The sequence below is a fragment of the Clarias gariepinus genome, chromosome 12 (genome assembly GCF_024256425.1).
Source record: "Clarias gariepinus isolate MV-2021 ecotype Netherlands chromosome 12, CGAR_prim_01v2, whole genome shotgun sequence".
Taxonomy (NCBI): Eukaryota; Metazoa; Chordata; class Actinopteri; order Siluriformes; family Clariidae; genus Clarias; species Clarias gariepinus.
This window is the reverse complement of record NC_071111.1, coordinates 21,215,683-21,340,646: the sequence shown is the minus strand read 5'-3', so window position 1 is coordinate 21,340,646 and position 124,964 is coordinate 21,215,683. Positions and strand designations below refer to the sequence as shown.

General features: G+C 38.9%; 1 protein-coding gene across 1 annotated transcript; it reads left to right on the top strand.

Moving 5' to 3' along the window:
- Window positions 1-11,550: 11,550 nt before the first annotated feature.
- Window positions 11,551-93,467, top strand: nell2b (neural EGFL like 2b). The gene is made up of 20 exons (XM_053508934.1): window positions 11,551-11,904; window positions 12,120-12,248; window positions 34,124-34,274; window positions 38,655-38,828; window positions 38,918-39,014; window positions 39,281-39,353; window positions 40,476-40,558; window positions 41,861-41,989; window positions 42,147-42,249; window positions 44,103-44,194; window positions 44,693-44,795; window positions 47,105-47,239; window positions 48,619-48,744; window positions 53,124-53,246; window positions 54,800-54,895; window positions 80,740-80,880; window positions 82,090-82,283; window positions 82,842-83,018; window positions 90,578-90,805; window positions 92,760-93,467. The coding sequence occupies exons 1-20, from the start codon at window positions 11,862-11,864 to the stop codon at window positions 92,799-92,801; spliced, it is 2,439 nt and encodes an 812-aa protein (XP_053364909.1). The 5' UTR covers window positions 11,551-11,861; the 3' UTR covers window positions 92,802-93,467.
- The last annotated feature ends 31,497 nt before the right edge of the window (window positions 93,468-124,964 follow it).

Genomic DNA, 124,964 nt, shown 5'->3' with positions numbered 1-124,964 from the left:
ATCGGTACGATCTTGTGGATAAACTGTATTCCTGTGGACAGGAATGTAAACATAGATGAAATAATTAGGAATTTCACTAAGACAAGTCACTGAGCAAAAAGTTGTGTTTATATCACAAAATGTTTAACAATAGAAGAATGGAAGTGGAAACCAGTGGAAGTGGAATGTTTTTTGTCCAAGAATCTTGATTTGTTCTTTGTCAGTAAATACCTACTGTTATTTGAGGCAGCTTAGGATTTAGGAAGCGTACTGGGTTTTGGGAGACTGATCTCTCAAGAAAACACTAGTGAATTATGTTTCTGCTGGTATAGAGCCCCAAGAACTGTGTGTCAAACAATATCATTTTTTTTATACTGATCCTAATAAAATCCTTAAACATTTTAAAATGCTCTTAAAGTACAGCTCCTAGCTATAAAATGCATATCTTTTGAGTAAAAGTGTACCACAATGCCATTGTCTGTATTTGTATCTGTATCTGTTAAATGTACAAAATATTCATATCTGGTTTCTTTTTCATATCCAGGTATCCATTGGTACACTAGCATTGATTCAAAAAAAGGGCTGCTGGAAAGATATGCAAATGATAGCAATGTCATGATTACTATTTTGATTATTTATTGAGGTTAAAGTTGACAACAACGTGCATGTAATTAATGTGTATCAGTATTACTTCAGTTTTTCACAAAGTTCGAACGAGTTCAATGGATAGACTGCTGTCTGTAAAGGTATATCACATGCTGAAATGCTGCCATGATGAGAAATTGGGTCATTTAAGCAAGCAGCAGTATATCAAGTATATCAATACCAATCAGCCAGAACATGTTCCCCTTTTTGCCACCGGGGCAGCTCTATCCCCTCCGGAGCTGTGGGTTGTGTGTTCATGGTGCCTTTTAAAAGCCTGTGATCCCATTCAGGTCCCAGTACAGGCCACTGAGACCCTGTGAGAGCAGGTTAAAGCAGTTATTTAAAAAGTAGAAATTAATGTCCCATATAATAATAACAATAATTGTATTATTATTATTATTATTATTATTATTATTATTAATAATAATAATAATAATAATAATAATAATAATAATAATAATAATTGGATATCTGGCAACTAAATTTGGACCTATTCTCTTAGGAAGGTAAAAGTTTCTTAAAGAGAATCATTACTGGTGATGAGACACAAATTCATCCCTACGAGACTGAGATTAAACGGCAGAGTATGGAACGGAAACATCCTCAATCACCGAAAAAGAAAAAGTTCAAAAGTCAACCATCAGCTGGAAAATTTATCAATGCAAACAGTTTTCTGGGGTTTTCAAAGGCCAGTATTGGAACATTAATAAGAAAAAGGTTCAACAATCAATAGTGCTCGTTATACAGTAGTGAGGTGCTTATTAAGGAGCTGAAGCCTAAACTTTGGATTAAACTCAGGACTGCTATCCAAGGGCGTCATGATCTTGCATGACAACTGCTTTGAGATGTTTAAGCAATCCTTTCTATAATACTGATCTTGATCAATCTGACTTTCACCTGCTTGGCTTCCTGAAAGCAGCAACAAGGGTGAAGATTCACTTCTGATGAAGAAGTGAAGACAGCAGTGAATTCATGACAAGCACCTCGGCCTAAAAAATATTTTTTTTTAATGAGGGAATGCGAAAGCTTGTTGACAGATGGGCAAAGTGTACTGAAAGGCAAGAAAATTATATCGAAAAATTATGTTTTTTTTTTATTTATTATTTTTTTTTAAAAAGTGGATTACAATAAATTTTACAGCCAGAGTGCAAATAATTTTTTACTTATCAAACTATAGAACTAAAACAATCTCTGGGAATCAGACTGTTTTAAATCTCATTTTGCTGTCCAATTATACGGTACAAATTAAAGCAAATTAAAGCTCAGGTAGGAATGCTAAAAATCCATTATTCCAAAACTAACCATATATTTCCAGATTATCTCCATGAATGTTTTGTACCTTTGCAGAAAATAATTATAATCATCATCATCATCATTATCATAATAATAATAATAATAATAATAATAATATTTTTTTAATCTGTCAAATGAGCAGCATGTTGGCATTAATACTTGACCCTTTTGGTTGGATAAGGCTAAAGTTTAGGATGTTTTGTGAAAGTCTAAATTAGCTAAAAGAAAATTTACAAATTTTAATTAAAGTATTAGTAACACAGCTACACCCCAATCCCATAACCCCTCCCTCTCTCTCTACCTCTCTCTCTCTCTCTCTGTCTCACTGTGTGTGTTGCAGGATGCTTGTGAGACTTGTTTTTTCTCAGCAAAGTCATCAGCAGGTAACAGATGTGCACTTTACACCCCCTGATGGTGCTGGAAGCCAATAGTTGAGCAACATAATGAATGCTCACAACCATCAAAGCTAGGACATTTGGTGCATTATTATAATATTAGTGAAGTTCTTCTAAGTTACTTGTGCTTAGTACTTATACAATTTTATTTACGAATTTATTGATTCATTCATGTATATTTATTTATTTATTAATTTATTCATTCATGTTTGTTTGTTTATTTATTTATTTATTTATTCATGTTTGTTTGTTTATTTATTTATTTATTCATTCATTCATTCATGTTTATTTATTTATTTATTTATTTATTTACTCATTTATTCATTTATGTATATTTATTTATTTATTTATTTATTCATTTATTCATTCATGTATATTTATTTATTTACTTATTTATTTATTTATTTTTCAGAGACAGCTAGACAGGTCCTGATGCTGCAAAGATTCACGTGTCTGATTTCAAAAGGCTGTTTGAAAGACACTAATTAATTAATTAATTTGACCTATTTTTATCGTCTCATATTGGCAGTATACCTTTTTTTGTCACAGGGTGCTTCTGTTTAACAAGGATAAAACAGCATGAACAATATTAATTCATCTATTTTTTTAATCCAAAGCCAATTTTTATGTTTTTTTCCTCTCATATTTTTCCCAAAATAATACCTATCAAAGACACACTGATTAATTACTTAGTTCTAATTAGAAGTTGATTGCAACTCTGTAACAGTATCAAAGCCCCAGAGCTCCATGTTACATCATCATCATGGGCCATATAACCAAATATTTTAGCATTATAGAGGCACTGGTTTTGTACATTCATTCTTCCCAGTGGCTTTCAACAATTTAGGCCATACAAATGTATATGTAATAGTGTATTAATTTTGAATGTTCAGACTATTTGGGGATGAAGTCAGAGAGTCCAGATTAATATGGTTTAGACTATGTACAGGAGAGATGAGGGGTATATAACAGGATGAGAATGTTAAAGATGGAGCTGTCAGGCAGGAAGAGAAGAGGAAGGCCCAAGAGGAGGTTTATGTAGGATATTGTGAAGAAGAACATGCAGGAGTTTGTAGTGCCAGAGGAAGACGTGGTAGACAGAGTTAGAGGGAGACAATTGGTCCGCTGTGGCGATCCCTAACGGGAGCAGTCGAAAGAAGTCGAAGACTGGACTGAAAAAGAGGGAAGCCTTCAGGAATCATTCCTCAGGACTCCATAAAAAATACAAGTAACTTTTTTGGAAACAAAATATAACAAAATGAGAGGAGGCTCAAGACTTTTAGTCTGATAAAGTACTTGTATTGTTATACATTTTTGGATTGTAATGTTTTCTAGGATTATGTTGCCCACCATGGTTTAGTTTGGGCCCATAATAATGAGCTTTATTTTATGCAGTGCTTTTCATTTTGAGTTCGCATTACATGTATAAACCCCCTCTAGGGTTAGAGGTTTGAATTGCTCCTCTGCTCTGCGTGCATGAAGTTTGAATATTCTCTCCATCCTTGATGTGGTTCTCCAGGGTACTCACGTCCTTTCCTTCCAAAGTCTGAAGTCATACAGCCTCTGTTGGATTGGCACCAATTCCAGGGTGTCCCCTGCCTCATGTCCTGAAATTATGAAAGCATGTCATACATGCAGCACAGGTCATACAATTACTTGAGTAAAACAAACTTAAAATATACAGTTGTGGCCAAAACTATTAGGACAAAAATAGGTGAACTCTTTCTTGTTGAAACATTGTTAGAATTAGCTGGTTTAGGTAATGGACGGACCAAATACGTGGCAGGACTTTTGCTTTCTGAAGCCGCTCTGTCCACCTTTGCAGAAAAATGCGTAAAACTAAAGAATTCTCGAGTGAATTGAATCTTGAATGACCTTCTGTGGCCATTATCTTCAGAAAGGAATCAAGCAGGAATGGATTAAGCAAATATCACCTCAAAAAAGACTTCTTTTTTTTAAACTATTCCAAGTCGGATCCAGCAGGTCTCAGAGAATAAAAGGCTTCATAATAAAAATTGAATGTTGTGTAGCAATTTCACTGCACAAAATAAGAAATAATTTTACATATATATGTTTTTTTTTTAAAGTAATGTCATTAAAACATTGAATTTTACTTTTCTCTCAGTAATTTTGGCCACCATTGTAATCTGGCATGTGAATTGGGAATTAAATGTGTTAAATGTGTATTTTTGCATTAAACAAAATTTATTTTAATATTCATGTTTAATTTTAATAGCCTCTTTCTAGCAATTACCATTCATCAGTACTTATGTTCATGCACAGTTTTTAATTGAGTAAAATTGTATTGCATTGTATTGATTTTGCCATGCCTTTCCCACCTACCTGTAATAGCTCTGCTTCACCACATGGTGGTAGCAGTGCATTTCCCTGTTGTATACAGTACAATACAGTTTAAACATGACAAATACATAAATAATTACATCTGTTATATATTTTAGATCATATAAAGATGTTTTTCTCAGCCTCACATACATAAGTTACTCTTACTTTTACAAGAAGAGCTTTCTAATATCATCTGTCCATTGCTATAAAATGATAATAAAACTATGTGTCCCTCTAGGTTTCATATAACTTGTGGTGAAAGTGTAAAAACAGGAAAAAAAAAAACCCTATATAGAAATGTCAAGAATGAGATATACAGCACTTCCAAAAATAAGCATTAAAGCTGTATAAAGCAAAGGTACACTCACTGGCCACTTTAATAGAAACTCCCGTTAATGTACTCAGTTATGTTATAATCCAAACTACAGAAAGGGGCAGAAAGGGGTGGGAAAATGCTTAAAATGCTAGACAAAGAAGTGAAAAAAGGTAGACTAAGAAAAAAACAGAACATGAGAAAAAGGTCAGACAAAGGTGGATAAATATGATCAAGGACAGAACAAAAGGCTGACAGGAAAAAAGGCACGAAGAAAGAGAAAAAGAAGAGCAAATGTCAATGTCAAAACAAACTCCCAAGGGAAAATGCAGCTAAAATTGAACAATCATGGACAAAAAGGTACAAGACCAAACAATTGTTGGCAAAAATGGAAAAAAGGTAGAAAAAGGCACACAATAGTGTTCAACGTTGGCAAATGGACAGAAAGTGTCAGAAAAAGGTTTTTAAGTGTGGACATGGGTAAACAAAGGAGGACAAGGGTGGACAAGGCCAGATTCAGAGTGTTCACGCACTATGGATCAAGGCATGGATCCAAGCACATTTAACCCCAGAGTCAATCTCTATCACGTGAACACGTTGTACAGCATACCATGCTCAAGTTTAATTAAAAAGATCGCCTCGAGCACTGTACTGCGTATTCGGGCACGATTTGACTCGGATACCATATGCAAACATGGTAGTGGACCACTGTTTAGAATGCTTGGTTGTCAGCGACATCTGTCTCGTCAGAAATCTCTGTTTACGCACGGCACATGCCAATGCATGCCAATGCCATTCTCCAGTAGGAAAGCTCCAATGGGTCATTTTCTCTGAAGTGTCAATACTATTAGGGTCGACTGATTTGTATTATTCTTCTGTTTTGTGGTTATTGTTGGCTCATAACCCTGTTAGTTGCTACTGCCACCTGCTGCTTTGGGGAGTGTAAAGACACAGGTGTACTCAGGTACAGAACATAATTACTTATATGAAAGCTGGGCATCGGGGAATAGGGAGGGCGCAGCAATCACACAAAACAATCATGCCTAGTGTGAAATCAGCCTCCAGCTAGTGCAGACAGAGGTGGACAAAAATCCATTTCCACCCACAGAAGTTCTGGTTACTGGATGTCTTTTTTTTATTTTTGTTTCTAAGAGATCAGCAGTTTCTAAAATACTGAAACCAGCCTGTCTGGCACCAGCACCCATGCCACAGCCAAAGTCATTAAGATCACATTTCTGATCTGTGCTGTGGTGTGAATAATAACTGCAGCTCTTGACCTGTATGTGCATTATATTAAGCATTGTGCTGTAACCACATAATTGGAATAATTACATGATTGAGCGAAAGTACAAGCCTTCCTAATGAGATGTCTGGTGAGTATATCATATCATTAAATGACTGTATAACCCAGAATAGCTGGCACAGCTATGAAGAAAGAAAAGAACGGTGCATACAGTAGGTCATTGCATTGTATACTTCTTTTATTCTAATGGACAAACCAACCTGACCTTCGTACCTCGATTACACCAGTATGTCTGTGTAAGTACTGTAACTGATAAGAGATGCAGTCTGCCTGGTAATGTTTAACTGTGAAAGCTGGGTGCCTGTTAAATAAGGAAACATGTGATCTTTTCCAGCAGGTGGTGAACTGGAGATGGCATTATGAAGATTAATTGTAACCTGTGAAGCATTTATAATTATGTCACGATCTGCTTCATGCTTCTCAAAAAGCTTAACACTATTTCTAGAAGTGCTAGAAGTGCTATATGATTCACACACACCATATTTTTAATAGAAATGTATTGAAATAAATTGGACATGTACTTTATTACATAGGAAAACAAAACCAAATCTTTAAATTTCAACATGGGCACCAGTGGCATCAACCAGTTTTCTCTGTCTTCAGTCTTCTGAAGAACGTCATTTGGGATTATTCACCTTCCATGTTGCTTATCCTGTACAGGGTGCCATTCCACTGCATGATGCACACTTACACACACACACACACACACACACACACACACACTACGGGCAATTTGGGAACACCAATTAGCCTAATCAGCATTTGGACAATTTTTGGACTGTGGGAGAAAACCAGAGAACCCAGATAAAACCCAGCAAGCACGGGGAGAACCTGCAAACGCCATGCACACAGACCTGAGGCAGGAATCGAACCCCTGACCCTGGAGGTGTAAGGCCACATATACTGTGGATCTAAAGCACATATATATATATATGTGCTTTAGATCCACAGATCTAAGTGCTTTAATAAATCTTATAACTTTTGATGGAAAAAATCACAGTAATCTGACCTCATGCGATAGATAAAACTATCAGTGACAGCTCTCGCTATACTCCTGTGCTCCATTATGAAGAACCTGAGTTGGAATAGGGGACACAACTCCCCATGTGGATTGCATTTAATGCCGCCATCTGTCTGTGATGCCTCGAGCTATAATAGCAGGTGCTGGAGGATACATGCCGATAACTCCAGTGATTAGAGATCAACCATTCACTTCTCTCTCTCTCTCTCTCTCTCTCTCTCTCTGACACTACAGTTTGATTTGAGGTGTTACCTCCCATTTCTGTCCCCACAGTGCTTTAATATATAATGATCTCTGTTGATAAAGTGCAATTGCATTTTTGACGCCGGGACTCGATGTGATGTGTGAAATGTAATATTTGCTTGTCCCTTGTGGGAAGAAAGTGCCTATATGGACTTTTCCAAAAGTGCACTGCCAATATCATTGTCATTGGAAATCCTTCTGGATATCTTGGATGCAAGTACAGTACAAAAATTTAGGAAATATTTTTAAAACTGAACCTGACTCATGGGTTACCATAGGCTTTAAATACAAAACGCACATAGTATTTTAAAGATATAGTGTATTTGTGTATTTAAAGCTGTATTAGTGTGTATTAATGACTTTCATGCCAGATGGTACATCAGCTCATTTATTTGTTTGATAATTGCCAATCTGCTATCTATCTCAACTCATCCAGATTCAGAAGTCGTTGCATCTGTGACACGTGCTGTAGATCATTCCAGTGGGTGAGGTTCCATAATGTTCACCTTTTTTTTTCTGATGCAATCCTTCCATTTTAACCAGGCTTGAGACCGGCACTATAGATGCACTGACTTATTCAGGGTGCACTGGCTGTGAACCCGAATCTGGGTCTCCAATGCAGCAGGAGAGGATTCTATGCTCCTATAAACAATGGTATTTATTCTAATGCGCAAAATACTATTAATAAATGATTAGTTTTAAATATATCAAGTTAATGCGAAATAATCAAGTGTGTTAAAATAAAACATTGTACAATATCCTATGTACCTGTACATTTCTCAGACATGCACTGTTTGATGCCTTTGTTAAATATTTGAATCCAGATTGATTGGCTTAAGTCTGACACATGGATTAATTAATTTATTTACTAAAAGGCACTGCTTCTTTCCAATTCTTCATCTTTTTCACTGAAAGCAAAACTAAATAAGATGTGCATCAGATTATATAAAAAATACTGAATATACTGCATTTATTATACATTTTAATCTCATGACCTTTTTTTTTTTTTTTTTTTTACCTCTGCACTGTGTTCTCTTCATTAACACTGGCGTTTTGTTTTTGTTTCATTCCTCTGATTTCCGTGCAGGTCAACAGTGGGGTGGATATAATAATTAAAGTGTTACAGAGGTCAATAAATGGGGGCAACGACTCTGTCAGTGTCATCTATCATTCCCACCTCCCTTCCTCCCTCCCTTCCTCCCATTCTCTCTCTCTCTCTCTCTCTCGCTCTCTCTCTCTCTCTCTCTCTCTCTGTGTTTGTGTGTGTGTGTGTGTGTGTTGCAGAATGCCAATGAGCCTTGTTTTTTCTCGGCAAAGTCATCAGCAGGTAACAGATGTGTGCTTAATACCCTCTGATGCCGCTCGAAGCCAACAGTTGAGCAACATACCAAATGCTCTTCAAAGTGTGTTGTTCCAGCTGTTCGTGTGGAACCGATGATTTTCCTATTTTCTTAATGACTCATGCTAGACATTTAAGGTATAAAAGATTGATGCAAGGTCACAGCCATCAAAGCTAGGACTTTTGGTGCATAATTATAATATCAGTGAACTGCTGTTGTGCTACATATGCTATATATAATGTGTGTATATTTTACAGTATAATCTGATTTATTTTTTATTTATTATTTTTTTATTCATTTATTTATGCAGCGTCGGCTAGAAAAGCCCTGATGCTCCAAATACGATTTACATGTGCCTCATTTTTAAAGGCTCCTTGGCAGATATATATATTTTTTATTATTATTTTACCAATTTTTTTTTTTTTTTTTTTTTTTTACAATTTCTTTATAAACACTGCATTTTCATGACAAATATACTAGGAATTCAGATAAAGGAGGACGATTTGCGCAAAAACTGACTGTGGTAGTGTTTTCAAACCTCACTCTTGTCATTTGACCCTTCCATATGTGCAAAGCAGATGTCTGATACCATAGCAACATCAGGTTCAGTATCGGTTGTGCATCCCATAGTAAACATCTTGCTAATGCTTTTCATGTGGTGCAGTTAAATAACTCAAATTAACCTTCTGACACGTGCATATTGAGTCTAATTTGGGAAACATCTGTGTCTTTTCTCAGTTCAAGTTAAAGAATACACAACATTAAACTGGTGTGATGTTAGATTATAAGATTTTCTCCTCACCATGGTCGTATAAAGTGTTTATGAGTTACCACAGGTTTAATGCTAAAATAGATTGGAACATGTTGTAACTCAAATACTCTGTGGTTGCACTGTGGCGTGGCACCCCCAAGGTTGATGGTTAGAGTCCCACCTCGGGGTCTGTGGGCATGTTCTCTACGTGCTTGGTGGGTTTCCTCTGAGTATTCCAGTTTCCTCCAACAGTCCAAAAACATGCGATTAGGCTAATTGGTGTTTCCATAGTGTGTAAATGAGTGTGTGTATGTACTGTATGTGCGCTCTGCAATGGATTAGTATACAGGAAAAGTGGTATAGAAAATGAATGAATTCTCTATAGCGCTTATCTTGTACAGGCTCATGGGAAGCCTGGACTATTAGGACTATATAAGATATAAATCAATTATTTGTAATTTTTAATCGTAACCTGATGTTATGTTTATACATAAAATAGTTTAAAAATGTGGAAATTATTTTGTTGCAGACTTCACTCTAAAACACCCTGTTTTTTTTTATATATATTTTATTTTATCATTTATTTATTGCATTTTGCAACAATTCAAATTTTCACTCATTTAGCATGTTCAGAAATAATATTTTTCTAAAATTTCTTTTCAGTATTACAATTTTAATTTCAGTATTACAATGTAAAGTCTACTTTACATTACATTAAAAAAATTACTCCTTTTTTATTTTATTATGTAACTTGTTTATTTATTATTATTCACAAGAAGACTGGAGCCTATCCCAGAGGACTCGGGGTACAAGGCAGGGGAAGTGCCAGTCTGTCGATGGGCACATAAGCACAAAATCACACACTATGGGGAATAGGGGAACATCAATTAGATGAATCTGCATGTCTTGGAACTGTGTGAGGAAACTGGTGCTATTGGAGAAAACCCTCCAAGCATGGGGAGAACATGCAAACTCCATGCACACATTTTGGATTGCAGTTTAATATCACAAACCTCATGCATTTTTTATGTTTAGAAATAATATTTTTCTACATTTTTTCTCAGTATTAGAAATTTCTATTAACTATTAAAATAAGTTAAATTAGTTACATTTTTTTTATATATATTTTTTTTTTTTACCACAGTATGATTATTTTGAAAGTTGGTCAAATTATTATTATTATTATTATTATTATTATTATTATTATTATTTTAGGCTCCATTGTATTCTGTATTCTCCATTGTAACTTTTTGTTAAACTTATTATGGATGTTTAGACTGAATTCAGGGTAGCACAGTCCCATAGTGGTTAGCACTGTGACCTCAAGGGTTAAGGGGGTTAAGGAGTTTGCATGGTACATGATGAAAATTTGAGTGCCAGGAAATGCTGCACATTTTCCATTAGCGTGGCACTGTGGCGTGGTGGTTAACACTGGGTGCCTTGCATCTCGGGGTTTGCATCTTCTTCGGATCTGTGTGTGTGTGTGTGTGTGTGTGTGTGTGTGCGGCATCTGCATGTTCTCCCTGTGCTTAGTCGGTTTCGTCTGGGTTACTCCAGTTTCCCCCACGGTCCTAAGACATGAACATAAGTTCCCATAGTGTTTGAATGAGTGTGTGCTTGGGAAACACACCAAGCACAGGGAGCACATGACACAGACCCAAGGCGGCACTCGAACCGTCTACCCTGGCGGTGCGAGGCCACAGTGCTACAGTGCCACCCTAGCCACAATCACCTCAGGAAAAAAACACACCAAAGAAGTCTTGGCTGATTGACTAAAAAGTCTGCACCATTTCCCAGCACTCAGTCCTACTGAGCAGTTTTTCTTGCTGTAACAGAGTCTACCGGAAGAGGGCGTGAGTGATCACGTATGATGAGAGCTCGCGCAGGCAGCGCGCTCTCTCGCCTCACGCGCGGGCTGGAGAGGAGTGTCCAAGCACCTGCCGCTCTCCTGCGCATCCCTCTATGAGAACCGGACATTTACGCATTGTTGCTGGTACATCGGACCCACACACACACACACACACACACATGGTGCCTCCTGTGGAATCACACCCTTCCTCTCGCGCCCTCCTGCACTAAGTTTCAGCAGTGTCGGGATGATCAGCAGGCGCGTGCGTGTGCTCCGGAGTGCTCAGTGAAGGCGCGCCTTATCGCTCGCGCACCAGCAGATGGACTAATCTTTCATTACTCTTCCTTCCTGGTGTTTTCTCCCTTTTCTTCATCAGTTTCATCACAATGGCTTTATTTCAGTTTTCTTTTGCACTCTGTGCACTATCAGGTGAGTGCATTAAACGGCACCTGTTATATAATGTTGTATAGTATCATGCACAGGTTCTTATAATAATAATAATAATAATAATAATGCAGACTGCTGAGTTAATTGCTGTGAGCTTGTTCTGGGTTTCAGACTGACTCGTGTTCCACAATGGCGTCAGCGTTATGCAATTATCTAGTATTCCATCTGGTCTGATTTACTGTTTGTTTTTGCTTCAGTGTGGGCTGTGGAGCTGGATCCTACTCTGCATGTGGACATCCTGAAGGAGCTGAATGTAGGAGAGTCATTTACTGGAGTTTCCCCAGTGCAGGGCTTTCACAATAACACCACTGCGTTTCTGTTTAAAGGTACGAGTAGTTTTAACAGCTCTCCCCAACAAACAAATGCACTTATATTTATTATCTTCCATGCACAGGGTCCACACTTCAGTGTTCATAAGAGATGTAAATCACTTCTTTGTCATTCTTTTATATTTGTTGTTATTTATATATACTGTACTGGCTTAGTGGTCTTGCCTTGCACCTCCAGGGTCCGGGTTCGATTCCCACCTCGGGTCAGTGTGCATGGAGTTTGCATGTTCTACAAATGGTTGGTGGGTTTCCTCCAGGTACTCCGGTTTCCTCTCACAGTCCAAAGATTAGGGTAATTGGCATGGGCCAAGTTGCCCATAGTGTGTGCATGAGCGTGTGAGTGTGTGTATACAATATGTATGTATGCTCTGCGATGGATTGGCCCCAGGTCCCCGGCGACCCTGTATAAAGGATAGAAGATGATTGAGAGATGGAATTAGGAATATGCTAGATGCAAATCACAAATTTGACATTTTTAATGTTTACTTGATGTTAACTTTACACATAAAATAGCTTAAAAGTGAAAAGGGTTTTGTTGCAGACACTATTGAACATGTTTTTATTTTATTTTATTATTAATTATTTATTTTTTTACATTTTGCAACAGTTCTCATCTTCATACAATTTGTATGTTCAGAAATAATATATAAGAAATAATATCAGAAATAATATATAAATTCTTTTACCACATTATCATTATTTTGTAATTTTGTTGTATTATTATTATTATTAGTAGTAGTAGTAGTAGTAGTATTTAAGTTATATTTAGCTTTTTAAAAAAAACTCATTATGGATGTTTGGATTGAATTCAGGGCAGCACGGTCCCATAGTGGTTACCACTTGTAGCCTCTAGGGTTAAGAGGGTTTAAGGAGTTTGCATGGCACATAATGATAATTTGGCACTGAGTGCCAGGAAATGCTGCACATTTTTTATTAGTCAATCAGCCAAGACTTTTTTGGTGTTTCTTCTTTTCTTCCTGAGGCAATTGTGGCCAGCGTGGCACTGTGGCATGGTGGTTAACACTGGGGCCTTGCACCTCTGGGGTTTGAGTCCGCTCTGGGTCTGTGTGTGTTGGCCTGTTCTTCCTGTGCTTTGTGGGTTTCGTCCGGGCTCTTCCGTTTCCCACACAGTCCTGTGTGGGACAGTGTGTGTGTGATTGGACCCTGTGATTGATTTGCACCCTGACCAAGGTGTACCCTGCCTAGCGAACCTCTGTCCCCTTGGATAGACTTCAGGCCCTGTGCGACTCTGTACAGAATTCAGTGGTATAGTATAGAGAACAAGAGAAAAAGAGAGAGATTCATGTATCATGAATTCATACTTTTGTAAAGAGAAGATCTGAATAATCTGGATTACGCTCATGAATACTGTATGCACAAAAGGATTATGCAAATCAAATAACACTATGCACTGTATGGTCCAAGTGTGTTGGCTTACCTACTATGAGCCATGAAATAACAGGGTTAAAGCTGTCAGACCTTCATTATCAACTAGTAAGAAATTTTTAAGCTTACCTATCTTTTTACGTAACTAAATTACATGCAATACTGTTATTGTTACTGTTATTCATTCTACCAATAAAGATGATCTCTTGGTTTGCCAGCGTGCGCCTACACAGAAAAAAAGCAGTTTAAGGTCTTGATAAAGGGTCCAATAGTGGTTCTCTGGCAGTCTAATTATCTGTCACCTATCACCAGTCATATTAATATCTGCTCATATTGAACATCTAATTTCAGATTTATTCCCCCTTCTGGGAAGGCTTTCCACTAGATTTTGGAGCGTGGCTGTGAGAATTTGTGTTCGTTCATCTACAAGGGCATTACTGAGGTCAGGGACTGATCTTGGGTGAGGAGGTCTTGGTGCTACATTTCATTCTAATAGATTTTTAGTGAAGTTAAGGTCAGGGCTCTGTGAAGGACAGTCGAGTCCTTCCATTCCAACCTCATCACAGCTCGTTTTTTCTTAGAGCTCGCTTTGTGTACATGGGCATCATCATGCAGGAACAGGTTGGAGCCTATAAGGTGCCGTAGTTTACAAAGACATTTATGTGGCAACAAGTTGGGGAAGAACCTCATATGGACATGATGATCAGATGATCCTGATGTTTTTTTTTTTTTTTCACAAATCACTTTATTCTGACATAATCAATTAAAGCAATGTTAGTTAATGTCACATTTATTGTGACATTAGCCCAGTCAGAGAGCAGGACCGACTCAGTCCCACACTATCAACACGCCACCGTGCTGGTCTAGCAGACACAAACTCATCTTCAGATTTTAGTGAGAGATCATTAAAAATCTGGCCTTATAAATGCACAGTTTTAAAGGTCACATAGTGGTGGCGACTGAACGCTAGACTATAAATAAGAAAAAAAACAGAAGCTGCAGATTTTTAAATTGTTACCACTGGTGTAGTGAAAAACTGCAAAGTCAGCTGATTTGTAAAGCTGCTGTATGTCATGGTTTCTAAGGCTCAATTTAATTTCGAATGATTTGTTTATTCACAGTTTCACATTTATACAAGGGGGGTTCAAGTCAAACCGGGACTTTTGCTTGTGCAGAATGACAGAATAAAAACGTTTATTTCTTTACAGTATATAATCCCCTTATCCCAGCATGTCACTAGTGCTTGGATACCATTAAGGTAGAAAGTTTTCTCAGTACTACAGTATGTAGCCTTGCTCTGACTGCCTGCTTCACGTCTGACTGCATTCGTCCCACTAATGCACTTATCCCGGCATGTCACTAGTGCTTGGATGCCATCAGGGTGGAACATTTTCCCAGTACTCCAGAGCCATGATCATACTGCCTGCTTCAGCTTCACGCCTGAAACCCTAGCCTCCCAGGATCTCCTAAAAAAAAAAAAAAAAAAAGCCTGGTTTGGTCAGTAAAGGTGTTCTGTTTTTAATGGACAATGCATGACGTCATACTGCCCAGGACAGTGAATGACCTCATACTGCATACTGTACTTGGACATGACAAGAACTCGGCTGGAAGTTATTGCGACGCCTCACTCCAAGCCATTTCTGATCATGACTCCTGTGTACCTTGATGGTATTCAAGCATTAGTGAAATAAATTAGAGAAATAAAGGTAGTTATCCTGCACAATCCAAAATCCCGGTTTGAGTTGAACGCCCCCTTATAGTTTTTAGAGTTTTAATCCCAAGGTAGACTTGGTTTGCTTCTGTGCAAACAGTACTGCAACTTGATCGCAGTCAGAATATGATTAAGCCTTGATTCATCCCCAAGCCGAGGAAGTGAACCAGACATGCTGCGTATTTATTGGCTTAGGATGCGCTGTTGAACTGACACACAAGGGGCAAACTAATATGAAGGTCAGAGCTGTAGTGCTGCAAAATGTTTTTTAAAAAGTGTTCCTGAAAAATTTAAGCTGAATACACTTACTATTGTTATTTGCCTAATTATCTACTCTATATACATAGTATCCGTGCATGCATGTTCTCCGTTGCCGTCTTCCCCTTCCCACAATCCTCCCCCTCTGCAAATGATTATCGGCTTACTTACGGTCAGCGTTAAAACTATACAGCCAACAAATCAAACGTATCAGTTTCCCTCGGATTCAGACCAACAGGTGTCTGTCTGATTAAATTAAACGCTCTCAGCCAAACATTTTAAACTCAGACCAGTGATTATGTCTGATTTGTCCTGCAGTTCATCTTGAATGCATAATCAGGCTTTTCCTTTGACCTTCTACATCAAACTCGTGACCCTTAAACTCCCTGGATTTGTCGGCTGGTTCAGACATTTCTCACGCTTATAATTACACGCCTTATCCGTTTATTTTCACTGTAATTACTAAATCATTTATAGTTCTTACTGAATCATTTATAGCAGCGGTTCCTGAAGAATATGCGTTGAGTGGAATAACTAAGCCTTAAGGGGTTAAGCAAGTCTTAACCTCATTGCTCATCAGAACGTGTTCAGTCAGTCGTATTAACAATGCATTTATCCCCATGACCTTCAAACTGATTTAGTCAGGCTCTTGATAAATAAAAGCAAATTGGACCCATAGGTCACTTCAGGCCATCTTCTGCCTGCAGGAATAATGGAAATGTAATGCAAAGTGAGTTTCTTCTTCACAGATGTCAGCCGTTATTTTACCATGCATACGTGCTGAAAAATGTCTCACCTACTATAGGTGAAAAAAGTGAATTTTTTAGATAGAATCATAACACAATTTTTTTACAATACTTAATGCTTTTTACTGTATCTCTCGATCCGTGCTTCGTTTTTCTGTAAATATGCATACACATTTATATTTTTATTAGATAAAAAGAAACACATTTGCTAAATATCATTTCATGTACTTTTTATGTAGTGTCCGTAACTTTTTTAAAATTAAAATCTTTCAGTGATCTTAAGTGTCATTCAGATAAAACTTGGCCAATTTAGATTTCTTTAGAAAAATTGTTAAGATATTGCAACATGAGTTTGACATGGTTACGGACACTACGGATTTTCTGTTTTTTAAGCTTTTACCAAAAAATTTACGCAACAATTTTAGGCTTTTTTTTTTTTTTTAACCAATTTTAGTATCAATGCTCATAAAGAAATACCACCAATTTTAAATAATTATTGTTTAAAGCGAGTCAAAATAACGCTAAAAAATGACAATTTTTTGGGCACATACAGTACTGTATAAAACCATCTCTCTGTAACGGCTGAAGTCAGCCACTTGGGACTTTTAGTGAAGCAAAATTAGTCACTTCCATGTTGCATAAACTTCAGGAGTAGCTTCTTTGGCACACTTTCCTGTATTATAACATAAAAAAATAATTTAATCAGCACCAATACTATGTTTTGTATGAGGTTTACAGTTTGCCGTTACAGCATTTGCCCTGCTGATGATGACAAAGGTTAACACCTAGTGTTATGCATGTATTTACCCCTTAAATGCAGTCCTTTCAATGATCCCTGTGTTGTATCTTCTCCTGGTACACTATGGCCTTCACATGACCCCCAGTTAACATCAAGTGGGCTTAGATCCAGGCACAATGGGAACATCTCCGTGGGGTCATGGCGACCAATCATTGAACTTTTACACTATGTTGGGTATTCCAATCAAACCAGGACTTTTGATTGTGCAGAGTAACAGAACACAATTATGAGAGTGAAAATTCCAGTTGCGTCAACTCATTGGGATCGACTTTATGACAACATTTGCACTGTTCAAATGTTTTCCTAAGTCTCATCACTGTACTTTGTAAATGTCAATCTCATGGAAAATTCATCACAAATCCCGGGTTTGACTTGAACACCAGTTGTTTGTATAGACATTTTGAGACACCCAGTATGGTGATAAATGATGAAAAGTTGGAAGAAAGAAATGCAGGATAAAATTAATTACAAAATAGCATGCTTTATGCAGCCATCTTTCATTAAGTGTGCAATAAACGTGTTTCTGAAAGTCAAGGACATTATCCAATCTTGCTTTAACAATATCGATTAATGAGAAACATCCACTCTGTTACCTTGAGAAGCACTTTGCTTGCACAATTGATGTAGGCCTCTGGTACTTACAGTATATAACGCACGGTCACCGTTTCATTTCCTAAATGGATTTTAAAATGACATTGAAACAGTAAATCCGCGGCAAACATCTGGCTGAAACGGTGCCAGGCTGAGCGTGCAGCTGCTTCGGGAATGGCACAGATCTGCTCTCCACTTAATCTTCATCTCATAAAATATGGATCATAAGAGCAGCTGAACAGCAGGCGGGATGGTAAACAGGCCAACAGCCACCTGTGCTGCTCCACAAGTCCATCCATTATTACATTTAGTGGAATGCTGTGGGCAGAAATGGGTGAAAGTATAAAAACAAACGTGGGAGAATAAAACGCACAGTTTTGTAGTGAGGAACGTGAGATCAGTAGTGCCAAATAGGTCTGTAGAAATAAGTGTGAGCTATACAGTTTGTTAGCTAGCTAACATGAACAAATTTATATTTCTATGCCTACTAGTGTTAGTAACCGTCATTGATGATTTAAGAGTTTGTAGAAATAGTTAAAAGGTTGAAGCTAAAAATTAGCTGGTCCGAGTGGTGCAGTGGTAAAGCGCTCGCCCTATCATCCGGAGATCGCTGGTTCGATCCCCGGGTGATGCTGTTTTCCTTTCACAGCCGGAGGCACAGAGAGAGCTGATTGGCCGAGCTCTCTCAGGGGGGAGGGATGAGAGGTACTTGCGCTCCCACGTTAATCACGGCTCTACAGCCAATCAGGGGCGTCTGTGAGCTCGCGCATGCGAAAGGAGCGGCTAGCGCTTTCCTCCGAGTGTGTTACTCCGCCCCTAACGGTGCGTGAGCAAGCAGTTTGAAAAGATGCGGTCGACTGACGTCACGCGGTTCGGAGGAAACACATGATAGTCTTCGCCCTCCCGACTGAGTGGTAGTAGTAGCCTTAATGTGGGAGCCCCCTAGTGACGGGGAGGAATTAACTACGACTAATATTGGGGAGAAAAAAAAAAAAAAAAAAAAAACACACTTACATGTCTGTCTGTCGAACTTATTAATACAAAGAATTAGAATTTTCTACGGTTAAATAATCGCCTTGTTTGCGATAAGGATCTAAATACACTCCCTGTTAGGAGTGGATTAATAAATCCGTCACATGACTGTTCACAACATCGCTTTTACACAACATTTTGATTTTAGCGCATAACACTGGTCTCTCAGTTCGGGTAGTAATTTTACACACCATTACTTTGGCCTGCTTTACTTGTAGTGAAGAGAACACTTGGCATTTTGGAAAATTTTATGCTCCCAAGTTTGTGGGAACAGTTTGGGGACGGCCCCTTCCTGTTCCAACATGAGTCCATAAAGACACGGATGAGCGAGTTTGGCGTGGAAGAACTTGACTGGCCTGCACCTCAACCTGATAGAACACCTTTGGGATGAGGTAAAGCAGAGACTGCGATCTAGGTCTTCTCGTCCAACATCAGTGCACTTCGAGAAGAATGTTCAAAAATTCTTATACACACTCTTAAACCTTGTGGAAAGCCTTCTCAGAAGAGTTGAAACTGTTATAGCTGTAAAGGGAGCTTGGCCCACGTCCACATGGATTAAGATCCGGATGTTACTCAAGTTTATATGCATGTGAAGGCGGACGAGCGAATACTTTTGGCAACATTATGTCTGAGACTAACTGGTTTTAAACTTTCTGCAGGAAGAGTAAACATACATTGATCTGGCCATTCATCTTTAAAGGTTCAGGTTTCATAGTCTACTTGCCTTTTTTGAATTAAGCCATGCTCTGATGCATGTTCTTTTGTGTTTCGTGAGGATTGGGGAGGTTTGCAGGGGCATTATGGTATGTGTATTAATGAAACTTTTGCATTGATCTGTTTTAGCCACGTCCACCTGAGGGGAAAAGCTCTATATTCGTTCCAAAAAAAAAAAAAAAAAGCACGGAATGGTGTGATGTCATCTGGCACAAAACTGCTCATAACGTCCCTTCTACTCAACATTATGATTTCATTTATGGCACAGATTTCATTTCAGGTGAATACCTAAGGACTGGCAAAGTTTGATTAAATTCTGTCCAGACAGTTTTGTGTGATGCTGGGCTGATATACAGACATACAGAGAGAAATCTTCTGAGATTGGTTTCTGGTCCTCTAATGTATGAAACATAAAGATATCATTGAAAGAGTTCTGACCAATGTTTCGTTTATTTATATAGATTTGTTCAGGGTTCCTATGCTTTAAAATCATCACATGTATTCATTCCTTAAGTGAATAAAATACATTGGCACCTCCAATCCCATTGTCAATCACCTCAAGTTATTAAATTGATTTAATCGATTTTGTCTTTTTCACACCTTCTTGAAAAAACACTACAGCTGCTTGACGTCCTTCTGAGCTGCAGGATCGAGTTGCTGCTAATTTACTGGCTATCTGAGATTGAAGCCTGAGGCAGGATGTTAGCTCTGTGTGTGTGTGTGTGTGTGTTACTCCTGCCACATGACATGATACACCTCATCTCTACTTTTCCTGACATCATCCTGACCTTCTGTCTATTTCACTGCAGTGATGTACCCATTACTGGTTTCTTCGCTCAGAGTGACCCACTTGCACATCAGCTAACATTCCGACACACACACCCACACACACAACCACAATCAATGTTACCTTGTCAACTTTCCTTTACTTGGTAGCCAGTTAGAGGGAGAATAAATGGTTGATGTCTCCTGGTTAATTCCATGTTAATTGAAATCTAGACATTTGTCATTGTAATTGTGCATGAATTTTTCATGAGATGTGAAGATGTGAAGCTGTACGAGAAGAATGTGAATGAGTTGGGGTGGGTTTTGGTGTTTTGCATACGAGGCAAAGCAGTCAAGCGCGAAACCATCACTAGTGTTAAGCATGACATTTCGCTTAGTAATGACGTTGGTTAATCAACATGTTGTTAAAACATATTAAAAACTAATAACAATAATAATAATAATAATAACACTCACTCACTCATCTTCTATACCACTTTGTCCTGTATGCAGGATGTATTCGCGGGACCTGGAGCCTATCGCAGGAGGCTTAGGGCACAAGGCAGGGTACATCCTGGACAGGGTGCCAATCTATCGCAGGGCATACACACATACACACACAACAGTTTGGGAATTTTGGGAAAAACAATTAGCCTAACCTGCATATCTTTGGAATATGGGAGGAAACCGGAGTACCCGGAGGAAACCCACCAAGCACGGGGAGAACATGCAAACTTTATGCACACAGAGACAGGACTCCACTGTGCCACTTAATAACAATAAAAACAGTTATTTAATCAAAATGTGTAATAATAAGCTTTATTCAATAATAAATGAGTACTTAACTTTAACTTTTTTTTTTTTTTTACTTTTACTTTTTTTTTACTCAGTACTTAACTAAACTTTTTTTTATTTATTTTTTTAAGATTATTATTATTATTATTTATTACCTTTATTCTTTATTACCTTTCTTAGTTAACAACTGTGAGCACCTGTAACCGAGCATAAGCAATTTCCCTCTGAGATTAATAAAGTTATTTGAATCTTGAATCTTGAATCTTACCATGAATTTAAAAGAGATCATTTTTGTTCCTTATAATATTTCTTATGACACAACGTAAAATGCTTTACACTACCTTAAAGAATATATTCAAAAATGCCATCCTTAATACCCAGAAACTACCAGCGTGAGTCAGAAATGATCCACATTCTGCCTGTAGAATTTATTTTAATCAACTTTTAAAAAAGACAAATACATAATTCTTTCGACATAATCTCCTTGCTTTTCAATACATTTGCACATCTGTCAACAATCTTTTATGTTTCATCATTAAAAATGTTTTAGTCTCAGCTGCGAGCCATGAATGCACCGCTGTCTTCACTTTTTCATCAGAAGTGAATCTTCATCCTCATCGTAGGGCTGCTTTCAGGCGACCAAACAGGTAAAAGTCTAATGGGGTGAGATCAGGACTACAGGGAAGATGCTTAAACACTTCAAAATTAGGCTTTTGTGGAGTGTCGACGGTGTGGGCAGAAGTGTGCGGAGATACATCATCATGCAGTCCTCTGCGTTTAATCTAAAGTTCAGGCTTCAGCTCTTCAATAGGCGACTCAATGTAATGAGCACTGTTGATTATTAAACCTTTTTCCTGATAATGTTCCCATCCTGGCCCTTGAGAATCTCAGAAAACTGTAAACATCAATTTTCCAGCTGATGATGGACTATTTTAACTTTTTCTCGGTCGGCGATTGAGGATGTTTCCGTTCCATACTCTCCGGCTCGTAGTGATGAATCCATGTCTTGTCATCAGTAATGATTCTCTTTCACCTTCCTTACAGATATCCAAACGCTTCTGTTTATGCTCTTCCAAATCACAAGTGGGGCGTTCATTTTTGCTCGCACTGCAGTTACAAATAAACTGATGTAACCTGTTTACTTCTGCACAGCAGTGACTGGGGAGACAGTAGCCTAGAACGGAAAGTGCTGATAAAATAGTGGAGCCAGTGCGGACAATTTCTGACTGACCCTCGTTTGCTTCCCTAAGATAAACATATAAATATTCCTATAACATTTAAAGTTGCACCAATCCTCCCCATCATCCCAACCTAACAAGAATACTGACTCTGAGCTTGAGCACAAACAAAACATCACTCATGGTACTTTTTCAGGTGTAATATTTGATTGCTGTATCTCCCTTTTCACCTTTGCTGTTTAGACATGCTCTTTGCTCCTTGTTGTTGTGCTGTGATTGAATGATTAATCGACTGCTTGCTGAACAGCCAGTGTGTCGGGTTACAGTTGCACGTATCAACTGACAAACAACTGAAAAAGTACCAAAAAAAGTTTTCAAGCCTGGAGGACTAAATAAACACACAGGCAAATGGATCTAATTGAGCTTAATGATGCAAGATCCTGAGATCAATGTGACTAAACAGAGCCTCAGTAACACAGCGACAAGCTGGAAAAGACTTAGACTAAGACTTTGCAATGAACATCATTTATGTAAATTAAGAGCAAGCAAGTCCAGTGATTGTGGATCCAGGAGTTGCTTGGGAAATTAACGGCTGGGTCTGGAGTTTGACGTGAAGGCTGGAATTAAAGTCGTGAGAAGGTAGTGCTAGTGATGGGACTCGGTAACCGTTCCATAATTGAAAAGCCCTGCTGCTTAAGGTCCTGTGTGGGAGCGCTTACAGTTTATTGGTTTATGTGCATTTTCACAGTGTTATGCATTTGGCTCCCTTAAATGGTATGACAATAAAAAAAGAAAATAATAATAATATTAAATATAATAACAGTAATAATAACAATATAACAAAATAACACAGCTCATAAAAAAATTAAATAAGTAAAAACTTCCAGGTCATGCCCAATATAATTGTCGTCCCGTCCCATCGTCTGTACCGCTTTATCCTGTATTCAGGGTCGCAGGGGCCTATCCTTTGGGAGCATAAATTAGCCTAACCAGCAGGTTTTTGGCTTGTGGGAGAAAACCGGAGTACCCGGAGGAAACCAATTAAGCACGGGGAAAACATGCAAACTCCATGCACACAGTCGGGAATTGAGCCTGGCCGGGAATCGAACCCAAGGCGACACAGTGCTAACCATTACACCACCGTGCCGCCCCACTATACAGTAATTGTGTCTAATTAAAAAGGAAAAATACGCATAGTGAGCGCTCGTTATCAAAAATGCAGAAAACAGAATCTTTTAGACTGAAGTCACAAGTCCTTAGAAAACAGCTGTCTGCATCAGCCGAGGACAGAAGTGTCTGTGTGGAAGAGTAGAACCGTCCCCAGTCACCACATGCATCTCAGGCAGACCACACGAGGTATCCATGTGACGAGATCCCCAACCTGAAGCGGGACACCAGGACATGTCAAACAGATCCAGGGGGCAGAGGGGGTCGGGATCACTGGCAGCTCATGAGTGACATGTATACAGTAGCTTGAGAGAGACAGGTAGAGAGAAAGAGAGTGAGGGAAACAGAGAGGAGAAGAAAGAGAAGAGGAGAAGGAGAGATAGCAGTTAGGTATGGTAGGTATTTAGTGTAGAGTGCAAGCAGAGACTCCGGCAGGACTAACTATAACAGCAAAACCAAAAGGGAGAGCCAGAAGGAAACACAGATATGAGGGCTCCCTGAGATGTAAAGTGACCAATTACTTTACCGTCAACAAACCTGAGTGATTAATGAGAGTAGGAAAGACAGCATCTAAACATACCAGTTCACCATAATACTGTACATCCATGAGTCCCCCAGATCTGCTCCTTTACCTAAGGCTAATCTATTTACAAAAAGGCTTGGTTAATAAATAGGTTTTTAGCCTGGACTTAAACACTGAGACTGTGTCTGAGTCCCGAACATTAATTGGAAGACTATTCCATAACTTTGGGGCTTTTGTAAGAAAAAGCTCTGCCCCAGGGAGCCAATGCAGTGTTTTATGGAGGAATGCATATTTTTAAGTGATAATGAGTGATGTTGATTTGCAGAACTCCTAATACCCATGCAAAAGATTGGCAGGACTGGTGATAAAAAATAATTACAGTACGATATAACTGCAGTAATATAATTAAGTAAATAGACACAGAAAGCAGTGCAACATCATGTAGAGACGATGAAATGTAAAGACCTAGTTCTAAATTCTTAGACATTGCAGGAAATACTTGGCATGACTTGAAAGCTGATGCAAGTGCAGTAATCTAGTTATTTTAATGAAACAATTAAAACCCAGACTAGAAACAGGAAACAAATCAAGCATGAGCTAAATACGCATGGCAACACAGCGTGGGCTAAGTGATATACTGTGCGAATACAAACAACAAAACCTAGATAATAAGAAAGAAATTACATACTGGTATTAATTAGGTGTAACAGGAAATAAGTGTGGGTGAAATCGGAGTCAAAAATTATCAGCATTTATCAACTTATTAGCGCTTTTTTTTTTTTTTCAAGGCTACTGTCTCCCCAGTCACTGCTGTGCAGGTGTAAATGTGTTACATGAGGGTTACACGTATGATTTGCAAAAAAGGAGTTTATTAAGGTCAGCCAAAGTGAAGATCTTTTTCAGCTCACCATTGTATATAATGTCTCTGTACACCGATCAGCCATAATAACTAAACCACTGACAGGTGAAGTGAGTAACATTGATTATCTTGTTACAGTGGCACCTATGATGGGGAAATTAAACTGTATTAGACAGCAAGTGAACAGGTGATTCTTGGTGTTGTTGTGTTTGAGGCAAGTAAAATGGGCAAATTTAATACTCTAACTAGTTAAATATGTGACTCAGGTGGCAAAGTTGAATAGTGATGGCTAGGCAACTGGGTTGGACCATCTCCCAAACAGCAGGAATTGGTAGGCATTTTCAGAGTCAATCCTGACCCCCCAAATTTTGCAAAGAAGCCAACCTAGCTACCACTGTAAATGTAGAGTTCACTATAAATTGTAGGTAACCATAATATTCGTTATGCAGTATCAGCTGCATCAGGAACATTAAAAACTCCCAGATTTATTTCGATACTTGCATAGTAGACATGAGAACTGTCCGGCTCTGAGTATTCTTGGTATGCAGTGGTTAGTACATAATCAAAAGCGGTCCAAGGAAGGACAACTAGTGAAATGGTAAAAGGGTCAAGGGAGCCCAAGGCTACCCGAATCATATGGTGAGCCAGGACTAGCCCTACCACACTCCTCTGATAAACATCTACCAGGACGCATAGAAATGGAGATTACCCAGAGTGGCCATGCTGGCCTGTGCCCATTGATAAAATCACCCATGATGGACATGTGAGTGGCAGTGCTGGACCATAGAGCAATGGAAGAAGGCCTGGCCTGATGATTCATATTTTTCTTTACATTATGTACTGTATACAGTATGGTGAGGTGTTTGCGCTTGTCTTAGCTGAGAAAGAAATGGCACCAGGATTCATGATGAGAAGAAGACAAGGCAGTGTAATGGTCTGAGCAAAGTTCTTCTGGAAACCCTTTGGTTCTGCCATTCATGTGGATGTTGCCTTTACTGGCACACAAGTTATTCTTATTTAAATTAATTATTTCTTAAAATACCGCTCAAAGAGGCTGTAAAAGATAATCCAAAAAATATAGAATTATCGGCCATTACACAGACACACTGTTCTTTGAGGACACACTTCCATTTAGTCATTAGCATCATTCTGTTCTCAGCTCATTCCTAGTCACTAGATGCCTTTAATCTGGTGCCTGTACACTTGAATGAGTTATTGTAGAGGGTGACATTGATTATAAACGCAGCCAACAAAAAGCAGGGAAGTAATGCAGACAGTGGATAGACTAAAAACAAGCCGGAGATGGAAATCGAGATAATAGCCTGAGAGAAGAGCAGTGGATGGGTCCATTGTTGTAGGTAGTGAACTATGCATGTCATTACTGAATGGTGATAGTCTGCTTTGTTTCCTGTTTCGTTACGGGTTTCAGCATCACTTGAAACCCTTTCAGTCTTGTCTAAGAGGATTAAATGCAGATTTTTAAGCTTTTTGATTTTTTGGACAACATTAAGAGTGAGACTGGCAGTTAGGAACACGTAAAAAGCACACGCACACACACACGCACAGATGCTGCAGCAGGCCAGCACTAGTGATGCTTTCACATCTGCAGCGTTTAGTCCGTTTGAATCGAATCACTGCACGTGGTTTAGATTAATTAGACAGGTAAGAACACTTGGTTTGGACTAAAATAATCTCACACACTTTTGTGAGCTGCCAAACTGAGCTGTGATGAACTAAGCCAAACAACACTGATAAAGTGTATGTACCAAGTGCCATGTGTTCGGGTTATTTGGATTACCATAGAAAAACAAAATTAGGGAGAAAAAAAAGGGCAAAAAGCTGGATATGATACACAAGATCACATACCTCAGCCAACAGTTAATTTTTAAATATTTTTCTTTTGTGCATTGTAAAACCAAACTGAAGGTATTATTTTGATTTTAGTCAGCCTAATAGGTATGAAATGACCGTCAGAGACATTACCTGTGATTACTGTATTGGATCATTGATCCCCCAGAGCTATACCCGAGATGGCAAGGCATGTCCCTTTCCTTTAATTGAAATATGACATAACCTTAACACAAGATAACACAAGTCACATGTCTTTTGCTCTAATAATTTTAATTCAGACCTAAATCTGGTACATTACAGTAATTACAGGCATAGACGCGCCAGGGAGGGGTTTGGAGGGGTTGGGGATGGTGCTACAGCTAACCCTTGGAGTGCCAAAGCAGCCCCAAATACCCCTAAGAAATTTATAAATACTACAATTTTACAAATAAATAATACTGTATGCTTAACCCTTTAAAACCAACTGGAATGCCAGTGATCCATTTGCAAGTGCAAATCACAATCAAAACCAAAGACTTTGAACATCCTTATCAAACCTCCAACATGTTCCTGTGACACCATTCCACCCCTCCAATTTGCGTAAATTGCGTGAATACGAGTTTCCAGCAAAACCAATAAAATGCATTGTGCATCCTTTCATGCATGTTCTATAGAGATTTATGTTGAGTTTTCATACTGTACATGCAATGTTTTGTATTAGAGATCTAATGCTACAGTAAATACATGTTTTTCCCCATCTGTTGGTCTGTTGGCAGGTATGATTTTAATGCCTGTTATATAGAATGTATATGTATATTAGTTAAGGTATTGCTGTCATAAGTTTGTGAATCTCAGAATCTGAGGCTTAAATGTGCTCAAACCTGCATATGTGTGTTGGCGAATGCCCTGGCCAGGGCATAATCGTGCCAAATTGCATATTTAGGTGTTACGTAGGCTGACTTGTAAGCCTTGCACGTATATCTCATAAGCAGAATATCTCACCTTGTGTCTAACACAGAATGCTATTGTAACTGTCAGTGGGGGTACTGGGCATTCTTTGCAAAACATGTAAATATGTGATAAGTGAATTCACATATGATAGTATTGTGGCAATTTTGTTATGAAAATGTGTTTTCACACAAATATATCTATTTCTAATACCTACAGTATATATGCACTACCAATCTACACTGTCCGGTCAAAAAAAAGTCTTACATTCATATTTTCTTCAGGTCGTCAACTTCTTCATTTTTTTGCCACATACTGTAACATATCAACAGATCAACAACCCCAGGTCATAATGCTGCCTCCAAAGGCTTGTACAGTGGTATGCATGGTATGTGCATCGCTTCATGTGTTTTTCTTCTTAACTTGACGCTCCCATCACTCAGGTTATAGGGTCAATCTAAACTCATCAGATGACATGATCTTTTTTTTCCATACTGTACCTCCAAAGACCAATCTTTATCCTCCCTAGGAAACTGAAGCCTTTTTTCTGAATAGTCTCCCTAAAAAACTGGTTTATTTATATAAAAAAAATATTCTGCCTGGGCCAAAAAAAAAGTCACAGTTTCAGAAGGGTCAATTTATTGGCATGCATCAAGCAAAGAAAGCATAAAAATACAGAAGTATGGGTAAAAACTGTTCGATGTATTATATACCCTGAAAAAGTCACAAAAGAAATGTGGCAGGAAAAACACATGAATGGAGATCATTTAAATGCTTGGTAAAGTTGCACTGAAAAAAAAATGGACAGTAGAAATCACAATTCTGTTTAATAGTGAAAGTAAAAGCATTTTCACACACACACACACACACACACACACACACACAATTTGATGAGAACTGGAACAAATGTGATGAGAACAAGATTGAAACTAAACAGCTGTGTGGCCATAAGAAACTGACTATTCTACAGAATAAAAGGTCAACTTAGGGTTTCTGAGTATTTCAGAAGTAGAATATTTGTATAAGAAACCTAGAAACCTTGCAAAGTTGGTTCGACCTGTTGTTGTTTGGGACAATTCTACAAATTGAAATTGGTCACATGCATCTGAACACTTCCATGTTTGAGTACGTATTTTGATTTGGTTGATACTGGGTTTGAATTGGGCCAAAGATTTCACATGGTTGGAATAGGGCTTTATTATTCGTAATACATGATGCCAGCTAGCAAACTGTGATGCTAGCAGATGAAGCTATGACCATATGGATATATTAAGCTCACACATGGGGGAGGTATTTAACAGCAGGTTATTATTGGTAGCTCTGTAATACTTCAGAATTAAAGCCTGACTCATGCTAGCAGGTAAAAGTACAAAACCACAAAACACTAATGAAACTGAAAAGAAAGTGCATAGAAACTGTACTAAAGTAAAATTAAGTAACAAAAAGAAGATTAACATTTAAACAATTCAGACATGGATTTTAATTCAATTGAATGTTGATGGTGGCTGTTACAAAACAAAAAGTTAGCATGTTTACAGTAGCAAACAAAGCTAATTCACCTTAGCATTCTCCATTGGATTTGCTAGCTAATGACCTTGGCTTGAAGACAAATAGCAAAACCTGTCTGTCTGTCTCTGTCTGATTGTCTGTCTTTCTTACTGACTGTCTATCTGTCTGTTCAGTTTAGAGACTCACTAGGGAAGAGTAAATAACGAGGAGATGTACTGTTCTCTCTCTCTGTGAGTGTGTGTGTGTGTACGTGCGCGCACATGTGTGTGTGGACAGGCAGAAGGCAAACATCTGCAGTGTTTTTACAGAGCTGATTTAAACACATCTCCCAAAGGAGACAAAGGAGACTTCTCTCAGTAATGTGCAGATAATGCTCTCTCTCTCTCTCTCTCTCATACACACACTGTCTCTCTCTTTCTCTTGATTTCCCTCTGTGTCTCTCATTCATCTCCATTCTTACCACCTCACTAACTCTGCATGTGTGTGTGTGTGTGTGTGTTATTACTGTCTTGTTCACATCACTGTATAATCTGTGTGGCTGATTTATGGATGTGTGTTGGTTGACGTCAGCGACTAGCGGTAGGTGAAAAAAGCAGATTTGATCTCGACAGAGAACCACGTTACTTAATTACTATGCTTCCTGTTCACAGCAGCTGTTTATGAGAGGCCTTGGAAGTTTTATTGGTGTTTAAGATCTGGATGAACAATACAGTATCTGATAAGATTAAGTATGGATAATAAATGTACACCGATCCGCCATACTATTTAAACACAGAACATTAAGCCCAATATTGTATAGGTTCCTCTTTTGCCACCGGGGTGGTTCTGTCCTCTCAGGGAATGGGTGTGTGCTGCAGATCCTGTGGGTTGAGGTGTGGGGCCTTCATGGATCGGACTTTTTGGTCCAGCGCATAACATGGACGCTCGATTGGACTGAGATATGGACAATCTTGGAGGCTGAATAGTGTTTCCCAAAGGTGTAAAATATACTATCCAGTGGAATGGGCATGCATTACCTTCCAGCACATCTACCCTATGTGAAGTGAACAGTAAGATGAAGCAAAAAAATAAATAAATAACTAAACACTCTTTGGTACAAAAATAACACCGATGGTCAGAGCACATAACCCAAAGCATCTTTATCCATTTTAAAGTTTAGAGTGACGTGTCCTTTTTTCAGCAAAACCTAGGCCATATGATGAACAGAATTTTATGTAATTTTAACCAACAACAAACATATACAAACATGACTGAGTGCCGAAGCAGTGTCGCCACATGGATCTAACCCTAGATCCATGCAGCTTGAGTTTTAAGGGTTAATCTTCTTGGCTTTTAAAAAAAAAGCCCATTCAATGTGCAAACCTGTGTTTCTCCGCCCAGCATGTGCGACCATCAGTACGCCCTTTCTAGTCTTTTTATGACAACTGGCATCCGATGCAATTACTGCCTATTAGTACACCGCTCTTGTGGTAGCAGAATAAACAGGTACAGAAGCAGAAATGTCTGAGGGAGCTGTCCCCTACTACAGTAGTTAATTGAATGCAGATGGCATCGATCTCCCAGACAAATTGTTAAAAAGGGTGGGCAAATATATTTGGGTGGAGCGCCACAGTATGTGTGCTTGATCAACTACCTTAACCGCTTTTTCTGACAAACCCCATACACAGCAGGCAGTGGTGCGGTGGGTGTTCTGACTTTTGCAGAAGCATTGGCTTTTCTGTCAGGGTGAGCCTTGGCACCCATGATCCTGTCACTAATCTACAGCCATATAATTAATAATCAATATTAACGTGTTAATGTTCCGTGGTGTACTGTAGTCTTAATGTTATTGCTGCTATCTATTTTTAACTAGGTTCATAATCCCAATGGATGGGTTTGCTTTGCTGCAACACTGGTGCCAAAAGACATTTTGTTGCATTGAGTTTGTTTTGTTTAACGAATACAAACAAAAAGGTTTGTATGGATATTAAAATTATTTTTCGTCCAGTTTGGTGCTGATTATTTAGAGTAGTACTATTTGGACAGTGAGTCATGCATTCGGATTTTCTCCATTGTACTCATCAAAGCTCCCTTGAGCTGAAAGTTGCTATGGATAGCTGTCCATCTGCTGTACTTCCTTCATCTGAGCCCTTCACTGTTCAAGCTTCACCCATCAGTACTGGCTTCCAAGCTGTCAGTCTTCTAAATTAAAGGTTCCTTGTGTAATACAAGCTGTTTTTTTTATTGCTAAAAATATTTAATTCAACCCGGTTCAATAAAAAAATAAAAAAAAAGAAATCTTAACACAACTATCCTCAAAAGAAAACTCATCCTTTTCCGATCGACACAGGATGGTGCAAACCGTGGCTCATTCACACATTTATGCTGTACGTTTAAGCAGTGAAAAGGGCATTGAAACGATGTTCAGCGTGAGCATCAGTCATTTTTGATTTCATGAGAGTTTTTTAGCATCAAATCAATAGTATTCAAGTGATGCGATCGACTGAATAATGAATGAGATTTGAGTGTAAACAGTTTTCAGCAAGTGAAATCATGTGAAATCGTCCACAGCAAGATGAATAAATGAAGGAACCCAGCAGTAGTGACTATACATGAATCAGACATCATTATGCACTTGCTGTCTACAGTGTTATTAGTTAGTAATAAAAAATGACTAACAAAACTTACTAGGCTTACCAAAATCTTTACTGTTGTACAGGGATGATATTATCAGCTACTGTATAATCAGAATGTCATCATTGGTTTAATTTATAATTTGCTTCCCATGGTGTAATTGCTGTTGTCGTAGAGTGCACCAAGGTCACACTGAAACCGTTTCTGAGATCGTGTTATTCATGCATCTTACAAAAGAGATTCTCTTTTTTTCCAACCAGGATTTAAATTCAACTCATTAAAATGCGTGAAAGCACCATCATTTTGTTCTGCAGCAAAATCCACTGAAATCTAACCAACATTGCAAAAAAAATGATATCTCAGCAAGCAACGAATAAAGGAATGGCAATCTAATATTTAACATTAAGAGATGGTTACTGCATGACAATTATATTATACTGTACCACATTAAGCCTGTTTCTGGGCACATGTTTCTATTGCATTGCAAATCTGATCCAAAAATCTAGAAATCTGTTAAAACTATATAATCAATAGAAAAATATTAGTTACATTTGGCTGTATTTCACTGTCATTTTACTTGCAAAGATTGTTTTTTTTGTTCAGTGAAATCAAATGTTTCAGCTTTGTAAACCATATTTAAAATCATAACCTGTCTATGATCTGTAGATGCAGGGCAAATCAGTGGTTATCTAATGCTATTTTATATTCATCACTAACCTTTTGCCTGTTTTCATGTTTACTGCCCTTGGATCTCTGTATTAGTCTGGTATCAGAATCGCAGAGCTGGGGATTTTGATCGCTGTGCTTGGAATACAGTCTCTGAAACACTGACGCAAGAAAGGATAGAGAAGACAGAAAAAATTTGATTTCCAGTCATAATTTTTGGCACCCTTGTAGGATGTATGCATTCACTTCAGCACTTCAGCAACTACTTTATTTTGGTCATGGGTGCGATGAAAAGGATTCTCTGAAACACTTATTACCACTTTGAGTGTGATTAAATGTAACCAGTTCACATATTGATTTTTTTGTGATTGTAGCAAGCAACCAGGTAACCTGAAGTAAACCCATGTAGACATGGCAAATATGCATAGAAACTCAACAGTATGGTGGAAAAAAATATACAGCATATGTGGTCAGTCAGATTTAAGAAAAAATTTAACCTAACTTAATGAAATGAAAACTTAATGAAAAAAAATATATTTCACATCAAAACGTGACATTATTGCTATACTAAACTTAATGAATCCAAGTTTTGACTGACTAGCTTGAATTATGTATATACAGTATATATATATTATATATAGGCCGATATGTACTATTGGCATAGTAATGTTCTTGAACATGCTTTATTTAGGGTCTGATCAATTTTCAACCAACCTAGAATCTAGCAGAATATGTTTTTAAATGTTATCTTAATTGTGTGCTCAAAGTAGGCAATGCTCAGTAAACTTTAAACTGTATACAACGTTTTTGAAGGATAACCTGGCGGCTGTTTCTACATTTGTTATGGTATTAATAAAGACATGCTTACTACTATAATGTGGTATTATGGTATTAGGATTAAGCTTTTGGATATAAGTATGAACAAATTGCCAGGAATTTGAATTAAAAAAAACTCTTTGTTGAGTTCAAAGAGTGTTTTTATTTTTGTTTCAAATATGAGTCTTCAAGGTTTGAATGCTTTACACAGCTTCTGCTGTCAATATCAAGAAATACAATGAAGAATTGTGCCATTTTAAATTACCATACTGTACCAGTTCACGTCTGACTGTACAATCAGCTTGATGAATGGCAGGGTTAAGCTCAGAATGCAAAATCATATTGCAGTTCAAACTAGTTTAATATAAGCCATATCTGCAGTAACGTGTTAAACTAAACGCAGAGTTAATGTGGCTGTTGCAGAGCACAAGCAATCTGCGTTTGAACCTCAGTTCGGGTACGAGTGTAAAACCTACAGTAATTTGATTCAGGGCTTTAAAAACACGTGATTAAATCATGTTGGCTGTACAAAAAAACAAATTGTGTGGAATCAATGTACACAGTTAAATAAAGTAAATTTAATTAGCTTTTTATTCAGCGTGCCAGAGCTCAAGATGTTCGATTTAAAGCTAAATACATTTCCGTTAAATAATTTGTGTTATATTTTCAGTGTGATTGGGTTCATTATTCACTAAAGGATTTTTTTTTATTATCCTCTTATACCCTTTTATTACCCAATAATCCCTGTCAGACAGTATTTTCTTTCTTTTTTTACTGTAAAATTGAATCATATATCATTATGAAATTGTCAATTCTCCACAATCCTTTAACAAAGCATGAGACGAGCTTATTAGCACGTTAAACCACATCTCAGAAAAATAATACCAAAAATACATAACGAAGAGATGTTATGCATTATAATCCGTACTGATCCTCTCTCTCTCTTTTTCTTTCTCTCTTTCACAGGGACGAGGAGGAGTGTGCGCGCCTCAGCGGGGGTCGCAGAGAGAATTCTGCAGAAACTCAGAGGCAGACTGGAGATCACCCTACTGCTGACACTCAAACAAGATAAATTCAACTCGGGTGTCTTGCTGTCTATCCATCATGGACAACAAAGGTATACTTTTGCTCTGAAATGAGATGAGTGGAAGGGGAAACTGTCAAAAATCAGTAGTAAAGGAAAGCTGTAACATAACGCACGGAGTCCTACAGAGCCTCAGACATCCACTAATGTGATGTTATTCAGGATCATGCTGCAATCCCTGTTGCAATAATCTCTTGTTTTAAATGCATCTGTAGCCAAATACAAATATATGATTTTGGTACACATTGATACAGATCCTACTTCGTATTAATCAATTCATGGTTAAAAAATGGGTAACGACCTTATCTGACTAGGCGACGTGATACCGTTTGTGGGTCCACAGATATGAAAGTTCAAAAGGTTGAATTTATTTGCTCTCTCAGGAAGGGCTACTTATTTGCAACTTATTCAACCAGCTTGTTGTTATGGAGGTGGCATCTAATATTTAATTTTGAAACAGCTCCAACAAAACTGCAATTCTCAAACTGCTTTTTTCCCTCCTTCACCAGTTTCTACAGAGTTTGGTCCTGATTTAAGCAATACGAATACAAAGCTACGCACAAATCTTTAATGCATTATTGCATGCATTAGGTTAGTAAGGATTTCATTTCAACACAGTAATACAAGTCAAAATGGGACTTCGTATAAAATTTCTTATGAATAAAGGCTTAAAACGTATTGACATTTATGAAAAACTTCTAGCACAGTACGTTGATGAGATTCTTACTGTAGCTGCAGTAAAACATTTGAATGGTGGAAACATTTTAAAGAAGTCTTTATGTTGGTGGATGGAGACTCCAGGTGAAACAGCCCACCAAGGTCGTTTCCAGGATGAAAATGGTCTGGGTTGATCAAGAAAGGCATTCTATTTTTGTAGGACAGTGCACGACCTCCTGCACTCACAACCTCACCACTTGCACATTACAGGAACTTGTCTCAGAGTTATTGCCACATTGCCACATCAGAGCAAATAATTAACAAACTGTTAGGTATCAACAGGAATCAAACAAACCAAAGAGGTCAGCCGAAAGCCATGCAATACTATTACCAAAGCTGAAGATCAAGCGAACAAAATGTGAATACATTATTCCGAATAAACAAATAGAAATACAGATATGAATAGGAGGTGTTAAATACCTGATGTTTTTAGTCAGATATAAAGATCTAATAAAACTGAGGCTCTGTGTGATTTGCGGTATCCTTAGCAACTGCCTGGTCAGGGTCTCAGAGGTTTAAATTAGGTTGCATGTTTGTTAATGTTGTTGGGAATAGAACTAATGAAATATGTTCGAAAATATTACAGGCAAGTATGAAGAAAAATAATAAATGTGCAAGCAGGATTAAGTAAATTGGGACCAATAGTTTAGAACTCAAGAGATTTCGCTGCGGTTGAGAAACTGTGGCATTTCTAATTCTTGACCTTAAAAACATTAACTTTTATTCATTTGTGGACATATACAGATGGGTTTCTAGTACTGCATGTTTGTACAAACACAAAATGTAAAAAAAAAAAAAATTATCTGCCTTCTTTTTCCTTTTTTTTTTTTTTTTTTAAATTTTTGTCTTGGTCAGGGCTTAAACAAACCAATTTGATTTTTGGTCAATTAGATGCCATCCGGCACGTCCGACCACAGATGCACCGCACCCTGGACATGTACATCTGACAATTGCATCTGAACATTTGGGAGTAAAGGACCTTTCTCAGTGGACCAACAATGGTAGCCCTGCAGCATCAGGGCTTAAACCAGGGATCATCAGTCCAAAACCTTAACCAATGAGCCACACCTGCATTGGATTGAAAAATACCTTATTTGAGGGAAATTTTGGCTGGAGGTTAACAGACATGGGGGCTCTGAGACCTGTGTTAATTCACTTCCGTCTATACAGGAGGGCGGGGGTCTACAGTATCTCAGGAGACTTAGGGCATGAGGCAGGTTGCCAATCCGTCGCAGGGCACAAACATTCATATACTCACAACATCATTTACAAACTTGGGGCAATTTGGGAACACTAGTTAGCCTAATCTGTCTTTGGACTGTGGGAGGAAACCAGAGTACCCTGAGGAAACCCACCAAGCACAGGGAGAACATGCACACAGACCCAAGGCAGGAAGCACACTTGGACCATGGAGTTGCAAGGCGACGAGGCTAACCACTACCCATTGGGCCACACAGGGGACCTTTTAATAAAAGCAAAACTTTGTAGCTTAAGCCAGACTCATTTAGGGGTTAATTTTTTATATTTTCAATTATGTGGGGCACAAAATAACAGTAGTTGTGCTTGCACTTAAAATTCCTTCATTCCAAATGGGTCATTTTACGCTTGAGCTTAGCTTGAGGGCTTTAAGCTCTTGCCCCTAAATCACTCTGATTATGGCTGTGTATAATGTCATTGATTTGTGACCAGTGACATTTCTTACACATACAGTATTGATTACCCTTCGAATTTAAGGTCAACATGTTCATAACACAGGGGCTGAAGGATCTGTGTGTCCTCACTTACACCCCCACACACACAAACCACTAAATCCGTCATGGTTTGCCGTACCAGAGACACTAATAATTACTTAATCATGCTGACCAAATGCAGAATTGTGATCGTGTGTCAGAGGGTTAGGCGATGATTAGGCAGGTATTACTGATTGTCAAGTTTGATTGATAGATCCCCAGATTTTTTGACTGAATACCTGATTGCATGGGTCCTTGCTGTCATTAAGATGGATTGGCAGATCAATAGGAAAATGTATTTTTAAATAATCAGATATGCACCACAGCCAGATAGCCTGGCTATACATACTTTAATCTAATTGATTGGTTTCTCACTGAGGTTTTAACAGTTAGAAAGATGGCCGGAGATTCCAAATGTGCCCATGTTAATTATGTGCCACATCTAGATGTAATTCTTTAGCTGTCAGTTTTTGCACTTCTGCGCTGCAATCACAAGCCTGTGGCTGCACTGATTGATGTTTGTGTATTGAAAGGAGCCGTGTATGAACACCTCAAGCAATGTTAATCACATTTACTGCCAGCTAATTACTTTTACTTCCTACTTTCTTTCTTGTCCCAGTGTTCCCTAAAGCTTCCTTAAAGTAAGGGATACCTTGGTAAAATTGCATAAATGCCACTTTGAATGTTTTGTGCGGTGCAAAACAAAAAACCTTGGGCGAATGGCTGTTCTGTGGCTGAATAAAAGAGGTTGAAGAAAGAAGATGTGTTTTTTTTCCAGCAAGTCTTTATCTGTCCACTTAGGACATTTTTTTCCCATTATGATCTTTGAGGTTATAATTACCTGAAACTCCTGACCTGCATCTGCATAATTTCATGCATTGTGCTCCTGCCACATGATTGACTTCGATAATTGCATAAACGAGCAGGTTCTCCTATTGACGTTGATGTTGAGTGGGGTTAGGGTCAGAGGTTATGTCCCGTAATGTGCAAAAGTCCCTCCTCGTTTCTTTATATTTTGTTTTTAAATAGCCAGTCTTTCTTGTATTTTAATTGAGTCCTGTAAAATAGTTTTTCAGGCCTCCTGAAGGACCTGCTCAGTCCATCTATGAACATGGGTTAGCATGAGAAACATCTAAATTAAGGCATGAAACAGTGAGAAACAGGTACAGAAGATGACAGGTGATTAGGCCGGTGATTAGTATACTGGTGATGCTGAATGCTGAGTAGTTGTAACAGACAAGGGGGGGAAATGAGGTTGCTGCTGAGTTTGTTACATAAACAACCATTTTTTAAATTGTATCTTCATGCATCATAAAATATTAAATAAAATTAGATCATGTAGATGAAATGTGCAACATTTGTTTGCAACATGTTTTCAACATGTGACAGGTTGCACATTTCTTAAATTTGACCTACATCATCTAATTTTATTTAATATTAAAAGGTGTGGTTTAAGACTTTTGCACAGTACTGTATATGGCACACAAATGTGCATTCTTGTGTTGACAAGACTTCAAATGCTTTGATGGATTACTGAGTTGACTGGTTGACAATGACAAGGACTTTGCAACAGGTTCTCAATAAAGAAATTCACACGGTCAGCAATTACATTCCGATAGGCCTTGAAATTCAAATGATGCTTTCTTGCTATTAACGTGCCTAGTATGTGCTGTGAAATCATACCCTGCACCATACACAACCACCATTAACAGTGTAACACAGATTTCAAGCTGATGGTCGGGTGAAAAACACCTTTTTCCAATCTTTAGCTGGTTAGTTTTGGTAAGTCTATAAACTGGGTCACAGTCATGGAGGCTGATATGGCCCATTCGCCCAAAGCCTGTTGTGTTGTACATTCTGAGATACTTTTCCAGAGCCTTTCTGTCAGTTTAAACGCATAGAGAAGTTTTCAGTATATAGAATAGAGTAAATGCATTCCTTTGTATCATGTGTAACGAACATGCAGGTATCTGGAGCTGGAGAGCAACGGGCAGCACAGTGAAATCCGTCTGCACTACCGTTTGGCAGAAGAGCAGAACCGCACAGAGGTCTTCCCCTACAACCTTGCAGATGCTCGCTGGCACAGAGTGGCCCTGACACTCAGCACTACTCAGCTGGTGCTTTATGTAGACTGCAGCAGGTGGGCAACATGATAACAGTGTTTTTACCGCCTCAATCGATTTCTCTAGGAAGTTTACTTTTTAACAACTGTTTTTTTTTTCTTTATAGAATTTATGAAAGGATTATCGAAACACCATCTATGGACATTCCCGCAGGCACGACCTTGTGGCTCGGGCAAAGAAACAACGTTCATGGCTTCTTTAAGGTACGAATTGCTTTGTCTTCAGCTTTGTATGATTTAAATTCAGACATTGTTAGTCCCGTTTTCCTAGAGGAAGCTAGCTAGCATTTGGCTACTGTAGCATTTTTTATTTTTTTATTTATTTATTTTACTTAGACTGTGATTAAGCCAGTATCTGTCAAAATGTTGACGTTAATAAACTTCTATTAGACCCCTGATGAATGGTTATTAGTGTCACACTCTGGATATCCATATTTACGTTGTTCACTGCCTCTAATTCCTTTTTCTAGGGTGTGATGCAGGAGGCTCGGTTGGTGTTCATGCCTCAAGGATACATCTCACAGTGTCCTGATCTCAACCGCAGTGAGTGCACATCACTGCAAAAGACGCATTCTTGTATATTTCTTATGACTTTGTATGGTTATATAAACCTGTCTGCTAAAACATGTTAAAATAAGCAATACAGTGGAACCTTGGATTGCAAGTAACGCGGTTTGCGAGCGTTCCGCAAAATGAGCAAAGATTTTTTAATAATTTTGACTTAAAAAAACAAACAAGTCTTGGTTTACGAGTACCGAGTATCATGTAGCACGCATCCGCTTCTTGTTTTGATGCCGAGTGAGCCAATGGTTTTTTTCTCTCTTGCGCTGCAGAATTGGGAGTAATCGTCTCCCCTGCTGGGTCTTAGTGCTCGTCTCTTACTGGTATAATCAACATCTGTGCACACGTGTACTGTTTACTATAACACTGTGACCACGTGTGTGTGTAAAACATATTTTATTTTGTATTTGTAAGTGCGTGTGTACAGCGCGCATGTACTGTGCATGCGTGTAAAGCAAAAGAAAGTCTCATTAGACAGGTTAAAGATCTATTTTCTCCCTCTTTGTCATTATCTGTGTGTGCATCGTAATTTGACACCATGCCCCTTCACACAAACACTCTCGCCTTTACACCTCCCACCCCTTTTCGGGTTCAGACACACACACTCTCTGCTAAGTGCAGGTTAATTTGTTTGTTTATTTTACTTTACAGCAGTGGGTTATATGCGTTTAAGTCTTTCCGTTAATGTGTGTGTGTGTGTGTGTGTGTGTGTGTGTGTCTGTGTTTGTGTAAAATTCAAATAAGAGAGAAGAAAGGTTTACTGTGTAAGATGAGAAGGGGGAGGCTGATTCCTCCTCTTACTTCACAGAAACACACACGGCGCCTGCGCGCATGAATGGAAACACTTATCTTATTTTTACTTTTTTTAAAGGTAAAGTGCAGGTTAATTTATTTTATTTTTACTTTATATTTTGTATTAATTATTTTTATGAATAATTGTTTTTGAGCTGTGGAATAAATAATTAAAATTTCTGTTATTTCTTATGGGAATATTTGCTTTCATTTACGAGTGTTTTGGAATACGAGCCCGCTTCCATGCTTGTAATCCAAGGTTCCACGGTAATTCATTTTAAATATTTTTAAGCTTCACTCTGTATGTTTCAGCTTGTCCAACCTGCAACGATTTCCATGGCCTGGTGCAAAAAATCATGGAGCTGCAGGACATTTTGGCCAAAACATCTGGAAAGGTATCTGTAATTTTTTTACTAGACTAAGTATCCAAGGTGACTTAGTGGTTAGCACTGTTGCCTTGCATGTCCAGGGTCTGGGTTCAATTCCTGCTTGGAACCTGAAATGCATGGAGCTTTCATGTTCACGTAGTTTTTTACGTAGCAGTTTAAATCATAATTGCAATGTCTGTCAAAATAATCGCAGTGTGATCAATCTCTCATTTACTCATCTTCAATACCACTCCTATCTCAGGAGACTTGGGGCACAAGGGTGAGATAGGATGCCAATTCAATTTAAAGTACACACATACAGACACATGACCACACGCTCATTCACACACTACGGCCTATTTGGGAACGCCAATTAATCAAATCTACATGTCTTTGCAAACTCCGAACCCTCGCCCCTAGAGCAATGCGACAGTGCTAACCACTGGGTTCGAACCACTACGGACGCTGGGACAATATTAGCTATAGGATGCTGTTTCTTTAAAGTAAGAATTGCTTTTATGGTTGATGACGGAACAGCTAGGACTATTTGGAGATGGGATAATGAACACAATGTTTCAAACACAATATGTACTTTATACCAAATCGATGGCCTGAGCTGGACTCAGTAAGAGCACTGTGTCCTTTCTACTGGACCACTAGAGAAAATGCTGACGATGCTAGTAAATGCGTGCACATAATGAGCACCATAAAGACATACGGGACAACAGCAATTTACATTGGAAAGCAGCCAAAAAGGTTGCTTCTGATTAAGGTGTCTGGGATCTTTTCTGTGAAAGCGGATGTGATACTGTGCAAACACCATACAGTATTACTGAAGAGTAATTTAGGAGCTAAAACGCCCTAAATATTTCTGGAAGAAAACAAAACACTTAGAGGTGCGTGACATTGGATACACACGCCGTGTGTGGGATGCTGTTGCATCCGTTCCCAATCCCTGATCAGATTTCTAAACCCTGTTAGAAACCTACAGGAGAACGGATCTTGTGTGATTAATTGTTAATTGCTCATCCATGGTTCTTACTCGGCTTTACAGATTTAAAGCCTCGTAAAGCTTTTTCTTATTTTCGATTAAATTACATAGACTGAATCATTTCTTAAAGCATTCCTCAGAAATACATAACGTACATGCATATATGTTTATTTTTTTAGAATGCTCCTTTCCCCCACGTGGTGTTCCCTTCATCCGTACAAATTCACCATGAGTCTAAAATCTTTAAACCTGGTTCAAACATGTGGGCGGCTATTTGATGCAGTGACACTCTCCTCTTCTCTGCTCTTCTCATGTAACATTGTTGTGTATGATCGCAGCTCGCCCGTGCAGAAGAAAGAATGAAGACGCTGGACGGATGTTACTGTGAGAGGACCTGCACACTTAACGGCGAGATCTATAGAGACGAAGATGTCTGGATAGACGGATGCAAGAACTGCACATGTTTGGTATGTTCATTTTTTATTTTTTTTATTCTTATTATTATGGTTCCTAAAAATATATATAAAAAACGCATATGCTATTTTAGCCTCTGAAGCAATGCAGAAGGTTAGCACAGTTTATGCTAACAGAAGTGGCTTTGTTTTCACCTTTCGCACTCTGTAGAACGGCAGCGTTGAGTGCGAGAGCATCTTCTGTCCTGCACCTCAGTGTTCTCCGGATACAGCGCCAGCCTACATCCCTGGAGCGTGCTGTAAAGAGTGTCAGCGTGAGTACACACACACACACACACACACACACACACACATGCACACACAGTAACTCACAGTGACTGTGCTAAAACTGGATGGAAGCTGTTAGATGCTGATGAAATACTTTTTGGGAGCCTGTGTTAGAGCATAGACAGTTCAGGAGAGACGTGTACTGCATTTAGAAATTCTATTTTTTTTCAAATATATATACACTTTCACCCACCAAGGTTAGGCATCTTTCTCATAACCAGGCACACACAAAATGGCAGGTGTGTGTGTCCCGTGTTTATTCAATGTATGCAAAAAATGAATTGAACTTGATACACCATTTCACTCATCCGAGTTTGCTACCGAGCTCTCCCGACGTCTCCCGATTCAAAATTGAGTCATTGCAGTCGGTACCAATTTGCTCTATTTTTTCAAGCGTAGCGACCCCACATTGAGCCCTTAATGTTTAAATTTAATTCATAAAAACATAAAACGACTTTACAGTAAAATTTGACACAAGGCAATAACTAAATACAGTATTAGCGCCCTTGTACCTCCAGCGTCCGGGTTTAATATCCCGGTCAGGCTTGATTCCCGACTCTGTGTGCTTGGTGGGTTTCCTCCGTGTGGTCCGGTTTTCTCCCACAGTCCGAAGATATGCAGGTTAGGCTAATTGGCGTTCCCAAATTAGTCGTTGTGTGTGAATGAGTAACGAATTGCATCTGTGTAAATTAGGAAGCAAATTCGGCTCAGTGGAATAGCGGGTGCGGTATTGCACAACATAACAAGCTGCTGGTGAACAGATACAGTGTTCTAGAGAGTTTTTGTTTACGACATGCTGACTGATATTCTTGTTCAAGACGTTTGAATGTATGAATTCTAAAAACCTCTCTCTCTTCAGACCTACAAAGAGGTCTGTGCGTCCTGATTTTCATAATTTTCTACTTGAGAGGATGTTGTTAAAGAGAAACTAACAGAGCTTGTCCGTGTGTTCAACTCCTGCACTCTCTAGTGCACAGAGACAAGCAGAACATTTTGGTCTTAGCTTCATTCGCCGTATTTGGAGGAAGAAGAATGATGAGTATCATCCCAATAATACCATACCTTGAGTGAAGCATGGGGCTGGATGCATCATGCTCTGGGGGTGTTTTTCTGCACAGGGGACAGGACGACTGCACTGTATTAAGGAGAGGATGAACGCGGCCATGTATTATGACATATTGGGCAAAAACCTCCTTCCCTCAGTCAGAGCATTAAAGATGGGTCGTGGCTGGGTCTTCCAACATGACAATGACCTAAAGCACACAACCAGGAAAACCAAGGAGTTACCAAGGAGCCATAATTACCCTGGGGTAGACTCCAGTTTTTCTACGAGCCTGGACAGGATAAGCGGTATAGTAAATGAATGAACAATTTAAATGCAAAATGAGATGTATCTGTTTCGGCAGTTTTAAGCAAGTAGCTGTTAGAAAATATTTTATTCATTGGATTTGAGTCTTGGGCTGTTAAAAAGTGGAAATGCCAACATTTTAAAGATTCATTAATTAAAGATGAATTAATTATGATACTATCTTCAACCCTTTTTTATGCAGTTCAGTTTCCTTCATTCTTCACTCGCTTGTCTTATTTCATCTCTTTCTCTCTCTGTACTCAGTCTAAACCACAGTCCATTAAATTTACATCCAAGTTAGCTTCGCTGCCATCACACAGAGAACGCACCACATCCTCCAGTAAGGCACATGCAATCATTCAACAGCAATGTGGAACTGAGCAGCGACATGTTTCAGTAAACAAAGTTAATGACTCTTTGATTAACGACTAAATCTGCTACTTAATCTAAAATGCTGATCAGGTCTCTCTGTGGTTGTGTGTGTGTCTCTAGCTGTATGTGTTTTCAGGGGAAGGGTGTATGTGGAAGGGGAACGGAAGAGCGTGCGAGACTCTGCAGGAAACTGTCTGCTCTATGAGTGCAGGGTAAGCAGGAGCCACATAAAATATTGACATTACCGTTAGCCTGATTCAGAGCAACCTTACGATAAAAATCAGTTAGTCTTTGATACAAAGGTATCAAAGGCCAGGCTTTCCAACGTGACTCACGCAGTCCTATCATGGCTCCGGTGTACTGAAAAAACCTTCTACCTTGAAGGTAGTGAAACACTTGGAAAAGTGCGTTAGTGTATCAGGGGATTATATAGAGAAATAAAGAGAGTTTTTACTCTCATAACTGTGTTCTGTTATTCTGCACAATCAAATGGGTTGTTTACTCTGAACACCCCTCATAGATGTAATTAATCGTTATGTTTAAGAATAGTCTACTGAAAGAGTGATTTTCTGTGTGATTTATCTCATGACCGAAAGCTAATACCAGTTTAAGGCTCTTTGCAAGTAAGAAGTTTATTCTTCTCATATTTTATTTCTGTATGTGGGTGTGTGTGTGGGTATGTGGACGTGTGTGTATGTGTGGGCGGGCAGGACCGTAAGATGCGAAGAGTTGAAAGCAACGCTTGTCCAGAGCTCAACTGCCCTGAGTCAGAGCAAATAACCCTCACAGATCGCTGCTGCAAAGTGTGTCAAGGTAAGGCAAACACACAACCACACAAGGCACCTACTGGACAAGGAAAAGACATACAGCTGTATTAGTATCCCCTTAATTTGGAGCAGCTTGTTTAGGGTCTTCGACTTTCAGACTCTAGATTAATTATTAATCTTTAATATAACTAGATCACAATGCATTAATAGAATAAATATCGGCACATCTCCAAATCTAGATTGTTTGTTCAGATTTTAATCAGTGCTCCGCCCCAACTGTGGTTAGGCTTAGGGTTTGGTCTAGCCCCGCCCTGCATGCTAAAAATGTAGCCCCGTCCTGCTTCTCAAGTTAGAGTCAGGGGATTCTCAAAATGGTTACAGTTAACTTGTTGTTCCTTATCCTCTTTTTCTTTTTAAAAATAAATTATGAAACATTTAAGAATTAAGATGTTACTTGCTTTGTCATCTATACAGTGCCCTCTGCTGCTGTGGAGCAACCACACTTGGCATTTTCTTGAAGTCATTCTTTACTAATGTACAGTACTTACTCACAGCAAAGAACTGTATGTTCAGTGTTATGGATGTCACCAGTGACTATTAGCCTTCAGGACACCTCTATTATTATTATTATTATTATTATTATTATATTTTTCAAAGCACAAAAAAATCAGTTTGCACAGATAGACCAAATGGGCTACATAATCCTTTCTTTCCTATGACACTTAAGGACCCACTGATTTAAAAAAAAAAAAAAATTATCCTATTTGATTGCCTGCACCTCCACGAAAGCTATATCAAAAGGTTCCACAAGGTCTATTGAGAACAATGGTATCGGCCTCAAGAGACCAATTAACAATAAACACCATTTTCGAGTTATGAGGATCTGTTCCCATGAGGATGTTGAAGGCTTTGAAAAACTCTACTACTTTGGTAAAAATAATGATGATGATAATGATAAAAAATTATGAAAAGATTATGATTCTTATGGCCCTGAAATCCCTGCAAAAATTATTCCATAGGCTATAATAGGTTTTGTAGAGTGGACACACACTAAAAACCTAACATCCCACAAGTTTAAAGCCTAATTACTTCAAAGATCATGTTGGGTTACCTAAAAAAAAATCCTGCCTGAAGATGTTGAATATCTTGCTACCTACGTGTCATTTCCTCTCACAGTGAGTGTCAGGCTTGGATTGAGTTGCTGAATAGATGTGAACAAGACATAAGATTAATGAAATTTGTCATAATGTCTGTGATGCTCCTACACTATTCTTGTTTACAATTAGATTGAAATCTTTAACACAATATTTAAATGCAATAAACTCTCTCTCTCTCTCTCTCTCTTGATCTATCTCTATTTGAATTCAGTTTACATATTCTGGTTCAAATACATGCACAGTTACACTTGAAAAACTGTAACTGTCCCCAACATACGAACAAGTTCCATTCAAGAGCTCGTTCATAAGTCCAGTTTGTTTGTAAGTCCAACAAACATTGTCTAGGTATTAGGATGCTAACACAATTGCTTATACTGTACACAATATAATACAGTAGAGTGTTTTTTAGAATTGTGCTGATGGTTGAATGATTCATGAACTTGCGCAAAAATTTTTGTATGTAGAGGACATACTGTATTTCCATTCAGTAAAGATGGTAAATTTATGAACTGGATATAATAGAAAATGTCTATAAATAAGCTTTTTATACACACAATAGGGGTTTTGCGATTGTGTGTACATTCTAAGACGATTCCTTAGATAAACAGCCATTCACTTGGCTTTTTTACAGAATATTACACACATGACATGCAGTCATTTTATGTAAAAGTTTTTGAGGTGAAATAAATGGAAATGATGGGTGAGATACAGTTCTATATGACAAACAACAGTTCTCACTGAAAAATACATTTAAAATAAAGAAAATGTAACAACAAAAATTTTAATAATTACTAATAAATGTATGGCATTTAATAAATTATTATTTAAAATATGTAAAATATTATCATTTTTGACTTTTTTGTATTTACTTATATCTGTTTGTGCTTACTTTGTTTTTGACCAAAATAAATACTGTACATATAGTTTAGTACATGGAAATGGTCCCCCCCCCCCTCTTTTTCACTTTCTTTCTCTGACTTTTTTTTAAAAATTAGTTCCTGTTTAAGATTGCTACCTCAGCTCATTATCCACATAAACATTAGGCATAGTAAGTGTTTACACGTTCATATCTTTGACACCTCCAAGCTACTTTTAGAACACATAGACAGTCCCCTACACACACACACACACACACACACACACACACACACACACACACACACACTTTTAAGTGGTGCTTCTACTCTTTCTCTGGCAGGACATGATTTCTGCGCGGATGGTTACAGCAGCAGCTGTGTGGAGAACTCGGAGTGTGTGAATCTGGAGGCAGGAGCCTGCTGCAGCTGTAAAGACGGCTACCGGGCAGTGAGGGATGACAGTGCGTACTGCCAAGGTACTTAATGCCTCGCTCAGGAAATGAGCAAACCTACCATAGCAGATGCTTAACACCAGACACTTTCTAAGCACATTAAAAAAATATATATCTTTTTAATTAAAATCTGTTGAAAATGTCTTATAAGAACATACCCTGAAGGCCATAACAATTAAACTATTTACATTAAAACCAACAAGGTTTTGGGTTCCCCTTGTGCTATTTTGTGATATCTGATGCTACAAGACATCTGGGGCATCCTTTGTGGGTTGTGGGGTTGGACCTTAGTGGATTTGTCCAGCACATCCCATACTGTAGGTGCATAATCAGATTTGGATCTGAAGAGTTTGGCCTTGGGCTGTTTGCCTGAGTTTGCACCTGGCTGTTTTTAGGCTGTATTTTTTGGTCTCTACAGCCCTGGTTGCCCATGATCATGTCACCAGTTGGTGTATAGTTGGTTATTTTACCTGTCAATGGGGTTTATGTTATGGCGTATGTACAGACCAATAAATATCACTCACTCACTTGTCTATACCACTTAATCCTGTATTCAGGGGCACGGGGGGCCTGGAGCCTAACTTAGGAGACTTGGGGTACATCCTGGACAGGGTGCCAATCCATCGGAGGGAACACAAACACACACATACAGTACAGTACACACACACTCACATTTACTACGGGCAATTTGGGAGCGACAGTTAGCCTAATTGCATGTCTTTGGACTGTGGGAGGAAACCAGAGTACTTGGAGGAAACCACCAAGCACAGGTAGAACATGCAAACTCTGTGCACACAAAGGCAGGAATCGAACCCGCACCCTAGAGGTGCAAGGCGACCGTGCTAACCACTACACCACCATGCCGTCCCAATAAACATCACATCAATAAAAAACACATGCTTGAATACAGATGTGTGATTGTGTGTGTGTGCATGATAGATTAAGTACATGTATTTTGAGCACTCATACTCACAACCCAGCATGCAGCAAGTTAATTAGCTATGTATTAAACGTGTGCGTGGACATCGGGATGAATACACACACCTACATCTGAGACGAACGCTTCCTTCAGCCTGTGCCTTCGAGCTGTAGATTATTACTGTCCTTAATTATTAAGGAGCTCTGTGGCATTATTATGCACTAACCAGGTAATTTAAAGTAATCATTTGCTTATACAGCCAGCCACTAATAAGCCAACAGTATTACTGTATATATATATATATATATATATATATATATACACACACACTGTACTCTAGCATGAATTAAAAAGCAGATCTTGAAAATTAATATGAAAAAATATATTTAAATATAATATAACATAACTCTAATTAAATCTTATGTGTGGGAATGTTGATGCTCTGCTCATACTGTTTTCTTTTTTTGGTGGCGGCTGGTTGCAGATATTGATGAGTGTGCAGAGGGGAAACACTACTGCAGGGAGAACACCGTGTGTTTGAACACGCCAGGGTCATTCATGTGTGTGTGTAACGACGGCTATATCCGGATAGATGACTATTCCTGCACTGGTGAGTTAAAGCCGATTTTGCTTTATAATTTTTCCATGAGAGTGTGTGTAATGTATGGATGTACAGTTGGATTGTTTGTTTGCTCGTTTGTTTGTTTGTTTTTCCAATTATCGGACACTTTCTCCATAGGATCAAAAACTTCTCCTTGAAAACCTAGGGTCATTGTGCTTAAAGTTTTCGCAGTAAGCATGGCGTTCTGTACGGCTGCTCTTTAACTGCACCAAGACATAAAGTCTTATTTTGTATTATCTCATTAGCTCCACTGATTAATTTTTTTTTTTAATCTGATCATCCACACAATCTCAGCCTTGTGGTGAATACGAGGCTATTGCAACGCTCTGTTTTTAATATACGTTGCCCCAAATGGATTCGGTTGAATAAATCAAATGATGAAAAAGGCAGTGAAATTAAATCCTATTATTAACACAAGACTGAACGCTAAATTGCTCTGTGCCCTTTCTGATGCCGCACCGACGAGGGCAGCGTGTAACTAATTTCAGCGAGCGTTAGCATTAAGATTGTTTATTATATTGTTCATAAAAGAAGTGCATCATTAGCGCTTCCAATTATTTATATGCGCAAGTGCCCCGAGAGAACGGTATCCATTACTCTTCTGTGATATTATGATAATCCGCAGTGGAGAAAGAAGTTTTTTTTCAATGTTAAAAACCGGATTAATGATTAAAGGAGTATTATCTGCAATTATGCCAGCAGTAGGGGGAATGGATCTTTGGGAACATGGATAGACAGTAATATAAAACAAAAAAAAAAGAGCTTACAAAGCATTTGTGCTTTATTGCTGGATTATAAGAAAAAGACGCTTAAGTGCTGTATTACTGTACAGTAGGTGTGGGGAGTGAACATTTATGTAACAACGTCATTTTTAAAAAAAAAATGTTTCTTCAACTGAACCTAAAAAGTTAAATTGGCAGATTTGGAATTAAATCTGACATTGTATACAAAAGCTTGCAAAATGTGTAGACATTTTGGGACTACATTAGTCATTATCACTCTGGCACATACTGTACCCATCACTGTGCCACACACACCCACACACTCACCTATACAACTATTAATATACAATATATGGACACAATTAATTGGCCAAATCTGTTAATTATTGAATTTACAGTAAGTGTTTCAATCAGGCCCCTTAACCCCACTGAGGTGAATCTTGATGCTTCAGCATACCGTGGACAATGCTACAGTATACTTTTAACTTTGTGTCCTCTTCCAACATGACTGTGCCCCAGTGCACAAAGCAAGCACTATAAAGTCATGGTTTGATGAGTTCGGTGTGGAAGAACTTGACTGGCCCGCATAGAGAGCCCTGAGTTCCTGACCTCATAAATGTTCGACAGAATGATTGGGTAAGAATTCCCACAAAAACACTCCAAAATCTTGTGGAGGGCCTTCCAAGAAGCGTGAAAGCTGTTATAGCTGCAAAAGGAGGACTAACTCCAAATTAAAGTACATGTATTTGGATACAATGTCATTGCAGGTTTGGTCAAATACTTTTGTCTATGAAGTGGTTCTATGTAGAGAACTTAGGGGACAAGGCAGGATACATCCTGGATGGGGTGCCAACCAACCCATTGCAGGCCACAACACAAGCACACATACCCCCCCCCCCCCCCCCACCTCCATTATGCACTCTGGGCAATTTGGAAGCACCAATCAGTCTACACCAAATGTCTTTAGACCCAGAGAAAACAGCAGCAAGTGAACAGAGAACACCACACAGGATCGGACAGGGTTAAACACACTAGGCCACCATGCTGCTTACACACACCACCACCACCAAGATAAAATTCTCCCTCCACAATATAATTTCTGAAACGAGAAAAGAACATGGAAATACTAATTGGAAATTGACAGTGAAATCATAATTATACTTCACAGTGTCTATATTAGGGCAAACGTGTCCTTAACTGATGTGCGGATAGTTTGGCATTTACGACCACAGCGACTGATAATAACAGCCTTCCTTGCAAGTCGATTAAGTGCTTTGCTGTTTTAATTGCTATCTTGCGGATGGCTCCAGTTTACTGCTTTCATGTAACTCTGTCTTTTGTGCGTTTTTTAAAGTTGTAATCAGTGAATTTTTGAAGTAAGACTTTATGAAGACCATTGGTATCATTTTGACTTTTGCTATCATATAATTAGTTTTTTTTTTTTTTTAAGTTGAAAGTATCAAATGTTTTTAATAACAACTCATGGTGCAATGAAGTGGAGCTCTGAAAGTCAATCAGGACCATTTAGCTTGTGGTTTGAAACGCTCTGTAGCTCAGTGGTACAATGAAGCCAAGATCCATAGGGTTTTTTTAATGCGTGCTATATTTTTTGCGATAATTAATTCCCTCAATACAAAATGTTATTACATGAAGTAAACATCACGATTACTCACCATAAGTTTGTGTTGTGTTTATAATATTATGTTGCATTATTAATGTTTAAGTGCGTAGAAAGTATGCAGGTCTTTAGTCAGTTATACTGTACCTATTTAAGAACTCAGCAGTGTCTCCCACACATAGAGAATAGTGGGCAGGCTGCCCACGTCCACTATCTTGACAAAAGAATTTTGCCAAACCTGCAGTGACATTGGATCCAAATACATAAACTCCAATTTGGAGTTGGTCCCCTTTTGCAGCTATAACAGATTTTATAACAGATAGCCATAAGATTTCGGAGTGTTTCTGTGGGAATTCATACCCATTCATTCTGTAGAACATTTATGAGGTCAGGCACTGATGTTGGACGAGAAGGTCTGGCTCACAATCTCCATTCCCCAAACCACTGCCACAAATTTGGAAGCATAGCCAGTGGTCAAAATAAATAAATAAATAAATAAATAAATTCAAGGGGATGGTGTGTGGTCAAGTATTTTGGGGCTGTAACTAACCATACAAAATGATTGTGAAATATGTAAAAATTTAATGAACAGTTTTATTAACAAATATAAGCTTAATTAAATCAAGTTGGAACCATTAAAAAACAAAACACATGAGTTTAAACATGCAATTGTCAAAGACAAAATTTCCATAATCCTTTCCATGGCTTTAATCTGGGGAAAATTATTGAAGTAAAATAAAAATCTACATAAACATTAGTAACTAAATAATTTAATAGTATTGTAGTTTATATGACTTCAGTATGCACCAGACTCCCTCCCTCTCTCTCTCTCTCTTTCTCTCTCTTTTTCTCTCTCTCTCACACACACACACACACACACACACACGTGCACACATCATTAAATTACTATTATGGCATTTAAAAATCACTTTTGACCCTTTTGCACCCAAGCCTGTAGGTGAAGCCACAAAGTAATGATAAAACAAATCCTTTTTTTTTTTTGTCTTTTATAATCCTTAAAGCTGGCAGTCATTTAGAAAACGTCCGTGTTAAACTGAATTCTTCTTTTTCATCGCGTCTCCACTGAGAGGATTTGTGTGTATGTATCATACCTTAAGCATAGCATTGTCCAAGATGTCTTGGTGGGCTGAAGCATCCAGATTGCACTTCACTGGGGATGAAATAAGGAATTTTGACTTTTTTTCCCATTTGATTTCTAGCTAATTCTATGAGCTGCTTTTTCAATTGATTTCATTTAAGTTCAAGCCATTTATTATATTCTAGGATTACAGAACTAGTTTCATATTGCTGTATAAGATTATGGTAAATTAAATATAGGATTGTAAAGGCTATGTCTAATCTTTTGTACTTATTTTAAACCATAACAAAAATTATTCTTTAAGCAGATATATGATTATGAATATTTTTCAAATACATGCTACAAAAATATTCCCGTATCAAGCTTGTAAGCAAAAAAAAAGGATCTAGATATAGGTTTATTAATATTTTATTGTAATCTTATTATAAAAAATACTAGATAGATTTGACTATATTTAATATACAGTATGTTTACTTGCTAATATGTCATATATCAGTGTATCCATGTAACATGCTTGGACATCCACCTGTGCAGCTTTATAGGTATAGCTTTATGTCTCTTCAACCTGTATATACATTTTTACTCATTTTGTTATAACATTTAGTGACTTTTTTGACTTGTTAATAGACCTCAGTGCATTTCATGATGCATTAATATTAATGAGAATCATTTCCCTGTAGCTGAGCCCTGAGAAATGACTGCTCTAAACTCTCTCTCAAGACTTTGCTTTCCAACTTGGCACTCTACACCCTTGAGCAACCTCTAGGCTCTTTTTTCCTAAATAATAATGAGCTCAGGAGACAGATGATTTATTCTTTAGTGGGCAAAGAGGTTGCATGCAGATTTCATTTAGTGGACAAAGATGCGTGTATAGGTGAGCAAGATAGAGTACTTCTTAAAGTTATGTGGCGTCTGTGTCTATTTTCAGAGCATAACGAGTGTTTAAGTGGACTACACAGCTGCGATGAGAACGCACTCTGCTTTAATACAGTGGGAGGACACAGCTGCACCTGCAAGCCAGGGTACCTGGGTAATGGCACCGTCTGTAGAGGTGAGTGAGCTAGCAACGGTTTGAATAATGCACACATTTCCTGTTGAGACATCTGTAAAAAACGAAATTAAAATAAGACCATTAATAGATTTATCTGTTACGTCAGTGGTAATCATTTCTAAGCTCAAGTCTTAGGATGAGCAGGGTTTGATGGGAGTCAGGTTTTAGCTCTTGATTACTTACAGTAACTCCTAGCTGCTCGATCGCGCATTCAAGTGAGCACCATGACGTGATGTGCTTTTAATAGCGAAATAATCAAATACCGTATGGTCTGATACTCTTGCCACGCTGAAGTGCTTTCTGAACAATGTTCCAGGGCTTTGTGGAACATCTGTGAAACAGTTTCTCGCATCACTTACATTAGACCAGCTATAAACAGTCGTTCCCTCAGGATTTGTGCTTTTTTCTTTCCGTCTTTCTCTTGAAGCTAATGAGATGAAAAAATTATGCTTTTTGTGTTACTGTGAAACTGAAAAAGCACAAAGTCTACTGGTACTGTATTTCCTGCTTTGGAAAACTTAAGGAAAGAATGAGTCAATAAATAAGTGGGGAAAACTATACCAGGTCCAGATACTTTAGGGCAGGAGTACTGAATTAAAATGTAAAAGGTCCAGTATAAATAAATCTAATAATATTTATTTTCGATTTTCAGTAACTACGTTAAATGTGAGCAGTTTAAACTATGACAGCCTTATATATTTCCTTGTACTTGTATGGAATTTAATCAACAATCTTTAATCCATCTTTAGTGCATCTTCATTCAGCTGTAAATGAGTGTGATAGGAGTCTGGTTGCTCTGTCATACCGGGCTCTGAGTTTAGGTATTTAAGAATGTAACATAATGTGCAGTCAGTTGGGGTATTTAACTTGCCCTTACCTTGGACTGCTGTGGTTTTGCAGTGTTTGCTTAAACAACCTGTCTTTTGTTCCACAGTGGCGCTTATTCACATTACCGTTTTTTCTTATCGACATGGTTTCATATGAGACAAACTGGTTATAAACTTCCCGCAGGAAGAATAAACATATATTGAGCCTAATAAAACATAGATTGATTTGTTAATTCATCTTTGAAGGTTTAGTTTTAATAGGGTACTTTCCTTTTTTTGGAGTACGCCAAGCTGTCGCACTTTTCTTCCGAGTACTTAGGGTAAACTCTCCTGTTGATTGGCTCTGTTGAGTGACGCATAGGGTCTGGACAGGACTGTGCGTCATTTCGCGATGTCCGCTTTAGGATCAGTTTGGTGTTTTGGTTTTGGTTTTAATTTTCCCTTTGTTGGTAACAGTCAGTGCAGATCAGATCAGAGTTCTTCCAATTTCTATCCTGATAATAGGCTGAGGTTAAAGTGCACAAGTACCTAATAGTCTGATGAGAATGCCAATATTAATCAATCAATCAATCAATCAATCAATGTTGGAAATACACAACAATTGTTATCATTGTGATGTTGTAAATCTCAAAACTATTCTTAAGTATTTTTAAAACAAAAACACCTATTTTTATAAAATTGTTTGTTCCTGATTATGTGTGTGTGTGTTGCTTTTTGTTGCTACAGCACAGTGTGATGGATTATGCCATAACGGAGGCTCCTGTGTGGCTCCAGACATATGCGTCTGCCAACAAGGCTTCACTGGGAAGAAATGTGAAACAGGTACGAGTGTGTGACCAACTGCTAGGCTGAACTCCTGTCACATAGCTGTGATGAGATGTGCAGGAGACTCTAAAGCTGATTAGAACATCAATAAGCATTATGAATGCAACAAAATGGTGGCATTGCATGATAATGGACACAGTTAAGAGGTAGAATTTGACACATAATGCATGGAGTGTGCATTCTGGGGGAGCAGAATGAGGTACTGTAGAAGTTCTGTTATTTTGTTATTCTGATCTTACTGATCTCTGTTATCCTGTAGGAAGTTTTTATTAAGGGAAAATTATAGCATTTAGTCCTTGTGGAGGTAAAACGTTCAAACAATCTACAGTAAATATGGTGGTTTAGTGCTTAGCACTGTCACATTACACCTCCAGGGTCCGGGTTCGAATCCCGCAATCGGGTCTGTGTGCATGGAGCTTGAATGGAGGTCCTGCCACGGTTGTAGAAATTGGGACAAATACAACGCCCCCATTGACCTCCACTGTCCCTAGATGGACTACAGAGGTTCCTAGATGGATGGATGGAATTTAAATATACAGAAGCAGAGATTCTAAAAACATTACACCAACATTACAATAAGAATAGATTTATTTGCTGTTCAGTTTGGATTGTTTTCTCACTGCACTAATTAAATTACAGTAGCTAAAAAGAAAAGGACAAAAGGCTTAAAATTCATTGACCAGCAAACCAACAATGGATAAAAGTGAACAGATTTCTGTCAATTGTACGCAGATCATAAAAATCGCCCGAGTACCAAAAAAAAAAAGAAATAACAAGTGCACGTGATGCAGAAAATGTTATAAACTTGTTAGTTTGACTGGGAGATCAGCGTACTGAGTCACCACACGGAGAAGGTCTCTGTAAAGGCTGCTTGTTTTGGTCTGGAGTCAAATTGCTGTGTCTGATTGCTTATCTGCACAAACGCAATAAAGTAAAGGCGAAAATGCATAAGGGTTTTGAATCAAAGGTCCCTATTGCTGTGTACTGTGTCTAAATGAAACCTTAGAAATATAGGCATTTAATGTCTGAACAAAAATATCCACAAGTTTGTGATAGCGAGTAAATAAATTAGTCTTATGAGAGAGATGCCTGATTTTTATGAAACTTCAGTCTTAGACTACTTAGCCTCATTTACTAAATAAGATTGTGTTCAGTGCAATCTCATTGTGACTGTAATGATTAGTAACATTTAATAAAAATTTTTTTTAAAAGTGCAAGTCACTTCAGAAACATTATTGTGTGTGCAAAATAAGTGAGATAGAGGCAGCACGGTGGCATAATGGTTAGCACTGTGACCTTGCACCTCCAGGGTCAGGAGTTTAATTCCTGTGCATGGAGTTGGCATGTTCTCTCCATGCTTGGCGGGGCTGCATGCTCCGTTTTTCTCCCACAGTACAAAGATATGCAGATTAGGTTAATTGGTGTTCCCGATTGCTTGTAACATGTATGTGTGTACCCTGTAATGGATTTGCATGGTGTATAGCGTGTACCCCGCTTGTGCCCAGTGTCTCCTGCGATAGGCTTCCGGCCCCCTGAGACCCTGTACAGGATAAGTGGTATAGAAGATGAGTGAATGAATAATAAAATGGTGAAATGTAAGAGCTGGACTAAAATTTGTCAATCTGTTCTCTACCACGCGTAGGTTGTTATTCATATGTAAGAACTTGACTTAAAAGAATAAAAAATGGCACAAGGCAGGTGAGCTACGGCAGCGGCAGGTGAGTAATGTTGGTGTGAAAAGGACGCAGCAATTTCAGGTTTGCTGGTAACAAGTCCGCAATAAAGGTCACGGGGAGTAATCACAGTTCGGTGGCAGCAGCAGCAGCAGGCCGGAGGCAAAATCAAGGAGCCGATGTGGCTGTCGCAGTCAGGTGGTGTTGGCAGCAGGCCGGAATTGGCAGCAGCGGTGGCAAATCTGAAATTTAAAGCATAGGAGTTTTAACGAAGTCTTTATGTTTATGAGTTATGATTGTGGCCGAGGTGGATTGAAGCCCACTGCAGTCATTCTCCTGAACATTTAGCGAGTGAAACGCTTGATCCTTAAAAAATCAACCAATTACCAATCACCAACTCGTGGGAGAGACGCATCTGTCTGTACACAAAGTACAGTAAAAACACAAACAAAACTTATTTACATAAACTGTAGTGCATACCACATTTCTTTAAACAGTGTTTTCCTGGTTATCCTATGATACCCTGTGATTATTGAGACTGGGGACTCTAAATGAACTTCTCCTCTGCAGCCAAGGTAAATTTTGGTCTTGCATTGTCCTTATGAGAGCCAGTTTCATCACCGTGCCTACTATTAAAATAATAACCGGTTGTTGTTGCTGTCGTTGTTCTGTAATTACCTAATGTCCTATGTGTTATTTCTCTATTAGTCTCCAAATCTCCAGTATTGTGCTACGATGTAGAAACATTGATATAGAAGGTGTGAGCAAACTGTTGTCTGGTACTGTATACACAGACACACACACACATACCCACACAATCCCACAGATATTTATAGTAATACTGAAAGCAAATGGCCAGCTGGAGCTTTCACATCAGGATTGATTAGCCAGTCAGCAGGAGGCTTTTGCAGTGCTACTCAACAAGCAATTTACCAATTATACCTCTTGCAATCAAACTCACTGCAATCAATCACAATGACTAAACTGATTACAGTTTTTAATGTTCATTACATAAGGGTGTGGATAGGATTTCAAAAGGATCCACAGCCGTGCCGAGGCAGGTTAGCCCCTGCCACTGCTTATTGCATAATCCTGTCAGAGCAGGACATGTGGCTGGAGTGTTCACCGGCGTAAAGACAACACCTACACACTTATGCATGAGTGACAGAAGCACGGAAGAGAAAACAGACACATGGGGAGAGAGAGAGATTGAAAAGCTAATGGTATGAGAGCAGCCAGGATGTGAGTGTGTGAGTGAAATCTGCTGTCTGGGTCTGCTTGTGTAATTCCGCTGTTCTTGGAGAGTGTTGACAGTGACACTCATAAATTGGCAGTTATCTCTTTTCTAGTTTCTAGAGTAGTGTGTGTGCGCGTGTGAAATAATACGAATTATGTACTGAGTGCATTCGTTTTCGCGCCATTTCTATTGGACAGTACTTATTTCAACAGGATGTGATTGTATACGTACGGTAGCTTGCGAGGATCATGTTGCGTAAGGAGCCAGTTTCATAAATGCCTTTAAATTGTCTGCCTAAAGATGTCTAAAAACTTGCCAGCCAAGTGGGCTCGTGACTCATAATCTCATGATCGCATGATTCGATCAGTTATTTATAAACTTACCTGGAGTACATGCTTGCTGTCAAAATGTCTGGAATGTTCCTGTGCTGTCACATCATTCTCAAATCAGAGAAAAGCACCTAAACACCCTATACAGATAAAAGCCAGAACGAAGTCATAAAAAAAATAATTACTGTAGGGATTACTATGGGATTTTTTTGGGTGGTAAATTGCCTGCGGGAGCAATTTCAAACTACTTTCACCTACTGCGGGGGGCAAGTTACCCCACCTCTTAGACAGATCATAGCACCCCATTCCCGAATAAGCCGCATGATTTGACACATCTTTTATGGGTCTACGACAAATGGTTACGCTTTAAAATTTATATGGAAGTAGGTAAAAAAAAAAAGAACAAAAAAAAACATAAGCCAAGGATCGGCTCTAAGCCCCTTTTTGTTTGCTCTGGTGATGGACAGGATGACAGATGAGGTAAGACAGGAGTCCCCATGGACTATGATGTTTGCAGATGACATTGTGCTCTGTAGCGAGAGCAGGGAACAGGTGGAGGAAAATTTGGAGAGGTGGAGGTATGCTCTGGAAAGCAGAGGAATGAAGGTTAGCCGCAGCAAGACGGAATACATGTGTGTAAATGAGAGGGACCCAGGAGGATCGGTGAGCCTACAGGGAGCAGAGGTAAAGAAGGTGCAGGATTTTAAGTACTTAGGGTCAACGGTCCAAAGCAACGGAGAGTGTTCAAAGGAGGTGAAGAGGCGGGTACAGACAGGTTGGAATGGGTGGAGAAAAGTGTCCGGTGTGTTGTGCGATAAAAGAGTATCAGCGAGAATGAAAGGAAAGGTGTACAGGACAGTGGTGAGACCAGCAATGCTCTATGGCTTAGAGACAGTGGCGCTGAAGAAAAGACAGGAGGCAGAGTTGGAGGTAGCAGAGCTGAAGATGTTGAGGTTACCTTGGGAGTGACAAGGATGGATAGGATTAAGAATGAGTTTATCAGAGGGACGACCCACGTTAGATGTTTTGGAGATAAAGTCAGAGAGGCCAGATTGAGGTGGTTTGGACATGTTCAGAGGAGAGATTGTGAATATATCGGTAGAAGGATGTTGAGGTTGGAACTGCCAGGCAGGAGGTCTAGAGGAAGACCAAAGAGGAGATTTATGGATGCAGTGAGGGAGGACATGAAGTTAGTTGGTATGAGAGAAGAGGATGCAGAGGATAGTGTTAGATGGTGGCAGATGATTCGCTGTGGCGACCCCTGAAAGGGAACAGCCGAAAGACAAAGAAGAAGAAGCCTAGAAGATGATATAAATGATGCCAAGCACCACTTATAAGTGACTGATGAGACGATCAGCTGGATGGTAGCGATAATCAGTGATAAACATGTTAATTTGTTACATGTGACAGTAAATTGTTAGTTCAACATTCGGAAGTTTTTTTCTTGTTTCCAAGTGGTTTGAAATTCCATAAGGCCTGTTTCATGAGTTTATTATTTTTTAAATAATTCCATTGAAGCATGGTTGAAAAGCAATGTCTGACTTTCATTGGTTAACATTCATAGAATATTTATTTATTATTACTTTTGTCAGATTCAAGTTATTTCTGTAACCGAGTTTTTCTTTCATTGACCGAAGGGTACCAACAATTTTGTCCACATGTGTATGTATGTAGCCAAAATGTGAGGAGAATAAAACATGGAGGGGATGTTATAAGATTCTCTGTATGTTTCCATTTACTTCACTTTGGAATAGCCTCAACTAACTAACTCTTCTGGGGTCGAATTCCAAATAGTGTAATTGGAAAGCTAGTGCACTATGTAGGGTGGAAAACACCTCTCCTTTTTCCAGTACTGCTGGCCAATATTGAAACTTTCAGTGATACACAGTACAGCATTGTACTGGCCTACTTCCACCCATGCTTGGTACTAAACCTTGTTTGGTATTTGTAGCAGGGTTTGTGTTTACTCCTGATCTGTGCGTTCTCAGATTAGAGGAAGAAACGATATGTTTCAGTTTTCACAATAATATTACAGTGATCCTATGTGTCCATAATGAAAAAGCTACATGATGTTCTACATTCTAGCTGCGTCATAAAAGCAGAGAAACTGAATTAAATGTTTCCTTCACATGCGGTAAGCATTCTCTCGCTCTCTCTCTCTTTCTCTCTCTCTTTTTTTTCTCTCTTTTATTACGATGCTGTAGGAAATAAGAGCAAGCAAGTGGAAATTGCCGTTTTAACTATTAAAGACTGGCAGGTGTGTCACATGACCAGATTTCCTGCCTGGCTAAACCTTAGTTCTGCTCTATTTGATTTTTTACATTTTTAAAGAATAATTAAGTTTATCAACTTATAAAAGGGCAATTTTTTTTCATAGGGAAGTGGTGCCTCAGGTGGTCAGGGCTCTAGGTTGTTGGTTTGGGGATCTGAGGATGCGGGTTCGAGCCCTGCCATCAGTGGGTTGCCACACCCCATATTGCTCAGCCACTGCATGCAGCTCTAAAACAATACACGATGGATGCCTGACTGGACTCGTGAATAACTTAACATTTAAAAAATAAAAAATAATGATTTTCAGAAATCATTATTTATGAAATAATTTTTAAAAATAGTGAAAATAATGAAAATCCCAAGTGTTAAGGAAGCGAGTTTAGCTTTTTTTCTTTTCGTTTTTGACTCAGAAGTGAATTTTTAAAGGAATCTATCTATCTATCTATCTATCTATCTATCTATCTATCTATCTATCTATCTATCTATCTATCTGATGCATGTGAAAACAAAAACTGATGTTCTGCAATAAGAACAATCATACACTTTTGCATGAGCGTTCAAGTCAAACCGGGACTTAAAATTGGGGATGAAATTTCCCCTGAGACTGTAAAACCCATTGACATTTACAGAAGACTTAATATACAGCACAGTGATGAGGGTGAATGTAAAATTACTATTTTGTAGCATTGTCTTAAAAACATGCTGATTATATGATGTACCCTTACACAATAAATGTTTTTTCCCATTGATGTGGATAGGATTGGAGAAGTGCAGTAATAATACTGCATTCACTCTAAATTAGATATAGCTCCTTGTCACCACTCATGTATAGTAATAATAAAAAAAAAAAACTTGGATCACTGACTCAACATGGCTATTGTGTTTTAATCGTCGCACTCAAGATGTACTCTGGAGGCCAATGGTCATTTCTTTTAACGATGCAGCGTTTGAGGGGCGTTTGTTCATGATGCAGTGCCATAAAGCTAGCAGTATCTAATCTCAGCGTTTATTTGGAAGCAAGAGCTCTCTGTTTAATTGAGACGGTCCTTTAAGAGGCCCCTTGGGAGAATGTATGTCCCTTGTAGGAATCCCTTATGTACCATTAAAGAAAAGGCTGATTTAATGTTAACAATGAGAATAAAATTTCGTACAGATATTAGACAGTTTTATTCTTATTATAACAATTATTTTTAATACATGTTAGATTTTTTTTAATGAAAAAAAGTTATGACTTTGAGATTAAACTGAATATACTCAGAGAACCCTATGTACAGTATTAGAGCCATTTTTAAATAAATAGTGGACCAAATGTTGATATACTGTAGTAGCTGTTGTTGCATTCATTAATGCATTATAATCAAGTATATGGAGTCTGTTGGTGGCTTAAAAATGAGGTTCAATTCAAACCAGGATTTTTGATTGTCCAAAAAGTAAAAACCTTCTTTATTTTTCTATATAATCCCCTGCTACACTCCTGCACTTATCCCAGCTTTTACTAGTGATTTTATAGACCGTTATCTCAGTACTGGAGACTAATGCCTTTTATATATGATCCTTTAATAGCCCAAACATTTGGGAATGGCTTGGACAGAGGTAAGGACTATACAGGGGATGTGGCTAGGGATCTTGCTTTCTGAGCGTTCACGAAAATGACTACAGTGAGCTCAAACCGACCTCATCCAGGATCGTCATACATGGATTTTATGGCCTTCTTTAAAACCTTTGCACCGTTTTTTTTATGTGGCTGAGTTTCTCTTGTTTTTGATGCCATTAAAGCAGGACATTACGAGACTAAGTGATGTTTGGATGAGATCTAGTTACTGGACACACTTTATGTTTAGGTAATATTGCTAGAGAGCATTTGTAGTTAGAATTGATTAGCAGGTTACTAGTGATGTCAGTAAAAGTCAGCAGGATGGTAATGTCTTTGTGATTTTAATACAAGCTAAACGTTTTCATCTTTTCGTCTTTAAGATCTCCAAGGTTTTTGCTTTGATCCTGAGAAATGTTTCTCTGTCTGTGTTCTTCCTGCATTCATGTGGATTCCACAGTTTGAGTTAAAGAATATGTCCAGCCTTGACTTTTGCGAGGCGCTGCATGCCTTTTCAGATTGAAAAAGAAGGCTGTGCAGTGTTAGAGTGCATGTGTTTGTGTGTGTGTGTGTGTGTGTGCATGGAGACAGGATCGTCTCGGGTTACTTTGCTGTAACCCTGTTCCCTGAAAAGGCGGGAACGAGATGCTGCGTGAAAACGCTATGGGAACATCTTGTCATGTTGCCGGTTGTGAAGCATGTGTGTATCAAACACGCCAAATTTTGGCTTATATAACCTCGGTCGGGTGACGTCATCTGATGAGACGCACCTGCAGGTTATAAATAGGAGTGAACCGGAAACATTCCTCAGATTGATTTGTCTGAACGGACGTCCGGTCACGTAGGCAGTGCGGCATTGGGACGCAGCATCTCGTTCCCGCCTTTTCAGGGAACAGGGTTACAGCAAAGTAACCCGAGACGTTCCCTTTCAAAGGCTACACTCGATGCTGCGTGAAAACGCTATGGGAACGAGAATACCAACGCCGCCGCACTGCAAGTGTCTGGACCCCAAGGTTGTGTAGCGTGTGCGCACAAGGCCAAAAAGGTCTCAGAACTATATCTGGGAAGCTGACTCGAGGGCCTGTGAGCCCGGAGTGCCATGATCATCCAGATTATAAAATCTAACAAATGTGTGCGGAAAGGACAACCCTCCATGTCACACACTTGCTGCAGGGGAATACTTCTTGCCAGCTCTTGCAATAGATGAGGCGATCCCCCTGGTTGAATGAGCCCTGATTCCTAGAGGCGAAGTGAGCCCACGTGCCTCATAGGAGAGGGCAATAGCCCAGTGTAGTGGGGGCCACCCCCCGTTGCGGCCCCAGACCATGTAAAAGCTGCTTTGACTTACGCCACTAGCTGATGCGGTGGACGTAAATCTAAAGAGCACGTACTGGACAAAGTAGGTGAAGTCTTTCCTGCTCCGAAGCTGTAAAGGCGGAGGACAGAAGGCTTCATAAACAATAGGATGCATATTGGCAAATGTGTGCGGAGAGGACCAACCCTCCGCGTACCAGACTTGCTGCAAGGGAATACCTCTTGCTAGTGCAATTGATGAGGCGATTCCCCTGGTTGAATGAACCCCAATTCCTAGAGGCGAAGTGAGCCCACGCGCCTCATAGGAGAGGGCAATAGCATCTCTCACGCCGCTTGCGGCTTCAAAACATGTAAAAGCTGCTCTGACTTACGCCACTGGCTAATGCGGTGGACATAAATCTGAAGAGCACATACTGGACACAGTAAGTGAAGTCTCTCCTGCTCCGAAGCTGTAAAGGCGGAGGACAGAAGACTTCAAAACAATAGGATGCATATTGGCAAATGTGTGCAGAGAGGACCAACCCTCCGCGTTACAGACTTGCTGCAAAGGAATACCTCTTGCTAGTGCAATTAATGAGGCGATTCCCCTGGTTGAATGAACCCTGATTCCTAGAGGCGAAGTGAACCCACGCGCCTCATAGGAGAGGGCAATAGCATCTCTCACGTAGCTTGCGGCTTCAAAACATGTAAAAACTGCCCTGACTTACGCCACTGGCTAATGCGGTGGACGTAAATCTGAAGAGCACGTACTGGACACAGTAAGTGAAGTCTCTCCTGCTCCGAAGCTGTAAAGGCGGAGGACAGAAGGCTTCAAAACAATAGGATGCATATTGGCAAATGTGTGCGGAGAGGACCAACTCTCCGCATCACAGACTTGCTGCAAAGGAATACCTCTTGCTAGTGCAATTGATGAGGCGATTCCCCTGGTTGAATGAACCCTGATTCCTAGAGGCGAATTGAACCCACGCGCCTTATAGGAGAGGGCAATAGCATCTCTCACGGAGCTTGCGGCTTCAAAACGCGGCTTCAAAACATGTAAAAGCTGCTCTGACTTACGCCACTGGCTAATGCGGTGGATGTAAATCTGAAGAGCACATACTGGACACAGTAAGTGATGTCTCTCCTGCTCCGAAACTGTAAAGGCGGAGGACAGAAGGCTTCAAAACAATAGGATGCATGTTGGCAAATGTGTGCGGAGAGGACCAACCCTCCGTGTCACATACTTGCTGCAAGGGAATACCTCTTGCTAATGCAATTGATGAGGCGATTCCCCTGGTTGAATGAGCCCTGATTCCTAGAGGCGAAGTGAGCCCACGCGCCTCATAGGAGAGGGCAATAGCTGTCCGCTCCTCTTAGAGAGGTAACCCCATTTAGAAAAACCATCTTAAGGGTCAGAAACCTGAGGCGCTGACTCTAGTGGTTCAAAGGGGCACAAGCCAGAGGACAAATTTTTTTTTTTTTTTTTTTTTTTTTTCTGCAGAAACTCCAGCACTGAAACAATTCGGCAGTGGACTGGGTCTACCTGCTTCGTCATGCACCAACTTTTCAAATACATTCTATTTGAGGGGAGGCAGTCCTAGTACTTAGAATAGTCTTAATTACGCTGGCTGGAAGACCAGCTTGACTTAGAGTAGAGAGTAGTAAAGGGGACATTTGCTGATCTTGCGAGGCAAAGAGGTCCACCTACGCTACATGAAATTTTCCAAGAGTGTAGATCGCCCTGAGGGACAGGAATCTGGTGCGCTAGCTATTTAGCGGCGCGAGCACAGTCCGCCCTGGCGATTAATATACGAGACTGCCATAGTGTTGTCCACCCGCACTAGGACATGGTAGTTTCAACTGCTGGAGGAAGTGCTTTAGGGCCTGAAATAGAGCCATGATTTTGAGGCAATTGAGTGCCGCGCAAAAAGATGGCCTCTCCAGCTCCCTTGGGCTGGACGGTCATTTAAGACCGCACCCCAGCCCATGAGGGAAGCGTCTGTCGTTAGCATCTGCGACGACAAGACGAACTTAGAGTGGGACCCAGAGTCAGAAACCGGGGTCTGAACCACATAGGAAGGGTACGAAGCACCTGGCGCGTAGCCCTTATTGGGGATTGGCCCTAGAGTAAAATCCCCTGGTTCCTAGCCACAACTGAAATGCTCTCATGTGCAGAAGGTCCAAGGTGTCACCGTGGATACAGCTGCCATGAGAGCTAAGATCTCTGAAAGTGATGGTCACTTTCTGGTCTAGCTTGATTTCCTTGATGGTGTTGAGAATGGATTCGACACGAGCGGGAGACAGCTGTGCCCGCTTACGCTCAAATTCCATGTGACACCCAAAAATGTTGTCCTCTAAACAGGAAAGAGCATGCTTTCATGGCATTGGATCTCAATCCTAGGAAACAAAGATTAGCTAGAACGACATGCTGATGTCGAAGCGCTAGCTACTGAGACTGGGCCGGCCAGTCATGTAATTCAATACGGATGCTCTGGAGTCGTAAGAGCTAAAAATACATCCATGTATTTTGTGTATGTGCGGGTGAAAAAGCTAGACCAAATGGAAGGACCCGATACTGGTAAGCTTCGCCCCCGAAAGCGAACCTCAGGAACCTCCTGTGTTGTGGCAATATTTCCATTGATTTATTTTTAGATAGCGGTAAGGCCCGCAAAATCTAAAAAATTGGACTCAGCCCCCCGTTCCTCTTGCACTTTCCGGTTTCGTGGAGGTGGAGACCATGCCATTGAAACGCGGAGGGTGATGTGAGAACTGAATCCTGTAGTTTCTCTGTACAGTGCTTAGTGCCCAAGGAGATATACTTGGCAGTAGCTTCCACGCTGCCAGTTTCTCAGAAAGGGGCAAAGCTCAGTGGCTTGGTTAAACGGGGGGGATGTTAGATGTTCGGCATCCTGAAACACGGCAGGAAAAACCCGAAGAACTAACAATTTTATTGGAGACTGGAGTTGCCCGAAACACCAGTGGTGGCGGAGCAAGAACACCAACCTCCTGGGGGTGCCAGGGAGAACACTTCATTCTTTAAAAGGAATTCTGCGTGCCTCTCCCCATTGGGGGGCCACCCCCCACGATCCTGTTGAACCTCAGGGCTTCTTTGTGAAGACAATATTCCAGTCTGACCTCTTTTGAGGCGGATCTCTTGTGTTTCATGCCTCGCAACAGTCAGACCCGGTCGAGACTGGGTGGCCGACAGTCCCGACTCTTGAGCAAGGCGGGGAAGGAATTTCCCGAAGGCTTGTTATATAACTCCGCCTCATGAACCTAGTGGCGACCGAGTTAACGACATCGCCAAGCAGGCCGGGAGGCGAGATGGGGCATCGAGGAGGAATACACGATCCTTTTCCTTAATGCCCCTGAGATTCAACCACAAGTGCCTCTCCGCGGAGACCATAGCAGCCATAAAACGGCCGATAGCACGAGCCGTCTGCTTTGTTGCACGAAGAGACAAGTCTGTGGCCCGGCGTAAATCCAATACGCCTTACCTTGCAGAGCCCCGCCAGTACTCAAGTCTCTCAGCAGGTCAGCCTGGTAGGCGTGCAAAACCGCCACGGTGTGCAATGGAGCACCAACCTGACCTGCTGCCCGAAAAGCTTTTTCCTCCAGGGAAGATAAAAAGTCTACACAGCTTGAAAGGAAGTAATAGCTTTTCAGGAAGGATGATGTCCCAGAAGAGAGATAGCCTGGAAGCGTCTCTTCTATCTGGGTGTCATCCTATAACTCCGCGTTCCTACCTCAATTATATTTAAATAAATAAATAAGTTGATGGCAGGAAAACACGGGATGAATACAGCTTACTCCATGAAAGGGTTAACTTATATGGAGATTGCTAAGAAAAGGGGAGAGAGCGTCGTTGAGGCTCCGCCCCCGGCCACCCGACAGAACCTGCCGTCTGTTTTTTTTTTTTTTTTTTTTAATATTATTTTTAAGTGCTTAGAGCTATTATCATCTCCGCGAAAGCAAGAGAGGATGTTTATCCTTGCCCATTCACAAGAAGCGCGGCGCGCGTTTGCGAGCGGACAGAGGGATTTCCCGATCCGATGAGAACGCGAAAGAAAGGAGTTTTAAAACCCGTCTCTCACTGCTCTGCCGGATGCACGTGTTTAAGCCCCAGAAATGCGCGGCGTCTCGGAATGCGAGGCGCGCGCGTAGCACTTAATCGAAGCAGTAGAGATCGCCCTCCGATATGGATTATACACACGGAGGGACATCTCGTTTAAAACTCTACCATATCGGTGAGTTAAACACTTTCTTATTTTGCTGGTTTAAACACACACGCAAACACAACAAGGTCAGTGAAGACAAAAGATCTGAGGAATGTTTCCGGTTCACTCCTATTTATAACCTGCAGGTGCGTCTCATCAGATGACGTCACCCGACCGAGGTTATATAAGCCAAAATTTGGCGTGTTTGATACACACATGCTTCACAACCGGCAACATGACAAGATGTTCCCATAGCGTTTTCACGCAGCATCGAGTGTAGCCTTTGAAAGGGAACACCATAGTTACCATAGTTTAATCAAAATAGAATATTTCTTTCAATTTCTTTTTTTTTTTTTTATATCAAATCTCCCACTATGTGACTTTGTGGTGGGTCATGTGGTGATTATATAAAAAATAGGTTAAAATATGTCAGCCTTAATACAAGAGTGGCTGTTTAAATAGCTCTGTATCTAAATTCAAATCTGAACCTGAAGAAAGGTCGAATCCCAAATCTTTTTCTGTAATACCTTATATGTCGAAGTCAGCATTTATAATAAATTTCCTACTAGTGCACTTGTGTAGGTAGTACTGTTGTTGCTGCTGTAATTGTTATACTGATTATGCACGAGGCAAAAATAGCGAAGCACCCTGCAAACTGCTGTTTATAGAAATGGGGTCCTTCTGCAACAGAGAAAAGAGGGAAATAAAGTTTTAAAATAATCGTCAACTTTACACACGCTTGATCCAAAAGTGCTAAAGGACATAAGACTTAATCATGAAGAGCATTAGACCATTGTTTCTAAACTGGGGACCATGTTGTTGATCATTTAACTTACAAATAGGTTTGCAAGAGGAACTCAGAATCTTTTTAGCTGTTTTCCTTATTTATTTTACAAACTAATATAAAAAAGATTTTATGTACTAAGTGTTCCCCGAGGTTCCTGGGAGACCAGTGTTACAGACGTGAAGCAGACAGTTTGATCATGGCTCGGAGTAAACTTTCTACCTTGATGGTATCCAAGCACTAGTGAAACACTGGGATGAAAACATTAGTGTAGCAGGGGATTATATAGAGAAATAAAGGAAGTTTTACTCTAATAACTCACCTGTTCTGTTATTCCACACAATTAAAATCTCGGTTTGACTTGAATGCACCTTATAGTTCAGTAATAAAAATGAAATAGAAGAAGAAAAAAAACATTTCTTAGATTTACAATCACTAAGAAAATTAGCAGTGTGGCTCTAATGGCAAGCTTGATATGGTACTATTCCGGATTATTATTGTTATTAAAAACTAAGTACTGTAATTGGGTTTTTAGTTGCATTTTCTATCATTTCCTTTATCATGTTGCCCTCGAGCCGAGTAAAAGGTCAGTTTTGCCTGCAAGCTTTCTGGATTTATGAAATTTTAAATGCACGGTCAATTTTTAATTATTTTTTATTTAAGACACAGGAAGTTTAAAGAGAGATGTTTATCAGTGTGCTCAACTTTACTGTACTGTACATACAGATGCTAAAATGCTATTAAACTGAAATATAGTGATGTTTTGGGTTTGATGTTTTGTCTAGTAAATTTCACTTTTAAATCTTTCAACAAAACTGAAATTTGACGTGGTTAAATTAGTCCATCCATCCATTCGTCCATCCGTCCGTCCAACCATCCATCCATCCATCCATCCATCCATCCATCCATCCATCTATTGACTATACTGCTTATTCTATGTTGGGTTACAAGAGACCTGCAGCCTATATCAGGGAACTTGGGGCACGAGGCAGGGTACACCCTGGATAGGGTGCCAACCCATCACAGTGCACACTATGGGCAATTTGGAAACAGCAATCAGCTTGAAGTCTTTGGATTGTTGAAAGGATCTCATGCATGGAAAAAACAAGCAACCTCCTCACGCACATGGAGGGCCAACCCCTAATCCACTGCCCCACTTTTTATTTTAATAAGTTTATTAGCAAGATGCAAGATGCATATACAGCAAGTATATTGTACGTGAAAGCATGAATTCTGCCTGATATACCCACAAAAATGTGTTCAACATGCTTGCTTTGTGAGTGTTCTGTACAGGAACCTCAAGGTACCAAAAAGTCAAGGTTCATCAGTGAATCATGTAATTCCTTCAGTTAAAGCTAGAAATGCTAAACCATTACAGCAAACTCCTGTATCCTGTACGAGAAAAAATGTAGTGGTGCATTTTGATCGGTCCTTACCTTTGGAGCATCATGGAACAATGGAGAATATTTCATTAAGGAGACTCAAAGAAAAACATGCAGGGGTCATCAACAGGGATCATAAAGCATTGATATCAGTTATGGCACTAAAGAATGAAAGCGAAAGCTTTTTCAAAAGAAAAAGTCATGGAAACATGTACGATAAGAAAATATTACAAGAAACCTTGATTGAATGTTATTATGTGTATGAATAGGCATTGAAATGAAGAAAAAAAAATTGCAGAATGGCTTTCTTTCATTACCGATTCCTTTGTTTTCTATGTTTTTGGTACATTTGAGCGACATAGTAATTTCAAATAATATTTTCGATTCATTCAAACACTGAAAACAACAATATGGACCTTGAAGAAGGGTATATGGTAATTATTCACATAGTCAAGGGCTTGTATATTTGTTACAATTACATCACATTGTTTAAATTGACTATGAAGTCAATATAATGCAGTTCTGTTGCACAGCCCCAGGTCCCGGGTTTATGCTGAACTCGGATTATTGTTTTGCATGTGTGTGGGTTCCCTCTTGGCTCGCTGGTGGCTTTTGACCTTTCAGAAAAAAAAGGCAGAAGTTAAAGCCTATGCAAAATTACTTTTACTAAAGGTATAAATCAATGTGTGTGTGTGTGTGTGTGTGTGTGTGTGCGTGTGTGCATATAGTGCCTTGTAACAGACTCCGATCCAGGGTGTATTTCCGACAGAAACGATACTGTACTTTTTTTTCTGGGCTTTACATAAATATTTTTTTTGTACAGGTGAAACTCGAAAAATTTAAATATCATGCAAAAGTTTATTTATTTCAGTAATGCAACTAAAAAGGTGAAAGTAATACATTGTATGAAATAGACTCATTACATGCAAAGCAAGATAGTTCAAGCCGTGATTTGTCATAATTGAGATGATTATGGCTTACAGCTCATGAAAACCCCAAATCCATAATCCAAAAAAATTGGAATATTGTTATATTGAATAAAGGTTCAATATTCTAGGCTTAAAGTGTCCCACTTTAATCAGCTAATTAAGCCATAACACCTGCAAAGTCTTCCTGAGTCTTTAAATGGTCTCTCAGTCTGGTTCAGTAGGAAGCACAATCATGGGAAAGACTGCTGACCTGACAGTTGTGCAGAAAACCATCACTGACATCCTCCATAAGGAGGGTAAGACTCAAAAGGTAATTGCAAAAGAAGTTGGATGTTCCTAAAGTGCTGTATCAAAAGACATTAATAGAAAGTTATGTGGAAGGAAAAAGTGTGGAAGAAAAAAGTGCACAAGCAGCAGGGATGACCGCAGCCTGGAGAGGATTGTCAGGAAAAGGCAACTCAAAAGTTGGGGACTTTTACAAGGAGTGAACTGAGGCTGGAGTCAGTGCATCAAGAGCCACCACACACAGACGGATCCTGGACATGGGCTTCAAATGTCGTATTCCTCTTGTCAAGCCGCTCCTGAACAACAAACATCGTCAGAAGCATCTTACCTGGGCTGAAGAAAAAAAGAACTGGTCTGTTGCTTAGTGATCCAAAGTCCTCTTTACTGATGAGAGCAACTTTTGCATCTCATTTGGGAACAAATGACCCAGAGTCTGGAGGAAGAATGGAGAGGCGCACACTGCAAGATGCTTTAAGTCCAGTGTGAAGTTTCCGCAGTCTGTGTTAATTTGTGGAGCCTATAGAGATTTAGAGATTGCTCCTGTAGAGCATTACAGAAACTATGGGGAAAAATTTCTCCAAAAGATCGTCCTTTGATGCAGAATTGTGTGCCTGTGTGTGTCTGTGTGTTACTCTTGGCCTTTAAGCGGCTGGTTCTCAACATTTTCACACATGCGCAAACACCCGGTGGTGACACAGCAAATACACTACTTCCCCTGCACCAGCTTGTAAGGGTGTGTGTAAATCCTCTCATTAGTAAGAAGCCAGACTGACAAGGAGATAAGATCAAAAGCTGCAGAGCAAAGATGATGGAGATGAGGGTGAGAGTAGAATAAGGAGGCTTGGTGTTTATTAAGAGCACTGACTGATGAGAATGGCATGATCCTCAGGCTGTGCATCTTCTTCATTCAGATACGGTTTTGTAATTAGTGCATGTGATTACAGTTATGCAATTTGAATCTGAATATGTACATTAAGCTTGCCACTGCATACTTTGTACACTGATCAACCATAATATTAACAGTGATTATCAATTATATGCATACATTTAGGCATTTGGCAGACGCCCTTATTTAGAGCGACTTTTTTATTTCATTATGCATCTGAGCAATTCGAGGTTTAAGATTCAAAGAACTTTATTAATCCCAGAGGGTAATTGCTTTGTCTTGGGCATACAGTTGAATTGATTAAAAAAAAAAAAAAAAAACAGAGACAAGGAAAATAAATAAATTCAAAAAAACAATAAATAGAAGCAAAAATAGAATTAAATATAGCACACAGTTACATATTGCACTAAAAAATAATTTGTATACTGATATTGCACTTGAAATGTAGTATAAGTGAATAGAAAAGAATGTTGCACAAATGTACTGATAATCAGATATTGCACTTGAAACTTATCTTGAGTTGTGGGAACAGTAGTGTCTGAAAGTATTATTGAACATTTACTGACAGTCCCTATCCCTTAGTGAAAGTGTTACAGAGATGAGTTATATAATTTAATGGCCATTGGGAGAAAAGATCTCCTGTGGCGCTCTGTAAAACACCTGTTCATAATCTGGCTGAAATTGCTCCTCTGGTCGGAGAGAACACTGTGTAGCGGGTGAGAAGGATTGTTCAAGTTGAGGGTTAAGGGCCCAACAGCAGTAACTGGTGGTTGTGGGGTTTGAACCTGGCACCTTCCGAACCATAGTCCAATGTTTTAACCACAGGATCGTGAGCACCCAAGGCTCGTCCATGCCCATCCATGGGAACCAAAGTCCAGCCCATCCGGTCTGATCCCACAGAAAAGCCAATGCAGCACACACACAAGATCCAGCAGGCAAAGAGTTCAAGGTCTCCAAACTCCCCGGACAAACCAGTTCAATCCATACCAGTCCAGGCCCCACTCTTCAACCCACGGCACCCAACGCTGCCAACGTCCCGCTGTCAGACACCACAGCAAAGCCCCAAGGTGTTGTGGAGAAAGGAAAGAAAAGGAAATCTACACAATACTGGTCGTCCATCTGAAAATTACATCCTTTTTACTTCATTAACAGTATCCACTTTATTGTGAAGAGCATATATTCTAAATCTTACTATTGGTATGCATGGTTATCACTACTGTATATAGCGTTTACATATTTATCTACTATTTATGTCCACTTATTTGTTCACAATAAGTCATTAAGCCTTTTTTGTGTGGGGAAACAAGACAGTAATTATGCATAGTGCCATCTAACCGTGACATTCCCTGACTAATTGCATCCAGCATGTCTCACTCCAGGAACTCTGCTTGGGAAAATCCCTCCTCAGTCGATTCGTAAACAGCCCAAATGCCAGCCTGTCGTTCACAGAAAGTGGGTTTACTGTAACTTTAATAGAGTGTGTGTGTATGTGTGTCGGTTTCTGTGTCTCAGAGTAGAGACAGGAATCCATTTCTGAAACCCAGGTCCATTATGCATCAGGAAGAGACACCAAGGTACATGAAGCTAAAAAAAGCACACAGCAGACAACCATGAGAACCCAGGCATCACCAGGGCAACATTATCATTACCAGCCTGAAGTGACTCACATCAGATTTTTTTTTCGGGGTGTCTGACCACATAAATGTTTTTCAGACCATATCTAAGTCACTTTTGTACGTGGTTCACGGTGATGGGACTTGAATATAAACGGTCAGAACGGAATTCATGCGACTGTTTGCCTCTGCGCAAGTGTAGGACGCTTATCAGTCAGAACCGGCAGCAATGCAGATTTCACAGCAGTGCTAGCAATAGCTGCTAAAACAGATAAAGCAAGGCTCCTGGCTTTTTTCCTTTCTTCTGGACTTCAAAAACAGCAACTACAGCGACTAACTGCTCGCCATCCTCCAGAGCAAAATCAAAAGCATGTTTTTGTTGAAATCGCACTGTTTGAAATGAATGAGCAAAGACGTATCAAATTTGCACACACGTGCTGTTTCAGAGGACAAACACATCCACATTTGAGTCAGATAAAAGTCACTTGTAATTATGAACATGAACCATCATAACATGAAAACCCATATATATATAATGTAAACATATGCTTATAACAGGGATAATTTTGTCGTTTTTTAGGCAAAAAGGGAATTCTAAAGTTTGGAAGGCATAACAATTAAAGACATACCACAAGTATCAAGGAACCTCTGTAGTCCAACTAAGGATTGCGGAGGCCAATAGCGACTACCCAGTATTTATTCCCATTTTTCAACCATGGTAGGGTTAGGGTCACAAGCACATTCCCATCACACACTACAGACGATCTGCATGTCTTTGGACTGTTGGAAGAAACCAGAGTACCGGGGGAAAACCCCTCAAGAACGGAGAGAACTCCATGCACACCGACCCGAGGTGGGAATCAAACCCGGGGCTTGGAAGAAAATCACTAAGCCACCATGCCGCCATATGTGTTACAGAATTAGCATTTTGTGACTTTCACAAAAGGTAGTGTTAGCATGCTAATCAGCTCACTATGCACTGGCACTGCTGGCACTTCTCCACCCAAGTGTCACCGCTGATGTAAGTCAGGAGGCTTTTGTACAGCACGCACTGCGAGCTGAGATGTGGGTTGCACTCTGGACAGCAGGAGAATGGAGGTACGAGGCGGCCATGCTAATGTGTCGGCATACTTTGTGATAAGAAATATTAATCTAATAGATGGATTGTGAATATGCTGAAGACTGGCAATCATTTCAGTGTGGTAAATGAGGCGTTTCACTTGAAGGCCTAGGAAAGACCTTTGGAAATGTTTTTGATTTTTAATGTGGGTGTGAAAAAAAAAGATAAATAGATATTGACCAAAAATAACTTTAAAATGAGATTAATGGGAATGGTATGGCTTGACTAGAGGTGTGTCCTTTATAAAGCCAGATGTCTGATACAAATAAGTATGACCTCTTTTTTTTTTTTTTTTTTTTTTTGAAAATGTAAAAAGTTATATAATATAATTTTAATCAATATATAAGAGTTTTATATCTTGATGGCGGCTGCGGTAGAACTGACATTAGATTTTGTCTTCATAGCAATGAAAACAAATGTGTTGGAACCAATTTAATTGACTGGACAGAAGGACAATTTAAGTAAGCAGAGCGAGAGAGGATTTCTGATTGGGAATAGATATAAACGGTTGTAAAGCTGGAGAGAGGTGTAACAGCGGCACTTAAACTTGTGGCTGCAAGGTGGAAAAGGACCGTGTTGTGACACTATTTAAATCAGAGCTTTAGGGAGAACACTTATGACCATGACCATGACCATGGTGAATGGACAAAATAATAAGCATACTCTGAAAGACTATTAAAGGCTAAAAAGCTGGTTAAAAATAATGTAGGAAGTACCAGTATGAACAAAGCATGCTTTTGCTTCTGGTAATCCAACTGATTTATTTAAGTGAACACTGACCTGTGACAATAAGAGGGACTAGTGATTTCTTTGCTTAAAAAAATGAAAGGGCTGTATATTATTAAGTCGAGTTCACAGCAGACCTTTGCTTTGCTGTTTGGGTTTGTGCACATCTTGGGGGGATAAAAGTTTGCTGTTCTCCTGGATGATTTAATATCTTTCAGTATGTAGGCAATATGTTTTTTTTTATGTACCTGTTTGGACAGACTAATGCTTTGATTTGTTTGGAGTTTTCCAGTCACGAAAGCGCTGGTAAGAATAAAGGAAAAATGAAAAATGAAATAATGTTTACTTTATAAAAGCAAATAGTGTTATAAGGTTTAAAGGAAAAAATAGATTCTGAAGTTAGGAAAAAAATAGCAGTTTTTAATCCACCACTACAGACGGTGTATACTTTATAAAAAAAAAAAAAGAGTGGCTGATGTAGTAGCAGTAAATGTATCCAGTGCACAATGTCATAAACAAATTTAATGAAAATGATGCCATGACCCTATGTCGCACGTCACTGCATTGAAGAGGGAAGTCAATATGCACAGGCAAAACATATAGACAAGCTTAAGATGACTAAGGCTATGACTCCAAGGTGATGTTCGGACCAATATCTGATTAATTGACCAAATCTGTTATATATATTATATATTGAAAAAAAAAAAAATATATATATATATTTTTTTTTTTTCCAATTTTCTCCCCAATATTAATCGTAGCCAATTCCCCCCCGTCACTTGGGGGCTCCCACATTAAGCTACTACAACCACTCAGTCGGGAGGGCGAAGACTATCCCGTGTTTCCTCCGAATCGCGTGACGTCAGTCGACTGCATCTTTTCGAACTGCTCACTCACGCACCATTAGGGGCGGAGTAACACACTCAGAGGAAAGCGCTAGCCGCTCCTTCCGCGTGCGCGAGCTCACAGACGCCCCTGATTGGCTGTAGAGCCGTAATTAATGTGGGAGCACAAGTACCTCTTATCCCTCCCCCCTGAGAGAGCTCGGCCAATCAGCTCTCTCTGTGCCTCCGGCTGTGAGAGGAAAACAGCATCACCTGGGGTTCGATGATAGGGCGAGCGCTTTACCACTGCGCCACTTGGAGGCCCTGTTTTTATTATTTTTTTTCATTAGACTGTTCATATTTATGCACAGTGTGACCTGTATTTGCTATTAGTCCAAGTAAATCAAGTTTCTGATTGACCCTCATGTGCACAAGGACAGTGTGTCACGTCATGTGTTTAAGGTTAGCCTGGCTTGCTCTTCAGCCACTCCTTTGGTTTGTGTGTTTTTGCTTTTAAATAGTTAGCTTTCCTTTGCCGCTATATTCAAGATTCCCTAAAGATACATTCAAATCTTTTCAAACATGCTGTACTTGCTACATTTGCTTCTAATTTTGTTTTACCGCAACATCACTGCAAATGCTTATAAAAGGTATAATCCTGCTCGTTTAAGCACCAGACCTCAATCTGAAACGCACGCAGCTTTTTGTGCGCACAGACCCATAACAATTACATTATTTTTCACCGTTGTTACCTTTTTCATTTATTTCAAATAAAACTAAAGGATGTTTTGCTGGCTCGTTCTTGTTAGTTGATGTTCAGTGGTGCTGCTGAAATCCTACCAGCAGCTGTTAAGGCGGAACGTGACGTGGAATTCATGAACACGCCTTAAAGTTTAATCAGTCACTCAGTCATTGTCAATAACGCTTGTCTGGGGGGGGGGGGGGGGGGGGGTGCTTGGGGGCTATCCCAGGCAACTCAGGGCACAAGGCAGGGTACACCCTGGACAGGGTGCTAATCCATTGCGGCTTGAAGTCTAAGCAACCATTTTATTTGTTTTTATTGGTTCACTTGTATGGCATGAGCTTTACTAGGCTAAATTATTAGATCTTCAGGTGCTTACGTAAATTTAAATAATAATTAAATCCTCTTTTACTGACATCAAACATCCAAAATTGTAATAAGTGTCGTGTCGTATTAATGTACAAGTCTGATTGAACTGCTTGAACTGAGGTCAGATTGCAAAACATCTGATCTGTATAGTGTGATCTGTGGAGTGGAATAAATCAGAATCAAAAAGGATCACATTATACAGATCTGGCCTTTAAAAACGCACGTTTTCGGAAAAGGGATCCCCCAAACCGATATGTATTTATTCTTCATTTTCATTCAGAATTATTATTATTAGTTGTAGTAGTTCTCCGAATGTATTATTATTAGTATTATTATTATTATTGTAACGCACCCGGCTGTGTGCAAAGATGTGTGATGTTAGCCTATAACAGTATTGTTTTATTGTTTTTATGAGCTTTTATGATGATTCATGCGGAAGACCCGGGTTCGATTCCCAGCCAGTGCTCAAAATGCCGGTGTTATGTAGTTTGGGTTATTCTCACTGAAATGAAAAATCTGATTCGAAACACTCACTCATCGTCTATACCACTTTATCCTGTATTCAGGGTCGCGGGAGGCCTGGAGCCTATCCCAGGAGACTTAGGGCACAAGGCGGGGTACACCCTGGACAGGGTGCCAATCCATTGCAGGGCACACACACATACAGTACTGTACACACACTCACGTTACAGGCAATTTAAGAAAACCAGTTAGCCTAATCTGCAGATCTTTGGACTCTGGGGGGGGGGACCGAAGTACCCGGAGGAAACCCACCAAGCACGGGGAGAACATGCAAACTCCATGCACACAGAGATGGGAATCGAGCCCGGACCCTGTAGGTGCAAGGCGACAGTGCTAAACACTACACCACTGTGCCGCCTAAATTCGAGACACATACGAGCAAAAACAAACCTTATTTGACGTTAGAGAAAAAAAGCCGAATGCTGTTATTCATACTTGAGCAAGCACAACTACATATTCATTCTATAGGTGCCAATACTTTTTGTAGTTAAAGACCACATAAACCCTACAATGTTCCTGTTTGTCTAAGCTCAAAAAACATTGTGTACACAGTGGATAGACACAATAGATTCCTGGTTTAATGTTTGTCTTTCGTCCAAGGTCTCAGGAGAGTGTAGTGTCTAAAGCACATGTCCTAGAATAATAAGTGTGCATGACCAAATAAGATATAATGGAATTCTGGACAAAGAGCAAGCGTGTATTTCACATACCATAATGCATGATAAAAAAGGAATAATGATTCCAAATAAAACTGGGTTTTACAGATGTCATCAGCTGGTGAACTACAATTTCAAATGCAACCAGTATATACATTAAGGATAGTCAGACCTAACTCCACCCAGATACAGCTCAGTGTAGTGTAACCACTTGTCAGACTTGAGAATGAAAAATTAACAATCATGGCAGAAGCAGGATTCAGACGAAGTGAAGTGTTATAAACAGAGACACGCTGTAGATTAAAGCGCCTAAGCAAATGAGTACATTCATCAGTGCAGAGCATTTACAGATGAATGGAGTTAATGATGTGAAGACAGCAACATCTGACGCCAAAGATAAATCAATATTTGTGTCAAGTTAACATCAAACATCTGTCTCGGGTGATGCTGAGTTTTGGGGCTGACTTAAATTAGAACATAATGAGAACAGGCTTAATAGCTTCATGTATTATAGCTTCTGGTCTTTTCCAAGACACATAATGGTCATGATGTGACATGTCAAGCATCATAGCTAATTTAGGGTTGAAGACCCCGGTGCTCTGAGTAGATATTAAAATGTATAAGTAGAGATGCAACATCTACAGTATGTTATTTAATTTTGTCACTGGTGAGCATTTTCTATAAGGGTCGTCCGGGTCAAAGCGATGAAGTTTCTCATGGATGACGGCGTAAAGCCGATTGACATTTACAGAAGACTTGAAGCACAGTATGGTGATGAGGCCGGAGTAGAGCATTTGAATGGCGCAAATGTTTTAAAGAAGGCTGTAAAAGCCCACCGCAGTCGTTCCTTTAAAAACATTTAGCAAGTGGAACACCTGATGCTTAAAAATCGACAGATAACCACATTTGGTGGAAAGTCATTTCCACATCCCTGTGCAGTCCTGTTCTCACTCCAAGCCATTTCCATATGTTTGGGCCATTAAAGGAGTTCCTCGGAGGCCAGGGTTTCACACATGAAGCAGGGAGTCCGATCATGACTCAAGTGTCCTGAGAAAACGTTCTACATTGATGGTATACAAGCACTAGTAAAATGCTGGGATAAGTTCATTAGTGTAGCTGGTGATTATATAGAGAAATAAAGGGAGATTTTACTCTCATAACAATGTTCCGCTACAGTATTATATACAATCAGAATTCCTGGTTTGACCTGAACGCCCCTATATTAAAGTATAAGAGTTATTCAGCAGGAGCTTTTGGAAATGTCCTTGTTTGTTCCTTTTTTGTATTAAAGTAATACCAATGCTAACAGTAATTTCAATAATGCATATTAGTAAAACATTTTTTAATTTTTATGGAAACAGGACGCTGGCGCTGATTTCTTTCCAGTCTTTTTTTAAAATTACTTTGGAGAAATTTAAAGCAAATTGTTTCAAGTTATACGACAAGATGGTACTAGTCCCTTTAAGGTTCCTTCGTGAAAGGGACTACAGTAGTACCATTTTGTCCTATACAGTAACTTGAAACAATGGTTTCTTAGTATATTTGCTTTAACATAGAAAAAATTAAATTAATTGAAGAGCTAGCTCTAAGTGCAACTTTTCTGTTTGCTATTTCTTTTCAAGGTGCTATTCAAAATGCATGAATGCAGACTGAACTCTAATTTTTCAATATAAAAAGAAATACACACACACACACAAACATTACACCTTAAGCCACAGAGAGACTCTACTGAACAGCATAGAGTCTGAGATAACCAAGACAAATTCAAAAGCAGCATAATGCCCAATGTTGTGGTAAACTCCAGGTCTGTCCTGTAAGCGCTCTGTTCCGTTTAAAGAGTGAATAGCATAGCCGCTGCATTGATACATTCCATCAAGGCCATTAATGAGGGTCTTTTATGATTGCATGTATCAAGGACATAGAGGGAGAAAAGAAAAAAACTAGCTGAATACGTGTTTAATAGCAAACCGCACTGAGTGCAGTGGAGTAGACGGGAAGGATGGCCTTACTTTTTTTTTTTTTCACTTTCCCTTTTGTATGGCAGTGAGTCAGGTTTTTCAGATAGCACAAGGTGGATATAGTAACTTTAGTCTCAGCCAAGTGACAAAAGCTTCTATTTTACTGCAGGGACCGTTCATGCGAGCTTCTATTTTCAATGCCAGGTTCCAACTCTGGATTTGACACACTCGATGGCGAGTGTGGTGCACTGCCGTTTTGTAGAAAATAGACATTCACCAGCTAATTTCATCTGAGCAAAACGATCTTTCATATTTTAGGCATAGAAATATATGGTAATGCACTGAATGTATTTTAATCTATAGACAGAAATGATGTTAATAAAAACATTGTGTTACTTTTTTCTCTATATGTTTATTCTTTGACCTTGTGACAGACATTGACGAGTGTTTGAACGGCTTCGTGGAGTGTGACAGTCGAGCCACGTGTGTGAACCTTCCAGGCTGGTATCACTGCGAATGCCGCGATGGTTACCATGATAACGGAATGTTTCTATCAAACGGGGAGTCTTGTGAAGGTAGGAACGATTTTCTTTGTTCTACAGCCACGTGAATTGAATAGCATTGTTATATATCGGTAAACAGGTGGCAGGATCATGGGCACCCCGAGACTTGCTTATGTCTGCGAGGAGAAAAGGCCACCCCTTCTGGTCAGATCAGACAGAGAAGCCAATGTAGATAAGCCTGGCTTTGAGAGAATGGTATGAGAACACACAGTGTATCACAGCCTGACGTAGAGTCTGCAGAGTCCAAGGGGTTTGACTTGGCCTCAAAAATCCCCAGATCTCAATGTGATTGATTATTCATGAGATGGACTGGACAAACAAGTCTGATCCACTTTGCATCTTACACAAAGGATCTGCTGCTAACATCCTGGTGCTAGATTCCACAGCACACATTGTAGAGTGATGTCCCAAGGGGTCAAAGATGGACATGGCAGGCAGGAGGAAAAGAGGAAGGCCCAAGAGGATGTATAAGGATGTGACAAAAGAAGATGTGGTAGATAAAATCAGATAGAGACAAATGGTCTGCTGTTGCGAGACCTAATAGGAGGAACTGAAAGAAAAAGAAGATTGTACTAGTGAAATATTACATTTGATTTGGTACCTGGAGAGCTCCAGAGCTCAAGGACAACCATACCCTGGACACACAAGTCATCTGAAATTCCAATGAGTGTAAATATGAACAAAATGTGGACTCTCTGCTCTGAAAAGATTGAACATTTTGGCTTTGGCACAAACTGCTATGGTTGGCAGAAACACAATGCTGCTCATCACTGAGAACAATGAGCATAGTGGTGGGAACATAATGTTTTTTTTTTTTTTTTATCATGGACTGAAAAGCTGGTCAGGGTGGACGGTAATTGAAGCCAAATACAGGGCAATTCCATTAGGACCTTAACTCTACTGGGGCTGGACTGTAAGGGTTTAAAACCGTGACCCTAAATCAATCTGATTGATAACTGGTGGCAAGATTTGAAAATTTCTGTTTGACAGATGTCTCAGTACAATCTGACAGCTTGAAGCTAATAAACCCGTATCTCAGAAGACTTTCAGCTCTAATTAAAGCAGTAGGTGATTTTACAAAGTGATGGCTTGGGGGAAAGCAGGAGGGGGTGAATAATTATGCAAATGTATGCTTTTTTAATGTAGTTAAACTTGTTAAAGTAAAAACATTTTGTACCTTTATAGGTAAGACATAATGTAATATTATGTAATATTTTGCAGACATTGATGAATGTGAGACAGGGAGGCACAGCTGTCCTAACGACACAGTGTGCTTTAACATGGACGGAGGTTATGACTGCAGGTGTCCTCATGGGAAGAACTGCACAGGCGACTGTTTTCATGATGGGAAGGTGAAACACAATAGGCAGATTTGGGTGCTGGATGAGGACAGGTGTGCCGTCTGCTCCTGTCAGGTGAGTACATCTAACAGGAAGTGTACACAGTGTACCTTTGTGTTTCTCTAGTCTGCTTGTCTGTTTAAGATCTGCGGCACCGGTCAAAATTTGGACACAAGTTTGAACTTATTTTTCTACACTTTGGAACAATACTGGAAATTTCAAAACTATAAAATAACACATATGGCGTTAGAAAATTTAAGTGATAACAACAATAAAACCCTTTTTTAAAGGTCAGCTGTTGTGGAACAGTTCTTGCAAGGGCAGTATTGTGTCAAGTGCATTTGCAAAACCCATCAAGCTCCGTGATGAAACTTCTTCTCATGAAGACCTTTCTTTATGATACAACTGCAAAGTGTATGGTTCAGCTCTATCTTTCCAGTTTGTAATAACGTACGATTACTCGCCATTTGTCGTATTTTTACTCGCCAATTTGTCTCATTTAATGCTGTGTTAAGTCACTTTTTAAGTGAAAAACATAAAAATTAAAATCTATCATAGTGATTTAGAACAATAATCAGTGTTTCATTTGTAGGATTTATATAACAACCATGTTTGTTTCTTTTCTCTCCATAGTCTGGCTTGGTGATGTGTAGGAGGATGGTGTGTGACTGCGGGAACCCGACAGTGGACATCTCCTGCTGTCCAGAGTGCGACCCTCGTCTCAGCTCGCAGTGCGTGCTCTACAATGGCCTCCTGACTTACAACAGCGGTGACACTTGGGTGGAGAAGTGCCAGCAGTGCCAGTGCATAGTGAGCTAATTAGCATGCTAACACTACCTTTCGTGAAAGCCACAAAATGCTAATCCTATAACCCATTCTTTTATCATTTTTTTTTTTATTTGCCACATCAAAGACACATTTGAGTGATTTTAGATGTGTTAAACTTTTATTATGTGGCTTAGTAGTTAACACTGTCGCCTTGCAACTCCAGGTCCTGGGTTCGATTCCCATGTTGGGTCTGTGTGCATGAAGTTTGCATGTTCTCCCTGTGGTTGGTGGATTTCCTCCGGGTTTACTTCTTCGTCCAAACATATGCAGATTGTTTGTAAATGTTGACTAGTGGTCCTACCATGGTTGAACAAATGGGAATAAATACAATGCTCACCACTGGCCTACATGGTCTCTTGTTGGACTACAGAGGTTTATGGATAGAATGCGACCTTTAGTTGCTGTGCAGAATTAGTATTATTCATAATTTAGATACCATACCAAAGCAACATCATGCTATATACAAGGTAGGATCTACTGTACGGTGGGTATTGAAAAGAATCACCCCTTTTACAATTTTGGTTCTTTTGCAGCCTAAAATCAATGGTATGAATGGTCTTTTCTATACCCACTGTATAATACTGGTTAACATGCATTTCTTTTTCCAGTATAAGGCTACCACTTTAATGATTCCCATCTTATACATTCTCAAAGGACAGTGTGCCTCTAATATGTCTCCATTAGTCTCCATCTGTCAGAGTACATACACTAACAGCACAGCCTTCCTACTCCTGCTCATTTCACGCACTAATTAAAGCATTAAAATGCATGAACATCATTGCATGTATGGTTTTTTTTTTACTGCATGTAAATTACCATACATAAACATGCAAATTATACACAAGGATAAATATTTGCTGCCGTTGTAGTTCTAAATAGGCGGAATAGACACATCTCACTGCCTTTGTATAAATCAAAGTGAAAAATTGTTGATTGGTTTTATGCAAAGTGGGAGACAGCTCCTGGAATCTACTTACAGAAAGGATGTTTTTGTTCCATGAAAAGGATGCTTGATGAAAAAGAAATGAAACAAAAACAAACCATTTAAAGTTAAATGTTTAGGTACTCCAGTAATAGATTCGGTTAAAATCAATAATGCCACGATGAGAACACTGGAGCAAGATGTCAGACAGGGACAGAGCTCATTTATTCATTTGTTTGAAAAATGCTTATATACTTACAACACATACCAGATGACACGAGGTACCAAAAAGTGTTGTACTGTGCTTTGATGAGAAAAGTAAGTAATGCAATCTTTAACTAATAACTTTTTAACAGTGGCAACTTGGTGGTTGTGGGGTTTGGACCTGGGATCTTCCAAACTGTAGTCCAATGCCTTAACCACTGAGGTACCCCTGACCCCTAGTCGCATTACAGACGACGCTTTTGCACTGTCAGAAAACCCATTCACTTGAATCCTCTGAAAATTCTGCTGAGGTTTTCCCAGAGAATATTTACAGAGATGACACCGGCAGTGTGTACAGATGGATAAAGAATGGAAAACAAGCATTGATGACAAGACACGCAGTGGGAGACCATCAACTGTGACAAATTAGCTTTCAAGAGTTGGGGTTCAACGATGAAGCAATTGTAAACTAAAAACTGGTATTGGTGGCACAGTGGCGTGATAGTTAGCACTAAGGCCTCACGCCTCCAGCGTTGAAGGACCCGTTGGTGAGTTTCCTCTGGGCACTCTGGTTTCCTCAAACAGTACAAACAGGCACCCTGTACAGGATAATCATAGAATATAGAGTATGGACAGTATATAGTGAGTGTATAGAGAATGAGTGAATGAATGAGAGTAAGAATAGTAACTGCACATTGATAAATACTACTGTAAGTAGGTTACTTACTGTATGCTGGTATCCAGGACAAGTCCAAGAACTATAAATATATTCTTGTAGTTTCAACTTTCACTTTTTATCTGTGTTTAGTGACTATTTGCAAGATATACAGTGTGCAATCACATCTACAAAACTTTCTTTGCAGCACTTTCATCATTGCTACTGGATGTCTGGAATGTCCTTTAGGAACAATGAAGTATCCATCCATCCATCCATCCATCCATCCATTCATTCATCCATCCATCCATTCATGCTTGAAATGCAGATGCATCACAGAGAAAACAGACGATTAAAATTTTGCATACTTTGACATGTGTCCAAAGCAGTGTATATTGTGTTAACCATGCAATGTATGATAAATAGATAGATAGATATGGATGAAACCGGGATTAGAAGTAGACCGGACAACAGTATAACGTTCAACATATCTTTTTTTTAACCCTAATTTAGTCATAGCCAATTCCTCCCCGTCACTAGGGAGCTCCCACATTAAGGCTACTACTACCACTCAGCCGGGAGGGCCGAAGACTATCACGTGTTTCCTCCCAACCACGTGACGTCAGCCGACCGCATCTTTTCGAACTGCTTGCTCACGCACCGTTAGGGGTGACAGGGTCATTGGGTGCCTGGAGCCTATTCCTGGAGACCTAGGGCACTTTCTGAATGGGGTGCTGAACCATCGCACACATACCCACACTCTCTACACACACGGGGCAATTTGGGAATACCAATTATTTTAAGGATGTCTTTGACCTGTGGAGGAAACCAGAGTACCCAGGGTAACCCACCAAGCATTAGGAGGACATGCAAACTTCATGACACAGACCCCGATGCGGGAATCGAACCCGGACGTGTAAGGCGACGATGCTAACCACTAAGCCACCATGTTAGTACAATATAATAAGAAAATAGCAATTGTGTGCAAAATTCTGGAAACAAAAATCCAAGGTTTATATTTTATACCTGAATTTAAGGTATAAAATTCCTTAAATTATTAATGTCTTATTGCACCATGCTAATATATAATAATATATGTTGAATATACAGTAGGTGAAATAAAGGGTGCATATCTACTGTACAGCAAGGTAATATTGTGCTAGATCGTGAATAGAGATTAGAGTACCAACCCTTCATTATTATTTCCTTTATCTATAAAATTACATCAGGAAGTTTTGTTTTGAGAATTTCTACCAAAATCAGATTAGAAAGTTCCATTATTTATGAAGTGCTTAAATCCAATTGTAGCTTGTTTGAAAAGTATCAGGTCCGGATATTTCTGCCTGCAGGCTACCTCTGATTTGCAGTTATGATATTAAAAATATGCTGAAACTGCTTAGGTGTATTAAACAGCAAATACAAAGATATAGTGTAATATTTGCACAATATTAGTGTTCCATATATAAATGAATATATTAGAAAGAAATAGATAAATTAAGCCATTGAAAATGAGAAAAACATGGTTGACATTTGACATATTCCCTTGGAGATTTGCTGTTTTGTATTGCAAATTATTACCAACCTTATAGTGACTGGATGCGTTAAAATATCACTGCAGCACATTAATTTATCATTATTGGAAGGGCAAGGTTCAGGGTTTTGGTAAGGGGTGGGGGACATGTTTTATATGTCAGTTTGCTAGATTATACCCTCACCAGACACATCATTAGGCACGTCAGTTCCTAACTGCTCGTTAATCCAAATATCTACTGTAAATTTGCCAATCACATGGCAGCAGCTTAATGCATTTGGCCATGTAGGCATGGTCAAGATGATCTGCTGAATTTTAAAAATGGGCAAAAGAATGGAGAAGAAAGGTAATTTAAGTGACTTTGGATGTGGCATGCTTGTTGGTGCCAGATCGGCTGGTACAAGTATTTCCGAAACTGCTACTTGATTTTTCTCTAGGGTTTACAGAGAACGGTCTAAAAAAGAGAAAATATCCAGTGAGCGTCTGTCCTCTGGGTGAAAAAGCCTGATTGATGCCAGAGGTCAGAGGAGCATGGCCAGACTGTTCAAGCTGATAGAAAGGCAACAGTAACTCAAATAACCTTTAGTTACAACTGATGTATACCGAACAGCATCTCATCATGAACACACAATGCATCAAACTTTGAAGCAGACGGGCTACAGCAGCAGAAGACCACATGGGGTCCCGCTCCTGTCAGCTGAGAACAGAAACAGGAAACTTAGGCTATGATTAAAATGGGCTCAGCAAAATTAGACAATAGAAGATTGGAAAAATCTTGCCTGGACTGATGAGTATCGATTTCTAGTGCGATTTTCGGGGGTAAGGGTCAGAATTTGGCACTATTTGGAACTACATGAAATCATGGATCTGTCTTGCTTTATGTAAATGGTTCGGGTTTATGGTGGTGATGTAATGGTGTGGCCGATATTTTCTTGGTCCTTGTGCATGGTTTAAATGCCGCAGTATTGTTCTTGATCATGGCCATCCCTTTATGAGCAGAGGTGGGTAGAGTAGCCAAAAATTTTACTCAAGTAAGAGTATCCGTTACATTAAAATAAAATTACTAAAGTAGAATTAAAAGTAGTCATCCAAAATATTACTCAAGTAAGAGTTAAAATGTATTTGGTAAAAAGATACTCAAGTACTAAGTAATTGTTTCATCATAATGTCTGATTCATTTATTTGTTTACAGATTATATATTATATTTCCAAACAATCAAATAAAATAAATTAGTAAAACTAAATATCTTCACAAAATAGCAAATTAAGGAAGAAAATAGCATTAGAACATGAACAAGAGGTCTCACGTTACTATAAACTGTGTCTAGAAGAACAGATGTAAGAAACTTATATTTTAGCCTCTAGTTTATTTGCTAATTATATAAAGTATGTTAACACTGCAACATTAAATAAAACAGCTAAAATAACCGCGGCATGTTTTCTTTCGCTGTCTACCACGTCATGTGTGTGTGGTCTACATGTGGTTATTATTATTGCGGCTGATTGGTCAAACAATCATGATTATTGTCGTCACATCCGATTGGTGGAACACAGTCATGTGGTACAGTACAGTAGCTGAATTTCTCTAGCAAAAACAAAGAATATCCAACGTGTAGAATAAATGGTTAGATAAGTAACGAGTCGAGTGTAGCCGAATGTTTCTTCTTCATAAATGTAACAGTGTAAATGTAAACTCGTTACTACCCACCCCTGTTTATGAGCACAGGATAATGCACCATGTCACAAAGCTAAAGTCATTTCAATCTGGTTCCTTGCACATAACGATAAGTTCAGTGTACCTAAACAGTCTTTACAGTCAACCTTCTTGAAGTGGTGGAAAAGGGGATTTGCGTTAAGGATGTGCAGCAACTGCATGATAACTTTAAGAAATGTTTCCAGCACTTTGTTGAATCTATACCACAAAGATCTAAGCAGATCTGAAGGTTAAAATGGGTTCAACCCAGTACTAGCAAGGTCTACCTCCAGTAATGAAGTGTCTGGTGAGTGAATTAATGACTATAGTAATGAACGTTCTGGAGTAATCAATGTTTAAAATATTAAAATAGGAAAGAAGAATTCTTACCAGCACCATCTGTTTCTTCTTTCATCAGCTTATGTTGTTTCCTGCATTCTCTTTTTCTCTCATTTCTCCGTACATTCACCTACAAGTTAGAAACAAGGGGTAATTCTTGGAATGGGATTGATAAATAAAAATCTTTTTAACTGGAATATACTATAAAAATCTACACTTTATTTGTTTTTACATGACAAAGCTTTCCTGCCAGCCTTTACATTATATCCCAGCCATGCGTTGTCATTTGATGTGCAGTTCTTTAATTAAGAATCACTAAGCGACAGAACATGGAGGAGAAAGTGAGGATGAAGCAATAACAGAACAAGCTTTTTAAAATGAGGGGCTATCTGGCAGAAATAAATAGGTGTAGGGAGTTTGTGCATAAAATCACAGCTTCAGATCTTCCAGATACCATCACCGCTCTGGCTTGGCTTCAGCCTCCTCTGGGGATTTGTCTTTTTCTCGTTATTCACAAAACCCTCTGCCGAAATCGAATCATAAAGTTCGGCTCGCACATAGACAGTAAATCTCTAGAGTTATATCGATCTGGGCACAGATACAGGTTCCTCTCTTGCTCTCGTTGCTTTTCTCGCTTTAGGTTTCTTATATCCTGACGTACTTAATGGTTTCGAGGTTGCCAAGGCATTACAGCACCATCTTTCTTTACGGCTCACCCTTTGCTCTGTCAGCTCGCTGTATTTTAACCTCACGTATCATCTATGCCGTTTATTTGAGCTGTGCAAACTCTGGTAATGATTTGTTTATTTGTTTTTATGTGAAAAATCACTTATCATTTAATCATAAATATTTGAATCATGCATTTTTTTTTAACCTTTCTGTTTTCCCCCAATTATAGTCTTTGTCATGCATTGCTTTTTGTCCTGTTTGTTAAAATTTTATGTGGTACAGTAAAGAGAAAGACAAAATCTAATTAGTCGAGAAATACTACTGATCGTGAGCATGTCACTCCGTGCTTTTGTAGTCGCAGAGAGATGTGATTTGAAAAGTATCGCTTAGCGGCATTGGTTATATTACAATTTTTAATTCCGTTCCCTCCGAGGTAGAATAAACACGAAATGAAGAACTTGAAAGAACGCCGTTGGTGAGAGACAAAGTGAAGTGAACGATGAAAAAAAGTGTCAAAAGAAAGTCTGGGTTTGTGTGTGTGCGCGGAATAGAAGAATAAAGACGCAGAAGATGCCAGATAAAAGAGAAAGACAGAGAAAAACTATTACATCATATACATTATAACTTGAAACAGTGTGCTGTTTGATAGGGAAGCGATAACTAGGAAATTCAAAGGAGATTCAAATATGATTAAAAAATACAAGATGATGAATGATTGCATTTTCTTTGGAACATGTACAGTATGAAGTCTCTCCTGCTCATGAGGCTCATCTGGTGTTATGCATGAACTATACTATACTTCTAATGCGTAACTTCAAATCGCTTTTAAGCTGCACCTCTTCCTGGTCCACCATGACCACTTCTTTTTCATCTTTTTCAGTCAAAGGCAGTCACAAAGCCTATTAAAAACAAGAAGAGAAAAGAAGGAAAGAAAAAAATACTGTGCAAAAGTCTTAGGCATCATATTATATGCTGTACCAATGTTGTTATATATGTTTATCATGTATGCATAATTATGTACAAAATTATTTCGTATTTCCATAAATAACTTACGAACATTATATATATATATATATATATATATATATATATATCCTCTTTGTATTCAGCCTAGTGGGACACCCTGTAGTAACAGGATAAAACAGTGTATGCCTTCGCCTTTGAGAATCCTATTGCCTTCAGGGACCTAATATAATGAGCTTTTTTCCCTTGCGAACCTGTAATGATATTTGAATGAGGAGTGTGTCCGAAAAGCACTCTGACAAAGCGTTCTAAAAGAATTGTGCTGCCGAGGATAGGCATCCTATTGTGTGTGTGGTGCTGTTTAGTACCTTTGAGCCCTAGACATTCACATTAGGAATCTGTAACAGAAATCCAAAACTCCTAAGAAGCTGCTTTTGGAAAAGGACGACGATCGATGCTTTATTTATTGTATGTGATTTCTGATTCTGATGCACGTGTGTGTGTGTGAGTGTGTGGTGTGAACATCCTGCACCGTGTGGGTACATACTGTATCTTTCTGTTGCAGCATGGCGAGGTGGACTGCTGGCCGATGCCCTGTACTCCGCTGACTGACTGTGAATTTGTAGCGGTGCCAGAGGGAGAATGCTGCCCTCGTTGCATATCGGACCCATGCCAGGCAGACACGTTGTACAATGACATCACTAAAACATGCGTGGATGAATACGGTGCAACACGCTTAGGCGGCTCTACCTGGAATAAACATGGCACTGAGTGCTCTATCTGCCAGTGCAAGGTAAGACGCACAGAATTACACACAATACAGTTATTCACTACTGCATCTATTTATGTCTTTTTCATTTGAATCAGTAAAAATGTGTAAAATGTTAATTTTGCATAGAAGGTCTCCTTTAAAAATGGGATAACTTACAATATAGTTTCTATACCATTCATCCAGTGTAGATTTAAATTATCAGTCATTATTATATATATGTAATAATGTACATATATGTAGTCAATCCTAGTGGCAAGACATATACTACTAACACCTAGCATTGACTATTTATGTCTTTTAATGGGACATAAAGTCTCAAACTGGAACAAATAAAACATTTTGGGCAGTGGTGGCTCAAACGGTGACGGCTGCCACTCTTAGGTCCTTGAGTAATGCCCTTAACCCTATCTGCTCCAGGAGCGCTATAACCTGGCTGACCCCATTCGTAACTGGGATATGCAAAAAAACAACAAAAAAAAATTATATGTATGGTACATGTGACAAATACTATATTATTATTGTTATTTTTATATACTCTACATTGTGCTGCACATTGAGCATAATCAAATCTTTTCTTTTATATAACAGCCAAGGTTTTTTTTTTTACTTATTTCAGTCAAAAATAATGATTGATACATTTATCTCTAATTAAATTTACTTTACAATTTAATTGTAATTAATTCATAAAAAGATTAGATTCTGGCTATGATTGTCTAAACGTCCATGCAAGAAAAATCAGTAACATGTAGGTACATTTAAACTCATTCGTTAATTAAAAACCTTGGAGGATCACATAATTCATTCATTCATTCATTCATTCATTGAATAAATAAATAGCTGCTTTTTCTGTTTTGCACATTTACTCTAATAAATAGACCCACAGTTTAAGGCATTGCTCTCTATCCACACTGAGGTCTATACAAATATATCAGTTTTTCACACTTTCATATACTGATCAGCCATAACATCAGCACTACCACCAGGTGAACTGAACACCATTAATCATAACTATACCCCAGCAATCTGGTGACAGGATTATAGGCACCCAAGGACCAAAGGCCACTCCGTCTCCTGAGATCCAACAGAAACCCAACTCAAACCCAAGGCAGCACAAATTTTTATTAAAATAATCAATGCTGGCCACGATAGACAGCGACTAGAACACTCAGGAACACCACAACAGGGAAAGAGCCCAAGACTGCTGAACCAACCTCCATACACCCCGGATCTCAATCTGATGGAGCACTCATGAAATGCATGGGGAAAAGAAGTCAAAAGAAGGTGGTTGTAGTATTAATAGATGTAATGTTATGACTGATCAGTGTAATCAGAAGGTTTTTCAAAATGATTTCAAACCATGACAGATTGATGAGATTTCTTTTGAAATCCAAAGTTGTCATGGCTAATGAGAACAATCAATAACGCGAAACCTTCATTAATAAAACATTGTCTCCTCTGCCGGCTTGAAACATCACATCATCCACCACTGTTCTTCCAAAAATCACTCGCAATACTACCATTATTACCAGGCACAGTTCATCAGACAAAAATGCAAACGATTGCAAGAGATGGAGAAATTCACAATGTGCAAAAGGAACATATGGTCACAAAGATGATTTATATATGAACAGTATATATAAAAAAAGACATGTAACGGACAGTGTATTTATTTTGGGCCCAAGCCTTATGTTTAAAAAAGCAGCAAACTGACTCAAGATTATGAAAGGCACAGTTATGAAACCATATTAAATGGTGTGGAGGTCTCAGGTCTCCAGAGTCAAAAGCAAATTGATCTTCTTATTGAGACTGTCTTGGCTCTTACAGTCCTACACACACCTACACACATTCATACAACAGACAAAGAAACACCAAGCTTTTCTAAAGGGCGTAATAATGCTTTAAGTGTCAAGTTTTCTATACTGATATTTTCGGTTTGACTTCTTTGCTCTTTCTCTCTCCCTCTCTCTCTCTACAGAACGGGCATGTCTGTTGCTCTGTGGATCCTCTGTGCCTCTAGTGCCATTCAAAAAGCAACTGTCTATCTCACTGCCCTTTTCTTGTTTTCTATCCCCTTGATTTTTCCCCTCTCTCTCTCTCTCTCTCTCTCTATCAATGATCCTTGCTTCCTCTATATCTCTCTTTTTCGGTCACTCTGCTCCTGCCTGTATGTACACCTTCAGGTTTTTCTTCCTACTGTCTCACGTGTACTGCATCAAACAGACATGACATAAAGTTGCAAGATTCATCTATCGATCACAGTATTGGAATCACGTGTTTCAGAATCAACCTGCAGTGTGAACAGCTTGTGCTTTTGATACTCAGATTTATTCACTTCGACTACAAGACACTACACAGAGATTCCTGATGCATGAAGGGAAAGGCTTTAATTGTAACGATCAAAATCCAGACGTCCATGCATTCCATTGTAAAATAGCCACGTTCATCAATCCATGGGCATGACTCAATCCATTAGCCATTCTCTGCCAATGCAGTATTGCTAATTTCCATTTCTAAGAAGACAAAAAAATTACAGGCTTGCTTGATTTTTGGCTTTTTCTTAAACTTAACACCTACATTTTTATGTTAAACGTTGTATTTTTGTTAAAGGTTTACTGAGGTTTAAATTATTCAATGGCTTGCTATTGTGTAATAGTGAAATAAAGATTTCCATTTAAAAAAAAGGTTGATTTTAATTTTTTTGGCATTTAGTTCATCATTAACTCCAGGTGAGATGTTGGCTTCCTTATTATAGACTTAAAGTCTAGTAACGAAGAACAGTGCATTTTAATCTCTCAAAACTCATTAGAAAATGGTGAGTTATCTGATAAACAAGTGAACACAAGTGTATAAAAATGGATGATTTAATTATAAATTAGGGGGATTTAATACTGGAATTGCGCACATCCTTATCTGGACCTGACATGTAAATATAGACTACATGATACAGTATACTGTATGTTTTTGTTTATTTATTCATTTATTTATTTGCTGGGGACTATGAGTCAAGTCCTTGAAGGTCTACTGTAGACGCCATGAAATCCATCTTGGCTGCTTCTTCTAAAGAAAAGAATCTGACAACCTCAGAGGCATCAACTACACAAAAACAAACTTGTCTTCCCTTGATCTTCAACTTCCTGTCGAATGCGGAGATGCTATGGAGCTAACAAATACGCGTTCCACCTTTAATAGCTGACTCAAGGAAGGAACGTTTTTTAAGCCTCAGATGTTAACCCTTAAATCTCAAGCAGCACTCGAGGATCTGTGCTGAAAACAGAACGTTGGTCAGCGATGGGTTGGAAAAAAATATATACAGTATGCGCACTTATTATGCGGAAGTCTGCCAGTGTGTGTCGACGAGGGAGTCTTCAGCTGTCAAACTGGGTGTTTGGGTGTTTGGGTATGTCATGTAGTACCAAAGTTATTGTTGCTTTTAAAATGTGTGAATTTCACCGATACCGGATTATGGGAATGACATCGCAAAAATGTCATGTTAATGCTCATATTATTATTATTATTATTATTATTATTATTATTATTATTATTATCAGATAAAAACAATCAGAAACATAACATAAAACATGTGATCATATGTGTCTGTGGTATTTTTTTGCCTGTGTGTCTTTTTTTTCCCTTCAGTCATGTTTATGTGGTTAAAATGAAATATAATTGATTTCAAAATATTGCCTAGGTTGTGCTGAAAAAAATATTATACTCTGTATTGCTCAAAACCTGCCCACTATAAACATAGTAATGCAAAAGAAAGAAGACAGATTGGCCACCTCATCCATGGTGTACCTAACCTTTTGCCCCGAGGCCCCTAAAATAGATTCCAGGCCTTTTAAAATGTTGTACAGAAGATGCGGGATAGAGAATAAATAAGTGATTGAGTGACTTTTTCTTCTTCTTTGTCTTTCGGCTGTTCCCTTTCAGGGGTCGCCACAGCGAATCATCTGCCTTCATCTAAACCTATCCTCTGCATCCTCTTCTCTCACACCAACTAACTTCATGTCCTCTCTCACTGCATCCATAAATCTCCTCTTTGGTCTTCCTCTAGACCTCCTGCCTGGCAGTTCAAACCTCAGCATCCTTCTACCGATATATTAACTATATATCCCTCCTCTGAACATGTCCAAACCACCTCAATCTGGCCTCTCTGACTTTATCTCCAAAACATCTAACATGGGTTGTCCCTCTAATGAACTCATTCTTGTTCCTATACATCCTTGTCACTCCCAAGGAGAACCTCAACATCTTCAGCTCTGCTACCTCCAACTCTGCCTCTAAGCCGTAGAGCATTGCTGTGCTCACCACTGTCCTGTACACCTTTCCTTTCATTCTCGCTGATACTCTTTTATCGCATAACACACCTAAAACTTTTCTCCACCCATTGCAACCTGCCTGTACCCACCTCTTCACCTCCTTTGAACACTCTCAGTTGTTTTGGACCATTAACCCTAAGTACTTAAACTCCTGCACCTTCTTTACCTCTGCTCCCTGTATCCTCACCGTTCCTCTTGAGTTTCTCTCATTCACACACATCTTACTGGGGCTAACCTCCATTCCTCTGCTTTCCAGAGCATACAGTACCTCCATCTTTCCAAATTTTCTTCCACCTGTTCATTGCTCTCGCTACAAAGCACAATGTCATCTGGAAACATCATAGTCCATGAAGACTCCTGTCTAACCTCATCTGCGATCCTGTCCATCACCAGAGCAAACAAAAAGGGGCTTAGAGCCGATCCTTGATGCAGAGCCACCTCCACCTTGAACTCTTCTGTCACACCTACAGCACATCTCACCACTGTCTTAGCGCTTTCATACATGTCCTGCACCACTCTAACATACTTCTCTGCAACTCCAGACTTCCTCATCCAATACCACAGCTCCTCTCTCGGCACCCTGTCGTACGCCTTCTCTAAATCTACAAAGACACAATGCAACTCTTTATTACCTTCTCTGTACTCCTCCACCAGCATCCTCAAAGCAAATACTGCATCTTATGTACTGTACTTTTTCTAGGAATAAAACCATATTGCTGCTCACAAATGCTCACCTCTGTGCTTAACCTAGCTTCCACTACTCTTTCCCACAGCTTCATTGTATGGCTCATTAGCTTTATGCCTTTGTAATTGCCACAGCTCTGCACATCTCCCTTGTTCTTAAAAATCGGCACCAACACACTTCTCCTTTATTCCTCTGGAATCCTCTCACTCTCTAAGATCTTGTTAAACAAACTAGTCAGAAACTTTACTGCCACCTTTCCTAAGCATTTCCATACCTCCACAGGTATGTCATCAGGACCAACAGCCTTTCCACTCTTCATCCTCTTCAACACCCTTCTCACCTCACTTTTACTAATATTTGCTACATCCTGCTCCACAACAGTCACCTCTTCTACTCTTAAGTGCTAAAATGATGATAATAATAATAATAATAATAATAATAATAATAATTTAAAAAAACTTCTTGTAATCAGAAAGTTACGACAAAATGATGACAAGGTCCTTTTTGGCCTTACAGGATTCTCTTTGAGATTTAAAGTTGACATGCATAACAACAATCAGTAATGCAAAAACCCCATTTAAACACTGTCTCATCTGCTGGCCTGGAACGTCACATCATCCACAAATATTCTTTCAAAAAACCTCTGCAACACTCAGATAATTGAAATTATCTCTTTATTTTTTTATTTATTTTGTCTCTTTCATATCTCTTTATTTGAGATCAGCTTTTTAAGATTTCTAACATCCTACGTAAACATAATAAATGTTAACCCCCTTTCATTTCTTATCCACCGGCACACAAAAACTAACCATCTTTACGCAGTCCTCCACAACAGCCTCATATTTATTAGAATGATTATATCAGAGTTCTTCTTCAATGACGCAAAGGAAAATACTGCATGCTGTTAAGATATCACTGTTGATGTGGCACAGTTTTATTCAGCTCAGGATTGCTTGCATCATGGTGTAAATCGTATGCGCTGTACACATAAATGGCAGAATGATCTGATCCATCTTTCCTTCCCAAAGTGGCTAGGGTTGTTTGCACTCCTGTGGATTGATATCTCGTGGTAGGAATTTAAGTCGAGTGGATTTGTTGATATTTCTTCACTCTGAGTGGTTTCATCACTTTCAATTCAGAAAGGCGAAATGTCTTTCAGATTGTATGACAGGTCCAGATACTGCTCCTAGAAATTGAAAAATGGCCGTGGCATTGTGGAAAGGTTCCTCCAATTACTGTCTCAGAGACAACCTAAGTTTTTTTTTTTTGTGATTTCAAGATAAGAAACATTTCTTTCGAAGAATAAGAACTTTTCTAATGTGGTAAAATGCATTATTGGGCATACATAGAAATTCTGTAAAAGGTAACTCAGTGGTTAAGTTAAACTTAAGCACCACCAGGGTATCAGTTTTGGGCTATTTAGCATGGCTCTTAACCCTCAGCTGTTCAGATGTATAAGGACATAAATGTAAGTTGCTCTGATTAAGGGTGACTGGCAAATAAATCAGGCCGGCAGCACGGTGGTGTACTGTAGTGGTTAGCACTGGTGCCTTACACCTCCAGGGTCTGGATTCAATCCCTGGCCAGGTTTGATTCCCATCTGTGTGTATGGAGTTTGTTCTCCCTGTTCTTTGTGGGTTTCCTGTGGAGTTTCCTTCCAAAGACCTGGAGATTAGCCTAACTGGTGTTCCTAAATTGCCCATAGTGAGTGTGTGTGTCTGTGTGTGCCATGCGATGGATTAGAACCCTGTCCAGGGTGTACCCCACCTCATGCCTTAAGTCTCCTGGGATAGGCTCCAGGCCTACAGGATAAAGCGGTATAGGCAATGAATAATAAAAAAAAAATTAAGTCAGACCATGCATTAGCTCCATTAGCTGACACAGTGATAGAGTTTCAGTCTAGTTTAAGGTTGTGTGTTGGATCCTGAACTCTGGTGACTGTTCAGTGCTCAAATTTATAATACTGTGCAAAAAGTCATGAGCCATCTCTGATATCTTCAGTTTTCGCTTTCAAAAGAACCAGACTTTGTATTAAGTATATTTCTTAATGGGGTCTTAAAAAACAGTTCTCTAGGCTTCCTGAAAAACATTTTTGACTCTTATTTTCAGCCCAGTCCCTGTACCTAGGCAACTTCAGAGGAAGTTTTGTTTGGTAAGCCACTCTGTGGCCTTTGAATCATTCAAGCATAAAAGTATCTAACTTAAGGCATGAACCAGTGATAAACCAGTGCAGATGATGACAGATGATCAGGCCGGTGATTAGTACACTGATGATGCTGAATGCTGAGTGGTCGGCATAGACAAGAGGGGAAATGAGGTCGCTGCTGAGCTTGTTACATGAACAGCCAATTTTATTTAAACGTGTATCTTTAGGCACTTTGCATTTTGCCACCATAAAACATTTGTTCACATTTCTTTAATTGAATCTACATCATTTAATTTAGTATGAGGAAATGAGGGGTGGATTCAGACTTTTTCGCAATACTGTATATTTCCCCAAATTCCCCATTTGGATAAAAGCAAACTTAAATCTATCTGTCTAGCCTTATGTTTATCAGTTTCTCGTGCGTTTTACAAAGTAGTGGTTATCACTTGAGAATTGCAGCTACACATCAGTTAAAACTATTATGATCCTGAACAGGTTTATGGCCAGTCAATTTAGTTGCATGGAAATTTTAATCAGGTTATAGTGAACCATAGTGAACAGAAATCTAAGCAGTTTTTATTTGGAACTTATCTGATGTGACTGGGTTTTAATGTTCGCTGTAGCTGTCTGCTTATAATTCCTTCTTTATTTTCTTTTCCTGACTAAGTAAACACCCTTTAATCATTTTGACATTTTCAGCGCAGTATGGGGTCCTGCTAAAGTAGTGAGTCGGGTTCCTGCCAAAAACACGTCACTTATGCCATCCTTTAGTGACACCAGAGGTTCTTGGCACAATATAAAAAGATCCATGGGAGAAAGTCAGAAAGAAAGGAGGAAGATGGAGTGGAGAATTCAGGAGGAAGAGAAGAGATGAAAGAGGTTGTAGGAAATGTCAAAGGGATGAAGGTATCCCTGTTAAAACACTGCTGCGGGTGCAGACACAGATCAGTGCTCATGATGAAACCAGGGTGTATGTAATCAGAAATGAGATTTAGACAGAAAGCAAATGGGAAAAACTTAGGCATAGACAGAGAACATTGAAAAAACGTTACTTAAATATAAGTGGGGTCAGAATTAAGGAACTGAATTGTTGATATGCAGGGCATTATGGGAATTGAGGTTGGGTTTCATCAATGGCTGGTATGGACAGAGACATGAATAATAATAATCTCTTCTTTTACTCATCACGGCTTTATCCTGCCTACAGAGTGGCGGGTGGCCTGGAGCTTATCCCATAAGACTTGGGGCACAAGGTGGGGTACACACTCTCACACACCCATTCACACACTACAGGCAATTTGGAAACAGCAGTTAGACTGACCTGCATGTCTTTGGACTGGGAGAAAACTCCCCAAGCACTGGAAGAGCATGCAAACTTCACGCGCACAGACCCAAGGCAGGAATCAAACCCAGACCCTGGAGGTGCAAGGCGACAGTGCTTACCACTACACCACCTTAGTGAAAATACTCCTTTACATTAATATAGTTGAGATATGGTAGAAAACTATGGGCACATGGATAATGTATGGATTTAAGTTTAATTTTTTCAAGTTTTAAGTTGGATTTAAGTTTCAATGCATTTCCTCATCATGTAAAGACCGTTTAACATGTTCAGTTTGCTGCTGCCAATTTACAGTTTCACACTCGCCCAGACCCAACCTTATAATTAAGGCTATTTTACACACACAACATAAATTATTTTATACAGTGGTCTGAAAAAAGGATCTTCTAGCCTGCACTTATGACAGGCACATTACAAGTGAATATGAAACAGTGAACATGATGTTTATAGATTGACAATAAAAAAAAATCATATTATAATAATAATTACTGATTGATCAGCTCAAAACATTATTTCAAATGCTGGTAGGTTAAAGGTAAAGAGTGGTTTGAAAATGTCAATATTTTTTAGATGAAATTTATATATATATGAAAAGATTTTAAGCCACCCCTTGGTTTTTAATTTCTCGTTTGCTGCCAAAGAGCCCGACTTTCTTGTAATTTTAATGTTCTCTTAAGGAATAGTTGTTCAGACTTTGTAACTGACTTTTTTGGCTCTTATTTTCAGTCCAGGTGACAGATGATTAGGCTGGTCGGTGATTAGTATACTGGTGATGTTGAATGCTGAGTGTTTGGAACAGACGAGAGGGGAAATGAAGTTCCTGCTGAGTTCGTTATATAAACATCCAGTTTTTAATTTATATCTTTATGCACTTTACAACCTGTTGCAGTAAAAACATTTCTTCCTGTTTCTTAATTAAGGTAATCTTCATCATTCAAATAAATTTAATATGAAGAGATGATGGGTGGCTCAAGATTTTTGCACATCGCTGTATATCTTAATGTATTTATTACAGTAAATGCTAAATAACCTTCCATGCTTATTAGATATCACATCCCTGATACAACAATTGATTCAGTAATTTGCAGATGGAAACAATATTAAATTATCTGTGGACAGGAGTTTCATGCAGGATTAATATTAAAACAGTCATGCAGGACGATCAAAAAGCATCAGGAAGAGCAGTTACACAAAGACATGGACCGCAATCATCTCTATTCCTAAACCTTTCTCTGCCAATGAAAAAGGGAAAAAAAAAAGTATTTAACCTTATCTCTTTGTATCCCGTCACCACAATGTGAATTGCAGGATTTTTAGAAGAAGTGTGATTTAGTTTTCAGAGACACCCATTATGCATAGATTCTTTGGTTCAAATTAGAACGTCATTTTTTTTGAAAGGCTGTATTCATGGGACGTGAACGGTTAAGGAAAGTCACTGAGAATCTCACCAAGCGTGATAATTGAGTCTGACAGCATCAAGGAATGTACTAGCCACTGATTAGCATAATGCAATTTGCATAATGTAATGTTCTTAATTTTTTAATCTTCAATCTGGCATTTAATCAATGGCTTCCTATCATAGATGGCATGTTTGTGGAATACATTTTTTTAATTCATAAACTATTGACGCATACCTCAGTTTCTTCCAGAGTATTACATAAAGCTTTACATGGATGCTTAAGAGTACCTCCTAGAGATGCATCCAATACAGTCAAGGATCAAACACCACCCTTTTTGTTAGGAGTATATTAGTTGTTTATTAGATAGGGTCCTATTTTAGTCAGACAAGAGACATTCAATATAATATGTTTGATTGGGTATAGTGCTTGGCAAAATATACATCAATCAGCCACCACATTACCACTGATTATGAGTTATATACCTGTAAGGTGGTGACAGGATCGTGTGCACCCAAGGCTCATTTGTGCCTATAGGATGCAAATGTGTGACTGATCCCAAAGCAGCACAAGCATGCTGAAAAAAGTTAATAGAATGGTATCAGTACACACATCACAGATTGCTGTGTATGGGGCTTAGCAGGCAAAGAGTTCAAGTTAATTTGGCTTCCCCCAGATCTCAGCCGGACAAACCTGTCTGATCTATCGAGGCATAACCTTGCAACTTAAAGCACTTAAACGATCCTATGCTATCATCTTGGTGCCAGATACCACAGCACACTTTCAAAGATCTTGTGGAGTCAATTAGAGTTACTTTTATTCAACCAGCAAGTTTTTTCTTGATCAGAAATGGCACAGGCATCTCCCAGAAGAAAATAAAATGATGTACAATAGGTATCATTGTGGATGAAATTGTTACTTATCTTTTATTTACATTTGAACGATAAGTGGCATGTCCAAAATTATTCATACCACTGTCAAACATGATGGTGGGAACCTTATGTATGTTTTGGGGGTGTTTTTTCAGCCGGTGACCTAGGGAACCTAATCACAGTAAACAACATGAAAAAAGTGCAATACATCAACATTCTCAACAGCAATATCATGCTGTCTGCAGAGAAACTTGGCTTTGGGCACCAGTGGACATTTCAGCATGACAACAACCCAAAACACACAGCAAAAGTGGTAAAGAAATGGTTAGCAGACAAAAACATTAACGTTTTGCAGTGACCCAGCCACTGTGACCCAGTCCTGACTTAAATCCAACTGAGAATTTGTGGAGGGAGCTAAAGATCAGGGTGATGGCAAGGAGACCCTCCAACCTGAAAGAGTTGGAGCTCATCCCCAAAGATAAATGGGCAAATATACCAGTGGAGAGATGCAAAAAGCTGTTCAGCAATTATAGAAAACGTGTGATTGCTGTAATAGCCAATAAAGGCTTTTATATTGATTATTGAGAAGGGTATAAATAACTTTGGACATGCTAATTTTTGTTCAAATGTAAATAAAAGATGCCTCTTGTACATTGTCTTATTATCTTCTAGGAGATGCCTGTGTCATTTCTAATTGAGAAAAAATGTGCATAAAAGTTAAATAAAAGTCACTCTACTGTAAGTCAGAATTTGCCAGGGATATGTCTGTATATAAACACGCCTGGAAAAAAAAAATGTCTTATGAAGCTTAATGTAGTTAATAGTGTTAGAATCAAGTGTTGGTTCTCTAACAGCCTAACGCATTCATGAAATGCTGAGAAAGTCTAATGCATTCACGGCTCAGAGAATTTTTAAGGTGAAATCTTAACTAAAATGTTCTGAAAAAAACCTGCTAATAATCTAGATACTATGTACAGTAGTTTGATCATGCAACTGTCATAATCTTAGATGGTTAGTCTAAAAAGGAAATAACACTGTTGGGAGTAAAAGCGTATTAGACTGATTTAACTTTACTGATAATAATTTTTTTTTAAAAGTTGCGTATAGCTAACTGATATTTGATCATAAAATAAAAGTTTGTCATGATGCGGTTAGTCTTCAAAATAAGTTAGAGCAAAAATAAATATGATAATGGGTAAGAGTACAGACATAACCGTAAACCTGCCGTGTAGATATTATGTATATTTTGTTTGATACATAATATAATCATTTTGTCACAAATTTCCTCTCTCAGCACCCGATGGATGTATAATATTTTTCAGGTTTGCTTGAGATATCTTTGGCAAAGTCTTTAACACTGTGTACACAGCAAGCGTTGTTCTTTATTGTCAAGGAATGCTCTTAATGACCATAAAGAAGAGCTTTAATTTTAACATTATTGAGCTTAAAACAGCCCATTTTTTTTATTACCTACACCAGGCACATTTTCCATCACCAGATGATAAAAAAAAAAACAGGTAAATTCACCCAATCTGGCATCAGACTCGAGGCTTTACTGTGTCAGTCTCCATATTTTGGCCTACTACTATATATATATATATACACACCGTAATTGTGTGAGTGCCTATTGTTCCATGCAGTTTAGAATAATTCTGCATTGAAAGTGGTCTGTAAAAGTTTCCAGGGTCGACCTAGTACGATTTCTACATCGATTTTCCTTGGTTGAGCACATTCAGAAGTGAAGCTGACACCTTAAATTTCAGTAAATTTTCTAGAAACGCGTGCGTGTGTGAAAATGGCTTAAGGGTACCGATCGATGCATCTTGACACAAATTAGCCATGAAGGCAGGAATCACTGACAAGGCGACTGGAGATGTGATGTGATGCAATACAATTTGCTAATTAAGGTTTTCATGTCAAGAAAAACTAATTGTTTTTATATTGCATCACAAACTGGTGTTATATTACTGAAATAATTAAGCTGTTATTCTTTTTTTTTTTTTTAAATCACTCATAAGCCAATTAATTCTGTCTTGCAGTTGCGACACATCACACGCTTGTCTAACGTGCAAAAGAAAAAATATCACCATGTCTTGTCAGCAGGTTCCAATGCCATGCCTTGCCCCAACATACAAAGTGCACACTTCTCTCCCTCTCTGCGCACACTGAATGCTAATGCAGCTTTAACACTGAGCTGTCAGACCTTTCTTTCTGCTGGAAGATTGCAGCGGAAGGCGTATTGACAGATGGCTCCACTCTCTGCCACTGTATGAGGCAAGGGCGCTTTTAAATGGAACTTTAAAACTGTCAGAGTGCTTTCAGGTCTCGCAGAACCCGAGCCCATCATTATCTCTAACCCTGCTCTATCTGCAACCAGCCTCACTTTCCATTTCTTTATCTGCATTTTTTTTCTCCTTTTCCTATCTTCTCTATGACCCTAAAGACCTCTCATCGTTGAGGTGCACTATAGTGCTGAAAAGCGTCGCTGTGGGATCAGAGATCGTGCTTTATTTACAGCATGGCCTCTCTGCCTTGCGTTATATCCGTGGAGAACGATGATGCCGAACAGTGGAATTTTTTATTTAGTTGAAAGGCGTTAAGGTACGGTGCTGTGCAAAAGTCTTGAGCCACCCCATATTTCTTTATATTTTGCTTCCAAAAAGCCAGACTTTCTTGTAGAGGAATAGTTCTCCAGGCTTCCTGGAGGACTTTTTTGGCTCTCATTTTCAGTCCAGTACCTCAGCAGTTTCAGAGAAATGTTTTTGTAGGTTAAGCAACACAGTGACCTTTTTTTTTCTAACAAGGCATAGAGAATTGGGAAACAGGTGCAGATTATGACGGATGATCAAGCTGGTGAAGGCTGAGTGGTTAAAACAGACGAGAAGGGAAATGAGGTTGCTGCTGAGATTGTTACATAAAACAACGTTAAGACTCATGGGATAGGCTCCTGGGATACAGGACATATGGTATAGATGACTATACAGAATGTTCTGTATGTACGAACTTGTATAAAGAGCAAAGCATTATGCTCGTACTCAGGTGAGCCAAAGAACGAATCACCATGCAGTCAATAACACTAAGAGTAGTACAATTTGCAAGCACGCAAGACAGCCTATCCATCAGCTGAAATGGTAACATTAAAGGGAAAGAGGCCACACCTAGACCGACACACACTGTACATTCACACATAATTGGAAATTCCCTGAAGCAAATCAAGAAGAGTCTCTGAGGTCAAAGGGTCAAAATGGGTACTTAGAAGTAATTTTATGTTTCAGATGCTGCAGTGTAATAATATACAATAATGTGTATAATATAATAGCTAATGCTGAAGATTAGAAACGATTTCTAGATTAATTCAATTATATGCTTGAATTCAGGTGGAGGACTCGTATATATTACCAGAGGTAGAAACAGCAGTAAATTTGTATTCTGTAGCCATCTGAGTGGGTATCTCAGCCTTGAATAAAATCACAGAAACAGTAATTGGCTATTTACTTCTAGTCTCATCAGTGTCTGAGTGCTAAAGCAGCTCTTGAGAGGGAAAGTCTTGATGCCATTGTGTCTTTGTATTATAAGAGTTAGAAAGGTGCTGAAGGGGAGGTGGGGGAAAGCAGGTATCTGTACACCACACGGTGATCTGTCAACAGCTAAGCTATAAAAGTAAGGAGGATGGAGTGTAATCAGCCTACGGATGGGCGACTGCGGGAGGGGGTGTAGTTTTATATTAGTGGGCTAGCATGTGTGTGTGTCTGGAAATAATGTGTGTTGCTAGGCAGTTTAACTCGGAGAGGATGCATCTGTATACATCTGCAGAAACTTCAGAAACAGCTGTCACAGGTTCTTCAGGCCACCCGAACGTATTCAAGAAGCTCATAAAGTAAAGAAGGGAAAAAATGACAAGCAAGCAAGCAAACTAAAGGAGTACAGTGTGTGTGTTTTTTGCACTTTCTTTTTTTAATTATGGAAAGTGTTTGTTTTTTTCACGGTAAAAATTAAAGTGTTACGAGGGGGAGCTCCAATAGGGCACCACGGAATATGTTGTTAAGTGTGGGAGCCCCAATGCAGGAGTTAGAGGGGGAGGCTGGGACATTGATTGTGTGTACTTTGGCGGGGATTCCTTCGCAGCACTAAGGTGATGGCAATTCTACGACGCTTGGTAACTCTTCCAGCTCACGAAGGAGGAATGACTTTTACTACAGCGTGGAGGTGCACTTTATTATTCTCTTACCTAACTACTGTAAGGAACTCTCCAAATTGTGCTTCCTAACATACACACACACACACACACATATATAGGAATCTTCCCCTCTTTTTCTTATGAAATGAAAATGTTTTTTTTTTTACTTTTTGTTTTATACAGCTATACATTTTCCATCTTTTATGTCTGTTTTTAATTTTCTCTTTTCTTAATCTTTTCACTTTTTAGTCTTCTCTTTTCTTTTTATCTTTTTAGTTTTAGTTTATTTTAGTTTTTTTCCCATAGTTTTCTCTTAATTTTTATCTTCTCTCCTATACCGTAGCAATGTTCCTAAACCTGGTGCTTTCTAAAATATTCGCACATGGTGCACCGATTTCTATGGGCTTAAATAATCTACCGGCCAGCCGTTGCATGTTTGCTTTAAATGCAAACATGGCTGAGTACTCGAGGCACAAAGCAGAGTACACCCAAGATCAGTGTTGGGTGTAATGCGTTACAAAGTACTTTTTTGATGTAAGGTAAGTATTTAAGTATGTAAGTATTTTAGTACTCAGCTATTGTTATATTATTTAAAATGTAATCCGTTATTCAGACAATTTATGTAATCTGTGAGCCAGATAGCAGTGATTCCGTTAGTGTGTGTGTGTGAAATTTGTCCTACAAGCCCCGCCCCCGATAACCCACCTCTCTCTGTTATTCCTGCTGTTAGTACAGTAGTTAGTAGTACTGTTAGTACTTTTTAATGACAGTAGTTTTGTAATGTAATTAGCTACTTTAAAAAGTAATGTCCCCCAACGCTGCCCAGGACAGTGTGCCAGTTCATCACAGGGCACACACAGACCCTCACACATTCACTCACACACAGACTACGGGGGATTTAGAAGCACCAGTTAGTCAAATCTGCATGTCTTTAGACTGTGAGAAGTAACTAGAGTATCTGGAGGGAACCCACCAAGCACAGGGAGAACATGCACACTGTGATGGATCAGAGGTCACTGAGTTACTGATCAGAAGATCTGCAGTTCGATCCCCAGCTCCATCAGGTTGCCACTGTTAAGCCCTTGACCAAGGACCTTAACCCTATCTGCTCCTGGGGTTCTGTATCATGGCTGACCCTGCACTCTGACCCCAGTTATGCTGGGAATTTGCGAAAAAGGAATTTCTCTGGGCTGTAATGTGTACTGTATGTAAAATGTAAAGGCTTAACTAACACATCTATTAGATCGGAACTGGCCGTCCTCTGCCCAGCCTTCTTCTAGTCATTTCATACTGTATGTTTTCAGTAATATTTAGATGTTTCTCCCTCTCTGACACACACTCTCTCTCTCTCTCTGAACCATCCCTAAACAATGATATTTTTTTTTCCTGAAGCCATTCCTTAGTTGAGTTGGATTTAAGCTTTTGATCATTAATGCTGAAAATGATCCCATCATCAGCAGTCTAACATAGGCCTGCAGATATTGTGCCAAAATATACTGGTATTTATTCTTTTTATCTTGCTGAAGAGAAGCAGCCTCATACTGTAGCATGATGCTGCCACCACAGTGCTTCACTATGGGTATTGATCTTTTGCAGTCACATGACTATCATAAAATCTGTCACAAGTACTGTTAACTGACATGGGGCTATATACATCGATATATTTTTATCGATAATTAGATTTACAGCCAAAAAGATTACCTGATGATTACCAGCTCACCTACAGTACGCGATTACCCAATGCTTTGTCACACAGATAAAAGAGTAATCTAGCAACTGTCAGCTTCTGTTCTGCTGATTATTTTCACATGGAGTATGATGGGGTGGACTTCACTGAAAAAAGAAACAGACGTGATAAATGGATGAAGAAGGATATTAATTTGCAGAAGTTTGATTTGTTATTATAACATGATTACCTCAGACAGTGTACTTCCTGGTTTTGGTGGCATTTGCTGATATTAGCATTAGCTCTTACTGTGCTACTGTTGCAAATGAGACGATGCTATGGAATATACTGTGCTTTACACTACATAAAATAATGTGCAGGTTGTGTTAACTAATATAGACAAGTTTTGTTTAACGGAGAGAGATTTGGATTTAGAATTTAACAAGCACAACATGGACACTTTTGAGAAACAAATTAGAAGCAATTACTCTTAGACAGAGTAACTTTAACAGTAACCTTGTCCGGGGTGATTTCTTGCTCATAATTCATTTGTGAATGGTTTGGAATATGGATTTTGGCATTGGCATCCAGGAAGTAAGGTCTATTTTGCCATCCAGAAGGGGGTGAGACCATGCAAAAAGATAAATAATATTCTGTGTAAAATAAAAATAATTTTCTTAGTAGTCAGGGATCAGTGCACAGAGTCAGCCATTATATTTACAGGGTTAAGGGCCTTGCGCAAGGGCCCAACAGCAAGAGCTTGGCAGAGCTGGGGCTCAAAACACTGACCTTCTAATCAGTAAATTAGAACTTTAATGTTGTGCCACCACTGCCTTTAATTAGCTGGGTTGATATCTCATAGGTCCTCACGCCCAGAAACCTACCGTTATCTCATCAGACCACAACACATTTTGCCAGGCTTAAATTATTATTATTATTATTATTATTATTATTATTATAGTAGAACCTAAGCATACAAATTTTATTCGTTCTGGAGGTAAGTTCTTGAGGCGAAAATTTGTATTGCGATACAAATTTTCCCATAAAAATAATGTAAGTGCAAAGATTACCGTTTAAGCCGCCCAGAAATATTAACATTATTATAAATATTACAAAAGAATGCACGGAACATCACATAGCTTTTTAAATGCACGCCAAAGGCAAAGACATTGTGGGTTGGATCTTTCTGACTGAAAAAAAAATATGTAAACTTGCTCGGCTTGGCTTTCCACTGATAAAACAATTTTTGAATGTGGATATACAGTACTGTATACACAACTTACCTGAAATCTCTGTTCTTAAGGGTAATATCGAATGGAAATGCCCTGGTTCCATTGTCTTCCTCTTCTTCTTCTTATTATTATTATTAGTGAGAAATGACTAATGTCTAGCCACCCTACTCTATAACCCTGATGTGAAGAATATTACAGAATGCTGTGGCATCCAGGAAAGGACCAGTACTTGCTAAATATTCTTACATCCCCTTTCACATTCCTATAGGTCTTTTGTAAGGTTTCCCCACCGAGGTTTTTTCTTGTCCTTTTGTTACAGTCATTTTAAAGAGATGTCCAGAATTTGTATACATGATCAAGGATGCAGCTGGGATCAGGGAATAAACTAATCTTCACCTTGTAACCAGTAGAGCCCTAATTGGAACTAATGGATTTTTTAAAACAGATATTACAAAATCTAATTACATCTAAAGAGTTTAAAGTGAGAAACAATAACATACTGTAAGTAATGTGTTGAGTGTTTTTAATGCTGGTAAGTAACCTAGCTTTGTCTTTTTAATCTGAAGGAAATAAGACAGAAGATCCACACTGATAAGGATTGTAATTAGTTAAACAGGAGTAATAAAAGGTGAGTCTGAGTCTCTTAATTAAAATGTTAGTCTAGAAGAAACTGGTTTTATTTGCACAATGTATTTAAATGTAATTGAGCTCACATTGAGATTATTTTGTAGTCCGAGTGCATGGTGTGTGCATGTATTGATGACAGTCCTGAGGTTGATAATACCAAATTATGACAACAGGTTGTATGACAATGCATCAGATATGAATCTGATTTAAAACTTGTTTACTTGATCTGTACAGATCAAGGCCAAGGGAATTGTGGGAATACGCAAAGTTGCATATACATTGTGCAATGTATGTAGATTTGTGGATATATTTACCCAGAGCTTTGTGCATGCGTTTGTAATGCCCTTAGCTATTGGAAATTAATCTACTTTTAAACGGTCTTAGCTTGGAACCACTTTACATAGAAGCTTGTTTAATTATGTGTCTTGACAACCATTCATTTGAATTACAGTATTTATGAAAATCAATTAATGCTTTCTTGTTTGGATGTAATTATTGTTAAATGCAAATACTGTATGTTTCTAGTCAAAATTTAACAATCCCAGGTAGGTCATCAAGGTATACAATTTTCTCAGTTCTCTGAAGCCATGATCGGCTTCCCAGGAACTCCTTTAATAGAAAACAATATGTGGAAATGGCTTCGAGCGAGGTCAAGACTGTACAGGGGATGTGACAACTCCCAGCCGAGTTCCCATAATGTGCAAGTGGTGTTTGTGAATGACACTTCTCACAGACAGGTGCGTTTGTTCTGTAAGGTTGCAACAAGTGATCTGTCAATTTTTCAAGGGTCAGGCGTTCGACTCTCTGAATGGTTATGGAAACAACTGCACTGGTCTCTGAGCCATGTCAGCCGGGATCATCATCCATGGACATACAGTGCTTGAAGTCTCTTCTGTAAACATCAATCGTTTTTAATGTCATCACAAGTCCCATTTTTAATTGAACACTCCTCGTACAAACACTGATATATAAGGAAGATTTTAAAACAACATACTTATTGTTATAAACCTATTAATGTTTAACAGAATACAAAATATTAAACAGGGTTTAAAGTAATGAATAATAACATAAATATGGTACTCTTTGAAGAGACATTATATCATTATACACATGATGGCTAAAAAGAAAATATTATTTATTGAGCTTTACTACTTACAATTGTGGGTCTGACATTCCTACAGACATCTGGATGAATAATTTTTAAAAATCATACTATTTATTTATCCATCTTAGCAAGTACTTTACCATGTTTTTGGGTAGTGGAATAAAAACTAAACAAACTGGAACTGCAAGACTCCACACAGGCAGTAACACGGTCTCAGGAGCAAGCCGTATACCTGTTTTTCAATGTGTTTATAAATCTGTGTTACTAAATGTCACCTCAGGCTAAAAACAAAGCATTAGAAATTGGAACAAGAACAAAAAACTGGGTTTGTGAAAGAAATGAAAGCGTTGTAATGTAGCCAAAGAACGTGGATTTTTTTTTTTTCATCTTTGTCCAACAGAGGCTTTTAGATTTTGTGCGAAAATACAGTTAATATGTCTTAAGACCTATCTGTGATGCCCTCTTTTTTGACAAGGCAGCCTTAGAGCTTCCGTCACCATGCTTCATGGGTATGTATCCTGTAATTCCGTTGTAATTTAAATGAGATATCTAGTTTTGTGCCAAACTTTCTTATTGATTTTTTATTTTTAATTATTATATTAATCCTTGACTTTATAATACTGTAGTATAAAAAAAATGGATTTCCAAACATTACTATTGCAGCATAAAATGTAATGTTTCAGAAAAATACTTGTATACCAGAAATAAAAACAGTGTCTTGTATAAGAGACCACCTTTTCTTTTGCATTCGCGTGCAAAAAGGATGCAGGTGCAACAGTCAAAGTCCTCAGAAGAACTGCGGGTGGTTCTGCAGGATGCTCAGTATAACTTTGTAGCTAATTTCTTTATAAAACTGCACAAAGTATACCTTGGACTAAAGGGCCTTACAACTTGACTTTCTTTTATTAATTGCCTTTTTTTCTTTTTGCTTTATAGGTTTTTTTTTTGTTTGTTTATTGTTTTTAAAGGCCCCATAGCATTTACACATTTGGACAAAATTGTTGGTACCCTTCGGTCAATGAAAGAAAATCTTACAATGGTCACAGAAATAACTTAAATCTGACAAAAGTAATAATAAAGTAAAGTTCTATGAATGTTAACCAATTAAAGTCAGACATTGAATTTTAAACATGCCTTAATGGAATTGTTTTAAAAAATAAACTCATGGAACATGACAAAAATGATGGTACCTCTAGAAAATAATGTGACCTATTACTGTAATTCAAGGTGTGTCCTCTAATTAGCATCACAGGTGTCTACAATCTTGTGATCAGTCAGTGAGCCTATAGGGCTCCAGGTAGTCACTGTGTTGGTTGGTGACATGGTGTGTACCACACTCAACATGGACCAGGGGAAGTGAAGGAAAGAGTTGTCTCAGGAGATTTGAAAGAAAATTATAGATAAGCATGTTAACGGTAAAAGTTATAAAACCATCTCCAAGCAGCTAGATGTTCCTGTGACTAGTGTTGCATATATTATTCAGAAATTTAAGATCCATGGGACTGTAGCCAACCTTCCTGGAGGCCTGGGCCTGCAGGAGGTAAATTGATGAATCAAAAAGACAGAAAATCCGAATGGTAACAAAAGCCCAGAAAGACTTCTAAAGAGATCCAAGTTGAACTTCATGCTCAAGGAACATCTTCCGTATTACCATCTGTCGTTGTTTGAGCCAAAGTGGACTACATGAAAGACGACCATTGTTGAAAACAAATAAGACTGAAATATGCCAAACCACATGTTGACAAGCCACAGAGCTTCTGGGAGAATGTCCTATGGACAGATGAGACAAAAATGCAACTTTTTGCCAAGGCACATCAGCTCTATGTTCACAGATGGAAAAATGAAGCATATCAAGAAAATAACACTGTTCCTACTGTCAAATATGGAGGAAACTCTGTTATGTTCTGGGGCTGCTTTGTTGCATCTGGCACAGGGTGTCTTCAATCTGTACAGGGTACAATGAAATCTCGAGACTATCAAGGGACTCTAGAGAGAAATGTGCTGGCCAGTGTCAGAAAGCTTGGTCTCAGTAGCAGGTGATGGGTCTTGCAACAGGACAATGACCCAAAACACACAGATAAAAACACCCAAGAATGGCTAAGAGGAAAACATTGGACTATTCTAAAGTGGCCTTCTGAGCCCTGACCTCAATCTTATTGAGCATCTTTGGAAAGAGCTGAAACATGCCGTCTGGAAAAAGGCGCCCGGAAACAACAGGAGCAGTTTGCTCATGAGGAGTTAGCCAAAATACCTGCTGAGAGGTGCCGAAGTCTCATTGACAGTTACAGGATTTGTTTCATTGCAGTGATTGCCTCAAAGGTTTTGCAACAAACTATTAAGTTAGGGGTACTATCATTTTTGTCTAAGCCTGTTCCATGAGTTAATTTTTTTTAATTAATTCCGTTAAAGCATGGTTGAAAAGCAATGTCTGACTTTCATAGGTTAACATTTATAGAATTTTTATTTATTTTTATAAATAAATATTATAATTTTAATTATTATTATTATTAGTTATTTCTGTGACTATTGTGAGTTTATCCTTAATTGACCGAAGGGTACCAACAATTTTGTCCACTTGTGTACTTGCGTGGGCCTAAACCTTTGCACACAGTAATATCCTTTTTAAATGATGCCCAAAAAGTTCTACATTGGTTGCATCAGACAATAACACATTTTTCAACATGATTTAGGTTGGTATTATTATTATTATTATTATTATTATTATTATTATCATTGTTGTTGTTGTTGATTTAAATTATTTGTTAGTTTGTTATAAAATAAAAATGAGTCTCTGTTTAAATGTGCCTATCCAAGAGCTGAGTTTGTCCCTCCTGAGCGGGCACACAGTTTTAGGTTTTATGAATGGAGATGGGTGCATGCACTGGTTTCATGGTTTTATTAGGAGAAGCTGAGCAAACAAATCCAAAACAACAATCTTTGCAAAAGACAAAAAACAAATACATGTGGCCTCACATCTGCAGCATGCCGGATTCAACATGAAGGGTGAAAACCATGACGTACAGGTTAAAAGTAGAAATCATAGGCAAGACCCTTTTAAATATGAACATATCTAAGCATTTCACTGCATATCGTACTGTGTATGACTGTGTATGTGACAAATAAAATTTGAATTTAAATTTGATAAAAGGTGTATACATAAAGGAAACCACATACTGTAGCAGTGATACAAACGAGGATGATGCTTACTGTTGAAGAAAATTACAAATAAAAACATTTTTGTGATTTTCAAACCTTCTTGCTGTGAATATACCCAGATCAGCCATAACATTATGACCATCTGTATAATAATAACTGGGTCCCCCTATTGCCTCCAAAACAGTAATGTTTAACACTGACACTGAAGTTCTAAAACCTTTCTATCTGTGCTAGCATTTCTTTTTTTTTTATTAATTTGAGTAATTTGAAAACAAAATAACAAATCGAAAAACATGTCCAATTAATGTTAGAATTTAATTTGAAAACTGTAGCTATCTTTTCCTGTTTGTCTGAATTGTCCTGTTTTCTGATTTGGTATTTTGTTTATGAATTTGTAATTTCTTTTTCTTTTATTTTGTTTTCGGTGTTGTTATTTTGTTTTTAAATTTGTTATTTAATTTCTTTATTTATTCAGTTTTTGAATATATATTTTATTCTCACTTTTTTTTTTTTTTTGCAATTCTTGGCAACGATAACCTTATGGCTGGTCGGTGTAAGCCTGGAATGTGCTGACTTTCCTGTGTGACTGATACGATTTGGGACATTTGCTGTAATGATTTATCAGGTGCTCCATGTGGGAGAGAGGACCTCAGAGTGTTCAGATTCAGTCCACAGCAGATCGAAACCCACCTTTCTGGCAGACACTGATATTCCTTACATGTGTCTCTTGGATAAATGGTTTGCCAAATGACGCAAAAGCTAACCTTTATATGGAGAGGCATGAACCAGCTTGTAAGGGATTGTATGATGCTTTCTTGTTCTAGATATACTTTTCTTACTATTATAATGTCGTATTGACACTGCAGCCTCTGATATGTAGCTGTAGATGAAAGTTGATATATATCATCAACGGGGAGCAAAAAGGAGAGGAAGTTGCGAGAAAATGCTCGAGGCAGTTTGATTAGCAAGGCATTTATCAGTGAGAAGCAGTTTCTGTGAGTGAACGTGATAGTGTGATGTGTGTTCGTGTGTGTGTGTTTAGGACTGAGAAAATTACCGGCACCCACTTCCAACCCACTACCAGGGACAGCAGACTGCATTAACCCAAGCCAGAACTCTTACATAACGAATGTGCTTATCAAAATGCACCATGTTCTCTCACAAGCTTCAATACTTAACCAGTCAAAAGCAATTCCATTATCTTCCATACTGTTAAAATGCAAGTTAAACCTCTTTATGGCATGGGTATAAATGCAGAATTGCCAGATTGAATTAACTGGAAGGATGGACAGAGAAAAGGTAGATAACAATTTTTGAGAGATAATTCCTGCCTATTCTCTCCATAGCATAAAGGAGTTTAACCTCATTCCCTCAGTGTGTTTGAGAAGAAGCTATTTGGGACACTTTCAGGTTCCGTAATACCTCCACATGCCATCGTGCCCTACTTCTCAGAGCCAAAAAAAAAAAAAGGATTCAGTTTAAATTCATGGAGAGCTTTATTAGGTAAACTAATATTAATACTAGATCTAGATCTTTCAGGTGCACTGACAAGGCGTGATTTTCCAGTTATACCACATCCATTCATGTCGATTAGTGAGAGTACAATAGTTCTGTGCTCGGGATCCATGCCCAAGTCTCAGGCATGGATCAAGTTAGATATGGAAGCCAATCGGTATGGAAGTAGGTCGCTGTTTAGACGCAACATCATCATATTTTTGTTTTATATTACTCGTAGCATGAATTCAAACGGCCTTGTTCTCTTCTTCTTTTATTTTAAATAATGGCTCACAAAGCAAGTAGCTTCATCCTGCCACCTGCTGTATCCAAGAGGATATCGCAAGCATTCCTGTGGGAGGGGAGCAATAATTCCTGGGCACGCTACAAAGCAATCGTGCCTGAAGTGAAAATGCCCCTAAAGGAATAAGAATCCGTGTTTCCTTAAGAAAAGGCCTTTAAAGAACATCAATGAAGATCTTAAGAAACCACTTTAAGACAGTTCTGCTTTGTGTCATGGTGCATTCTCATCCTGGAAGAAGCAATTAAAACCAACATCACCTCCACCAGCCTGTACTGTTCACACAGGGAAGGTTGGGTGCAGGGTTTCATGCTGCTGGTTTACCAAAGTCTGATAAATATTTTCACAGTCCTACAATCCGTGTGCATTAGCAGAAACCAAGATTCATCAGACCAGGCTGCATGTCTCTAGTCTTCAAATGTCTGTTCTTTGCTGACATAAGTGAAGCTTGAAGTGGCCGTCTGCTAAATCAAAGTACAAGTTTCATTATGAGGTGTTTTCTGCTCACTATGAAGTTTCATTGAAACCAAAAGAATCACAGATGACCCTTATTCTGTCCTCTGCATCTTCCTCTGTCCAACCAACCAACCAACTGCATTTCCGGTATCCATAAACGTCATCCTCGTCCTTCTCCTACCTTCAAGCTCCATCCTCTGCATTCCTCTTCTCATGTACTGTATCTCCCTTCTAAATGCCCAAACCTGCACTTTCTCTCTTAGATTTTCATTTACACCCCCCTATTCCACCACGCTCCCTCTCATTCACATACTCCATCTTGCTCCTACTAACTTTTATTTACCCATCTCTCCAGTGTGCACCTTCGATTCTCCAGGCTCGTCTCAACCTGCTCCGTACTCTCACTACAGATCACATCATCCATCAACATGTCTATCAACCATGGCAAACAAGAGAGGGCTAAGAGACGATCATTAATGCAGTCCCACCAGTCTGTCATTCCTACATCACACCTCACTGCTGTCACATTGTCCTCATACAAATCCTGCATCACCCTCACACACTTCTCTGGCATTTCTGACTTCCTTATACCATACAGTACCACAACTCAACCTTTTCACCTGTCGGAAAGACTTGCTCAGACATCGTCCCCTACTACCACTTTACAGTTCATTTCAGAATTCATCTCCAGAATAGGACATAGTGTACCATCACCAGGTGCTCCTCTGTCTTTTTAAACTATTCCTTCACCACCTATGCCACCTCCTCATAACCAGAATTACTAATCTTTCTTCCTTGGATACAATCACCTTTAATTCATACATCCCACTCCAGAAATCTTTTTTCCTCATCTATCTCGCACACCATTTGCAGGGCATATGCACTGATGACATTTTCTTTCACCCCTTCACTTCCACCTTCACATTCTGACACATGCAATACACTGTTAATATATTATTTCCCCAGGACTTCTTCAACACCATAATAATAACAATGATTATAAGAATAATAGGAAGTAAATGAAAAGAAGAAAGACACTGTGGATTACATTTGGAGTGAAACAACTCTAGTGATCTGCACAGAGCCCTGACCTCTGATCTTACTGACCTCTTTTACAGTAGTAAGAACAAGGAACCTCCTTGAAATTCCAACATTAGCACCTTATAAATCTTTTCGTAGAAAAAAAAGCCTGCCTAATTTAATCTTTCTATTTAATCCAGCCAACTATCCATCTAGGAACCTCTGTAGACCAATGAGAAATTGTAAAACCCAATGGTGACCACTAGAGCCCAATGGTGACTATTGTATGTATTTCTATTTTTACAACCGTGACAGCACCTCTGGTCTACATTCACACACTACGGGCAATTTGGAAATGCCAGTTAGCCTAATATGCATGTCTTTGCACCGTGGGAAAAAACTGGAGTACCCAGAGGAAACCCACCAAGGACGGGGAGAACATGCAATCTTCATGCACACAGACCCAGAGGCGGGAATCAATTCTGGCCCCTGGAGGTGCAAGGCGACAGCGCTAACCACTAAGCCACCATGCTGCCATAATCCAGCCATCACAATCGAAAACCCTGATATTGGATTATACAGTTAACGCACTGTAACTGTTTCATTTTTAATCAGGGTGCATTTAATTATTGAGTACTGTTTATTTAGACTAATGGCACTAGGCATGCGCTTGCCAAAAATGGACCATTATGGGAGTTTCCTGCACTGCTTGTCCTACTAAGGAGACAGACAGTGTCTCATGATGCTGAGCTGGAGATGTATGTGTGTGTGTCTATGTGTAATGGACCAGACATTTATGCTTGGGTAGCAGTTTCATGCAAATCTACCAAAAATTGGCAGGCCTGGACTAGCACTGCTGCTCTGTGATGAGCCGAGCAGGTTTCAAAGCACGGACTTCTATAATGGAACACAAAATAAATGCAAATGGATCATTCCCCTTCCTCAGACTGCACACTATTTCAGCTTTGATTTGACAAATGTGAAAAATGGACAAGTTATTGAATCAAAAATCTGTCAGTTTTTTTAGGTGGCATTCCCTCAGCAGCTGACTTGAACACACACACACACACACACACACACACACACGCACACACACACACACGCACATTACAGCTTTCTCTGTACCAGTGCAGTGCTGCTTTTTTCACTGGCCAAATACTTTTCTGATTTCTCTGCCATTTTTTTTATATCTTTTTTTTTCCTCTCACCTGGTTCTGTCTGCTTAGAAACAGAAATCAAATAAAAAAAGGAATGAAGTCAGATTGAGAAAAGTACACTTACCATATTAAATCCATCAACCTCTATGTGATTGATTCAGCTGTTGAGGTTCCATTTATTTCCCAGTGAAATACCCTGATCAGCCATAACATTAACACCTTAGATGACTGTGTAGGTTCTGTTTTTGCCACCAAAACAGCAATGACTCATCAGGGCATGATTTTACAAGATGTCTGGGGGTGGGATGTGTTGTCTGGCACTGGGGCATTGGCAGCAGATCCTTTGGGTGCTGTGGGTTGTGGAGTGAGGCCTCAGTGGATTGTCCTTAGTGGCCTCAGTGGTTTGGCTGGTGCAGCCCATGTGTGTTCATCGGATTGGGAACTGGGGATTGTCAGGCTGGGTTAGAGTGCCTTGGGCGTCTTGCCTTCTGGACCCTGTGTATGATGAACTGTAGTGAAGTGGGTTTTCTAGTGTCTTTTAAACATGGGCAGCACTGACCTTCTTCAGCGATTTGTGCTGCATTGGCTTTTCTGTGGGATTGAACTGGACAGTCTGGCCTTTGGTGGGGACCAGTTTACTGGTATATAATTGATAATAAATGGAATAATGTTATGTGGTTTTAATGTGAAAGATAAAAGACATTCCAATCATAGATAAATTTAAACTGTGTGTTTGGGTTCTCGGATATGTCAGGTAGAACAAAAGTTATCATTACTTTTATAAGGTGTAAATTTGACCACTACTGGAATATGGGAATGACATCAAAAAATGTAGAACTCTCAAAATTAGCATATTATTATTATTTATTTATTTATTTATTTTGGTTGTCATAGAAACAATCAAAACAACAATAAAAACACATGAACGTGTATCTGTACTGTTTCTTTGACTATGTCACCAATGTTTTTTATTCTTTTGTTCCGTCATAGGTGGAACGGTGGTGTAGTGGTTAGCACATGTGCCTACATGGTCTGGGTTCAATTCCCAGCCAGGCTCGATTCCCTTTTCTGTGTGCATGGAGATTGCATGTTCTCCCCGTACTTTTTATTAGCAGATTAGGCTAATTGGAGTCTTAAATTGTCTATAGTGTGTATATGAGTGTTTAAGTGAGTGTATGTATGTGTGCCCTGTGATAGATTGGCACCCTGTCCTGGGTGTACCCCTTCTCGTGCCCTAAGTTTCCTGGGATAGGCTTCAGGACACCAGTGACCCTCAATACAGTATAAAGTGGTATAAAAGAAATGAATGTGTAGGTGAGTGATCAGTCATGTTTGAATATTTGGTTAAAATGAACTAAAATTCAGCTAATCATACCGTATTGCCTAGGTTGTGCTGAAAAAAAGGATATGTCACTTTATATACGGTACAATCCTAAATCCTGCCTTTTCACCCCTCCAAACTGCTATCACACTTTTATGAGCTTTCTAATGGGTTTGTACTGTACTCTTGCCTCCTTGCCATCACACCTGCCTTGTTTGGGGATAGAGGCTTTCCAGGTGTATGATGCTCCTGTCTTTTCTAACTCCAATCTGGGTTCTACAGTAGATCCACATGGTTAATGCATTATGTTGTTTTTTGCATCACTGGGCATTCTCAGAATGAATCATCTGTTCCAATCACTGCTTCTGTGAGAATTTCAACGCAGAGTCATCTAATACAGCACTGGTGTCTGTCTGTCTGTCTGCCTGTCTCAGGCCTCTAGAGATCCAGACCAGACATTGACCACATTGGTTTCTACCCCTGCTTTCTTTCTATGTGCTGAAACATGCTCTTATGTTCCTGCATGAAAAGTTTATATTTCAAATGATTAAAAAGTTATGGAAACTTTTATTAGCCTAGAGTGAAGCACAGAGGAATCAAAGTGTCGCTGGTAACCTGTTCCTTCAGGCTGCCCTAATTGTGAATGCTTCTTTTTTTATTCATGCTGTTGAAACCTTAATGAGCCTGCACTGGCTGAAGGGAGGGTTTCTCACAGGTGCGTTTCTTTTATGTAGTTGCCCCAGTTAAGCAGGTCTTCATGTTTAATCGAAATGAAGACAAGTCTCACGAATCCGTATCCAGACCCGCAGACTCTGCGCATCAGCACAACGAGTTCCAGAGAAAATTACGGGTTAGTAATAAAGAGACTTTGATTTAAAACAGACAAATTAATTAAAATTGTCTATACATTCAATAACTATCGAATTTGCGTTCTTATAACTATCCAAGCACATACAGTATACAGTACAGTACGACTTCACTCCGGAGATTCACCAGTGATCTTGGGCGCACATTATTCACTTAATCTTAAACCAGCTGTTTTAAAGAGCTCCTGCAGGGTTGAATTAACATGGTAATTCGGTAAGCACAACAGGGGCATTCTGCAATTCATTGAGACCGTCCGATGGTGAGCAGCAAAATCAGTTTGTGATTAAATCCGTTTTTATTCTGTGGCAGTCCATTTATCAAGTGCAGGCTGAAAAATGACCACTTGTCTCTTAGACGAGCGATACACCCCGGAGTAATGTGAGGCGCTCACTAAAAAGAGCTATAGAATTCAGGGGTGGGCTGATTTAATGCTGGAAATGATCATGACGGTTCATTCATTTCAAAATGTTCCATTTGGTGCCAGATAAAAAAGCAAACAGAAAAAACACTGGTCCAAAATGGCAGCTTACCTCGACTCTACTCAGCATTACAGATGTTTGTAGAGTAGATTATACAGTAGATAGGCTCTTACTAAGCCACCCTGTTTAGTATGTACGACCTCCTCTCTCCACAGAGAGAATATAAAGCTGTCACATGGAGCAGTCGCTTTCATTTATTAAGCATGCTTTTCTCCCGTCAATCTTGCATAGAGGACAAGCTCAATATCAGCGTCGGGAAAGATCCCCGTTTGCCTGCAGGCCAGCTTGTAAAATCTCCATTAACTCGGGTAGTATTACGTTTCCAACCTTCTAATTGTTTCGCAGCGGTTCCTCCAGACTCCCTCCGTGAAATGGAACAGACCCGTTCGTACAGTATGATGTCATGCATCACTCAGCTGGCAGACCCCCTGGGGTCTTCATTAGGGCCACATTTCCTGACTCCGTGTAGGTCTGGGCCAGAATGCACAATGTACCCCCTACTCGGAGCAGAAATAAATTGGCCTGATTGTAAGTGCACGGTGTGAGAAATCATAGAGGAGAGCCCTAGTTAGAGGTGAAATTGCGCAGAGACTCTATATGGAAACAAACCTGGAAATCTAATAAGTAAAAGGTTGCTCTTGTAACAGGTTACAATAAAACTATGTCGGATTATTTTACTGTAATTTTATTACTAAATCATTTATAATTACTAAATGACACCCTTAGATTTGCAGTTCAGAAAGGCTGATTAAATATCAGTGACTTAAAAACTGAACCTAGTTAAGGAATAAAAGAAGAGGACATGATCAGATTGATGAGTACAAGAGATTATGAACAGCGTCAAATTTCAGACATAAATGTGTAAAAATCGTACTGTGTACATCATACTGTGTTCTCTTGCTTGAACCCACAGAGTTTGGAGAGCCTGAGTGATGAATGGGTTGTGTGCAAATGGCCTGATGGTAATTAAACATGTGTGGGGGATTAAAGCATGATTTATGCTGAAAGCAGCACTTTGAGGACAGACGGAATGGGAGTTCTACAGTGCAGCATAATTTACTCGGTAAATATGCAATATAATATCAAGGGCTTTGCTGCAGGAAGCCAGTTAAGGGGTGGTGTAGCAGACACACTTGAGAAGAGTAAAAGCGGTGATTGATGACGCTAAGATCTTTAATTGAGCACCTCACAAGCCAAGTTGGGGTTCTGCTTTTCTCATTTTTAAGGAGAACACAAATTCTGTAAAAAAAAAAAAAAAATATATATATATATATATATATATATATATATATATATATATATATATATATATGGTTCTTGCTGGACTCCAATAATCTTGGAGCCGATCTTAACAATATTGTGTACGGGCATCACATTGTACCAAAACACAACTGAAAGGGTTAAAAAAATCTTAGTGTAAATTTACGAGGAATTGCATACAATTACTTTGCAGACCCAAGTACCCCCCCCCCCCCCCCATCCGTGCATGTTCTCCACCCATGCCACATCACTGGTTCACTACCCTAGTGTGTGTTTATTGTTCTCCTGCCTTTTGCTAATTTCTGATTGGTCTGTCTATTTTGGCCCTACTGTTTTTTTTTTTTTTTTTTGGATATGCTCACACAGTGTTCTAAATCCAATCCATTTTTTTAGGCATGACATAGATTTGTTGCTTGTATGGCTGTGTAAAAAAGGAAATGAATGAATGAATGAATAAATAAATAACACGGAATGTGACATTTAATATTTTTGGAAAATTTGTGCCATTTCCTTGCATGCTATTGAAACCCTTTCTGAACCGGCAAATCAGAAATCATGTGACTTTTAACATCAATGCATTTCGACATTCAACATAATTTCATGTTACTGGGACGGAAAAGATGCAAGATAACAGTGAAAAAGGATTTCAGTGGGTGCATAGTGAGGTTTGGTGTGACATTTCTGTGCAAGCAAAATTAGAAAGCACATAATATAATGCAACTGCTCTACATTTAAAGAGATCTCAAAAGGAAAGGTTTGAACACAGCCATAGGAGAAGCTAACTGTTGTGCTAAAGGTATGTTTAAAGTAAAAAAAAAATTCTAAGCATGTATGTGTGCATGAATGTAAACAGGCCGGACTTTAACCTTTCACATGTGGGTCGATTCAGGAGCGTGATCTATTCACCAACGGCCATGTGGACGGTCTAACGCAAAAATCAGTCAGTTAATCAGATTTGGGCCACATTCTCCTACTGTGTGAACATATCCTTTGTTTGCATGCTTAAATGATGCATTGAATATATTTTTTTGTATATATACAGTACTGGATGTATATATTACAGTATATAGACATACACACCAAAGCGTGAAGCAAAAATGATCTGCACTCCGGTTATACTAAAACTTCTGTTGGCCCTTCTTGAGCTTTCCGTTTAAGTCCACTGTCTCCCTAGTCACTGCTGTGCAGGTGTGTGAACATGTTACATCAATTAATTTGTAACTGCGATGCAAGCAAAAATGGACGTCCCACTTGTCATAGCCTAAATTTGACTGATTCTCTAAGGAAGGTGAAGAGTTATTAAATCAAATTCAAATTTAAATTTTATTTGTCACATACACAGTCATACACAGTACGATATGCAGTGAAATGCTTATACGACTGCTAGTGACCTTAAAGGAAAAGAATAGTAAAAGCTTATACATAAGAAATAATAGGAATGAAAGAAATACTTAAAAAAATAAAATTAACTAGTAAAATATGCTGTACAAAGTTAAATAAGAAATGAAAGAAATACTATAAAAATAAAGTTAACTAGTAAAATATGCTGTACAAAGTAAAATATACTGTAATAAGAGAATATACGTTAGAAAATAAGATTAACTAGTGCAAATATACTGTACAAAGTAATAGTAAAATAAACTTTACAAATAAGAACAAGATATCTATAAAAAAGCAAAATATCAATATATCAAGTATAAAAATATAAAAACAAAAATAGAAATTTGTGAATAGATTTTAGATATTAGGTGAAGGTGAAGAAGACGTGGATTCATCATTACACGCTTGAGAGTAAACAGCAGAGTATGGAACGGAAACATCCTCAATCGCTGATTGAGAAAAAGTTCAAGAGTCACATTGGAACATTGGAAAGCAGCCCCATGAGGATGAATATTCACTTCTGATGAAGAAGTGAAGACAGCAGTGCATTCATAGCACTTTTAATGATGAAACACAAGAGCAAGTTGACAAATGCACAAAGTGTATGGAAAAGGAAGGACGTTATGTTGAAAAATAATGTATTTGATTTAAGTTTTGTATTTAAGTTTTTGTATTTTATTTGCTACAGCCAGAGTGCAGATAATTTTGACCCTTGTACAGTTTGTATATAAACTTACAATAGCCTGGTTGAACAAGTGTGCATACCCTTTAGTGATGGGGCACACATGTTACTGTGCTCACATTAACTAAGCACACCTGTTCAAAAGCTGATGTGTAAAATGTAATACATACAAAATTTGAAGTTCACAAAATACTACAATATATATGTAGTACTACAATATATAATACAAAATTTGTATTGAACTCTGGTGTGCTGGCGTACTAACCCTTGGGAAGATACTAACAATGGCTGCCATTAGCACACAAGTACGCCATGAATAGCAGTTTATCACTTTGGATCCCGTAGGACAGCCCGACTATTTCTTGTGACGAATGAATCTGACTCCATGGTGACCGGCATGACAGATGAGGTGATTAGGCATCCACGTACTCCCCTCCCCCTCCACCCTGGAAAAAGAAAAATGAAAAAGAGAGAGAGAGAGAAACAAGAAAAATCGCTTCTTACTCAACAAGCAGAACTAAACATGTGCGCTACCGTCTACTGCTGGCACGGATGCTGCTGAAATATATGAGTATAATAACACAGGCTGTGGTGCATTGTGCCAGCATTCCAGCATCGCTTATACAGGGATAACTCAAATGCTGCAGGGAGTTCAACCCTACTGGTGTACTGCTCGAGAGAATGCCAAGCGTGAGGGATCGTCCGTGCAGTGAAAATAGAGACAGAGAAGAGAGGAGAGAGAGAAAGAGACAGAGAAAGAGAACGAGAGAGAGTTCTCTTGAAAATAGTACAGTAGATATATTATCTATATGTTTTTGTTGGTTTTTTTTTGCAACTCTACAGTAATCCTCTACTCTTCATCAACAGGGTTGCACGAACATATGAAAATTCACAGTAGGATAACGGTATAATTCAATATTAAAAAAATGCTTTCGGTATATTTCGGTGTCTGCTTACCGCTTGGCTTGCCACAGTTGTGCCGCATAGCTCCAGGGTTCCTCCTAGAGTTTTGCATGTTTTTCCCATCTCTGCACGAGTT

What these genes read in the sequence shown, in the direction of transcription:
- nell2b (XM_053508934.1), top strand. Translation starts at nt 11,862, where the DNA reads ATGGCTTTATTTCAGTTTTCTTTTGCACTCTGTGCACTATCAG. An exon ending in TGCACTCTGTGCACTATCAG is followed by an intron (nt 11,905 to 12,119) that starts GTGAGTGCATTA and finishes TTTTTGCTTCAG; the next exon opens with TGTGGGCTGTGGAGCTGGAT. An exon ending in CACTGCGTTTCTGTTTAAAG is followed by an intron (nt 12,249 to 34,123) that starts GTACGAGTAGTT and finishes TCTCTTTCACAG; the next exon opens with GGACGAGGAGGAGTGTGCGC.